General features: G+C 37.2%; 1 protein-coding gene across 1 annotated transcript; it reads right to left on the reverse strand.

Moving 5' to 3' along the window:
- Positions 1-20,251: 20,251 nt before the first annotated feature.
- TTC21B (tetratricopeptide repeat domain 21B) lies at positions 20,252-106,818 on the reverse strand. The gene is made up of 29 exons (XM_082841513.1): positions 106,756-106,818; positions 102,119-102,248; positions 101,920-102,030; positions 98,627-98,793; positions 96,139-96,261; positions 92,993-93,150; positions 89,115-89,199; positions 87,910-88,008; positions 86,288-86,480; positions 85,747-85,844; positions 85,239-85,439; positions 81,215-81,344; positions 77,301-77,458; positions 75,030-75,254; positions 73,176-73,414; positions 71,314-71,386; positions 70,029-70,139; positions 69,163-69,301; positions 63,137-63,243; positions 58,911-59,099; positions 54,354-54,464; positions 53,336-53,417; positions 36,564-36,714; positions 36,211-36,372; positions 33,980-34,175; positions 29,909-30,133; positions 25,828-25,948; positions 21,965-22,032; positions 20,252-20,710 (listed from the first exon to the last, which is right to left on the reverse strand). The coding sequence occupies exons 1-29, from the start codon at positions 106,774-106,776 to the stop codon at positions 20,633-20,635; spliced, it is 3,951 nt and encodes a 1,316-aa protein (XP_082697639.1). The 5' UTR covers positions 106,777-106,818; the 3' UTR covers positions 20,252-20,632.
- Positions 106,819-121,265: the final 14,447 nt, after the last annotated feature.

Below are 121,265 nucleotides of genomic sequence, written 5' to 3' on the forward strand. Positions count from 1 at the left end.
AATTTATTTCAGTTTAATACTTTCAAGATTAACTTGTCTAAAACTTCCCTTTAATATTTTAGGTCTCAAACTTATTCCCAGGTTTCTGAAAATATTGATATTTTCTCCCCCTTGATGTACAGAAGGAGTTGTTTTAAAAAAAAATACATGTGAAATGTGAGTGGGCATTTAGTTATACACCATCTTAGTTTAAATTAGAAGGGTATGGAGGGGAAAATACAAAAAGATAACTATCATGCAGACTCCTTAGTTCATGGTGTATTTTCTTTTTTCCTTTCTAATGAACAAGAGGAAAATAAATCTTTGGAATTCCAAGGATGATTCTGAGGTGTAACCTCCATCAGATCATCTAGATACACAGCTGTCTGACAACATTATAATAAAGGCAGTAAATAATGTTGTTCCAAAGACCAGCTGAAAAGCTGAAGTTTTCGTCAGTGACGGTGACGGAAGCTCATGATTTGGACACTATAGTTGAAACCTCAAAGACTTATGCACTGAGCAACAGTGGCGATACTGTATAATCAACTAGGAGTACAGCAAAACACCACCACCGAAAAAAAGTGCTTTCAGCTCATAAAAGAAATTATTATCATGAGGAGAGAGAAGTGACTGCTGGATTTAAAAGGCAATCAGGGAGAATTTTTTAAACTAAATATAAAGAATCACCACCTTACCCCAGAAGATGTTAAAACCACAGAGAAAACTGTCTAAGGGAAATAAAATAAGCTCACAGATGAAAAATCATTTACAGGATACATTTTAGGATGTACACTTTGCTAAATGATCCACAAAATTAGAAAAACGGATTCACTGTAGAGGTGCATTATCTGAAGAGGACACAGTGTCCAGAAATTCTGTTGCTGCTTTCATCACAATCAATGTGAGGTTTGCATTAGTAAGGATGCGAAGTTATTTAAAGAAGGATAAGGCAAAAAGAAAGCTACAGAACTAGTATCAAGTCAAGAAGCAAAAGGCAGTGTCAACAATGTTCATTTCCCAATGTGATGGGGAATTATTAAAATATAATAAAGTACCATTTTATCCTTCAGCTAATATATAAAAATTTAAAACCTCAGTATGCTTGAAAAAGGCTGTTTCTACAAATGATGTGCTTTCTCAATACCATTCAATAGCTGTGGTTGAAATTTGGCTCGTGAAAAAGCTGCAGTTATATTTTTCATATACCTCTATGCATGTAAGTTAACTATGCAATGTTTTGCCACTGTTTTGTTTCATGTGCACTTGCATCAACAGTTTGTAACACTGGTTCTTTACTTTTATGCTTCGGTACACCTGATGTAAATATTATTTTCCCAACAGTGACAGTGACTCGTTAAGTAATCATGAAATCTTTTGTAGGAGACAATGTTAAGTGTTAGAACCTCTCTCCAGTGGGAAGTTTTTTTAAAAAAATTTTTATTTTATATTTCAGTATAGTTGATTAACAATGTTGTGTTAGTTTCAGCTATACAGCAAAGTGATTCAGTTATACATATACATATATTCATTCTTTTTCAGATTCTTTTCTCATATAGGTTATCACAGAATATTGAGTAGAGTTCCCTGTGCTATACAGTAGGTCCTTGTTGGTTACCTATCTTATGTATAGTAGTGTGTGTATGTTAATCCCAAACACCTGATTTATCCCTCCCCACCACGTTTCCCGTTTGGTAACCATAAGTTTGTTTTCAATATCTGTAGGTCTGTTTCTGTTTTGTAAATAAGTTCATTTATATCACTTTTTAAAATTAAATTCCACAGATGAATGATATTTGACTTTCTCTGTCTGACTTACTTCACTTAGTATGATAATTTCATACTAATGGATAGGTCCATTCATGTTGCTGCAAATGGCATTGTTTTGTTCTTTTTAATGGCTGAGTAATATTCCATTGTATATTATATATGTACCACATCTTCTTTATCCATTCTTCTGTTGACGGACCTTTAGGTTGCTTCCATGTCTTGGCTATTGTAAACAGCATTGCAATGAACATTGGAATGCATGTATCCTTGTGAACCATGGTTTTCTGTAGATATATGCCCAGGAATGGTATTGCTGGATCATATGGTAGCTCTATTTTTAGTTTTTTAAGGAACCTCCATACTGTTCTATAGTGGCTGTATCAAGTTACATTCCCACTAACAGCGCAAGAGGGTTCCCTTTTCTTCACACTCTCTCCAGCATTTACTATTTGTAGATTTTTTGATGACAGCCATTCTGACTGGTGTGAGATGATATCTCATTGTAGTTTTGATTTGCATTTCTCCAATAATTAGCAATGTTGATCATCTTTTCATGTGCCTCTTGGCCATCTGTTTGTCTTCTTTGGAGAAATGTCTATTTAGGTCTTCTGCCCGTTTTTTGACTGAGTTATTTGTTTTTCTGATATTGAGCTGCGTGAGCTGTTTGTAGATTTTGGAGAATAACCCCTTGTCAATAGCATCATTTGCAGATATTTTCTCCCATTTTGTGGGCTGTCTTTTTGTTTTGTTTATGGTTTCCTTTGCTGTGCAAAAGCTTTTGAGTTTAATTAGGTCCCATTTGTTTATTTTTGTTTTTATTTCCATTACTCTAGGACATGGATCCAAAAAGATATTGCTGTGAATTATGTCAAAGAGTGTTCTGCTTATGTTTTCCTCTAAGAGTTTTACAGTGTCCAGTCTTACACTTAGATATTTAATCCATTTGAGTTTATTTTTGTATATGGTGTTAGAGAATGTTCTAATTTCATTCTTTTACAGATAGCTGTACAGTTTTTCCAGCACCATTTACTGAAGAGACTGTCTTTTCTCCACTGTATAGTCTTGTCTCCTTTGTCATAGATTAATTGGCCATAGGGGCATGGTTGTATTTCTGGACTTTCTATCCTGTTCCATTGATCTATATTTCTGTTTTTGTGCCAGTACCATACTGTTTTGATGACTGTAGCTTTGTTGTATTGTCTGAAGTCAGGGAGCCTGATTCCTCCAGCTCCATTTTTCTTTCTCAAGATTGCTTTGGCTATTCGGGGTCTTTTGTGTGTCCATACAAATTTTTAAATATTTTGTTCTAGTTCTGTGGAAAATGTCATTGGTAATTCAATAGGAATTGCATTGAATCTGTAGATTGCCTTGGGTAGTATAGTCATTGTGACAATATTGATTATACCAATCCAAGAACATGGTATATCTTTCCATCTTTCCATCTTCAATTTCTTTCATCAGCATCTTATAATTTTCAGAGTTACAGAACTTTTGCCTCCTTAGGTAGGTTTATTCCTAGGTATTTTATTCTTTTTGATGTGATGGTAAATGGGATTGTTTCTTTAATTTCTTTTTCTGATCTTTCATTGTTAGTGTATAGAAATGCAAGAGATTTCTGTGCATTAATTTTGTCTCCTGGAACTTTACCAACTTCATTGATGAGCTCTAGTAGTTTTCTGGTAGCATCTTAAGGATTTTCTATGTATACTATCATGTCATCTGCAAAGAGTAATAGGTTTACTTCTTCTTTTCCAATTTGGATTCCTTCTATTTCTTTTTCTTCTCTAATTGCTGTGTCTAGGATTCCAAAACTATGTTGAATAAAAGTGGTGAGAGTGGACATCCTTGTCTTGTTCCTGATCTTAGAGGAAATGCTTTCAGCTTTTCACCATTGAGTATGATGTTAGCTGTAGGTTTGTCATATATGGCCTATATTATGTTGAGGTAGGTTCCCTCTATGCCCACTTTCTGGAGAGTTTTTATCATAAATGGGTGTTGAATTTTGTTAAAAGCTTTTCCTGCATCTATTGAGATGATCATGTGGTTTTTATTCTTCAATTTTTTGTGCACCATGCTGATTGATTTGCAGATATTGAAGAATCCTTGCATCCCTGGGATCAATCCCACTTGATTATGGTGTATGATCCTTTTAATGTATTGTTGGATATAGCTTTGCAGTGTTTTGTTGAGTATTTTTGCACTGATGTTCATCAGTGATACTGGTCTGTAATTTTCTTTTTTTGGTGGTATCTTTGTCTGGTTTTGGTGTCATGGTGATGGTGGCCTTTAGAATGAGTTTAGGAATGTTCCTTCCTCTGCAATTTTTGGGAATAGTTTCAGAAGGATAGGTGTTAAGTCTTCTCTAAATGTTTGATAGAATTTACCTGTGAAGCCATCTGGTCCTGGACTTTTGTTTGTTGGGAGTTTTAAAATCACAGTTTGTATTTCAATACTTGCGATTGGTCTGTTCATATTTTCTATTTCTTCCTATTTCAGTATTGGGAGATTGTATCTTTCTAAGAATTTGTTCATTTCTTCTACGTTGTCCATTTTATTGGCATATAGTTGCTTGTAGTAGTTCCATATGATCCCTTTATTTCTGTGGTGTTTGTTGTAACTTCTCCTTTTTTATTTCTAATTTTGTTGATTTGAGCCCTCTCTTTTTTTTTCTTGATGAGTCTGGCTAAAGGTTTTTCAATTTTGTTTATCTTTTCAGAGAACCATCTTTTAGTTTCATTGATCTTTTGTATTGTTTTCTTCAACTCTATTTCATTTATTTCTGCTCTGACCTTTATGATTTCTTTCCTTCTACTAACTTTAGGTTTTGTTTGTTCTTCCTTCTCTAGTTGCTTTAGGTGTAAGTTAGGTTGTTTATTTGAGCTTTTTCTTGTTTCCTGTGGTAAGAATATCTTGCTATACACTTCCCTCTTAGAACTGCTTTTGCTATGTCCCATAGGTTTTGGATCATTGTGCATTAGTTTTCATTTGTCTCTAGGTATTTTTGACTTCCTCTTTGATTTCTTTAGTGATCCATTGGTTGTTTAGTAGCATATTGTTTAGCCTCCCCATATTTGTGTTTTTTACAGTTTTTTTCTTGTAGTTAATTTCTAATCTCATAGTGCTGTGGTTGGAAAAGATCCTTGATATGATTTCCATTTTCTTAAATTTACCAAGGCTCGCTTTGTGGCCGAGCATGTGATCAATCCTTGAGAATGTTCCATTTGCACTTGAGAAGAATGTGTATTCTGCTGCTTTTGGGTGGACTGCTCTATAAATATCAATTAAGTCCATCTGGTCTAATGTGTCATTTAAGGCCTGTGTTTCCTTATTGATTTTCTGCCTGGATGATCTGTCCATTGATGAAAGTGGGGTCTTAAAGCCCCCCACTATTGTTGTGTTGCTGTCGATTTCTCCTTTTATGGCTGTTAGTTCATAGGGAAGTTGAGAAGGGATGGTGGAGTTTAACACATTCTTCAGGGGATTCTGACACAACCCCCAGGGGTTATAAACCCCTTCCCATTTTGAAAATCAGTAATCTTTGAACAAAAAAAAGAATTTATATTTTTACTTCATGCCAGGTTAACAAGCTTCTAGTACATGGTGTGTATAGGCTAGATTCACCAAGGGTATTCATGATCCCACATTTGGTAGGGCTTGCACTTTGACTGATACCTATATCTATATCATTGATATCTATGTATTTTTTTCTTGTAGTAATGAAGTAGTTATGCCTATCCACCACTTGGTTGTGATCACTAGCATAAGGAGGCTGTCTGGGAATAAGGGTCTAGTCAGGCCATGGGATAGAAAAGTTTCACTTTAGCATATTTGCTCAGCAATTCTAACCAAAGCTAATAAACCATAAATCAAAGCCATATGTTGACAGTAGTATTAATGGCAAACTCAGGTCCAAGTAAATAATCTAGACCTTTCACTCACATGTTTGGCTGTCAGGAAGGTGGAAGGAAGAGGTCAGGCCAAGGTTTGGCTGTGACCACATTCACTAGCATCTGAAACAATTAGCTTTAGTAGCCACACAAGTGCTGCATGGCTATCTTTCTATCCCAATGAGGGAAAAACTATATGACAAAGCAACCTCCTTATAGGTAGGCATCATCATCCTGCCAGTGGATGCTGTGGTAGGTCCCATCTCCCTATTCAGGATCAAGGTATTACTTTCCCCAGGTGCCAGTAGTGTTGGCTGCAGATGGCTTACAGCTTACAGCTAAGCCCCAGGAATGATCCTTGGCCTAAGATCGTCCCCGCTCCTGGAGGGAGGGGCGGGACAGCCTGCACACAACACATGGCCAGTAGGAGAGTGAAGCAAGTGAGGAATAGGCCTCAGTGCTAGATTTAAGGGAGTGTCAAAAAACTCAAATCAAGATAAATAATATTTTAATGCACTATTTTTAAAAATCAAAAATGCAAACAGTCCATAATGCTCAAAATATCACAATTTAAAATAAAAACAATATCAATAATGACCGATTCATCCTTTTGCTTGAGGATCATTTGTGACCCTGCACAGCACTCTTACTTATACTGTCTTTACTCAATATGTTCAGTATTTTGTTCATTGTGGAATTTTGCATTAACTTAGATTTTTAAAAATAGTGCAATGAAATATCTTTTATCTTGGTTACTGAGTTTTTGGCACCCCTAAATTTTGTCCTTGAGGCGAGTGCCTCCCTCTCCTCACCCTTGTCCCAGCCATGGCAGGTGGTAACAATGCCTGGCTCATTTGCCCTACAGGGAGACAATGCTGAAGGGTCATCCCAGCAACAGAGTTCCTGTGGGACCAGCTGGAGCCTGTCTTATGACTTCATCCCAGTCCAATCCTGCTTCCCTCACTCCCTTACCAGTGTTACTCCCAAGAGCACTCATGTGGGCAAGTCTCTGTCTGAGTCTGTTTCTCCTAGAACATCCCATAAAAGATGAAGCTCAGAGAGACCAAGGGGCTTGCCCAAGTTCTCAGAGTTCCTAGGTGGCGGAGATGAAAACCCAGGTTAGTCTAACTGAAAGCCAGTGCTCCTCATTGTAAAATCCTATAGTCCAGGGCCAGGATTTGGGACTATAGTCAAGTAAGCCAAGGTCAAACCCAGACACCAACAATCCCCATGCACTCCTCTGACTGAAATTCCTAATCATGGACTAGAAATCAGTCTTTCTGATTTCCAGGAAGTAAAGCCTCCAATTATGTCAGACCATGTGGCTGACAGAGAAATCCAACCCCCACCCTGCCAAGATATCAATATCCTAATCCTCAGAACCTATGAATGTGTTAACTTACATGGCAGAAGGGACTTTGCAGACATGATCAAGTTAAGGACCTTGAGATGCAGAGATTATATTGCATTTCCAGGTGGACCCAATATAATCACAAGGGTCCTTATTAGGGAAAGAGGGAGACAGGAAAGTCAGAGGAGATGTGATGATGGAAGCAGAGGTCAGTCATGTGACCATGGGCCAAAGAATGCATACAGCCTCTAGAAGCTGGGAGCATCGAGGAACAAATTCTCCCCTAGAGCCTCCAGAAGAAACACGGCTCTACTGCCACCTTGATTTTCTCCCCTTATATGAGACCCATTTTAGACTTCTGGAAGCCAGAAGTCTAAGAAAATAAATTTGTGTTGTTTCAAGCCACTCAGTTTGTGATGATTTGTTACTACAGCAATAGGAAACTAATACAGACTCCTAAGGCAGGGCTTTTTCCCTGACATCATGGCATCACTCACATCACTCTGAGTTGTCATGGATCCCTAACAGAAATCAGACAGAACCACCAGAGGAATTTGACAATGTCTTCTCAGTTGCATTATATTTGTTAAAGTAAAATAAAGTAACTTGGATGTGTGGAAGGATTGATGATCTGTTCTGACTCCAGATGGTCCTGTTCTGCTGATGACAGATAGAAGTCCAGGTCAGGCAGCGCGCATCTATCTACATGAAAGAAGGAGGGAAATGATTGATGTAGGAAGGCCAGCATGACACAGGAACTCTTCAAAGCACACTTTTTACTTTTCTGACTCTTTAGTAATATCTTTTGACTTGTAGATATTCCAGTCCTGTTACAATTTTAATTCAGAACCAACTGTTCTGTTCTTCTTTCCTAACTTCACTCAACGAGTTGGGATTTTAAGCTCCTCCTGCTACTTGAGCAAAAGTAGACATTTTTTTGTTCACGTCATTGATTAGATTTGGGGTCTGATGTGCCATCAAGGTTTATTATTTTAAAAAATCTGAATATTGAAGAGATTTTCTTTTTTAGATTAGTTATATGAAAGAGGACAAAATACTTCGGCTAGAAGCCAGAACAAGAGAATTTGGGGCATCAAGAAAATATCTTGAACAGAAACAGAAAAAAGCACAGGGCTTCACTCCAGGCAAGGAAGAGGTTCTAGGATGGGGACAGACAAGAAGAAGAGAGAGGAAAACACCATGTATAAATGAGTAGGGGCGTGAGGGAGAAGGGGCAATGGGTGGTGGCTATAACTATGCAGATGGGACCTTGGGCAACCTTGCAATATTCTTGCCCAAGTGTGTGCTGGCAAGATATGGTCCTACTCATAGGAGCAGAGATATCACTGTCTCTGCTCACTGAGCAGACCAGCCTTAAGTTTTATCCAAAAGAGCATCCCCTGCTCCTGGGGCTCAGTTAGCTGTACTTTCCTTCTGCTTCTCCTGAAGATTTCACTCCATCAGCTAACATCTTGTTTGGGTCCTTCCTGAAAAAATGATTCCTATACATTTCCTTAAATTTTGCTTGGTTACTAACTTACCCTCACCTCACAATGCCCCAGGACACATGTAAGCTCAAGAAAAAGAAGGCAGGTAATGATGAAGTCTTTGGATTGTTCGTGTTAGAAATGTGTCTGGGCTTTCCCTGTCTACCAGTGGCATGGCACGTTTTGAGTTGGCCGCAGCTATATGTTTGTTTTGGATAAACTGTGTGCAAGGGAGGTGATTTGGAGTTGGGGTTAAGAGCACAGGCTCTGGAGCCAGGCTACCTTGGTCTTAACCCCAGTTCCATCCATTCCTACCTCTGTGGCCTTGGCTGAGTTACTTGCCCTCTCCTGACTCAGTTTCCTCAACTTCAAACTAGAGATCATAGCACCTACCTCACAGGGTTGTTGTGAGGATTAAAGTGGTTAATACATGTAAATCTCTTAGAATAGTATACAGTTAGTACTACCCAAGTTGGACATTCTTAAAAAAAAAAAAAAAGAAACAGAAGGCAGGTAGGGGGAGAGAAGGGGGAGTCCTAGACGCTTAATGGGATGGCATAACAAGGATTCCTTCAGCACTTTATGGATCCAGCCTGATTTATTCCCCTCCCAGCATCTCCCTCTCTTTCAATGAGCTGGGATAATGGTTAATGGCTTCCTTTTACCTGATAATAATGTGTAAATTTAAGAGTCAACTTGCACAGAGGAAGGAATATAAAGGTCAAAAGTCTTGTTATATTATCAACATACTTTTTGAAATAGCTTACTAATCAATTTGGAGAAACAGGGGTCTTTATGGAGGCTTTCTCCCTGATTTGGAAAAGTACTGGCCTAGGCAGTTACAAAGTTGTTGAGACTCTAGACTATACAGACTCCACTAATCTCCTGGTTAAACTGAAGTAGCACAGCCCTTTATATGTCCGGGTTTGGGTTTTTTAGAAATCTGGTAGAAAGAAAACAGGTGGAAGAATGATTTTGAACGAATAATTTACCACATTGAAAATTATTTTATTAATGAAATTTATTTTCTCCATTTTTTAACTGAAATTTGTGCTTTTTTTGTGTAGTTGGTCAGCTATGCTAGTGCCTGGGTACTTTTTTTTTAAAAAAAATACTGGCTTAAGTACTTCGGAGGGAGAGGTGCAAATCAGATGACATGCTTGTAGAGTAGCCTGTGGGATTGTCTGCCCAGCAACTTTCTGATCCATAGAGGTGGATCTGAGCGACTTGTTTCACTGGGTGCCCAACCTCCTCCCCAGAGTGAGGTGGGGTCCGGGCTAAGGGACTGTATACTTGAGTTACTGCATATGGCTAAATTTGTAACACGAATGGGAGCAGTGAAATATCTGTGAGAGCTGAAGAACACGTCTGCTCAGTGAGGGTTCAACGTCGGGCACAGAATCGGTCTTCAGTGAGTATTTGTTGAATGACCTGACTTAGTAAATGAGTGAACAGATGAATACAGAAATGCCCAAAGCAGCAGACATTCCAGTCCCTGCCTCTTAGCTTCCGTACAGACCTTAGTAAGCCTCCATGATCCTTGGGTTTTTACACATAACTCAGGCCATCTTATGTTGGTTTCTGTTACTTGCAAATTATAGTCACTATTAATAATGAGGCGCTTGGAATTGACTTTGAGATAAACATGAAAAAAAATCTATAGAACTTGTTCTCTCTTTATATATATGAGTGTATATTTATGAGTGTGTATGCACGTCTGTGTAGTGTCATGTGTGTATGTATTATGCATATATACACATATAGCCATATGAACTGGATAAATCAATCAATGTCCCTGAGCTCCATTCCTTATGTCTAAAATAAAGGGGTTAGACTAATGATCTGAATTAAGAGGTTATACTTTTAGGAATTATGTCAATGATTTTTTAGTAAATCACCAGAAGATATACTGTTGCCAGAAAAGAGAGTCCAAGATAGGCACTTTGGGAGTTCACATACTTTCCATGTTGTTTCATTGCTGAAAACAGTTGGGCAGATCTTTTGGAAGTGCATTCTCTGGTGGTTGCCTGTTATTTTAACTCTGCCCTTGGAAGGTGATCTCCAGTCTACGGTGACTAAGGGTGCTGGTAACACCAGTTTGGGTAAAATAGCAAAATTTAACTGTAAAGTAGCAGTGAGACTTTTCCCCGTGAATTGGCCCTGGAGGTAAACCTTGAGGAGTGCCACGTCCGTATGGACAGAATATTGGTGGGAATGATGTACCAAATTGAAGTGTCCACAGGGTGCATAACCAGCAGTTGGCATCCCCAAACTTGGCTGCCTTCTTTTTGATGGGACCTCAATATCCCTCACACGTAAAGCACAATGCTGGGTGTGGCCCAGGTGTTCAATGATGACTGAACACTGTGATTGATAAGTCAAGTTCATAACACCAGCTGTCATCAGTGTTTGAATCCTTATGAATGCCAACGATTTTACATATTTTTTTACATGTATTTTCTTATTTCACACTGTCAACAATCCTCTTTTTATTCCCATTTTAAATGTTAGGAAATCGGGACTTAGAGAGTGAAAGGAACTTTCCCCAAATCACACTGCTGATAGTGGCAGAGAATGCTAAGCCAGCTTGTCTGACTCTAAAGCTCACTATGCTATACTGCCTCTCTCTTCTCAACCATATTTGGAGGCAAGTGAGAATGGCACAAAGCGTTTTGCCTTATACCTGATTTAACTATCAATTATAGACTCTTCACAGACCAATATGGATCTGAATCCCAATGTGCTCCTGAAGAGCATTGGCTGCCTAGCAAATAAGTTCAGGGGGTCATAAACCATTCAAAAATTGTACATCAGTGTTTTTACAATGTGGAAATACATGGATTTCTAGCTGTTATTTTTGCTGTGTATTTTCAGAATGTCTGAAAGGGCAGCTTATCTTCTATAGCACTCATCTCTACGTGGCTCAGCTGTTCACATGGACTTTACTAGCATGTGTCATTGTTCTCCCTTTTCCTATATGCCCTAAGGTAGGGCACTTCTGCCACCCACTGAAGTTCACTTCTAAAAAGCTAATAGCTTTGGGGGAATAGCAGAGGGGTTATTTATTTTTTCAAGTTAGTGTGGAGAAAAAGGAATAGAGCAGATTCTTCCCAGATGCCTGATTTCTAGTCAGCATGCTGCTTGAGTCCCTGATTGAACACACTTCAGCCATCCTGTGCCTAAGGAGAAAAATACTCCTGCCTCACGTCGCTATGGTAACTGATGCTCAGCAGGCAGTTGCAGTTTCATTTAACATAACTGGCTTTTAGAACTTGAGGGGAAAGTATGCTTTCATGTCAGAAAAGGGATGACGAGAGATTTAATTAATGTGTTTCAGCTTAACGTAGGGATACAGGTCACTTCCACTGTTTGACCGTAGCGTGTATAGCTCCATTTTATATCTGTATCAGATCTAAGGCATCAAAAGGTGGATCATTTCTCTCATCATGTGTGAAGTGCACAAAGTGGGCAGAGACGGAGAGATAGGGGTTGTGCTGAAGCCTTTGCAAAAGGTTTTTCACTTTATAAAACCATCTCGGCTTGAGAGTATATGGGAGAATTGCTTCCTCTTCTCGCATCCACAAAGGAGGCCTGAGTGATGGGTTGCTAGGCAACCTCACACTGAAGACTGGGGCACTTTGAAATTAACATAGCTGACCTCCCCATCATCTCTGCAGCTCTGCTATTCAAAAGCATTTTGTGAGGCCATAGGACTCAAGAAAATAGATATAAGATGTAAATACAAAAATAAAGAATAGGGGAAATAAATCTGAATTTTTCAACGACCAGGATTCACTCAATGAAAAAAGGCAGTTTGAAAAAGCAGGTTGAAGGTAAAATGGTGTTAGTTGCTATAAACCAGAAACTAGTATTTTGAATAATGTAAGAAGAAAATTTCCCTATGTTTTTAGAGACGTTTATAACTGCCATGTAAACTATCACAGCAAGGGGTCTGAAAATACCTAAGGGCAAACAAAAATAAATCCATTTATGATCATATATATCTGCTACATATTTTTAAAAAAATCTTAACTCTCAATCCTCAGCACATGATGTTTCGCTTAAGCTCCAGAGTTTCCTACTCTTTTTCTTGCTACTGCATCATTAATATGATACTGGTTGGTGTGGGAAGGGATGGTATTTATTTTGCAAGTAGATGAATATTTGGAAGGAAACTGCAAAGCTGGTCTATGGAGCAGACACACCCTCCTGTCATCAATAAATTATTTAGTTTGATTTTTAAAATATCTCATACCACGGGGAAAGGCTTATGGTAACATTTTAGAATATGCTATTAAATTTGTAAACATCAGAATCAGTCAAAATTGGTGGTACTGGGAAAAGTGGGAGACAAATCCTGAGTTCTTTTTGGTAGGATTTTTTTTGTTGTGAGCATCTGGGTGAAGCAATTTTGAAACTATTTTAGATGGATTATAAGACTGAAGAAATGAACAAATATGATGAAGTTGTTGGGACTCAGGGTCTCATTGCGGATGAAGGGACATGGGAACACAAGAAAGAACCCTATGGTGATAAACTGGATTTGGAGGAATTGATGTAATTTTGTGATTTCTGAAACATGTTTCAATATGTGTGTATTTACACCTGTGTATGCATGTATATGTGTGCACATATATACGTGTATATATGCATGTGACTGCATATATACATGCATATGTTTTCTGTTTGCTGAAAGTGTTTAGAAACAATTCACCCTAGTGGCAGTGAGCACACTTTACACTAAGTTCTTGATCTCTAATACCATTGCCCCACTAAAGGGAACCAGGGCTCCTCAGAGAAATGGCTGATTCCAGGGCTGGGACAGGGTAATTATAAGTTGAACCTGGGATATTTTGTTATGCTAGAATGTAGGAACATGCTAAAAAAAAAAAAAAAAAAAAGGAAAAGAGAGAAAGAAAAAGATAGGGGTAGTCACAAGGACACCAAAGGAGCCAACTTGAAGTCCTGCTGGCCAAATCTGAAACCATTTGAGCACCAAAATAATTAAAGGCATTAATGAATTATGAACCAATGAAAAAATAGGAATTCATGAACACATATGATATTAAATAATAAATATGTAAAAAAAAGTAAAAAGAATAATAAATAAGCAAAGGAGGGGCTCTTGTTTATAGTAAAATGCTAAGGGCTGACTGGTTGGAACATGTGGAGAAAGTGGTGACGTTAGAATATCATCATTTATAATCATCATGGTGAATATTAGATCAGGCAGGAATCAGGCTAATCTAGGGGAAATTTTTTTTTTTTTCTTGCGGTACACGGGCCTCTCACTGTTGTGGCCTCTCCTGTTGCTGAGCACAGGCTCTGGACGCTCAGGCTCAGCGGCCATGGCTCACGGGCCCAGCCGCTCCGCCGCATGTGGGATCTTCCCGGACCGGGGCACGAACCCGTGTCCCCTGCATCGGCAGGCGGACTCTCAACCACTGTGCCACCAGGGAAGCCCTAGGGGGAATTTCTGAAGGAGCAGAATATTTGTAAGACCTTAAAGTGTCTCCTCATAGATTGGTTATTAGTTGCAAGGGAAAAAATAACAATTATATGGTAGAAAAGTTTGACATGTGTAATCAAAATTAATGTCTCCAGTGAGGGCAGGTGGACATTGTGTGTTTCCAGACGTGATACCATGAGGACACCACATCACTTATATAGTATTATAGCCAGAAACACTCAACTCAGATTGAATCTTAAGGAAATATCAGGCAAACCCAAAACAAAGGAACACTCAAATTAAAAAAAAAAAAAGGGGGGGGGGGGACAGAGGACTGTATTTTCAAAAATAGCTATTTTATAAAAGACAGAGGAAGGCTGTGGAAATGCTCCGGGTTAAACAAGACTAAAGACATGACAAGTAAATGCAATACCCAATCCTAGAATGGAACCCAACTGGAGGGAAAAGATGCTGTAGAGGATATTATTGGATCAGTTGGCGGTAAATAGTGGCAGATTAAAAGTTTTGTATCTATGTTAAATTAACTGATGGTCATAACTGTACTGTCATTAAACTGGAGAATATCCCTATTCTCATGAAATACACAGTGAAGTACTTTGGAGTACAGAGGCATGTATGATGTATGCAACTTACTCTCAGAATGTTCAGAAAAAACATTTTACATATAGGTGTGTATATGTGTGTGTGTATAAATGTATACACAAAATTTGTATATACAAAGAGAAGATGCAAATGAGGTAAAATACTAACAATATTTTAGTATGTATCTGGGTAAATGGCATGTGGGTGCTCTTTGTACTTTTCTTATTCACGAAACTTCTTTAAGTTTGAAATGATTTCCAAATGAAAAATCAAAAATTTTGTGTGGAAAAAACCCGATTTTTATTGGAACTAAAGCAATGAATATTTACATTTTAAGAAATCTGTGGAAACAGCAGTAAGCTAACTCACACAAAAAAGATACTACACTTCATAAGAGACAGTAGAGTTACTTGTTCCGCACAGAGAACTGACATCAGGACCCAGACACATCTCATTGGTCACATTTCTTCCCCTGAAATCTGTGTGGTCTGTGCTCCATCATTTTAACTTTGCTCTTGGGTGTTCTCAATATCCTGGACTTTCCCCAATCCCCGTGTCCCCCTCAAATTATCCTCTGCAATTTGTGACAATGTGAAAAATTGGCTGGAAACTTGTCAAGAAAGTATATGTCAGGGAGTTTTCATTCATTGACTAGAGCAACTTCAAGTATTTAACTTAAATTGTTTGAAAAGAGCATTTTAGCACACTTTTTCCTCCAGTGTTCTTTAAGCTTAGGGTGTTTTCCAAAAAAAGTTTAATCTCTACCTGTGAAACAGGACCTATTACTCATTATAAGTGAGGATACTACTGAATACTTCATGGCCCTGTTCTTAGTGTTTCAAGTTTTTGTTTGTTTTTTTTTAAGGTTCTTACATCATTTACCCATTAAAAATAAAACTAGCCTGCCTCTGGCGGAAACTGAAATAGTAATTACTTTCTTAAAATACACTTGTTTTTTTAAAACAGAGTTTCTGTTACATTGCCAAAAGAATTTGTTTGAAGAAAGATAAAAATAACATACACACTATTTGAAAACAGCCCCGTTTAAAGGTTGCCATAGATTCTAAGGTTATACCACTAGAAGGAAGACATTTAGAACCTGCTCATTACTCAGCTTTCCTCATTTATGGGATCAAATTGTTTTATGGGCAGCGTGCCAGATTCATTTACGTGCACTGTAAGACAAATTGTAGAGTCAGGCATTTCTCTAGAAAACATCTGGTTCTTAAGAAGAGTATTAAAAGGTGCGTAACACTTTTTTGCTCGTAACTATGATTTATGATGTTACAGTAACCCCCCTCTAATCTGGCAGGCAGACTTCCAGCAACCACAATCAGGAACCTGGAAGTCAGTGAAAATACTTCAGAGCTCAAGGAAAACAGAGGCCCCCAAATTCCATGCGTATGAAGGAGTGGTACTGCCTTTAGGTCAAAGTCCACTTCATTATAAAACTGATGGAGCAAATTAGCATAAGGGCGCCTAAGCCCACCTTTATATATCTAACACCTCTTTCTACAGTTATTTTGTTCCTTTACTCCCTTTACAAAAATCACACATCCCTCTCAACTCTAATTCTTCTAAACCATCCCCTGGACCCCTTTTCCTCCTCAGGCTTCCCCCTTTTCTCTTTCTTATACCTTCAGTATCTACTGACTTTTCCCCATAAATATTCCAAGATGCTCAAGTAGCTCCTGTCTTGAAAAACAGAAAACAAAATCCCTTTCATAAACCTCTGTAGCCATCACTCTGTTGCTCCCTTACCCTCAGCCCTATAGCCAAACATTTTTCTCTTCTGTCTCTAATTCCTCACCTTTCATTCAAACTTTGTTCCAATTAGTAAGGGATCCTCTTCCTCCAAGGGGGTGCAGTTGCATTTGTGAGACCCAGAGTGCTAGCTTCTGCTCCTCTGCTACCCCCTCGGGTGGGTCAATCTGTCCAGGGCTCACACGACACAACTACACGTTGTGGCCCTGTGTGATTTCGGGTATTTCCTCCGGCTTCTTATTAGTTACATTTGGTAGGATCATCATTAAAACTCGGTTACTAGTAACAGTGAACTCCTATTACTGTTGCTATTGCCACTCTCCTATTGCCATTTTCTGGCAGTCTTTTTCAATCTTCTACTTCCTGAATCTTTTTCTCTGACAATTGAAATAAACCAGATTACATTTTGTACAAACCATTAAAGTGTGGGTGTTAAGAGTTTTTCTATTCCTCTTTAAGAAAGCTATTCTTTTTTTTAAAAAAAGGGGGGAAAAACCCTTATTTTTAGTGTGTGTTCCTTGCAGTTAACTTGAAAAATGGCAAATTTTTCATCACTCAGATATAACTACTGTTAAAAATTGGGTTAGTTTCGTTTAGTTGTGTATCTTACATATACATCTATTTATATTCTTTTGCAAATTAATGTTATATGAAGTTATGTTTCTTGTATTTTCACTTATTTTGTGAGAATCTTAGCAGTTAAAAATCTTTAAAAATTCTTTAAAAAATAGTAAAAAAAGAAAAAATCTTTGAAAACAGTTTTTGATGACTACATAGTACTCCATTATTGGGTAAACTAATATATTTGACCACTTCATTTATGCTGAATGTTTTGACAATAACCAAAAAACCCAAGCTTTTTGCTTCTACGGTGTTTTAAACCAAAAAACTTTGAGGAAATTTCTGAATGTCCCCTATGATAAATTTCTCTAAGTGGGATTACTTGGTCAAAGAACAGAATCTTAAATCCATACTTCCAAATTCCCTTCCGAAAGGATGAATGTGGTGGTTTTCTTGCACTGTTGCCAATCTTTCATTAAAAACAAAAAGCAAAATAAAACATACAAGCATTTGCTACTTTATCAGCACTAGCACTGTTAATATGATCCTGTTATAAGGCTCTTCACTTATCTCCAGACCCAAACTAGGAGAGTTCCTGTCAGTCTTAACTGGTCTTTTGGTTTCCATAGTGATTCTATTATCTATTCTAGTGCAAAGTTAACCTAGCTTCCTCAGCTGTCCATACATAAAACCCTTCCAGAATTGCTCTAGCTTCTTGACTAATGCGAAAGAGAGCTGTTTCCTTTTGGGACCCAGTTCACCATACTAGCTGGCCTAAGGTCAAAGGGCATTGAACTTAAAAATGCTTCCTTACTATGAGGGTGGTGGTATTCAAACCCCAAATGCACAGAAAATTCATTCATGTTGTGTCCCTCCCTCCCCATCCTCCGTGTGGGCCCCAAACTATCATTGAACATGCCATGGGCACTGATTCCTTCAAGCAGCAGTTCAGTTTGAGTTCCAGCTTTCCTGGATGTACAATCTTGGGCGTGTGCACAAGAAAAACGTCAGAGATTAGTTAGTGCTAAATAGAGAGTTTAACAAGGGTGACAGGGTACAGACTGACGTGATGGCTACTTTAGAGTGTTGGCCTGGACATGGACAGGGCCTCTGAGAAGGTGATAATAAACTGGTACCTGAATGAAAGAAAGAATAAGCCTAGAGAGGGAAGCTTGGAGACAGTAAGTGGGGATTAGGGGGAGAATTCCAGCAGAGGAGAGAAGGTCAAAAGTCAGTTCGAGATGAATGAAGTGAGATTTATGCATGCAAAGCGTGCAACATAATTTCTGGTGGAGGAGGGGAGCAAGAGAGAGAGGGAAGGAGGGAGGGAGACAATGAATGAGAATCTTGACTCCTGTACGGCTGTGCTTCTAGGGGAACTGACTAGTCCTCTCCATCTCTGCTTTGCCTGCATTGTCTTTTTTCTTCTGTGAAGGTTCTTCTCAACTGCAACTACTACTTGACCCTGTTCGGTTTATAATAAGTAAGTAGAGCTACTATTTATTAAGAGCCCAAGTGAGTTAGATTCATTAGGTTTTATGTACGTTCTTTCACTTAATTCTTACAACAACCCGAGGAAGGTTATTATCCTGATACATGACTTTATGGATAAGAAGAGCAAAATGAGGCTCAGAGAGCCTATGTAACTTGAGAAAGTAGTAAAGCCAGACTTTAAACCTAAGCCGGTCTGACTTCAGAGCCGTGCTCTTCCCTGCTGCACTACACTGCTCCTCCCTTACACTTCTCGGTGGCAGCTGCCACATGTGTAAGAACGTTCATTCCACTCCGTTCCTGTTCCTCATTACCTAGCCACCTCTGTGACAGGACGCTCAGTTTCATCTGCTAGCCACATGCAGATAAAAGAGTTTTTCTTATAGACACTGCCTCTCTTAGTTATGGAAGGCATCTTAATATAGGAAAGGCTGGTGGAATCCAGGTTCTGAAAATTTTTCTCTGACCTTGGGCAAATCACTTAGTTGGAGCCTCATCTCATCATCTGAAAAAATACTGTTTCTCTGGAGAGCTGACTGAGAAATAAAAGACCTAATTTAAAGAAAGTTTCTAGAATAGTATCTAACAAATGGCAGAATAAGTGGCTGCTTAAGAAACAAGAACAGGGTCTCCCTGGTGGCGCAGTGGTTGAGAGTCCGCCTGCCGATGCAGGGGACACGGGTTCGTGCCCCGGTCCGGGAGGATCCCACATGCCGTGGAGCGCCTGGGCCCGTGAGCCATGGCCGCTGAGCCTGCGCGGAAAAAAGAAACAAAAACAAACTCCTCATTTTACAGATAGGAAAACTGATTTGGAAATGTCTTGCTGGGAGAAGAGATGTTCTACTTTCTCTATCCAATTTCCATGATTCTAGCATTCCATGATGCAGGCTCACTGCAACTACTAAGGGTATTCTGTTATATCACGTCTTTAACAATGTCCATTCAGGCTGAAAGGTTGTAGCTAAAGAGATAATCTGTCACAGTGCCAGAACTGTAAAACAGGGATAATAATGTCTATATTATAGGACCGGGGGATAAATGTAATAAGACATGTGAAAGCATTTTAACAGGCATGACATGTTTCATAAATGCTCTACTTATTAAACATTTTCATGGAACGCCATACATAAAAGAATGACTAGAATTTTATAACATGTAATTGGAATTAAAAGGACTTTGGAAAACTGGAGAAGTGATCAGAAACTAGAATGTAGCTCAAAAGAAATAAACATGAGGTACTTAAGGAAAAGCAAGAGACTTGGAAAAATACTGTTTATTGAAAATGCAATTAAAACTGAAGACTGTGTTTATTGTATTTTTAAAGGCAACTGAAAAAGGTATAGATAACATACTAAAAATGATGTTAAGAATTGAGTTTATGAAGATTAGGTTAAATTCAGTGTAAAGAGTGAGTGCTCTCCCAGGGTGGTGGCAGGGATTCTAGGGAGAGGGGGTCTGCAGCTGTGTTCACACGGTGTGCTTTGGGAGTCCCTACTGACCAGAAATATTCTCCACCAGATGTTACAGTGTCTAAAGTTACACCAAAAGGCCTCGTCTTTGGGCTAAGGTTAAATAATGCTATAAAGGTTTACCTATTTAAACTAATTTCAGGTACTGGTTATTTCTTAAAAGGGATCACATAGGCATTGGGAGCAGGAAGAATCAGTTCAACAGAGAAGGGAAACACATACACTCTTTATACTTTCCCACAAAGACTTTTCTAGGAAAGCCACATTTTCTGTAATACTACGCATTTTTTTGCAAAACTGATTTTGCAAAACTCACCATGTCTTTTGAGTTCCAAGAGGAATACAAATCATCAATTTATAAAATATTTATTAAAAAATACATTTTCTTTTTCATAAATATTTACAGGGAAATTTACTCAAATCTTTGAAATAACAGAGACTATCACAAAAATGTTTAACAGAGCACAACAATATTGTAAATGTATTTCCTGAAAGAAACAACTAATGTTCCTTAGGAAAGATATAGGATACTTAACTACCAAGATTTTAACAAAATATTTTTTATAGAAGTGGGTTATAATCTTTACCAGAGTCACCAAATCTGCACCTAATCAAGAGAGTCAATTAAATAAACCAGCTTTCATTCACCTTCTCCATCAGAAGACATCCATTTAACATAGTGTTTCTCTTTATATACAATAGCAGCCTCTGCTGGAGAAAGAGAAGTATGCTTTCTATTACAAAGTATTAGCTTAAACCTATTTTGAACTGGAAGAACTCAGATTCTTTTCATTTCTTGCTTAAAAAAGCTAAAATAATTTTCAAGGTCTTAAAGATGTACGAGCCTTATCAAGTATATCTTTTCTGATTTTGGGGTAAGTTGGATGTGCTTCGAGAACCTGCAAAAACACACACACAAACAAAACAAACAAAATAACAAAAGCATAAGAACTTGTAATTCATTATCAAGAATTGCGGAGTCACAAAACTTACTAGAAACAGCATTACAGTTGAGATTTCATTATATTAATACTACAAATTTAACAACACTTTTTAAAGGTGGTATCTGAGATGTGGGTGACATGATGACTCATTTCTATTAACAGCAATTAAATGAAAAAGGTAGAATATAATACTACACGTGGAAAATACAACAAATATAATTATTTCCTTAATAGATCAGTTACAGAAAACAATTATGTATCGATGATTTAAGATACTTTAAATAATTTAGCTATTGCATGATATTTAATAAACCCTTAGTTATTTTTACCCAGGAGCACACATCAGATTTACCTGGAATGATTTTGAAACATACAAATTTCCAGGTCTACTGAGTCTAGGAGTAGGGGAAATTCATTAAAACAAACAAACAAACCAAAAAAAAACCCTCCACAAATGATTCTAATGTATAACCTTACATTAATGTACAACCTTAACCTTAATGTGAAATGCTGCCTTACGCAGAGACTCAGGAATCAATAGCAATCGCTGGGGCCAAGTGTTTACTATGATGATGCTCACACAGCTATCCAGGGTAAGACACATCACATAATTCTCTGCTAAGGAGCTTTTCTTGGAGCTCCCAACAATGCTTAGTAAAACGCCTTATATGGGATATCAATGTGACAATGTACATAAAGAAACTGCAAATTCTAAAACTGCAACTTAAATATTTGTCATTTTAACAAGGGATCATTTAGTCAGGAATCAATTCCAGAAGTGTAATTGAATGACTTCTAAATGACAAAAATACCTCTCTAATTTATAAATCTGAATCCTCTAATAACCAGAGACTTAGACACATACATAAGAACTTCTATTCAGAACAGTGATGTGGAGAATCTATAATCATCCTGAGATATCTTCTGACTTAAGGATTACGTTTTATTTAACATGCTTCTCTAGCCTCTTTCTTTAAATTGACGTAAACATTTTATTATTTGAGCCCAATTAAAAACATATGTTTTTTCAATTTAAGTAAACTTTATTTTCTAAACTTTGAAAACTGGTAGTATCTCCCAGATATATGTGATGAGTCATTTAACCAAAATATGACGTCTTCTATCTCTATTCATGTACATCTTGATATTAATTAAAAGTAGGAAACAGTCCATCTGAAAAATTTTAAGAAATCTAAATTTAAGTTTTACCTGGTGACATACGTCAATTGCATCCACAAATCTTTTTGCTTTTAAGTAATTAAATGCCAGTTTGTATCCTGTAAAGACAAAAAAACCAACAATGATATAGTACTATTTATAGAGCATACTGTTAATATTACCTTTTTTGGCCTCCTCCTTTGTTTGCTTACTCTAATATTAGAGAACTCTTAGTGGAGGCTGGTGACTATACTATGATAGAAATGATAAGATAATAGAGGGTGGAGTGACATAAAAGGAGAACAGGTAGGAAAGAAAATGGAGTTGTAACAAAGGACCACAGCTGGGTTAGAAGATGGCCGGCCATCCCACAAATGCGGTTTTGCAACTTACTAGAAAAGTCCCATTTGTTTCAGATTATGGTAAAAACTCATCGTAGGGCAGTAAATGATAACACAGCTATTCATTTATACAGTACAGATTTACTTAACATGTCAGGCAAACTGGTTCCTTCAGTCATGAGGTTTACACTCCATTAGGAAAGAAAGTACCTTATTTAAGTAATTATGTAAGTACATGAATAATTTCAAAACTGAGATAAATGCTGTGATATAAAGGTACAGGCCAAGAGCACTGTAATAAGAAACCTGGTTGGGGAGGGGGTGGGAGTCAGGCACGGTCTGAAATCTGAAGGAAGAGGCATAAGGTAGACCAAGGGGGTGGGAAGCAAGAACACTGTTAGGCAAAAACTGCACATGGAAAGGCCAATGGTAGAGGGAGACACAGCAACCAAATGGACCTGGGGTGCACGAGCGGAGCGCAGAGCAGGGGGGAGAGCGGCTCAGAAGACACTGGGTTAGTCATTAGATAGCCACATCAGCGATGAGTAACAAGCACCACAGTTACTGACAGTGAAATGTCACATTTCAGACACTGACAATTTAGAGGAAAGTTTTAAGACATTCTTAACTGACTGTTGTTCTGTAACAATGCCATAATAGTAAGCAAACTAAGGAAAAGACAAAAAAAGTGGACTCAATAAATAAGATATAACACAATGTAAAATAATATGTAACTCATAAATTAAATATCTTGCTTTACCATTTAGAAATATGAAAAAGGGAAATCTGAATGTTGCTCTTAGGCCTTAATCAAAGTACCAAAGCAAGTTTTTAGAATTTCAGAACAATGTTTTAAAAGAATTGCTGGCTAATGCAATCATACGGTAGCAAAAAGTTAAGGAAAAAGAATTATCTAAAATTCATTGTATTCGATACACACACACACACACACACACACACACACACACACACACACGAGAAATGTCCAAGATGAAAGCAGTAAGTGTCAGAGAGGTAAACTTGGTATCATTAGAAAATAATTATAAAAAAGATTAATAAATAGAGTTTATTAGAGACCTGGACTCAAGTCATAGGTTTCTTTCAGTCTTAGTGTCACCTCAGAAGAGTTATTTGAAAACAAGCCTTCTGTACTTCAAATTAGTTGATTTGAAATAGTTAAGAATTGCTAATGATGTGTTTGCAAACATGTGAAGTAAATTGAATTTAATGTTGAATACTTTCAAGCATTCACCTAATAAAGCCACTGTTAAGCATTGAAAAAAAAAAGGAACATTTAAAAGGACATTTAAAAAGGAAAACAACATAAGATGTCATGCCAAACATGGAAACTAGAGCCAAAAAAACCTAGACTTAACTTTTGGTTTCTGGCTTCCTGACTAGCTTTGAGACCTTAGACAAGTCACCTGAGCTGTCAATCTCAAGTTTCCTCATCCAAAAATGGAAGGATAACTCTGCTCTTAGTGTAAGTTTAAAGATCAAATGAAATACTTGTTGTGAAATGCTTTTAAAAATTTGAGTACCACGCAAATATTAGCATTTTTTTTCTGTGTAAACACTAAATTAGAAGCACAAAGTTTTCATATTGAAAGAAACTTGATAGATCATTTCCTTCAAAAAACTTTAGAGAGGAAATGAAGAGCTAGAAATGGCAAAGAACACGTGTACCGCAGCTGCATGACACCTGTCAGGCTTCTAAGAATTCAACTCTTTGTAATCAGGAAAAAAAACGGGGGAGAGAGAGAGTGCGCTCGTGAACACGAACAATGTGAACAGCCTAGTGACTGTCACGTAACCTGGGAATGACTGAAGGGAGAAACATGACTGTGTTCTCCTCTCAGTGGATCTCAGTTCCTGGTGCCTTTCACAGTTACAGTACTCATGCCTGAATCCTATGAAAAGAACACAACTATGATTTGAAGGATTTCCTGACAAGTGAAAAAGTGAAATAAATGCATCATTAACTTGGCCAGGCAGGCTGGGGGTACTGGATGCAATGATAATCTTAAGGAAGAAACTGTGAGAATTAATTTAGAGCCTCAGAGAAATGCCAACTAAGGAGAAGTCAGAGGAACTGAAAAAATCACCTATAAAACACAAAGATAACACAGTGAAGGAACTACTGACTTGAAATCTCTTTATTTGCTGGTCTTCCAAGGAACGGAGTATTTAAACAACTGAGCTTCTAACTGTATTCCTTCTGGGGAATAAAGCACCAAAATTAAATATATTTTAAGGATTTTAAGGAATGCTCATTTTACAAGCTGATTTTAATTCTGTAAGACGCACAATACCTGAGAAGGAAGCGTTAGTTCCTGGGCTCTATACAAGTCTAGTAAAATAACAGACCTCAGAAAAATACAAGGTAGGGGAAGTCCTGAACTGACAGCAGTAAGTCTAAAGATGACCAATCTGACTGCAGATTAAATCTGAGTCATCACTGTGCCACGGCTGCTAAAAAGACAGATGCCATCTTAGGTTGAACTATCAACTACTAAATGCCTAATTTAAAAACATAGCTTCATTATACATACAATTCGTTCTTAAATCATACTTAAGAACTTGTTCATTTCTGGCACAGCAGGTCAAGAGGGACATGGACAAATAAAATTGCCTTTTCGAAACCTATTTGGCCATGGAACCTCATCTCCTCACGCTCAACTCTCTGTTTTTAAAGAAATAACTATTAATATCTCACCCAGTATTCCAAAGCAAAGTTTGGGAAATACTATTTGAGAGTTTCCAGGAGACAGCAAGGAGGGTGAAAGACTTGAAAGCAAGAATGGACAAGCACCTGAGGATGGTTTGGAGAGAAACTGAGGAGAGACAATGACAGAGTTTGCAATTAGAGGGCCATTATGCATAAGGGCGGAAGGACTATGTGGGTTGCTCCAGAGAACAGACAGGGCAGTGTCAATGAAGCCTATTTCAGTGCAACACAAAGAAAGAGAGGCCTGGGGAGGAGCTCCCCAGGAGTCACTAAGTATATTCCAGATGCTGCCCATCTGTTACAGATACTGGAGACTAGCCTTCCTCAAACCAATGGGCTACCACTGGAACCAAATGACGTTTATAGATGCTCAAGAGAAAAAAAAAAGTTCCGTAGTCAAATTACTGTGGGAAACATGTCCCCTCTGTGATATCCATCACAGTATATATTAGGGTTTAGAGGCTTTGAGAAGTTCTGCAGTAAAGAAACCAGGAGGACTTGATTTGATGCAATGTCTTCCCACTTCCTTCACAATGAAACACCTTCCCCCCACAGCATCACCATTCTGGAATTAGAGGGTGAAGGGAAAGAAAGGGCAGAATTAGATCGGATGTCCTTTAAGGCGGCTGAGGTGGAGTTTGAATCTCAGGAAACTACACCTAATAACTGAGTAGCTAATAATCTATTATAAATATAAAATTTATTTTTCAGACGGTCCAACAAAGGATGTTGGCTCTTAATGTGTATTTTGTCCTTAAAGAGAAAAAACAAATGCATTTAAATGAAGATTTACATATAAAACCCACGTGTCCTGTGAAAACCTAGTGTCTAAATTTTAAACTCACCTACTGCTGGATTTGTCTGATTGCCATGTTTCCACGCCATCTCATAGTTTAAGGCAGCGTCTGTATATGCTTGCTCTTTTTCCATAATGTATCCCATATATTCATAAGCTTTGCAGCAAGACTGAAGAAAAGTGCAAGATGTATCAACAGATTACACTTGATATCACTAAGATTTTATGGAGTGCTTATGACTATAGAGGTCAACCATATCAACTCATTTAAATGGCACATAAAACAGTGGTTTTCAACCTTGGCTATGCAATCCAATCATCTATGGGACTTAAAAAAAGATTCTGATGCTGAGCCCCTATCTCAAACCTACAGAATCAGGACTTTTGGGTGAGAGGGAAGGAGATATTTTATACATATACATATACATGTACACTTTTTATTACAAGTAATTCTAACACATATAGAAATTACAGTATGATGGACCCCCTGAACCCATGTCTTCAACAATGAACTCCTGACTGATACTGTTTCACTACTCCATACACTTGTCCTTCTGTATTATCAGATAAAAAACCCTCAGATACTACATCATTTCATCCATAAATATTTTAGTATGCCTCTTTAAAAATAAGGACTTTCTTTCAACATAACCACAAATTATCACACCTAAAATGTAACAACTCCTTGATATCACCAAATATCCAGTCACTATTCAAATTTCAAATAGTCTTAACATACTTTTTTGTTTGCATGTTAGGATGAGGATTCAAATAAGGGCCACACACTGTGACTGGTTGAAATGTCCCTAAACTTCCTTTTGATCTAGAAGTCTCCTCTCTGTCTCTTTCCTTGCAATTAAATGTAGAAGAAACAAGAATGTTCATCCTAGAGTTTCTCACAGCCCAGATTTAGGTGAGTGCATCCTTATAGTGGTTATATAATATATTCCTATGTCATTGATATTTCCTGGAAATTGTATTAGATCTAGAGGTTTGTATCCGATTTTGACTTAAGGGGAAAGAGGTGAAACTACTTACTTCATAGGTCAGTGCTCAACCGAGTCACACTGCTCCTTATGAAAAAGCAAAAATGCACAATGCTGTATACATGTTTTTAGGTATTTTTTAATTGCTATTTTTTCCCAGAGTGTTAATTTTAAAAAATAGAAAAGTAGGTATATTAAAATTCACTGCGTTATTTTAAGTTTGAATATTTTTTCTCTTTATCATAATTTTACTTTCCTTATTTTAATGCAAGAAGATACATCACTAATATTTTCATGAAAACTATTAACCATTAAAAAATACACACAAACATGGATCAGGGCACACATTTTCCCTTTTTGCTTCAGGCTTCAATATAGCTCAGCACAGCACTGTAAGATCCTACCTGTTTTACCTTTTGATACTTTGTTAAAAAAATATTGCATTAAATGTCATTCATCCTGATCACTACATTGGACTGAGTGTTTACGTTCCCCCAAATTCATATGTTGAAATCCTAGCATCCAGTGTGATTGTATTAGGAGGTGAGGCTTTGGGGAGGTGAACAGGTCATTTGGGTGGAGCCCTCCTGAATGGGATTAGTGACCTTATAAAAGGGACCCCAGAGAGCCTCCTTGCCCTCTTTTTCTGCCATGTGAGGACACAGTGAGAACTCATTAGTCTGCAACCAGGAAGAGGGTTATCACTACAACCCAACCATGCTGGCACCCTAATCTTAGACTTCCAGCATCTAGAACTGTGAGAAATATTGATAAATTTCTGGTGTTTATAAGCCACCCAGTCTATGGTACTTTGTTATAGCAGCATCAGTTAACTAAGATCATCACTGAGATTTTTAAAAAATCTATATATATATATTTATTTATTTATTTGGCTGTGCCGGGTCTTAGTTGCAGCACGTGGGATCTTCGTTGCTGGTGCGGGATATTCGTTGCGGCATGTGGGATCTTTTTAGTTGTGGCATGCGGGATCCTGTTTTTTTTAGTTGCAGCATGCGAACTCTGAGTAGCAGCGTGTGGGATCTAGTTCCCTGACCAGGGATCGAACCCAGGCCCCCTGCACTGGGAGCACGGAGCCTTAGCCATTGGACCACCAGGGAAGTCCCGATAATTACTGAGATTTTAAGTGCTCCTTTAAATTTCGGACCTGGAGTGAGTGTTTCACCTGTGTCACCCCACTCTGACCCTCTCATAGATGGTGTGTTCTTCCATCACGTGGCACGTAATGTCTTGTGATGTTATACCCATTCATTAATTCATCATGGTTGGAAAATAGTGACATTCTATCATTCTTTCTTCATTTATTAGCTGGAAAACATCTATAATGAGAAACACCTCCTTTTCCACTATTTTGTTTCCCAGCAGTATTGTTCATACAGAAAAGGCAGGATAGATACTTAATTCTTTCCCTTTATTTGCCAGCTTTAGAAATAAGTCAGTTTATTAGCATATTTCAGTGGTGACCAATTAGGGTTGTTTTTTTTTTTGGATCTTTGTAAACTCATGGACTTAGACATATTTGATGTGTTCCAACTCAGTGCAGTTATTACTGATATCTAAAGTGTCTCAACTTTGGCTAGTGGGAGTGTCCTCAAGTTGGCTCTTGAGTCCCTGACATGACTCCAATTATCACTGATAGCTTCCTTGCCATCTGTTATGACAAGATGGTCTACTGTCATCTTGCACATTTCCTGCCCCAGATCTGGATGATCTCCATTTTTTAATTATATAATTCAAAGTTTCTAAGCTCTGGTTCCTGAATTTCATGCTTCCAATATTGTCATGCCTCAGCAGTAGGGCTGACGCCTCTAAAGCAGCCGTCATGTTCAATCATGCAATGTATTGCTGTCTGCATTCTGGCAAATTGAAACTCTATCTGCACTGAAACCTTAATTCCCATGAAATCTTGCTTAAGCCTCGATTAGGCATGTAAGGGTTAGTTATTTGGCGGTTTAGATTTTTCAGAGCCTATTAATAAGTATTCTGTTTTTTAAGGCCAATGTAACTTAAATTACATGTATAATTACATAAATTGATAAATGGCTTGATATTTTAGGTTTTTAAAGTCCCCAAGAAAATAACTTAATAGTATTAGACGATCATGACTCCTCTTTGGAAAACAAATGATCTATTTTGTAATCTAACTGGCTCAAAGGGAATAAAACATAGATTTGCTGTGATTAAGATTTTGAAGTAACTGATAAGACTCTATAAAGATAAATATCCTTAAGTTTCTAAGTTGAGCACAATTATTTCTCAATAAATAGTAACAAATTCTTAACTTAAAACATGTTATAAAAAGACATCCTTTTCTGGGCAATTAAATACCAAAAGGCACTGTTAGTAAAGAGCCTTAAATTCTAAGGACTTGAAGATTTTCAGTTTTATACCTAAGATACGCACTTTTCTACCGAAGATACGGACTTTTCATTAGACAAATCAAATTAAATGCTTAAAACACTTTTCCCTACAAAATATATTATGCAGAGTGGATTCTAATAATGAGAAAACAACACGCAGCTGCAGTCAGTTCATCAGGAGTATTTAACAGGAGGGACAGACGTCTGCAATTAATGCTCTTCTGCAACTTTCATTAGCTCTGGGATGAGATGGATAATCACAGGCAAACGCTTGACATTCCAAAACACTTTCTGTAAGTAGGGCAAACCACAGCTGAAACTTGAAACTGCAATCTCTCTTTCTTTATTTTCAAGGGCAAATGGCTTCTTTTTTATTACTAATGTTTATTTCCTGATTGTGGTAAAAACAAACATTTAATTCTCTAAAAACACACAGAAATCCCTAGAAATGGACCAACACTCTATAAAAACCTATATAGAGGGCTTCCCTGGTGGCACAGTGGTTGGGAGTCCGCCTGCCGATGCAGGGGACGCGGGTTCGTGCCCTGGTCCGGGAAGATCCCACATGCCGCGGAGCGGCTGGGCCCGTGAGCCATGGCCGCTGAGCCTGCGCGTCAGGAGCCTGTGCTCCGCAACGGGAGAGGCCACAACAGTGACAGGCCCGCGTACCGCGCAAAAAAAAAAAAAAAAAAAAAAAAAAAAAAACCTATATAGAAAGCTTATACAACAAAGGCTACCAATTATTTTTCACTCCTCAGTCACCTACCCTGTTATGACGCAGGCACCTTTTTAACAGCTCTTCTGCCATGTCGTACTTTGCTGATTGAATATAAATGTCAGCAAGCAGCAGCCAACTCCTCTCAAAGTCCTCAGCATCAATAGGATTCCAGTTCATTTTTGCAATCCTTTTCAGCTGGTTTCGGGCTCGTGGAGTTTGTTTCAAGATCATATAAGCTGTTGCCATTCCCAAAAGTGCTGGAATATGATCCTTCTATAAGGAAACAAGAGTTGAGACCCCCAGATACACAAACATAAATGTGCCATGTTTAAAAGAAAAACACATGGAAAGAAGCAAGTGCTACATAATATAAGGACCGGCCTGTGGATTCTATTGCTGGCTTCACTTAAATACTGTGATATGGTCATTATGTAACACATCCAGTAACCTCAGGCTACCAGGAGGAACCATCTGGTCCAGGTAGTTCAGTAAGAATGCAGGTGCGGTAACCACGCAATTCCAGACAATTAGGAAAACTTGTTCTTTAATGAGACTGTTTCAGTTTTGTACAGAAACAGAAAAAATAAAATTCTATCTCATTGTAGTCCTAATTGAACATTTATGTTTCAGATTCAGCATTCTGGCTCCTTAGTTCTTTCACCTATAAAACAGGACTAACAGAACGATTTACCTGCAAATGATATTCCTTATCTATACTGACTTCTACTGCTCTTTTCCTCCTCCCTTTTCATTTTATTCAAAAGCCTCTTCTCCCAATAAAGTCTGGTTAATGAAATGTTATAAATAAGGCATGAAATTAATTACTCATTTGGAAACTATATGAAATAAACTCATGCCTTAAAATATGCTTTTAGATTTGGAGGCTGCAGCTCCTTGATAGTAACTATAAAAGATGATATTCTTTTAGACAGAGCTCAGAGTCAGAAAATGTCACTCTGCGAAACCAACAAGCTATTAAGAATTGGTATAAAATGGAGACCATTAGCGGTCTATCCAGAAAACTAACATACCTATGCAGTTATGTGTATGAATCTGACAAAGATAAAGTGCTTCTCAAATTTCAGCAGAGGGACCGTGATGCTTTTATAAAGAGAAAGACTTCCATTTAAAATATAAATAAAAGATGAGAAACTGTGATGTAGAAATTATATCATGACTATAATAAAGGTGCACTGTAAGATAGCAAGTTTCAGTAACTAATAACGAACAAAAGGAGAGCAGAGTGTTAAAAAGTTCAATGTCCAACACTGATCATGGTTGGAAGTCAGAAATAACCCTGGAATAGAGAAGGGCAATTCACTAGAGTCTGATGAACATGGTTTGTAGGAATATAAAACTTCCTTGGGTCTAATTTTATGTCTATCAGTAAACTCTCAATATGTAATTTGTTCTCCTGATTAAGGAATGGCGGAAAGTTTTTTATTTGAACGCCAAATACAACCAATTTGGTAGTAGATTTTGAAGACGTGTGGGATATTATTAATTATTGAACAGTATCCCCCATCCCAGGAGGGCTAGAAAGGAAAGAAAATACAGACCTACTATGCATTTGTCAGCCAGATCCTAGGACAGCCCAAGAAGAGAAGGGTCCTGGAAAAATGTCCAGACCTATTCACATACTAAAAATATCCCACACTATACCTTTAAAAATAAACTCTGATTTAAAAATCACACACTTTGAGTTTGATTAGAATGAATCAATTCCTCACAGCTTGAAATCACTCCTGAGTGAACTGAAGAACGGTTTCTAAAACTGCAGACTTGCATTCTAGCCCCTGCGCTAGGCCCATGATGCCTCTTCTGGTGCAGACATAACATAAGATGTTCAGCCAGCTTTTCTCTCTCTGTCACTCTGAACTGCAACAACTTTACATCACAGAAGACAATACAGCTCTGTTATAAACAGTGTACCTTTATGGTTCAAGGTGAGGGGAAGAAAGGAAGGGGAAACATTTTAGATTGGGTTTAATGCTTCTTCCACTGGTTCCTCCCATGTCTTCCTGTCATTTTTCAGTCAATCTGAAGGCCACATAGTGCTGTGAATCTACCCTATGCTTCAATGCCTCCCTGCCTTTGTTCACGTTTTCCCCTTAACTTAGAATGCACTTCCTCCAACTCTGCCTGTGAAAATGCAATTTACCCTGGTTCTTCTTAAATCATACCTTCTTCCATGGAAGGGGTCTCTCAGCTCTCCTTATACTATCTCCTACAGCAGTGGTCCCCAACCTTTTTGGCACCAGGGACCAGTTTCGTGGAAGTCAATTTTTCCACGGGCGGGGGGCAGGCGGGGGGATGGTTCAGGCAGTAACACGAGCCACGGGGAGCAGCAGATGAAGCTTCGCTCGCTTGCCCGCTGCTCCCCTCCTGCTGGCTGGTCCAGTTCCTAACAGGCCCCGGACGGTCCACGTCCTGGGGGTTGGGAGCCCCTGTCCTACAGCACTGTTATTTGCAACTTTAGGACAGAACGTAACAGATTTTGCTTTGCATTACACTCAGTATCTGTGTCTCATCTTCCCTAGACTACGAGAAACTTGAAGAAAGGGTCTATATGTGGTTTATCTTTGTGATTCCGACTGTGCTCAGCACCCACTGGTTACTTAATGAATATTCATTATATTTAATATATGCAGCCTATGAGTTAAAAGGGAAAAAGGCAAGATAAAATTCACTTACTAAACTTCAATGCATACATCAGTCTTTGGACAGTATGGCCAGTAAACAGATTTGAGGACCGTATATTACTAATCACATATGTAAGAATGATAAGAAAAATAATGTAGTCTCAGCAAAACAAAGAACTGGCAGTCTCTCTAGGAAACAGCTGTGATGTCACTTACTGCTTTTAGTGTTCTCTCTCAAACCTCACAGTTTAAACTCTCCTTACATGATAGAACGTTACTTCCCAACGTTAGGGAGCTATGACACCTTACTTGCAATGGTGCCTTATCATGTTTTACAGATTTTCTTAGACTTACAGGACAGTCCTATTTCTGGTTCTGTCAGCTGCTGTCATCCATCTGCTGCTGCAGTCAATTCAACTGAGCACTGCTTCAATGTCAGCAGAGGGGCTCTGCTTGAGGATGGAACTGGGCGGCTGCTGCCTTGCTGTTTTGTCCCCAGGGCGGCTTACAGTGGTGGTCAAGTGCCACCATGGATACTTGCACCCAAATTTGCAACAACAGGAGTTGCAGGTTTTCCAAAGCCCTCCAGGGTCCTGGGAGGCAGGGGGGAGGGGTCACTGTAGGAGGTTTTGGTCATTTACTGCTGCTGCTGTGACCTCTGAACCACAAGAAAACAGCAAAATTCTGTACATCCTGTGAGAGGCCCCACATGAGTCTCCCACGGCTTACAACACCAGTGAGTAGAAGAACATGAAATCCCAAGTGCATGCATGCTTAGAACTAGCTACTACCAACTGTTGATGGGATGGGTACCTAGAATTCCTTCCTTAATAACAAATAATTGGAGAATTACAGCACTGTGTGAGGGAAGGAGAAATAAAAGGCCCAGAGGGTGAGAAGGGCAGTGGGTCTGAATGGGCTGAAAAGAGGAGAAAGCCTTTGATCTAACAGTAATAAAATAATTTATTATTATTTAATATTTATTATTATTATCACAGGGGGTGATTTCAGTGTCACTAAAGAACAACATCATTATCTGCATGACTGAATTATAAGTTGTCAGTACTGATCTCACTTAGCTCTAGAGCTGGAAAAATTTCAAGTTCACGTAAGTGAAAAGGTGAGCTATCAAGGCAGCCAGGTGTTTGTTTTCACTTAGTAAGTTAACCTAGGCTACACTTAACAACACAGAGGAGAAAGCCATTCCCTTGAGAATTAATTTATGCCCTCTTGCAGAATTTCCCTTCTCTAGAACTCACTGTTCTAATAGAGATAAACATAACAACACGTCAACATGTAATAATGTCTCCTCTGAAAACAAAGGTACATGATGTAAAATCATACCAAACTATATATCTAATTTTTAATAATAGTAAATAATGAAGTCAATCTTCAGAAAACAAATAACTAATTAAAGTACATATTTCAACACCACCAAGGAAAGCTAACATGAAGTTGAAAAAGAAAATCTACTAACCTCCAACGTTGCTATTTCAGTGAAGGTATTCAATGCCTGCTCGACATTAGATTTCTGTTTGGTAGCCATTAGGCAACAGTTTTCCATTATGCGAAGCTGCACGTGACCCTGAACAGTCTGAGGTTTTAGTTCCTTAAGGAGCTTTTCTGCTGTTCTCACTGCTAACTGCACAGACTCTTGCTTCTCAGTTGAATTACTGTATACAATACAAAATAAATCTATGTCTATCACTCATTAAGTAAAATTCATTGAGATTAGGGTACATTGGTTTCTATTTTTCTCACCAATTTAAAAGTAATCCTACTGAAGAATGTCACTCATTCTCTTCTAATACAAAGTAAAGCACAGTTACAGTTTTAAAAACAAACCTAACATAGCTTCAATAAAACACCATTAAACATTTATTCACTTTAGACTGAAAACAAAAATTGGATACCATCCACCAGTGGTAAATGTGTTCGTTTTAGCTAATATAAAACCAGAATTCAGGGTAAGTAGAATTATACAATTATCAAATAGCATACCTACTCAGAAAACGAAAGAAAGAAGGGAGACTATAAAATACTGTAAAGCAACTATATACTTCAATTAAAAAATAATTAATTAAAAAAAGGAGTGAGCAGAAAGTAACTAACTTTGTTAAAGCACTTCCTATGTGCCAAGCACTGTGTTATTTCATTCAGTGTATGCTGAATCCATTTTACATATGAGAAAACCAAGGCTCCAGCAGATAAAGTAATTTGCCAAAGATCACATAGCTAATAGATTTGAATCTAAGTTTGCCAGACATATAAAGTATACTAATGTTCCTCACCCAGTTGCCTATTAGGTTCTCAGAAAAGAAATTCTTTACTTGTCAAGAGGTTATAAATTTTAAGTGCAATAATTCGAATGTGTAATAGCAATTTTCTTATATACATACCCACACCCAGATATAATGTATAAATAAATCAATTAATGAAAGGAAATTAAATTCTTAAAGCCTAATCACTAAAGCTATTGATCTTCTCCTCAGGCTTTTACCTTCTCTAAAACATTTTACACTGTTGGTAATCTTCTTTCAAGCTCCCCTCCTTTTGTTTCTTCTGTAAGATTACAGTTTTCCTTCTCTTTCCACCAGTCATTGCCCTATCCTTACCTCCCTTCCTCCAATCTCCTTAAATGTTAGCACACCCCAAATTTAGTTCTCAGACTTCCGTCACTACATTCTACTCGAAAAGAGGCCATTCATGGGGTTCCAACTACCCACTCTGAGCACCTAACCTCCAAATCTGTATCTCAAGCTGTGACCTCCCTTCTGAGTTCTATATTCCAAATTTGGTGTTTTCAACCTATTGCTGAAGATTTCCATGGGGACAGCCTATAGTTGCAAAACAGAATGTTTCCTTAACCTTCCCGCTCTAAATCTTTCAATGGTCTCTGTAATCCAAGCCTTCAGGACTGCCACTGAAACCTCTCAGCAGTCAGGTTTTCATTTCTCCCACTCCTCTAAGCAGCTTCCCCTGACTGCTCTGCACTATGAATTCCTGCAACACTTAATAACAATTTAACTCACTTCTGTTTTGTTGCAAGACTGAATGGCTTCAGACACTGCCTTGCCGACCAGGTAAATTGCATGCATGCTCCTGGGGGCAGTGACCTCTCCTACTCCCCTTACACCCTTATACACTCCCCACCCTGCCTTCCCTGACCCTGAGGAGAGGGCGAGCAACAAGTGTAGCCTGACAGAAGTATAACCACTTAGCCGCAGTGCACCAGAGTGGCCAACAGATGGCGCTCTGAGGCCAGGGAGGACTCAGTCTAAATCTTGCCTCCACCATTTTCTAACTCCATCACGTTAGGTTAACTTGGAGCTTTTTCACACATTGTTAAAGGGAATAAATAAGGCAATGCATATACAGTATACAGCCAAGATCTGGCAGAGAGCCATCTGTTAAGAAGTTACTATTATTATTATGCGGACAATTTTTGCCAAGGTAATCACCCTACGATTCATTCTGTTTTCCACAGAGCAATTAGGGGAGTGTCTTCAATAGCATGTCTGTTCTGATTTAGAAAACCTTCTAAAAGTATGTCATGCTTGTTTCAGAGAACAGTTATTCCCAGCTATGATTTATTCGCTAAACTGCCATTAGTGCTATCCTGGAATTTAGTTCTCTTTTATAAGATATCCTTGATTATCCCCAACCAGTGTTTCTGGAAAAAAGAGTAACTTGTCAAATACTACTCACCCCAGGTCTCCATCCAGATTTTCAAATACTTCACCTCCAATAGTTTCATTATCTGGATTCAAACAGATTTCTATCATATTATAAAGGGCATTTTGGCCCCAGTCACTGTCTTTCCGAGCCTTATTAAAATGTCGAAGGGCATCATTTGGTTCTCCAGTATACCTTGTTAGATGTTTAAAAACAATTACTTATTGCAATCACTAACTACAAACTTTAAGTCGTTTATAATTTGTTTTGTAAATAAAACTATTATATTTTAAAATACAGAATTTTAAAAATTCAAAGTGTATTCTACTTTAGTCACAATGAGGAAAACAACCTATTATGTAGAATTTATTTGCCAATAAATTTACCAAAGATATAATCCTTTACAGTACTGAAATCCTGGCTCCAGTTTTGCTCTGGAGTTACGTTTCTCAGCCATTAAGAAAAATCTTGGAACATCCTCAAGTTTTCCACATCTTCTTAGGAGATCAATTAAACGAGATAAGGTCATATAATTATCTAGAAACAAAGAACATTTCAGTTATGGACATTTTATAGCTTTTGCTTTGATGGTTAAAATCCTTCTTCATTAAAGTATACTTTGCTTCAAATGAAGTGCAATTTAAATATAAATTTAAATTTAGTGCCTTAGAGGTTTTGAGTCTCTAAAGAGACTGTACAGACAATGGATGATTTATCAAATGATAAGGGATGGGTTGGTCTGGTCACAGTGAGAGAATGTTCAATATAGGCAAATCTATAAAAATGTACATTTGTTGTGTCTTACTTTTCAATTGTCATTCCTGGGACCAAAACCTAGAAACAGCCTCTGTATAATCTAGACTCTTAAATGTAAAATTCAGGAGGATCAGTTTGATTGCACAGGAGAAGTCTACCTCTGAGACCTGCTTCCCTACTTACTGCAGCTAGGAAGCGAGTGAGAACAGTACACGTTGATGATAATGTTTAGGGTGGGCAATAATTTTACTGCAGACTTGCCTTAAGGTGTACGTGTACCTAACACACTCGATACCAGCTTACCATATTATAACCTTAACATACTAGTCCCAGTATTTTAATCCTATATTATCTTCTAAGGAAAAAGAACTAGTTATTTAGTCCCAGGTATAATTTCTTGACAGGTTTCTAGAATGGCTTCTTCTAATTCTATTCAGTTCTTTCTCATCACTAGGATACTAAATTTTGAGAATCATGTTAATACATTTTAAGATAGTGAAAATAATGTATGGACACTTTAGAAAATTTGGAAAAGTACAGAAAAGTATAAAGGAGAAAAAAAATCACTCATATTCCCACCAACTAGAGATTACCACATTTTGGTACGTTTCCTGTCATATATTTATGAGTAAAAATCAATCTATAAATATTTAAATGTAAACAGTGAAATATGTTGCTTACATATATACAAAGTTGGAGTCACACTTGGGGTTCTGATTTTGATTCAACATTATATAGTAAACATTTCCCAATTGTCATTAAATGGACTTCAAAAACACTTTAGTGACTGCACAATATTCTATTATATTGATGGCTCACATTTTATTTCTCTATAGTTGTGGGGTTTTTTTTGTTTGTTTGTTTGTTTTTGCTGTACACAGGCCTGTCAATGCTGTGGCCTCTCCCGTTGCGGAGCACAGGCTCCGGATGTGCAGGCTCAGTGGCCATGGCTCACGGGCCCAGCCGCTCCGCGGCACGCGGGATCCTCCCGGACCGGGGCACGAACCCATGTCCCCTGCACCGACAGGCAGACTCCCAACCACTGCGCCACCAGGGAAGCCCTATAGTTGTGTTTTTTATGTATTAATATTTGGGCTCACAAGTTTCAATTAGCACAGGACTCATAGTAGGGAATTTATAAAAATCCTTATTTATATAAGCTATTTGATTCACTTTGATAGGGTGAATTCCTAGAATTAAAACACACACACTAACAAAAACTTTTAAAAGAAATTTATCCTGTTTCTATTTTCCAAGAAAAGAGAAGATACCATATAATCCAGCACTTCCACTTCTGGGTATATACCCCCAAGAACTGAAAGCAGGCACCTAATCAAATATTTGTATACCAGTGTTCACAGCAGCATTATTCACAGTAGCCAAAGGTGGAAACAACCCAAATGTCCACCAATGGACGCATGGATAAACAAAACATGATATATACATATAATGGCATATTATTCAACTTGAAAAGGAAATTCTGACACGCTACAACATGGATAACCCTTGAAGACATTATATGAAGTGAAATAAGCCAGACAAAAAAGGACAATACTGTATGATTCCACTTGTATAAGGTATCTAGAGGAATCAAATTCATAGAGGCAGAAAGTAGCTGGTGGTTGCCAGGGCCTACAGGGAATGGTGAGTTAGTGTACAGAATTTCAGTTTGGAATGATGAAAAAGTTCTTGAGATGCATCATGGTGATGGTTACACAAAAATGTGAATGTACTTAATGCCACTGAACAATACACTTTAGAATGGCTAACATGGCAAATTTTACATATGTTTTAGCAAAATATCATTAAAAAAGGAACCTCTGTAAGCTTTGCATCTATTCTTTTACATGATGTCAAAATAATCCAGGTTGACATCATCATTTGCCTTTTAAAAAATTTTTGTTGATGTATATAGTTGATTTACAATATTGTGTGAATTTCTGCTGTACAGAAAAGTGATTTACACATATATATACTTTTTAAAATATTCTTTTCCATTGTGATTAATCACAGGATACTAAATATAGTTCTTTGTGCTATACAGTAGGACACTGCTGTCTATTCATTCCACATATAATAGCTTACCTCTGCTGACCCCAACCTCCCACTCCATCCCTCCTCCAGCCCCCTCCGCCATGGCAATCACAAATCTGTTCTCTATGTCCTTGAGTCTGTTTTGTAGATAGTTTCGTTTGAGTCATATTTTAGATTCCACATATAAGTGATATTATATGGTATTTGTCTTTCTCTTTCTGACTTACTTCGCTTAGTATGATAATCTCTAGTTGCATCCCTGTTGCTGCAAATGGCATTATTTCATTTTTTTATGGCTGAGTAGTATTCCATTGTATATATGTACCATATCTTCCTTATCCATTCCTCTATCAATGGACATTTAAATTGTTTCCATGTTTTGGCTACTGTGAATAGTGCTGCTATGAACACAGGGGTGCATGTTTCTTTTTGGATTAGAGTTTTGTCTGGATATATAGCCAGGAGTGGGATTGCTGGATCATAAAATGTAATTCTATTTTTAATTTTCTCAGGAACCTCCATACTGTTTTCTGTAGTGTCTGTACCAACTTACATTCCCACCAAAAGTGCAGGAGGGTTCCCTTTTCTCCACATCCTCTTCAGCATTTGTTATTTATAGATTTCTTAATGATGGACATTCTGACCAGTGTGAGGTGGTACTTCATTGTAGTTTTGATTTGCATTTCTCTAAATTAGCGATGTTGAACATTTTTTCACGTGGCTACTGACTATTTGTATTTATTCTTTGGAAAAATGTCTATTTAGGTCTTCTATCCATTTTTCAATTGGGTTGTATTTTTATTGTTGAGTTGTATGAGCTGTTTGTATATTTTGGAAATTAAGCCCTTGTTAGTTGTATCATTTGCAAATATTTTCCCCCTTTCTGTGGGCTGTCCTTTTATTTTGTTTATGGTTTCCTTTCCTGTGCAGAAGCTTTACCCTTTCAAAGAACCAGCTCTTGGTTTTACTGGTATTTTCTAGCTCTTTAATCTCTATCTTATTTCCTTTATGATCTTTATTATTTCCTTCCTTCTGCTGAGTTCAGGTTTTGTTTGTTCTTCTTTTTCTAATTCTTTTAAGTGGTAGATTCGGCTGTTTAAGATTTTTCTTGTCTTTTGAGGAAGGCCTATATTGCTATAACCTTCCCTCTAAGAAATGCTTTTGCCATACACCATACATTTGGTATGGTTGTGTTTTCATTGTCATTTGTCTCCAGGTATTTTTTAATTTCCTCTTTGATTTCATTGTTTACCCATTGGTTTTTTAGCAGCATGTTGTTTAGTCTCCATGAAATCATTTTTTTCTCATTTTTCTGTGGTTGATTTCTAGTTTTATGCCATTGTTGTCAGAAAAGGTGCTTGAGATAATTTCTATACTCTTAAATTTGTTGAGGCCTGTCTTGCGCCCTAGTATGTGGTCAATCCTAGAGAATGTTCCACGTGCACTTAAGAATGTGTATTGCTTTTTTGGATGTAATGTCCTGAACATATCAAGTAAGTCTGACTGTTTGACTCTATCACTTAGGATCTGTTGCCTTAGTGATTTTCTGTCCAGAAGACCTGTCCATTGATGTGAGTGGGGTGTAAATGTCTCCTACTATTATTGTATTCTTGTCAATTTCTCCCTTTAGTATGTTTTATGTATTTGGGTGCTCCTATATTAAGTACATATATGTTGATGAGTATAAAATCCTCCTCTTGTATTGTTCCTTTTATCATTATATAGTGTCCTTCTTTATCTATCTTTATGGTCTTTGTTCTAATGTCTATTTTGTCTGATATGAGCAATGAAACTCCTGATTTCTTTTTATTTGCATTTGCATGAAATATCTTTTCCCATCCATTCACTTTCAATCTATGTGTGTCCTTTGCCCTAAAGTGGGTCTCTTGTAGGCAGCATATTGTAGGCTCTTGTTTTCTTTATCCAATCTGCTACTGTGTCTATCGACTGGAGCATTTACTCCATTGACATTTAAAGTAGTTATTGACAGATATGTATTTATTGCATTTTAACCTTGTTTTCCCGTTGATTTTATATTTCTGCTTGGTCCCTTTTTTTTTTTGTTTTTCCTTTTGTGGTTTGATTATTTTCTTTTGTATTATACTTATGTTCTCTTCTTTTTGGTTTCTGTGAATCTAGTGTATGTTTTTGACTTGTGGCTACCTTGTTTTTCAAGTATGTGAACCCCATCCTATATCTACTTGCCTTAGACTGGTAGTCATATACGCTCAAACACATTCTAGGAAATGAAAAAAAAAAATCCACTTTTTCTTACTCTCCTCACCCATCTTTTTACATCTTCATGCTCTTCCTTTTGCTGTTCATTGTGGTTATCATCACTTTCACAGAAATTTTCTGATTTTTTTTTTTTTTAATCTGTGTACTGGCTTATTCAGGTGATTTGCTTTCCAACTGATTTTCTCTTTCCTATATATTCTTACTTCTTTTCTATTTAGAGAAGACTTTTCAATATTTCCTTAAGGATAGGTTTAGTATTGCTGTATTCTTTTAGTTTTTGCTTGTCTAAGAAATTTTTTTTTTTTACATATCAATAAAGCTGTTCTTATATATATATTTTTTTATTTTTTACTTTATATTGGAGTACAGTCAAGTGTTCAGCAAAGTGATTCAGTTACACATACACATGTATCTTTTCCCATTTAGGTTATTAGAGAATACTGAGCAGAGTTCCCTGTGCTATACAGTAGGTCCTTATCTATTTTAAATATAGTAGTGTGTATGTATCAATCCCAAACTCCCAATTTATCCCTCCCCCCCCCCCAACCTTTCCCCTTTGGTAACCATAAGTTTGTTTTCTAAGTCTATGAGTCTGTTTCTGCTTTGTAAATAAGTTCATTTGTATCAATTTTTTTGGATTCCACATACAGTAACATCATATTTGTCTGTTTGACTTACTTCACTTAATATGATAATCTCCAGGTCCATCCATGTTGCTGCAAATGGCATTACTTTGTTCTTTTTATTGGCTGAGTAATATTCCATTGGATATATGTACTACATCTTCTTTATCCATTCATCTGTTGATGGATGTTTAGGTTGCTTCCATGTGTTGGCTACTGTAAACAGTGCTGCAGTGAACATTGGGAAGCATGTATCTTTTTGAATTATGGTTTTCTCTGGATATATGCCCAGGAGTGGGATTGCCGGATCATATATATGGTAGCTCTATTTTTAGTTTTTTAAGGAACCTCCATACTATTCTCCATAGTGACTGTATCAATTTACATTGCCACCAACAGTGCAGGAGGGTTCCCTTTCCTCCACACCCTCTCCAGCATTTATTGTTTACAGACTTTTTGATGATGGCCATTCTAACTGGTGTGAGGTGATACCTCATTGTAGGTTTGATTTGCATTTCTCTAATAATTAGTGATGCTGAGCATCCTTTCATGTGTTTGTTGGCAATCTGTATATCTTCTTTGGAGAAATGTCTATTTAGGTCTTCTGCCCCATTTTTTGATTGGGTTGTTTGTTTTTTTGCTATTGAGCTGCATGAGGTGTTTGTAGATTTTGGAGATTAATCCCTTGTTAGTCACATCATTTGCAAATATTTTCTCTCATTCTGTGGGTTGTCTTTTTGTTTTGTTTATGGTTTCCTTTGCTGTGCAACAGCTTTTGAGTTTAATTAGGTCCCATTTACTTATTTTTATTTTCATTACTCTAGGAGGTGGATGAAAAAGATATTGCTCATATTTATGCTGAAGAGTGTTCTGCTTGTTTTCTTTGAAGAGTTTTATAGCATCAGGCCTTACATTTAGGTCTTTAATACATTTTAAGTTTATTTTTCAAAAGGGTATTACATGTACCAAAATGTTCACTGAAGCTCTATTTACAACAGCCAGGACAAGGAAGCAACCTAAGTGTCCACCAACAGATGAATGAATAAAGAAGATGTGGCACATATATACGATGGAATATTACTCAGCCATAAAAAGAAACGAAATTGAGTTATTTGTAGTGAAGTGGATGGACCTAGAGTCTGTCATACAGAGTGAAGTAAGTCAGAAAGAGAAAAACAAATACCGTATGCTAACACATATATATGGAATCTAAAAAAAAAAGAAAGGTCATGAAGAACCTAGGGGCAAGATGGCAATAAAAACACAGACCTACTAGAGAATGGACTTGAGGATACGGGGAGGGGGAAGAGTACGCTGGGACAAAGTGAGAGAGTGGCATGGACATATATACACTACCAAATGTAAAATAACTAGCTAGTGGGAAGCAGCCGCATAGCACTGGGAGATCAGCTTGGTGCTTTGTAATGACCTAGAGGGGTGGGATAGGGAGGGTGGGAAGGAGGGAGACACAAGAGAGAAGAGATATTGGGACATATGCATATGTATAACTGATTCACTTTGTTATAAAGCAGAAACGAACACACCATTGTAAAGCAATTATACTCCAATAAAGATGTAAAAAAAAAAGGCGTTAAAGAATGTTCTAAGTTCATTCTTTTACATGTAACTGTCCAGTTTTCCCAGCACAATTTACTAAAGAGATGTCTTTTCACCATTGTCTTGCCTCTTTTGTCATAAGATGAATTGACCATAGGTGCATGGTTTTATTTCTGGGCTTTCTATCCTGATCCATTGATCTATATCTCTGTTTTTGTGCCAGTACCAAACTGTCTTGATGACTGTAGCTTTGTAGAATAGTCTGAAGTCAGGGAACCTGATTCCGCCAGCTCCATTTTTCTTTCTGAAGATTACTTTGGCTATTTGGGGTCTTTTGTGTCTCCATACAAATTTAAAATGTTTTGTTCTAGGTCTGTGAAAAATGCCATTGGTAATCTGCTAGGGATTGCAGTGAATCTGTCGACTGCCTTGGGGAGTATAGTCATTGTGACAATATTGTGATCCTTCCGATCCAAGAATATGTTGTATCTTTCCATCTGTTTGTGTCATCACTGATTTCTTTCATTGGTGTCTTATAGTTTTCAGAATTACAGGTGTTTTGTCTTCTTAGGTAGGTCTATTCCTGAGTATTTTATTATTTTTGATGTGATGGTAAATGGGATTGTTTCTTCAATTTCTCTTTTTGATCTTTCGTTGTTAGTGTATAGGAATACAAGAGGTTTCTGTGTATTAATTTTGTATCCTGCAACTGAATTCATTGATGGATTCCAGTAGTTTTCTGGTGGCATCTTTAGAATTTTCTATGTAGAGTATCATGTCATCTGGAAACAGTGAGTTTTCCTTCTTTTCCAATTTGCTTCTCTGATTGCCACGGCTAGGACTTCCAAAACTATGTTGAATAAAAGTGGCAAGAGAGGACATCCTTATCTTGTTCCTGATCTTAGAGGAAATGCTTCCAGCTTTTCAACGTTGAGTATGATGTTAGCTGTAGGTCTGTCATACATGGCCTTTCTTATGTTGAGGTATGTTCCCTCTATTCCCACTTTCTGGAGAGTTTTTATCATAAATTGGTGTTGAATTTTGTCAAAAGCTTTTTCTGCATTTATTGAGATGATGATATGGTTTTTATTCTTGTTTGTTGACATGGTTTATCATGCTGACTGATTTGCGGACACTGAAAAATGCTTGCATCCCTGCGATAAATCCCACTTGATCATAGTGCATGATCCTTTTAATATATTCTTGGATTTGGTTTGCTAGTATTTTGTTAAGTGTTTTTGCATCTGTGTTCATCACTAATACAGGCCTGCAGTTTTCTTTTTTTTCTAGTATCTTTGTCTGGTTTTGGTATCAGGATGATGGCAGCCTCATAAAATGAGTTTGGGAGCATTCCTTCCTCTGCAGTATTTTGGAATACTTTCAGAAGGACAGGTGTTAAGTCTTCTCTAAATGTTTGATAGAATTCACCTGTGAAGCCATCTGGTCCTGCACTTTTGTTTGTTGGAAGTTTTTTGATCACAACTTCAATTTCAGTACTTGTGATTGGTCTATTCATATTTGCAATTTCTTCCTGATTCAGTATTGGGGGATTGTATCTTTCTAAGAGTTTATCATTTCTTCCAGGTTGTCCATTTTGTTGGCATATAGTTGCTTGTAGTGTCTCTAATGATCCTTTGTATTTCTATGGTGTCTGTTGTAATTTCTCCTTTTTCATTTCTAATTTTATTGATTTGCACCCTCTCCCTTTTTTTCTTAATGAGTCTGGCTAAAGGTTTATCAATTTTGTTTATCTTTTCAGAGAACCATCTTTTAGTTTCATTGATCTTTTCTATTGTTTTCTTCAACTCTATTTCATTTATTTCTGCTCTGATCTTTATGATTTCTTTCCTACTAACTTTAGGTTTTGTTTGCTCTTCTTTCTCTAGTTGCTTTAGATGTAAGGTTAGGTTGTTTATTTGAGCTTTTTCTTGTTTCCTGAGGTAAGCTTGCATTGCTATAACTTCTCTCTTAGAACTGCTTTTTCTGTGTCCCATAGGTTTTGGATCATTGTGCTTTTGTTGACATTTGTCTCTAGGTATTTCTTGATTTCCTCTTTGATTTCTTCAGTGATCCACTGCTTCTTTAGTAGCATATTGTTTAAGCTCCATGTGTTTTTGTTTCTTACAGTTTTTTCTTGTAGTTGATTTATAATCTCATAGCATTGTGGTTGAAAAGATGCTTGATATGATTTCCATTTTCTTAAATTAACCGCGGCTTGCTTTGAGGCCCAGCATGTGATCAGTCCTGGAGAATGTTCCATGTGCACTTGAGAAGAATGTGTATTCTGCTGCTTTTGGATGTAATGCTCTATAAATATAAGTTCACCTGGTCTAATGTGTCATTTAAGGCCTGTGTTTCCTTGTTGATTTTTTTGTCTGGATGATCTGTCCACTGATGAAAGTTGGGTGTTAAAGTCCCCCACTATTATTGTGTTACTGTCGATTTCTCCTTTTATGGCTGTTACTATTTGCCTTATACATTGCAGTGCTTCTATGGTGGGTGCATATATATTTAAAATTGTTGCATCTTTTTCTTGGATTGATCCCTTGATCATTATGTAATGTCCTTCTCTGTCTCTTGTAACAGTCTTTATTTTAAAGTCTATTTTGTCTGATATGAGTATTGCTACTCCAGCTTTCTTTAAATTTCCATTTGCATGGAATACCTTCTTCCATCCCCTCACTTTCAGTCTGTATGTGTCTCTAGGTCTGAAGTGGGTCTCTTGTAGACAGCATATATATACAGGTCTTGTTTTTGTACACATTCAGCCAGTCTATGTCTTTCATTTACATTTAAGGTAATTATCGATATATATGTCCTGTTACCATTTTGTTAACTGGTTTGGATTTGTTTTTGTAGGTCTTTTTTTCTTCCCTTCCTCTTTTGTTCTCTTCTCTTGTGATTTGATGACTAACTTTAGTGCTGTGTTTGGATTCCTTTTTCTTTTCTGTGTATCTATTGTAGATTTTCAGTATGTGGTTACCATGAAGTGTTTTTATTTTTCTTTAAAGATTTTTTGATGTGGACCAATTTTAAAGTCTTTATTGAATTTTGTTACATTGCTTCTGTTTTATATTTTGATCTTTTGGCCCCAAGGCATCTGGGATCTCAGCTCCCCGACCAGGGATCAAACCTGCACCCCCTGCATTGGAAGGCAAAGTCTTAATCACTGTACCACCACAGGGAAGTCCCTATCATGAGGTTTTGATATAGCAGTCTATGTATAAATAAGATTGCTTTAAGTTGCTGGTCTTTTAATTTTAAATGCATTTTCAGTATCCTGTATTTGTACTCTCCTCTTCTCATGATTGCTGGTTTTGATGTCATATTTATGTGTGGATGATTTTCTACCTCTGTGCTTCCTGTACTGGGTTATCTGTTTCCTTCTTTAGGTTTGGGAAGTTTTCTGCCATAATTTCTTCAAATGCATTTTCCATCCCCTATTCTCTTTCTTCCCCCCCTGGAATCCCTATTATGCATAAATTTGCATGGTTTATATTATCCCATAGATCTCTTATATTGTTTTCATTTTTTTTCATTTGGCTTTCTGTCTTCTGTCCTGATTGGGTGATTTCCATTACTCTATCTTCCAGGTCACTTATTCATTCTTCTGCATTATTTCTTCTGCTATTCACTGCCTTTAGTTCAGTCTTTGTCTTGACAAATGAGTTTTCTAATTTTTCTTGGTTCCTCTTTATAGCTTCTAGTTCCTTTTTACAGTACTCTGCATTTCTTTCGACAGCGTTTCTTAATTCCTTCAGTATTTTCATTATCTCCTTTTTGAAACTGGTGTCTATTAGACTGAAGAGATCTGCTTCATTGTTTGTTCTTTCAGGGGAATTCTCTTGGTCTTTTAACTGGGAGTGGTTCCTCTGCTTCTTCATTTTATTTATATTTCTCTTATTCTGTGAGTTTAGGAGAAACAGTTGTCTATTGTGGTCTTGGAGGGCTATTTATATGTGGGAGCATCCCTGTGTAGCTCGTGTGGGTTTAATATTTTTGGTGCAAGGGCTGTTTTTAGTATGGATGCCTGTCGCCGCTTTCCTCAGTATGTGCTGGTCACTATCCCCTTGAAGGGGGTGCACAGATGCAGCAGCTGGTGCCTGGGCTGTGGGGTTTTCAGCAGTGGTGGCAGCTCACGTGCATCCCTGGCGCACACAACGGGAGCAGAGGTGGCTCACGACTGCTCCTGGAGTCCAGCAGGGTGGAGTTGGTGGCTTGAGACCACTCCTAAAGTACAGGGGCAGTGGTGGCTCACAGTTGCTCCTGAAGCCTAGGGGACAGTGGTGGCTCACAATTGCTTCTGGAGCTCATGCAGGCTGTGTCTTGCCACCTGAGAGCTCACACAGGAAAAAAAGCTGTAATGGCGGGCCCCACCCCTCCCCTTGCGCACCACCCACACAACAGCGCCTGGCCTCTAAGGCAGCCCAGGCTTCTTGTGCATACACCCGCGGGTGCAGCTGCACCAGACTCCAGCCTGTTCAGGGAGCTTCCATGCAGCCCACCCCAGTCCTCTGCCCGGGTCTGATCTCCGAAGCCTGAGGTTCAGCACCCAGCCCCCACCAGCACCAGCAGATGTGTGTTTCAGGCTGGGGAGTGCAGAGTGGTGGCACTGACCATCTGTGCAGGTCTCTCTCCATTCTAGCTGCTGCAAACCGGCTGCTGCATTCTCCTCTGAGGCTCAGAAGCACCCCCTCTGTCCCTGCTGATCTCCCCATCAGGGGACTTCCCTGGGTGCAGGAACCTTTCCTCTTTCATAGCTCCCTCCCAGGGGAGCAGGTCCCATCCCCAATTCCTTTCTCACTTTCTTTTTTTCTTCCTTTTAAATTTTGTCCTACCCGGTTATGTGGAGATTTTCTTGCCCTTTCAGAGGTCTGAGGTCTTCTGCTAGCATGCAGTAGATATTCAGTGAGAATCATTCCACATGTAGAGGTATTTCTGATGCATTCGTGGGAGGAGATGAGCTTCACATTCTACTACTCCACCATCTTGATCGCTCCCCCCCACCGTTTGCCTTTCTTGACCCATAATCTTGGGTTTCAAAATGTTGTTCTGCCTTCTGGTATCACTAAAGAGAGGAGCGCGATCAGAGTATGGTTTCAGAAAGAGGATTCAAATACTGGTCTTATCTTTTATGCGAATTCCAGCACATTACTCAAATTCTCTGAGTCTAGAATCACTTACTTTCTTAAAACAGGATTATAATATTGACCTTCAGAGTGCCATGGAAACCAAATAAAAGCATGAAAGAGCTTTAAAACTATAAACGTCAATAGTAATATCTATAATGCCACATATTTTGTTAAGAACTAGGATGACTACCCTATAATGAAGCCACAGAATCTAGAAGCTAAATTGGATTAGACAGGAAGTAAAGGTTGAAATTTCTGGCCCCCAATTGTTTGTATGATTTTGCTAATGTGTGTGATTTATAATATCACTGATATTATCTAAAGTCAACCTTGGGAGGCCAGTTTCTTGAATAATTATCACCTTACAATATTACTGAAATGCATTCATTATTAGTTGAAGTTATAATTACCACTGATAGGTTAGATTACATTAACTTGTCTTTTGGTTAACCATGAAATCTGACAGAAGCAAATTTCTGCACTTAAGAAATCTGTCGAAGCTAAAATGTATTATATTCTGAAAAGTTAGTTCATGTTTATTAATGAACAGTGAGAAAATATCAAGAAAAACCATAATGTGATGTGATTAGGCATGAAGTGCTATGGAATTACAATGCACAGAATTCCTAACTTTGCCTGGGGGAGGCAGAAGAGGTTTCACAGAGGATCAGACTTTGAGTCTTGTTAGGCAGACAAAGGCATTCCAAGGGCAGGTGGCATGTGCAAAGACAGGGCTGAGAAGAGCATGGAGAGTGCTAGATGCTGAAGTAGAGGAAGAGGGATAAGAAATACGGATGGAAGGGTAATCCTGGGGTGTATTATTATCAAAATAATGCTGTAGTTTAGACTTTACCCTGAAAGTCATCCTAAATTTTAAGCAGAGGGCTAGTTTTCGATTTTTTAGAATTAATATGATAGTTCCTACAATGGCCTGGAACACAGCAAGAGACAAGAGGCTGGAAGATCAGCTGGGAAACTGCTCTAGTCCGGGTGAGAGGTAATAAAGTTCTTCATTAGAGTGGTGGGCTAGGAGAAGATGGACAGGATGTGATAGTTAGCTATTCAGCAGAGAGAACTGATAGGACTTGTTAACCAATTAGTGTGAGGGAAGGGGAGAACTCAGGATGATTTGGAGATTCTGAGAGAGAAAAGGTTTGTAATCTGTCAAGAGAGCAATAATTAGATCTACATGGAGAATTTTCTACTAGCTAGGTTAAGTCAAATTAGACAGTACATTTCTGAAGTAAGCTCAAACACAGCCTTAAAGTATAAGATGTGCTACTGAGGATGACCTATATAACACATGACAAAGTAAGTATAGATGCACAGATTTTAGAATAATTGACTAGTGGATAAGTTTATAAAATCCTTTTAGGAATAAAGCATAGAATGCAAGATTAAAAACGAAATATCACATAGACAATAAAAATTTACTTAAAACTTTGTATTTTTAAACAACTTGGTATTTCACAGTCATTCACTGAGCCATTCAACCAGTAAACAATTACTCTGCACCATCTATGTACCTGGAAATATACCTGATGCTGGTGGTTGTATGTTGTTTGGTATTTCTGGAGTACTAGGTCATTCTACTGAATTTATAAATAAATAATTCACTTTATATTTGTTTTTAAGTAGACAGTCCAGAGCACCACTATTATGTATTTGGAAAAAGTGCTGGGGCCAGGTAACCTGGGTGATACAAAAGTCACGTGACAGATGAGGGGCTTCTTCAAATCTTACATGCGAGGGCACTGTTGCCACCAATGGCTTTAACATATTCAGAGTTCTGTTTTTTAAAGAAACCAGGTTGGATCACTGACTCAGAGGGAAATGCTGCAATACGGGAACAGCTTGAGATAGTCAGAATGAAAAGATTACATGCATTACCTTAAACAGTAGTTCAGAGAAGGAAAAAAAGACAAAACAGAGTATAGAAACCAAGAGAGAAGCCATGGCAGGAAGACAACTTAGGCCTGAAGAAAGTATGAGTAAGGTTTGGGCAAATGAAGTGGGAGGATGGCCCATATTTTAGACTTGGAGTAAGCAGAAAAGGTAAGAAGTTAAAGGAATTAAGAGCACTCTTTCAAGTAACATCTGACTATGAGCTGGAGCAGACAGTGTGAGAAACGACATGACCTGAGGAAGTCCAAAGGTGGGAGACAATCTTAAAAGATGATAAAAATAATAAGAAATTAAAAGTGTTGACATCACCATAAGAACAAGATTTTTTCCTTCTAATCTTTGCCCTAACTAGGAATTAGGAATGTTTTATTTGTAAGCAGAAGGGACTGTTCTATAAATTCAAACCTTCAGCGAGTGACAGCATTAGTAAGCGGAACAAGTCGAGTGTATCTGGTTCTCTGAGCTGCCCTCCTTGAGGCATGCCCACCTCTGTGTGCACGCTGCCCCACCCAGGCAGCTCTGACTGCCCATGGCAGCATCCTGAGACAAGGCATAGGGGTCGGAAGAACTGAACGACAGCTCGAGGACTTCCTCTGAGATCACAAACTCTTCTCAGCCAGTACTTTGACACGTAAGTAACATACATTCCCTTCCCTTCCCCCTTTACCCCATCTCCCTTCTTTCCTTTTCTCCTCCCACTCTTCTATTCATCCAATATTTATACTTAGCCAGATACTGTTCTACATCTTCATAGCAGTGAAGACCCAGTTCCTGGCCACTTGATGCTTATGATCTATTATTTACAATTTTTGTTTTGCTTTGTTTTACAAATGCAATATAAAACAAAGGACCGAGAACAGGATAAGAGGATGGAGGGCAATGAGGTGTTATTGACATAGGATGGCTGGGGAAGGGCACCCTCAGGAAGAGGCAGCATGAGAGCAAAGTTCTGAGTGGAATAAAGCAGAACATACTCCAGGAAGAGGGAAGAGCAACTGGAGAGTCTCAAGGAACTAACCTGCCTGGGCTGTTGCTTACCTAATATCTACTGTCCCTTCCTTTTTCACTATCAGAGTTCTGATTTTATTCTACGTGGCACTGTGTTCAGCTAGAAGATGACATTTCCCACTCTGTTTTGCAGCTACAGAGGTGCTTCTAGAAAGGGTTTTTTTTTTTTTTTTTTAAAGAAAGAAAAGATGACTCACTGAGGAGGTATGCCCTTTGGCCCACCTCCACCTTCCCCATCCAGGAACATCAATGCCTAGAGCTGCAGCGGTCATCTTGGACGTGATACTTAAAATGGAAGTTTGGCTAATGATGGTAGAAGAAAAAGACAGAAGGACTCAGACTTCCTGATGATACCGTGGAATCTCTGGGCCATTCCCAGCACAATCTACTTTTAAATTTCTTTAACGTAAGAGAAAAACAAAAGCCATAATTATTTAGGCCACTAGAGTATGGGGGGGAGGGTAACCACTACTTTCAGCTGAAAGCGTTTCTAAACTATTTGGAGGCAAGGCGTAGAAACAGAGGTGAGTTGTGAGAATACTGCAGTAATCTGTGTGAGAAATGACCAGGGTGGCTGCAGTAGAGGTGGTACAAGTGATGGGATTCTAGACATATTCTGAAGGTAGAGCTAACAGGGATTTGCTGACAGACTGGACGTGGTATATGAGAAGAAAGATGAGACAAAGGTAACTAGAAGGTTTGGGACTGGAGTAAATGGATAAATGGTAATGCCATTTACTGAAATGAGAAAAAGAGGAGGAGTAGATCTGGAGGGAAGGAAAAGATCCAGTATTGTGTTTTGGACAGGTTAAGCTGGAGAGCCTCCTAGGCAGCTGAGTGGGAATGCAAATAGGCAGTGGTGTAGATGAGTCGGGACTGGACACTGGACGTAAAGCCGGGGGCCTGGATGAAGTCACCTAGAGCAGTGAAGGTATTAAAGGGGAAAACGTTTGAGAAATGGTGTCCACAACACTCTGACATTTAAAGGTCATAAAGAGAAGACAGATCTAACAAAGGAGGGTGAAACAGAGCGGTCAGCTGGGAAAATACCAGGTAAGTCCAGCATCCCGGAAGACAAGTCAAGGACGTCTTTCATGAAGGAGGGGGTAAGCTGTGCTAAGTACATTGTCAGGCCCAGAAAGCAGAGAACTGAGAATCAGACCTGGGTCTGGCAGCATGGAGGGCACTGGCCACCCGGCAGAAGCAGCCTCCCTGGAGTGCAGGAGTGGAGGAGACAGTGAAGACAGCAGACAGAAATCCTTCAGAGGAAATTTGCTACAGTGGAAAATGGAGCTGTAATTGGAAGGGGAGAGTAACTGGAGACTTAAGAGCTGGGTTTTATCTGCTAATGTCTTTAAAGCGGGCAGGTGTCACAGCAAACTTATGTGCTGACTGGGAAGAAGATGATGGTACAGGAGAGACAGAACAGCAGAAGTAAAGCCCTTCAGGAGGGGAGGGGAGGCATCCAGTGCCCACAGGGAGCAGCTGCTGCAGGTGGGGTGGCAGACCTGGGGAGCAGGCGGACCTGGGGACAGGAAGAGGGAGACTTTCTCTTCCAGGTGCTCACGTTTTCTCAGTGAGGTAGGAGGCAAGGTTTCTAGCTGAGGACAAGAAGAGGGGAGAGGGGAAAGGGTGTCAAAGGTTTGTGGAGAGGAGAAAGTATAAAAGGGGGATGGAGTGAGTGAATTCATTAGAGAAGTACAGTAGGATTGCCAGGCAGAATCTGAGGGCCCATCTGGGGTCTCTGGTCATGATTTAAAGTGAGACCAGTCACTTTAATGACCAGTCATTTTTCTTATAACCATTTCAGCTGCTCAAGGGCAGGTGTGGAATAAGCAGCCTAACAGCCAAAAAGAAGAGAAAGGGAGTTGATTGCATTAGAAGGTATGATCAGTGGATATTTACCTGGTTTTCGTTCTAAAAGCTGCTGTAAATGAAACACGGCTTGTTCGTAGTCCTGTCTTCTGAACATGAGATCTGCCATCATCTATAAAGGTAAACGTTGGTTCTAAAAATATTGCCCCATGTTTTACAAAGCATAGTATTCCTATCAAGATTGGTTGCTATGAAAACACATATGAGAAACATGAGGAGGGCAAAGTTTTATAAAACGGAGCCATTTAAAAGTCAAGTACACCTTAAGCAGATTAGCACTGAGATCAGTATAACAGAAGATAGCCAAGGATGTGAAACATTTCTGTTTGCAAAAACTGTATTTTTAGCATAAAATATGTTTCAAGTAGTTATTCTAGAAACAGAAACTTGAAGGGAACTGCACACTCTCTGTGTCTCACTTGGCTAAAATAACGAGAAGATTTTAAAAGAAAACCCAGAACGTTCTGAAACCTTAAGTATTTCAAAGGAATTTAAAATGGGCAAGTGCTTTAAAACGGAGAGGTCTTGTATTTCTTTTCAGTTACAGTGACTCATTTGTAAAATTATTAAATGAACCTCACAAAGTGTCATCTATGTAGCTGTTTGAAAAGCTACCAAAAACCTCAACCCAGGTAAAAATGAGAAAGAAAAGCAAAACTCTATTTAATAAACACACACCTTAAAATGATCCATGAAGAATTTTTTCTGTAACTCAGAAAGTGCCACTGAAACTGGTAACAGTTAGTCTTTAGCAAGTTATAGCTTTACCACATGAACTCCTCCTGACCAAGCATAAAGAAAAATTAACTAGGCCCAAAAAGGGCAAGCAAAAACCTGACCTAAGTTCACCATTCTCATAAAATAAAGAGAGTCTTGGTGTTTATTGGTAAAATATACTAATAATGTTAAAAGTGTTATTTCTTCCAAAAGCCAACATGGGCCAGGCATCTCATCTACTATTAGTTTTATCAGTTAAAATTTGAAACTGCCCCATGGAATAAATATAAAACACAACTGCCTTTACAGCAGTGAAGTCTCCTGGACTAACCATGGTGGCAGCTTCATTGTCCTGGTCGCTCTGGAGAAGCAGAGCACAGTGCCGCAGGCAGGCGTCAGGGTCATCTTGTGCCAGGTATAATCGTGCCAGCTCCAGCATTATCTACAGAGAAGAAGGGCAAGATTAGTCAGAAAATGTTTGGAATGAAAAGTGAAATAGGACAATGTGTAGGCACAGATGAAACTTTATTTGACCAAGAGTTATTGCAATAAAAAGGCCAAGCATGATAAGCAGGAAAACTATAGGTTTGCTCATCTCTAGTTTCTCTTATACTGGAAAAAAACAAAAGGAAAAACAGGCTGTGCCTCACTTGAAAAGTAGAGAGACACAAAGCATTGTGAAAAGAACACTGGTCTTAAATTAGGAGCTATATTCTAGTCCAAGCTTCTCCATGAAGGGGCCCTTTACCTCTCTAAACCTGTTTCCTCATTTGTAAAATAAAAAGCTTGAAGCAGATATGCTCCAGATGTACAACTATGATTCCAGTTACTTTAGTCACCACTGAACAAGGTACCTATTTGGTTATGACTTAATAAAGATTATCTTTGCCTTACATCTGAAAGAGTTGTATTATTTCAAAACGTCTAATCTTAAACTTTAAATTCTAGAACATGGTTGTCTCGTGTTCTACATCACTTATTTAAATATTTAGCCATTTACTAGAGTATTGTTTTAAAATGTTGATCATCTATCAAGATCTGAGAGTAATAACATTTTAGTTTATAAAACTGGCCATGACAACCAGTGGATCACTGAAGAAATCAAAGAGGAAATCAAAAATTACCTAGAGACAAATGACAATGAAAACATCATGATCCAAAACATATGGGATACAGAGAAAGCAGTTCTAAGAGAAGTTTACAGAAATACAATCCTACCTCAGGAAACAAGACAACTCTCAAATCAACAACCTAACCTTACACCTAAAGCAACTAGAGAAAGAAAAACAAAGAAAACCCAAAGTTAGTAGACGGAAAGAAGTCATAAAGATCAGAGCAGAAATAAATGAAATAGAGACTAAAAAAAATAGAAAAGATCAATGAAACTAAAAGCTAGTTCTCTGAAAACATAAACAAAATTGATAAACCTTTAGCCAGACTCTTCAAGAAAAAAAGGGAGAGGGCAAGAATCAATAAAATTAGAAATGAAAACGGAGAAGTTACAACGGACACCACAGAAATACAAAGGATCGTAAGAGACACTACAAGCAACTATATGCCAACAAAATGGACAACCTGGAAGAAATGACAAATTCTTAGAAAGGTACAATCTCCCAATACTGAATCAGGAAGAAATTGCAAATATGAACAGACCAATCACAAGTACTGAAATTGTGATTAAAAAAAACTTCCAACAAACAAAACTGCAACACCAGATGACTTCACAGGTAAATTCTACCAAACATTTAGAGAAGAGTTAATACCTATCCTTCTGAAAGTATTCCAAAATACTGCAGAGGAAGGAACACTCCCAAACTCATTTTATGAGGCCACCATCATCCTGATACCCAAACCAGACAGAGATACCAGAAGAAAAGAAAACTACAGGCCAATATTACTGATGAACACAGACTCAAAAACACTCAACAAAATACTGGCAAGCCAAATCCAACAATACATTAAAAGGATCATACACCATGATCAAGTGGGATTTATCCCAGGGATGTAAGGATTCTTCAGTATCTGCAGATCAATCAGTGTGATATACCATATCAACAAACTGAATAAAAACCATATCATCATCTCAATAGATGCAGAAAAAGCTTTTGACAAAATTCAACACCGATTTATGATAAAAACTCTATAGAAAGTAGGAATAGAGGGAACATACCTCAACATAATATACACCATATATGACAAACCTACAGCTAACATCATACTCAAAGGTGAAAAGCTGAAAGCATTTCCTCTAAGATCAGGAACAAGACAAGGATGTCCCCTCTTGCCACTCTTATTCAACATAGTTTTGGAAGTCCTAGCCATGCAATCAGAGAAGAAAAAGAAATAAAAGGAATCCAAATTGGCAAAGAAGGAGTAAAACTGTCACTGTTTCCAGATGACATGATGATACTATACATAGAAAATGCTTAAGATGCTACCAGAAAACTACTAGAGCCCGTCAATGGAATCAGTAAAGTTGCAGGATACAAAATTTAATACACAGAAATCTCTTGCATTCCTACACACTAACAACGAAAGATCAGAAAGAGAAATTAAAGAAACAATCCCATTTACCATCAGATCAAAAAGAATAAAATACCTAGGAATAAACCTACCTAAGGAGGCAAAAGACACCAATGAAAGCAATCAGTGATGACACAAACAGATGGAAAGATATAACATGTTCTTGGATTGGAAGAATCAATACTGTCACAATGACTATACGCCCCAAGGCAATCGACAGATTCACTGCAATCCCTAGCAGATTACCAATGGCATTTTTCACAGACCTAGAACAAAAAATTTTTAATTTGTACAGAGACACAAAAGACCCCAAATAGCCAAAGCAATCTTCAGAAAGAAAAACAGAGCTGGAGGAATCAGGCTCCCTGACTTCAGACTATTCTATAAATCTACAGTCATCAAAACAGTATGTTACTGGCCCAAAAACAGAAATATAGATCCATGGAACAGGATAGAATGCCCAGAAATAAACCCACACCCCTATGGTCAATTAATCTACAACAAAGGAGTGAAGACTATGCAATGGAGAAAAGACAGTCTCTTCAATAAATTGTGCTGGGAAAACTGGACAGCTACATGTAAATGAATGAAATTACAACATTCTCTAACACCATACACAAAAATAAACTCAAAATGGATCAAAGACCTACATGTAAGTCCAGACACTATAAAACTCTTAGAGGAAAACATAGGCAGAACATTCTCTGACATAGATTGCAGCAATATCTTTTCGGATTCACCTCCTAGAGTAATGGAAAAAAAACCCCAAAAACAGATGGGACCGAATTAAACTTAAAAGCGTCTGCACAGCAAAGGAAACCATAAACAAAAAGACAACCCACGGAATGGGAGAAAATATTTGCAAACAATGCAAATGACAAGGGATTAACCTCCAAAATTTACAAACAGCTCATGCAGCTCAACGTTAAAAAAGCAAACAACCGAACCAAAAAATGGGCAAAAGATCTAGACATTTCTCCAAAGACATACAGACGGCCAAAAAGCACGTGAGAAGATGCTCAACGTCACTAATCATTAGAGAAACGCAAATCAAAACCACAATGAGTTATCACCTCAAACTGGTCAGAATGGCCATCATCAAAGAGTCTACAAACAGAAACAGATGCTGGAAAGGGTCTGTTTGTGGGAATGTAAATTGGTACAACCACTATGGAGAACAGTATGGAGTTTCCTCAGAAAAAAACTAAAAATAGAACTATTGTATGATCCAGCAATCACATTTCTGGGTGTATATCCAGAGAAAACCATAATTCGAAATGATACATGCATCTCACTGTTCACTGCAGCACTGTTTACAATAGCCAAGACATGGAAGCAACCTAAATGTCCATCGACAGAGGAACGGATAAAGAAGATGTGGTACATATACACAATGGAGTACTACTCAGCTATTAAAATAATGAAATAATCCCATTTGCAGCAGCATGGATGGACCTTGAGATTATCATACTAAGTGAAGTAAGTCAGAAAGAGAAAAACAAATATCATATGATATCACTCACATGTGGACTCTAATTTTTTAAAAATGAAACAAATGAACTTATTTACCAAACAGAAATATCACAGATATTGAAAACAAACTTATGGTTACCAAAGGGGAAACGTGGTGGGGGAGGGATAAATCAGGAGTTTGGGATTAACATATACACACTACTATACACAAGACAGGTAACCAACAAGGACCAACAAGGACCTACATAGCATAGCACAGGGAACTCTACTCAACATTCTGTGATAACCTATATGAGAAAAGAATCTGATAAAGAATTAATATATGTATATGTATAACTGAATCACTTTGCTGTATACCTGAAACTAATACAACATTGTAAATCAACTATACACTCCAATATAATTAAAATAAAATAAAATTTTCAAAAAAATTAAACTGGCCATGTATATAAGTTTTCTACACTAATATTATCTTTACATTTATTCTCACGCTGTGCCATTTGAAGTTAAGAGATTCAATCTAGTTGCTTTTGTATATCCAGCACCAAACAGCAATGAAAATACAATAGCTGTTTAGTAAACTGAATCGAATCCTCTAGATTCAGATATTTATTTGAATTTGAGAATTGTTTTAAAGTAATTATTAAAACACAGATGAATGTAAAAAGAGCTTACAGATTTACTTTATATCACTTCATAATAATTTTAGACTAACATTATTAAGGCATAATGTATTTTGAAGTATTTCTGAAACCAATATTAATATTTTAACTTGCATTTTTATTACATTTCTTTTCAAATCTTTATAAATAAGCTGTTAAGAAGTTTACATTTGGGGAAATTAGATGACATCTGGAATATAAGGTGCTTAAAATTTGATAAAAGTACTGACCTTATTATCTGTTTCACAATGAACAAGAGCCTCTCTATAAAATTTAATTGCTTTTTCATAGTCTCGCTGAGCAACAGAATGTTTTGCAATCTCTGCACAAATTTCAGCTGCTAAATGTTTCTGTGCAGGAACTGCATCTGGCTGTTCCATCTGAACACGTTTTAGTACCCGAGCTTGTAATTCTCGAGCCTAGAAAAATATAAGGATAAAAAGGAATTTTTAAAAGAAATTAAACAATGCTCAGTAACTCACATGTAGCATAATTTTACAGATTTATTTAAGCATTAATGGCCCTCAATCTAACAAAGCCTGATCCAAAGAAAATGTCTTAACTGAGGTTTTAAAAAGGTACTTGTTTGCAAATAAGCCAGTATGCACTTATCTTTGCAACTAAAATGCTATGAAAGTACTGAATCTTTTCCCACTGTTATAAGAATATGCACAGGAAACTCACTAAGAGAAAATGCAACCATGAAACAAATATTTAGAAAAGATGTCTACATGTTGTAATTAAAAAAATGAAAACTGTAAATGTTTATTAAGTTAATAAAATAGTATCTAAAAGTTATTGAATCAAATACTGGCATGTTTCAGGGAGTAAGTACATCCACATATTGTCAATGGCATATAAATCAGTCCTGTCTTTCTGGGGAGCACCCTCGTAAAACATACTAACTCCCTAAAATTAACACACTATTGAACTAAGCTGTTTCATCCTTGGGAAGGTATTAAGGACATCACTAGAAGGAAAAAAGGAAACATGTTATTTGTTATTAAAAAAAAAATGGCCTGTTGTAAAAACAAAACAACAACAACAACAAAACAAAACAAAAACAAATCTGGAAGCAACCCAAATGTCTGATGATAAGGAAATGCCTAACCAATTGATGGTGTATATACCTGGTCCCACACTATGCACAGACACTCCTAAGGAGGTAGGGGCCTTCCTCAGACTAAGAATGTAGAGTAATTTGCTAAATTGGAGGAGTATCAGCCTTCCCACCCACAAGTCTCGTTTCTGAAACATCGAGACCTTCCTTTAACAAGTGACAGAGAACTCCTAGGCGTTAGGCCTTTACAATAAACTTTAACTTTGAGCTGATCATTCACTCATGCATTCATGCATTCATTTAATGAACAATAAATGCCCACCATCTGCCATACATTATGCTACACACAACAAGCCCTTCTGGGGACTCCTGTCAAAACGTTGGTTGACAACTGGTATTCGATGAAGATGGTCTAAAGCTGATTATTTTGGGGAACCACAGGTCATAATATTTTAGGGTATCATGATAAGCATTCTTTTGGAAATGAAAGAGAAAGGATTAAAAAATACTGTATATATAGCATGTGGTAAAGGTTAACACTGTTTCATGAAATTTTAATTTTGGTTATATTAATGTGTTTATAAGTATAGAGGTATGTGCACGTTTGTGTATTTGATGTTTTATATTATGCATGTACCAGTGTGCACGGTTTTGCATATGTGCACGCACACACACACTCACAAAGAACTCTGAAACAACTGGTCTAAATAGGGGCAGTACCCTTTTATACCTATTGTGCCAGCTTAATTATTAATTCTTTCTTTCTCAGAAGTATTCTGGCTTGAATGATAAATTATATGGTTGCACTAGGTTAAAAGATATGCACTTCTTTCTCTAGACAGTGAGTTTTATCTCTGCATCAACTAAATCTCTAAATGTCAACAAATAGGTGGACCTCATGAGCTTAACTTCCTAGAGAAAAACCTTTATAAGTTAGGCTTTGTGATACCTTGCAATTTTCTTAAAGGTAAATAATTGGGGGGTTGGGAGGGGGTGGATCTTGAGCAAAAGTTTTTTTCATTTTTTATTAAAGGTATCATAAAACAATGCTCAATTTCTCTAAGTATATATAATAATCATTAAAAAACATTTTCACATAGAATAAAATTTTCTTGAAGAATTGATACCATTCCCTATACTTTTCCTTGCTTTTATCAGAAATAAATTTCATGGTCTTTTACAGTAAGCATATTAACCCTGATCTGTCAACACCATTACTTTTCCCTCCCCCTTCCTTTATTATAATATTCTTCTAAATTCCATCAAACCCTTGGGTAGAAGAGAGTATATATATAAACATCTTATTTCAAAGAATTCTTAATTTTCCCTTTTTATTTCAATAGCCTTATTGTATCTTACCGAAGACCACATCAAAGCAAAATATGCCAATAAAATCAGAATATCACATTACTTTTTATATGAAGATGGAGCTATACTGGAAAAATCCATACAAATGAACGCTGAGTGAAGGAAGCAAACACAAGTATAATCTGTACATATTAATTAAAACTATATCAAGTTATAATGTCCTAAAATTGTTAGTGTTTTATGGCACACAGGTTTTTTATTTCTAGTTTAGATTTTGTTTTCACAGAAAAGATAATGCCTATACTAAAGTGATTTTTCCTTTAACTGTTCCTGCAATTAAACAATTAAAATAATCTATGATTTCCTTTCAGCCATTCAACAAAAATTTCAAGCTCCTATCATGGTGAACATATTTGAAGATGGATCCCATGATTTTCACCTCTATTGTTCAATAAGAGGATGGGGATCAGTTAGGAGGAGTCTGGGCTAAAAGATAATAATAGATAAGGCTAAAAGATGACAGAGAGGGATGAAGAAATGTGGAGTTATTTCGGAAGTCCGAAACGTATTTCATGTTTAGCAACTATGCAAAAATATTATGATGCAACTCCCAAGTTCCATAATGTGGAGAATTAAGCTCAATAAATGGTTGCTGAATAAATGAATTTAAAATATCAAACACTTTGATTACACTATTTGAGTTGTATTGTAATTCTATATTCAAATTCAAATTGTTTGTATTGTACCTCAAAAAGATTTACTTTTTCAGAGATCAGAATGCAAAGAATATTATAGTTGGAAAGAACGTTATAGCTCTTCAAATTTTATGAAAGGTGAAAAATCCCTGTGCTATAACATATAAACTTAAAATGAATTTGATTTTGGTTTGTTGGCATTGTCTAACCACAGTTTGTCTTTTAGTGTTATTCAATGTGTCTGCTCATAGAACACAGAAGCTCATGCAACCAGTCACTGAGACTAATGCTATTCATAATGGAATGAAATATGCCAAATTCACTTCTAAAATGTTTTGAAAGTCTAAATTTATGAAAATTACACTTTCCTTTTAGCTAATGGTAGCTAACCTCAGGTTAAGTGCCATTCCTTTATCATATAATTCAGAAAACAGGGATAAAACATACCAACAATTAAGGGTAAGATATTACATTGTTGAAGATTACATATCTTAATGAAATCATAAGCTTACATGGGGGTCACAGAAATCTAACAATGTGAGCTCCATTCATTCACAATTTGAACAAAAAAATATTATTGGACATTGCCTGAAACACACACACATTTTGTGTGGTGAAATCTAGAGATATTGAATCTATTAATAAAAATCTTCTGTCAAAGAAACCTCAAGGTCTCAAAGGTGCTAATACTGAATTGTTCCAAACATTAAAGAAACAGCATGTCTTAGAGACCAACCTTTCTAATGAACATATATGCACAAACCTTGAACAAAATATTAGGAACTATCTTTAAATTCCAGCAATGTCTTTTGAAAAATCACAACAGTGACATTTATTTCAGTACTGTAAGGATGGTTTAACATTCAAAAATCAATCAATTTAATAAACAGGAAAAAAAAATTGGAGAAAAGTCACATGACCATTTTGATAGATGCAGAGAGTGTATTAGACAAAACTGTTAGGAAACTAGAAATTGAAAAATCATCAAAACACATCAGCCACTTAGGAATACATCTAAGGAAATGAGTACAAAACCTCTACATTGAAAACCACAAAACATTAAAGGAAATTAAAGAAGATATAAATAAGTGGAAGAAAAAAATGAGTTCAACTCCTGCCTATGACACTAGTCATGTAACTTCACACAAGTTATTAAACCAAGCTCCCTCAACTATAAAACAGGATTAAAAATATCAACCTTCCCTAATTGTTATTAATAATTAGCAACAATACATTTAAACAGTACAATCCACTGGCATTCAATCATTATTTCTATTTGACTTATTTTCTATGACAGTTGGGCCAAAAGATTGTCTTCCTTTTACGTGTGGCATATTTCCTTCTGAGACCATCACCCACCCTTAACCCCTTACAAACAAAGGCATTTGTTTACCTGTTGTAATGAAGCAACTGCCTCACCAGGTCTGTCCGCTTTACTATAAACTTTTGCTAGAAGAACTTGAGAACGTCCATCCACTGTGAGAGCTGACAGTTCATTTACTATGAAAGAATAAAATATAATGGGAAAAAATAATAATTCATTTTAAATAAATCTTTACATTTTTCTATGAGTTTTTATACTTGACTTTGAAAAATAGTGAATAAAGTTTAAAAAGGTTCAATAAATTAACTGAAGAATGGCCAAATTGGAAAAAAAAAAGATTTAGGATAAAAACTGGCTGGAAGAAAAGTTAAAGAACTGGAGGCATTTCTTAGACATACAAGAGATAACAATACAACAACACAGAGAAGAGTTTCAATTTCCATTCTTTTTTTTTTTAAAGATTTAATTAATTAATTAATTAATTAATTTGTTTATCTGTCTTTGTTGCTGCGCATGGGCTTTCTCTAGTTGTGGTGAGCAGGGGCTGCTCTTTGTTGCGGTGCATGGGTTCCTCATTGCGGTGGCTTCTCTTGTTGAGGAGCACAGGCTCTAGGCGTGTGGGCTCTAGAGTGCACAGGCCTCAGTAGTTGCGGTGTGTGGGGCTCAGTAGTTGCGGTGCATGGGCTCTAGGGTACACGGGCTCAGTAGTTGTGGCGCATGAGCTTAGTTGCTCCTCAGCATGTGGGAGCTTCCCAGATCAGAGATCGAACCTGTGTACCCGGCATTGGCAGGTGGATTCTTAACCACTGCACCACTAGGAAAGTCCTCAATTTCCATTCTTAAGTGTATAAGCACCTCTGTTTATTGAAGTCATATAAAAACAAGATGGGGTAGTTAGTACATGCAATTAAGAAGATACCTGCTATTTATTTTTAAATAACAGAACTTAATAAAGTATACATATATATACACATACATATATACATAATAAACACTGACTTTGATGCCAACCTGTCTGGTTTCAAATCTAGGCTTTATCACTGTCTAGTTAACAAGGTCCTAGTCGAACAAGGTAGTTATCTATTCTGTGCCTCCCTTTCATCTGTAAAATAGGGGAAATAATAGTACCTATCTCATAAGATTACTGTAAAATTTAAAAAGTTAGTAAATTATTAAATAAGCTAATATATGCAAAGCAATTAAAGTCTTGTACATGTCAAGTGCTATTTAAGTATTTGGTATTATTATTTTGTAATCTAAGAGTAATAAAAGAACCCTAGATAATTAACAAAAAGATGTTTCTTCTACCATTTATCGACAGCATGGCCTGAGCCACATTCTGTTTGAATACATCATTATTTATTTAAAATCTCAACCTGAGAAGCAGGTTTTGTTATTGCTATTTTACAGGTAAGAAAAGCTCTAAGGTGGTACAAGGAACAAGGGAGCCGTGACAATGGTGAGAGCAGGCTGGAAGGAGAGGTCAGAGGAACAACAGCATGCATGTGTGAAGGCCATGTAAGCCACTGTAAGACTGTGGTTAACGCAGAGAAATGGGAGACAAGGGGGAGCTTGAGCAGCTGGGATCAAACTTGGTTGTTTAAAAGGTCCAATAGTGCTGCTGGGTTGGGAAAGGCTGTGTCCAGCTGTGGGGTTGAGGATTGGGTAACAGGGAGACCAGGTGTAGGCTACTGCTTTAATCCACCTAAGAGACGATGTAGCTAGGACAGGGTGACAGTAGTGGAAATAATGAGACACAGGAGAATTCTGAATGTATCTAGAAGGCAGAACCAAGAGGATTTCCTATGGGCAAGGGTGAAGGCAAGGATTTTGGTTCTTCAAAACTACAAAGAAGGCTGAAGTTATTGAGATAGAGAAGGCTGCACACAGAACAGATGGGGGAGGCAGATAAGGAATTCACTTTCAAACATGCTAAGTTTAAGATGTTTCTTAGAACCCTGGTGCTACTATATCAGCTAGGTGAACCTGGATAACTCAAGAAAATTGAGTATTAGATGCTAATTTAAAAATGTAGATAATTTTATTTGCCTCAAAAACTAATGTGAGCATTAATAACATATAATGAAATGCACATGAAGGCATCTAAGTTCACCATTGGATGTGCTCAGCAAATTATTAAATGAGCTCAGCAAATTATTAAATGAAAGTATTTATACTGCATAAATGTAATATACTTATGCCCATATAAGTAAAACATACTACTTGAATCTCTCCTCCTCTACAACCTTTTAAAAAATGCATATCCACATTTAGGCCATCTGTAGTGTTTCAAGCAAGGTCTGACAAGACTCATGCAATTATTTTTACGGAATAAATAAATGCATTCAAATTAGAATTTAAGCATCAACTTCAAAGCTAAATTAAAAGACCATTTTAGACATATTAGAAAATTTAGAGTTGGCTTGCCTTATCTATGTATCCAAACATATTTTAAAATCACAGAAAACATGGTATTGGCAAAAATAAAAATGGGAGGGGAAAAGGAAGGAACTCAAAACAAAAATTCCCAAAATCAGAGTGAAATGTATAAAAAAGCTTTTAATATGATAAAGGTGGCATTTCAATAAATGACACTGAGATATAATTGGCTATCCCTTTGGGAAACTATATAGTAAAAATTGTATGTGAATTTAAGTTCTTCATTATAAAAATTTAAATTCTCCATTATACAAATTAAAATTACAAAAGCCCCAGAAAAATATAAGAAAACTTTTTTCAATGTTAGGATTAGGGAAGCTTTCTCTGAGCATGACAAGAAATTCAAAAGTCAAAAAGAGAAAAGACTGGTAAGTATTATATATGATAGTTAAATATTCTATTTGACCAATGAAATGATAAAGTAATTTGATAAAGAAAGGACAGCCTGGAGAAAATATCTGTAACATGAATAATAGGTAAAAGATTAATGAATAATAGGTAAAGGATTAAGACAAAGGATATGAATGAAATAGTGAAAATACGATCTATAGATATAATACTTAACCTTAACAATCATCAAAGAAATGTAAATTAGAAGTTTGTTTTCTCTATAATTAATACTACATAATGTTGGGACATTTTTACCTTTAAGAAAAAACAATGGAGCAAGATTCAATTCTAGAAAGTACATAGTGCTATATAAACAAGGATTCTATCTCAGTAATGTTTCCTTCTATCTAAATGTCTATCGATAGGGGAGTCATCAAATAAATTATGATATTGACAAACAGTAAAATATGCTACCTATGTTAAAAAATTTAAAAGTGCTATATCTGCCAAAATGAAGAGAGGCTATTAAATGAAAAATGCATACTGCAGACCTATAGGTATAATATGACTCCTTTTTGGTAGAAAAAAGTGTTATGTATTAGTGTGTGAGAGAAAGGGGCAGGGAGATTGATCAGGACGTGGTTCTCTCTGGAGAGTGGGAGAGCAACACAACTTTCATTCACTTCTATAATCCTCAAATTTCTCCAATGAACAAGCACTAGATTTTATTTAAAAAGTACAGATCTTTAAAAAGTAAATTTGTATGAACTTTTAAGAAGGCAATTTGATAGTATCCAATTAAATTTTAAGTACACATACCCTTTAACATAGCATCTTGCTCTTAAGAAATATAAGCAAGTGTATGCCAAAGAATGAGATACAAGGATATTCATTTTAACATGGTTTATAACATCAAAAGACTGGAAGACTAACTGGGGAAAAGTTAAATAGCTTACGGAGTTATAAAATATTGTGAGTCTATTAGATAGAATAATATGGATGTACTGACATCAAACTATATCTGCAACATATTGTATGTGAAAAAAATTGCTGAATAGGAAGAATGATGCATTTTGAAAAGAACAATATGCATATTACACTTAGATATTTACATAAATATATATAAAATATACACTAAAACAAAAATGGTTACCTCTAGGGAGGTCTGAGAACAGGGCAAGTAGAATTCACAGGAGAAACTGGAGACTTGCACATTATACTCTTTAATAATGCTGAATTTTTTTTAAAAAAACAACTTTTAAAAAGGATTATAAAAATGTTTACTTGTTTAAACACTGGTTGTAGTTACAATTTATAGGAAACTTCCAACAAAGCTACAGTAATCAAAACACAATGGTACTGGCACAAAAAAAGAAATATAAATCAATGGAACAGGATAGAAAGTCCAGAAACAAACCCACGGACCTCTGGTCAATTAATCTATGACAAAGGAGGCAAGGATATACAATGGAGAAAAGACAGTCTCTTCAATAAGTGGTGCTGGGAAAACTAGACAGTTACATAAAAAAGAATGAAATTAGAACATTCTCTAACACCATACACAAAAACAAACTCAAAATGGATTAAAGACCTAAACCTAAGACCGGATACTATAAAACTCTTAGAGGAAAACATAGGGAGAACACTCTATGACATAAATTGCAGCAACATCCATTGCTGGATTTTTTCAATCCACCTCCTAAAGTAATGAAAATAAAAACAAAAATAAACAAATGGGACCTAATTAAACTTAAAAGCTTTTGCACAGCAAAGGAAACCATAAACAAAATGAAAAGACAACCCACTTCAGAATGGGAGAAAATATTTGCAAATGAAGTGACTGAAAAGGGATTCATCACCAAAATATACAAACAGCTCATGAATCTCAATATCAAAAATATAAACAACCCAATCAAAAAATGGGCAGAAGATCTAAACAGACATTTCTCCAAAGAAGACATACAGATGGCAAAAAAAAGCACATGAAAAGATGCTCAGCATCGCTAATAATCAGAGAAATGCAAATCAAAACTACAGTGAGGTATCACCTCACACTGGTCAGAATGGCCATCATTAAAAAATCTACAAACAATAAATGCTGGAGAGGGCATGGAGAAAAGGGAACCTTCCTACGTTGTTGGTGGTAATGTGAATTGGTACAGTCACTATGGAGAACAGTATGGAGGTCCCTTAAAAAACTAAAAATAGAACTACCATATGATCCAGCAATCCCACTCCTGAGCATATATCCACAGGAAACTGTAATTCAAAAAGATACATGGTGCTTCCCTGGTGGTGCAGTGGTTGAGAGTCCGCCTGCCGATGCAGGGGACACGGGTTCGTGCCCCCGTCCGGGAAGATCCTACATGCCGCGGAGCGGCTGGGCCCATAAGCCATGGCCGCTGGGCCTGCGCGTCCGGAGCCTGTGCTCCGCAACGGGAGAGGCCACAGCAGTGAGAGGCCCGTGTACCGCAAACAAAACAAAACAAAACAAAACAAAAACAAAACAAAAAAGATACATCTACCCCAATGTTCACTGCAGCACTATTTACAATAGCCAGGACATGGAAGCAGCCTAAGTGTTCATCGACAGAGGAGTGGATAAAGAAGATGTGGTACGTATATACAATGGAATATTACTCAGCCATTAAAAAGAATGAAATAATGCCATTTGCAGCAACATGAATGGACCTAGAGATTATCATATAAAGTGAAGTAAATCAGAGACAGACAAATATCATGATATTACTTATATATGGAATCTAAAAAAATGATACAAATGAACTTATTTACAAAACAGAAACAGACTCACAGAGTTTGAAAACAAACTTATGGTTACGAAAGGGGAGAGGTGGGAGGGAGGGATAAATTAGGAGTTTGGGACTGACAAATACACACTACTACATATAAAATAGATAATCAACAAGGACCTATTGTACAGCACAGGGAACACCACTCAGTAATCTGTAATAACCTATATGGGAAAAGAATGTATACATATATATATGTATAACTGAATCACTTTGCTGTACACCTGAAACTAATATAACATTGTAAATCAACTATAACACATAATAAAAATTAAAGTAAAGAAAAAAACTAAAGGAAACTTCCTTTATGTCACTTTGGAAAGTAGTTTTCTATAACACAAACTGTTTCACAAATCTGTTTTAAGATTTTTAAAATATCTTACTTTAGTAGGGTGACATTCTGACAAATGAAAGAACCAACCTCACATACACTAACAATACAAATACATACTAATATAAAAATAAAAGAATCAGATATATTAGGTATACTTTTTCAAATAAGAAAGATTTTCATACCAGGTTCATGAGCTAGTGCATGTTGAAGAACTTTTTCTGCTTTGTCATACCATTTCAGTTTTAATAAGAGCTCAGCCAAGTCATAGAAAAGATAATTTTGTTGTCCATTTTTCAGAGCAGCTTCATAATAAGTGATTGCCTAAACAAAGTCCATTTCAGTTAGGGGAAAAAAAGGCAATGAGAATGGCATTCAAGCATAGATCCTACACACATTATGACTTAAAGCAACTGGAAGTAACCTAAAAGCAGGTTATGCATGGACTTGCACGAGTGATTAAGTGTGACATTTTTCTTACAGAATCCAGTATTATACAAGACAACTAGCATTTCTTACAACAAGTAACTAAAGCAAAGTACTTTGTTAAAATTTTTTCCAGTTTTATTCCAAACGTTAGTGAATGCAAATACTTTGCTAGCTGTTGTATATATGTTCAACAGTTACCAGGAATAGGGCAAGAATATAACTAAAGGAAAATCTATTATCCTTACTACAAAACAAACAAAAAACCAAAAAAACCCCTCAAAGCACATGGCTTACCAAAACTGGTTCAATGGAAAGGACATCTATTATGCTTTGTCATATGATAAAAGAGATGTAACAGTAAGTTTATCATAATTTATTTCATGGCAGAATTTTGCTGTAAGGTGAAACCTGAAGTAAACTTTAGGGTCCAGAAAGTCTTTGCAAAATGCAGCAGAGAAGAATCTGAGACACTGAGAAAGTCTTTATCACAAATTCCAGTTTGTAAAGACAAATTTGGAGTTTCCAACCATTAAGATACAAACAGTGCTTGCTGAAGATCTTTCACAGAGCAGGGTTTGCAGATTTGTTAAAACAGATACATTTCAAAATATAAAGTATTTACCTTTGAGTAGTTGTGAGTTTTGACAAGAGCTTTCCCAATTTTGCTTGCCAATGTTCCATCCTTTGGGTTCTGATTTAATGCTTGCTCATATGCTACTATGGCTTCTTCAGGCTAATGTTGGCAGATAAAAAATGAAGCAATAAAATAACAGCTTAGGTGGCTCCCATTAAATGGCAACACTTCTATAATTAAGGGCTACATTTGGAATACTTACTAAGACTAATAAAACACATACTAAGTCCAGAAACCTTAATAACTTCAGAGAGCTGATAATCACTAGTGCAGGTGTAACTCACTAGTATAATCCCACCCAGGTTACTTAGGTCCATGTCCTCATAAATAGTCATATGAGAACTAAGAGACGGCTTCTTGACAGCTTTTCATCTGGCATCATTATAAAAGCCAGAACCAGAGGTCAGAGGATTGCTTCCCTTTGAAGAAAACACCACCTTAGCCAGTAGCTCTTTTCATCCTTTTGTTTAAAGGTGACTCACCTTACTTCTGGTATCATCTCTATTTCAAATGATAGTGCTGAATAACTGGATCTCAATTTGAAAAATAACTATAACTTTTTTTTATGCGGGCATCCCACTGTTGCAGTGCCTCCCGTTGCGGAGCACAGGCTCCAGACGCACAGGCCCAGCGGCCATGGCTCACGGGCCCAGCCACTCTGCAGCATGTGGGATCTTCCCGAACCGGGGCACGAATCCGTGTCCCTGGCATTGGCAGGTGGACTCTCAACCACTGCGCCACCAGGGAAGCCCTGAAAAATAACTATAACTTTTTAATTGTAATGGTTGTCTCCCTTTTTATTGTGATGACTGGATCTTTGACTATTAAGTAAACGTTATTAAAATGAGGGGAGGGGATTTGGATGAAGGTGGTTAAAAGGTACAAGCTTCCAGTTACAAGATAAGTATTAGGGATGTAATGTACAACATGAAAATTAACACTGCTGTACGTTATACGTGAAAGCTGTTGAAAGTAAATCCTGAGAGTTCTCATTATAAGGGAAAAATATTTTTTTCTATTTCTTTAATTTTGAGCTATATAAGATGATGGATATTCACTGAACTTACTGTGATAATCATTGCATGATGTATTTAAGTTAAATCATTATGCTATACCTTAAACTTACACAGTGCTGCATGTCAACTGTATCTCAATAAAACTGGAAGAAAAAAACCCAAATTCCTTTCAGTAGAATGTTATACTAATCACAAAGAAGAATTTTTGGTTTTTGTTTTGTTTTTAAATCTAAGTTCAGTAGTATCAGAAACTTTACCTCTTGAATATTCATGTATGCATCACCAAGGAGAATAAAAGAACGAGGGCTAGGCATCCTTTCAGCAATTTCTCTGGAAATCAGACGAACACTGCTTAGTGTATTGAATATAAATTTCTTCTTCTAAACCAATTAAATAAAAGATAAGCTTATTTTTTCAATGAACTAATAGCCTTCAGAGCGCCTTCTTTATATCCAACAGTGTAATATTGTTTAAAAACTCCAGCCATACCCACACTCAGATTGTTTATGCTAAGTCAACAATTTTTTTCATTAAATTTTTCTATTTCCTGAAATGCAGGTAAAAGTATACAGATAGTAAACATATAAGCTCTCATTATCCAGAAATACATGATGTGGGAATGAAGTTGCAAAATATGACAAACACTTATCATCCTCCTATGCATCTTGAGCTCTGATATTCATGGCATAAGTCATATACAACGAATTACCTTAAAAAATATAAAATATTCTATTTCAACATTTGCTGCTTATTTTTTACCTGCAAAAGGTAAACTACTAAAGGTCAAAATACCAAGGTTGCTCACATAATGTGATGCTGAGTCTTTAATGTACAATATCTCACTTAATTGGTCCAAAAACTCTGAGAAAAGAAAATTGTTACAATTATATAGATAATGCTGAGTTTACTACAGCTAATGTGTCAGATCTACTTGAAAAAAGAAAACCTATGATTTTAGCTACTATACTATAGTGCATCCAAACACATCAACCCTATTTTATATATACATACATATATGCACTACCAAATGTAAAATAGATAGCTAGTGGGAAGCAGCCACATAGCACAGGGAGATCACCTCGGTGCTTTGTGACCACCTAAAGGGGTGGGATAGGGAGGGTGGGAGGGAGACGCAAGAGGGAGGGGATATGGGGATATATGTGTATGTATAGCTGATTCACTTCGTTATACAGCAGAAACTAACACAACAATGTAAAGCAATTATACTCCAATAAAGATGTTAAAAAAATAATAATAGAATAAAAGGTGTGAAGAGTGAAAAAAAAATTGTCATATCATTAGAGATGATAGTGCCGATATTTTAGAAACATCATAGAAAATATAATCTAGGAAACTCCAGTCCATCCATCTATACAGGGGGTGCTGCTCAGTTTCTTTGAATCACTCAGTACCTACAATGAATCTGAGCAGCTTTCTGGGCTTTGATATTTACAAAATATAGATGAACCAATATGACTTAATTCATCAACATTTTACTATTCTCAAGGATAAAACATTAATTTTCTCTCATATGGAGTGTGTGCTTGTACCTTTATCTTTTTGTTTGGGGAGAAGTGTAAGAGCAACCTGTGTGTGCATGTGTGCACCCATGTCTCGTGTGAGAGTGTGTGTGTGTGCATGTTTTGTGTATCCCAGTAACTCCCAAGGGCATCAGTGTATGACACTTTTTAAACCCCTGCCACTTCTGTAATCCATACCTTAGTGTGGTATATACTAAGCCATAATTTTCTTCTGCTATAGCTATGATACTGAGTGTTAAATATGACTATATAGCCCCTGAATTGTTACATTACATAATGCTTTTAAGCTATTAGAATACATGTAATTGTAGCTCTTTCAAAGTCCAAAAATAACATCTGATGAGAGAGGAGAGCTGAGAAACTAAGCCACAGGTTGAAATAAATCATAATTACCACGATTTACATTTTAGGGAGAGTAACTTGGTTAGAGTTACTGTGTTTGGTGGTAGTAGAAGGAAGCAAGAACACATTAAGGAAGGGATCTATAACGTATCTGAAAAGCAGTTAAAAGAAAGAAATTTGGGGATTAATTTTAGGAGATAAATGTCAAAATATAATGGGTTGAAAGAACCATTTACCTGTAACAAGTGATATATAACATCTTCTCTTTTCTGTGCTTCAGATATATATCTGCCATTTTTTCTTTGGTCTCTATGAAATAAGGCTGCTCAGATGTAACATTATGAAGCATGCTTATAGCCCGTTCCACATCTCCCTGGGCCAAAGCTAGGTCTGCGTTAGCAATAGTGACACGCAACTCTTCAGATGTCCCGGAAAATTCATGGATGGCATCTTGTAAAACTTTGGCCGCCTCATGCTGTAAAGGTGAAATTAAAAGTAACATTTAAAATTTCAACAAATTACACTACAAACTAAGGTTTTCTACTAATACAGAATGAACAATAAATGCTAGTACAGTTATGATATTTGTGAAATAATAATAGATTTTTTTTGAAAAGTACAAAAATTTAAAACCAAACTCAGAGACCAAATTAAGATGACATTATAAATATTTGTTAGCTGAAAAGTGTTCTCATAACTAGGACAACAGCAGTTGCTACCTAAGACTTGTTGCTACTATAATTTAATAAACATTTACTTTGCACCCAGCATTGTAAATATTAACCCATTTAATTCTCACAAAAATCCTCTAAGGTAGTTACTATAATTACCCCCCACTTTGCAGTAAGTAAAATGAGATTCAGACAGTTAAGTTAACAAATGATAGAACCAGCCTGACTCCAAAGCCTAAATTCTTAGCCATGTTCATTACTGCATCTTGGATGGGATCCAGTCCACAGTCACCCTCTGTACCCGATGGCTCTACATTACCTAGCAGATTACGTTATTCCCTACACTAGTATGTCATTTTTGTTATACCCCAGGTGAATATATTTCCTAATTTCCAAATCTGTACCTCAATGAATCTAAAATGTCATTGATTTTAATTCATCTCAGCTTTAGAGATTTTAAAACATTCTGATTTAAGAAACGTTAAAATGTGAAAAAAACAGTGCATTTCAGAATCAACTATCTATAGTAGAATTGGTTCTTCTTATTAAGTGCATTTTACATTAATTTATTAGTGAACTGGAAATTCTTTGAGATTCGGCAAGTATCTGGACACAGTCTTCTTAATTTCCACTAAAATATGAAATAATGAAATAACTGATTAGCAACAGCTGCAACTTAAAAACCAAATATAAATGATGTTAAGTTCCTCATTTTCTACAAGGTTCTAATTCTTTTCTCAGAATTACATTTTTGTTTGCCTTCTTTCTACCTATCTATCCATCTACCTATCTATATTATTCTTTAAGTATTTGATTTTATGATCTATCTATCTTTATTTTTTAAAGTATTTGATTTTATGATTGTCCTGTTAGTTTAACAAAGCTGTATTATTTCAGTGGTTCTTTTATTTTCTCAGCTATTAGAATTTCAGATTGGTACTTTAATTTTATTCCAGTAGTACATCTGTGTGTGTGTGTGTGTGTGTGTGTGTGTGTGTGTGTGTTTCTGTGTATATGTGTGTGAGCCCTTTTAGGAATTCACAGAACTATATTATATTATTACATTTCATGATAGCCAAAGTAATCATATATATTATTATACACATTATATTAATACATACTACAGTACATCATATTACATTATATTATTACTCATATTACACATACAGTGTATATCTAGTATTACATCTCATGGTAGCCAATGTAAGTACACTGATACATAAAGTCATCCCAGTACAAACTATGTCTAAATTCAGGGGCTACAGAAAGTAACATGATCTGGTGCTAAGTGATGAGAAATAAATTTTCTAAACTTTACCACTTGGTCAAGCGAATAATTTTAGCTTTTTCATTTCCTAGGACTCTATATACTTGAATAACAAAGTTCAGATCTGAGCCACTGAATTACACTTGACCTACCTGTTCTCCATTTAAGCGGTGAACCTCTACCAACTCAAGAAAGACTGATAAACGATGGCTTGCATCGACTTCAGTTTTTCTGTATTTTGACTTTGAGGAAGTTCCAGTTCTCCTCATTCCTGGTAAACTCATTGCTATATGCAGGGTTTTAATTGCTTCTGCTATTTCTCCCATTTTCTTTTGTGACTGAGCTTTTATCAAATGATATAAAGGATATTCTCTCACCTGAAAAAAATAATATTCAGAAATACTTCCTTGGAGTGTTTACAACATCAATACATAGTTTACAATCCATCAAATGTTATAATAATAGGATCTTTGAGGACAGTCTACCCTGTGATTGTATGCATGAGGTCTATTTCTGTCCTCTTACTCATGTTCTGATCATTTATTATATTAAATCAGAATTCAGGTAACCTGACACTACCTAGTGTTCCGTTGGTTAACAAACAAGTACTTCTACTATGAGAGGAAAGAAATTGCACACAAAGTTTATAAGGCTAGCAAATATATTCTAAGAAATTATTTTAGTTTTCAGAAAATGAATTCCTTTACCTCAGACTTCTCGTACTGAGATAAAGTTATCAGATTTCTACAGTTTCTTGTCTTTTCTTTATTTTCTAATTGTAAGATTAAAAATTTCAGGGCTTCCCTGGTGGCACAGTGGTTAAGAATCCACCTGTCAATGCAGGGGACACGAGTTTGAGCCCTGGTCCGGGAAGACCCCACATGCCGCAGAGCAACTAAGCCCGTGTGCCACAACTACTGAGCCTGCGGTCTAGAGCCCGCAAGCCACAACTACTGAAGGCCGTGCTCTGCAACAAGAGAAGCCACCGCACCGCAACGAAGAGTAGCCCCCTTGCTGCAACTAGAGAAAGCCCGCGCGCAGCAACAAAGACCCAACGCAGCCAGAAGTAAATAAATAAACAAATAAATAAATAATTTAAGATTAAAAATTTCAGGACACGTTAATCAAACATTGGTTTTACCCTTTGATACTACTCTGAAACACGTAGTAATGAATCTCCTGTCTTTATTTTGGGTATCAACAGCATATACAGAAAAAATAAAGAGAATGACAAAAGATGAGGAAGGAGTCAAAGGGAAGAAGATGGTCCAGAATGAGATGATGTGGCAGCCATCTAACCTCCAGTCCTCCTAATGCTGGGTTCTGAGCCATAGCTGGGCATTGTGTTTACCTGTGGACCTTGTGTAAGCAATCATGCTTACGCTCTTCTCTCAGAGATTCTGATTCACTGGGTAGGGCACTGGCACTGGGGTCACAATGCACCACCAGTCTTGAGAACTATTGTCCTAAGAAGCAGGCATTATCTTCTGCAAACCTTGCCTGGAACTTGAATTCTCCAGTGTACTAAAGTGTTCTCACATCGAAGGGCTCAAGACACTGCCAACCAAAGCAAAAGTCTGAGGAGCTCCTCCTTGATTCCAGGTTGCTCAGGAAGCCCCTGAACCTAGGACTTTCCGTAATGCTCAGGGATATGAGATGTTCACACAGAATACCTTGGATAGAAATCTAGTGTGTTTATATCCTCAAACCACATACCAACTTTCAAAATGACTAGCTGTTCTCTGATGATGTATCTAAAAAGAAGTTATTAAACACCAAGGTCCAAGAAAGAAACAGGCAATAAAATAAAATCCTTATACATAAAAATATTTGGCACAATGCTCTACAGTGTACAATTATCTCTACATATTCATATTGCATTTAATGTTCACTATAATTGTAGGGTATTATTATATAAGTGTTCTAGAAAAGAAAACTGAGGTTCAGAGAGAGACAGGTGAAAAGACCAGACACTATCTCCAGGTCTTTTATTGCCAAGTCCATATAGTTGTTTAACTACACCACAGTTGCCTCCATTTTTTTCTCCTACTGCTAATGAGTTCAAAATATTTTCCATTATCGGCTTCCCTGGTGGCGTAGTGGTTGAGAGTCTGCCTGCCGATTCAGGGTACACGGGTTCGTGCCCCGGTCTGGGAGGATCCCACATGCCGCGGAGCGGCTGGGCCCGTAAGCCATGGCCGCTGAGCCTGTGCGTCCAGAGCCTGTGCTCCGCAACGGGAGCGGCCACAACAGTGAGAGGCCCGTGTACCGCAAAAAAAAAAAAAAAAAAAAAAATTTCCATTAATAATGCATTTATTAGCAAAATATTACAGGCTAAGAAACAAAATAGTTGAATATGTAAACATTTGCTAAAGGTTCAAGGAGGGCGATATGTCTTATCCACTTGAGTCTGGAACACTTACCTTAAAATTATAGCTCAGACAAAGTTCAAGAGACTGAGAACACAATTTGAATTTTTCCTGAGACAAATAAACCTGAGCCATCAGGAGATGAGCATCTGCATAGGAAGGACTGTGTTCTAGGCAATGCTGCAGATTATTATAAGCTGCTTCAATATCACCTAATGAGGAAACAAAGCACTATTATAATACAAAATGATCAAGAGGAAACCTGAGAGAACAGGGAGAAAAGTATTTAGTCTATGGATAGTTCTGGTGTTTGAACTTAAAAGTTCTCTGTTCGTAAGGCCTTAGCTTAACCTCTATCTGCACTAGTCAGTTTCTTTTTAATATGCATGAAAGAATATATCTAAAGCCAGGCCATGCCTTGGTCATAAGGAGCAAATAAGGAAAAGTATGTGAAAAAATCTGAAGCCCTTTAAATGTACCTGTATTCTTCTTGTCGAAAGAATATTTTTAATTTACAATTTCATTAAAATAAGTTATGTAAGACATAGAAATTTAAACAGAATGTTATAGTGCCACATCTAGGCTAGAAATTTTACTACTGTACAAAAAATAACCAAAAAAGGCATAAGGATATATTCCAGGGAGTTAGAAATGTGAGTTACAGATTTAAAATGCCTTTAAATACTAACTGAAATATCAAATGTTTTGGAACCACAGGTATTATTTCAGGGCTTTACCTGATTTCTTTTATTGTAGTTGGTTTGCAATACTGTGTTAGTTTCAGGTATACAGCATAATGATTCAGCATTTTTGAAGATTATATTCCATTATAGGTTAGTAAGTACATCTGGGAATCTTAAAATAGAAGGATATGACCAAGATGAAAGTGAACAGAATATTGGCATCTACCTTGGGCTGACAGATAAGGTAGAAGAGGCTCTTCAGAGAAACAACAGCACAGACTCTAGGTGCTAGAAGTTTCGTGATGTCACCCACACTGATTTGCATTTAGCCGTCTCATAAACTGGCCTCAAGTAGGTGTAGCTAGGCCAGCTCCCCATGTAACTCTGCTAAGGTATCCGTTCAATTACTCTCTGTAACCTTACCTAACACCTTAACAGACAAAGTAAGGCTAACAGTCAGGCCTTCAGTTCCCAAACGCTCAACTTTCTTCTAACAGAAATCCATTTAAACAGAAAACGCTTTCTTAGAGACAGAGGATTAATGAACAATAATTTAGCTGGGGTAGCACAATAACTTATTAAATACAGTGTCTAAATTTGTCAGTTAACCATGAAGCATAATAAACATTAGATTCTTTTTCACTGTGATACAATCCAACACTCAGAACTGTGCAGACAAAAAAAGGGAAGATTAAGCATAATAAATTTGCATGCAAATTACCACCCCCATATTCTTTTAGGAAGGAGGAGGATTAAGGAGATAACTTGAAAAAAGAGGTTATTACTAAGTGGAGAGAGTACATAGAAAAGAATTAGGGTTTGCAAATAAGAGACTGGAAAAAACAATGAGGACTGTATGAATAACTGAAATCACAATCTTTTTTGTTTCTTCTAAAGATAAGGAGGAAGAATATGTCTGGTAAGCTTCAGGAGGCCACTAAGTATTTCAATGGAGAAATGGGTCATCACTGTTGGGAAAAAACAGGCCATAAAAACAAAGATCACATCAATATCACATTCTTATCTAAGAGGGGCCCAATTTCTCTTGAGAGAAAAATGGAAGAAATTTCTGTCCTGCAGTTCTGCCTTTGTCAGGTCCTATGTAATAAAGAATTTGGCTGGCCTTTATCCCAGGGAGACAGGGAGACAGTTCCCAGGACACAGTCTCTAAATCTTGGAATTTCCCAAGCAATAGGAGAATCTTTGTTATTCATGGTGGGCCCTAAGATCTTATGCTAATGATGTGACTCAGGATGGTGGCTGGCCATGCCAGAAAGACCAACCCTGTGAATAGAAGGGTAGGGCTTTGAGCCACCTATAATCAGCCTAACCTAGGGAGAGGGGAGCTGGAGACTGACTTCAATCACATGGCCAAAGATTCAGTCCATGTCTATGTAATAAAACCCTAATAAAACTCTGGATACCGAACCTTGGGTGAGTTCTCTTGGTTGCTAATGTTCCACAGGTGTCATCACTGATTTGTCAGAAAGTTGATGTGTCCTGACTCCACAGGGAGAGGACAACGGAAGCTTCACATCTGGGACCCTCCCAGACCTCATCCTCTGCATCTCTTCCTTTTGCTGGTTTGGATGACTTTCAAATTTCAGTTTGCTATCATAACACTCTAATCCTAGATACAGTGCTTTCCTGAGTTCTGTGAGTCTTTCTAGTGAATTATTGAACTGAAGGGAATCATAAGAACCCTTAAATTAGTAGCAAGCTAGTCAGAAGTGCAGGAGGCCCTGGGAACCCCTGAACTTGTGGCTGCTATCTAAAATGAGGGCAGTATGATGGAGAATTGTGCCCTTAACCTGTGAAGTTTAGCCCAACTCCAGGTAGTTGGTGCCAGAAGTCACTGCAGTTGGCAATTTAGCAAGAATACTACTATTCAGACACGTGCCACCACTGTTTCACATTATTTCAGGCTGCTCTTTTTAAAAATGGGGTTAATATACAAGAGTTACCTTCCTAAGACTTTGGCAATTAACTATTACTATATTGAAGCTGATTTGTATCAAAATTCAAAATAAATAATGAGTGTTTACAAATTAATCACAGAACTCAAAGTCCCAGTTTGATCACCTAGTAGGTGATACCGGTTCTAACTGGGAAGAAAGTAGAAATATGATGTGGCTCAACAGAACTCAATCAGAGAAGGTAATAGAGAGTCACTTCTTACAACTAGAGTATTTTAGAAGTGAAACAAGCTTTTGTGATCATTTGGTTCTCTTTTTAAAACAGTTAAAGGGACTTCCCTTGTGGCACAGTGGTTAAGAATCTGCCTGCCGATGCAGGGGTCACAGGTTCGAGTGCTGGTGCGGGAAGATCCCACATGCCGTGGAGCAACCAAGCCCGTGCGCCACAACTACTGAAGCCCGCGGGCCTAGAGCCCATGCTCCGCAACAAGAGAAGCCACCACAATGAGAAGCCCGCGCACCACAACGAAGAGTAGGCCCCGCTCGCTGCAACTAGAGAAAACCCGCACACAGCAGCGAAGACCCAATGCAGCCAAAAATAAATAAATAAATAAATTTATTTTTAAAAAAACCAAAAACAGTTAAAACAAATCCAAAAAATTAGTAAGGTCAAACTCTTAACTCGTTCCATTATGTACAAGAAGTAACTGTTAACGATAATGAACACCTTGAAGTTGGTTTCTGTCCTACAGGACTTTACAAACTTAACTTACTTTGCATAGCATTCAGCCAGCAAAGATACATACATAAGTACCATATGATGGTCTATTTTTATATATATTGTCATACATATGTTTGTGTCCTAAAAATCTAAGGTTGTAACTGAAGATATTTTTTTAAAGCTATGTATAACCAATCACAGAAACTAAATAGAAATTAATCAATGAAAATCTTACGGGCCTGAAACCTGGTGAACATCACATTTGGTCATGCCAATGAGTCAACCATTATAATCTGTTCAAAGGAGAGATTAAAGACTATAAATTATACTGCCAGGACCTAGTACCACCTGATGGACATTTTTTAAGTGGTAGAACTGTATTTTCCCAGAAATTCACTTGAACCACAGAAGTTTATAGTAATTTTTTAAAGAATTAAATAGTAAAGAAAGTTATGCAGTTTTATTTTGGATAAAAATTACTTATCTGTGCACACGTAAAAGGTACATTTTATGTGACTATTCTATGAAGACTATTCTATGTGACTATTTTATGTGACTATTCATACGAGGAGTTCTTAGTTTGTTTATACTAGTTCTTATCAACATCAGAATATAAAGGTTATTTTAAGATTTTAATGTATATCTTACCTGACAAATATTTCACTTTTGCTATTAGGAAGACAGCTTGCAGAAGACCGGGAACAGTTCTTACTATAGTCTCCAGGATTGAGGTACAACGTCTGAGAAGTGGAGAAAGAGGTTGCCCAGGACTTGCAGGCTAAACAAATCAGCAGATCATTTTTTATAGGTTTATAATAGTATTTAGCTAAAAATAAACACATATTAATTGTAATGTGAAGAGCAAAAATCACATATTTTTCTAAAATTTGTCTTATTCTATTTATCGCCCAATATTTTTACTATGACTGGACTAATACTAATTTATCTCCCTGGGATCTATGAACAGACTATATAAATGATGGCTTTTGCTCCGCAAAATAACTGTGAAATTATTATACAGTTACTCATTTGATAACATATGAAATGAGCATATCTGTTTAAACTCTGTCAAGAAAACATATCTGTTCAAAGGAATGATAACGAGAGGTAGAGTTTCTTGCTGGAATTGAGAGTCAAGGCAATGTGAGTTCTAACTCTAAACCTGCCTTGTGATTTTCTCAGTTGAGTAACTTGCATCACCCCCTAAAATACTGTAAGGTCAGTTTCTAGAGAATTCAGATTTCATCATTCTAGTAAAAATCCGAAGGTTGAACACTCATGTATACTACACCAAATGTCTCATACCTTCATATTCCCCACTTTTCCGCCTGGCATGTTGTAGGCCCTCAAATTTTTTTTCTCTTTTTATTAATAGTGAATACGATAACTAAAGCAGTACTAGACCACTTTTTTATTCTTTTAATGGCTGTCTATTCAACCCACCTTTATCCAGTGGTTATTCACTCACAATTTAGAAATGTGATATTAGAGTTTAAATATCAAATGTTCATTCTCCCTGCTTTGCCTTACTCATGCTCCTTCCTTTATCTGAAGGATGATCCTCCCATCCCCCCAATCTTACACTCCACATACACAGATTCTTAACTGGAGCACCGCCTCTTACTGACAGTCACTCCTACGAAGAGCCACTTTACTAACAAGGAAGTGTGGTATGTTCTATGTTGAGGCATCAAAAAAATGTGTGCTCAAAAGGATTTTCAGAGTATAAAACTATTGATGCCTAGAATACTTCAACTTCTTGAAATTTCTATAGTGCTTATAATCTATATAATAATTCAGCATTCTTTGTCTTATACAGTTTTATAGTAGTTTCATATTTAGTTTTGCCTCTCTTACAGGGCTAAGGGTCTTATGTATCTCAAAGATCAGACTTTTTTTTTTTTGACATTTGATCCATTTTATTTACTTATTTATTTTTTAACATCTTTACTGGAGTATAATTGCTTTACAATGTTGTATTAGTTTCTGCTTTATAACAAAGTGAATCAGTCATACATCTCTTCCCTCTTGCGTCTCCCTCCCACCCTCCCTATCCCACCCCTCTAGGTGGTCACAAAGCACCGAGCTGATCTCCCTGTGCTATGCGGCTGCTTCCCACTAGCTATCTACTTTACGTTTGGTAGTGTATATATGTCAATGTCACTCTCTCACTTTGTCACAGCTTACCCTTCCCTCTCCCCATATCCTCAAGTCCATTCTCTAGTAGGTCTGTGTCTTTAATCCCATCTTACCCCTAGGTTCTTCATGACCTTTTTTTTTTTCCTTAGATTCCATATATATGTGTTAGCATACGGTATTTGGTTTTCTCTTTCTGACTTACTTCACTCTGTGTGACAGACTCACACAGTAATGGGTACAGAGTATATTCTTAAAACATTTATTTCTTCAGTGTAACTGAAAATAATGAAAGCATAGGTAAAAGGGTGAAGTTCTGATAACGTTCTCTGCCAATTGCTAAGAATTACTCACTGTTTTTTACTGTAATTTCACAGTGAATCATAGAAAAAAAACAGGATTTATATGGACAATCTCTAAGATAATATGTTTGATTTTAGAAAGTATATATATAAAAGGGCCAAAGTAGAAACGGAGCTGGAGAGACAAGTCTGCCTTTCTGATATTTCCCCAGGAAAACAGCATTTTAAATGCAAATTAGATTCTTATCATGCTGATGAAGGTTATATTATGGAAAAATAGGATGTCTGTGGACTAGGGACCCAACTACCATTTAACACATTATTTCTTGCTCCTTGTACAGTTTACTCTCAGCAGAGCTGCCGGAAGACTCCTTTTAAAATGAACTGGATCATGCTGGAAGCCTTCTGGTGGCTCCCCACTGTACTCGGAACTGAAGCCAGAGAAGTTACCACACTGGTCTCTGTGCTGAGACCTCACGGTGACTACTCCCCAACTCCTCACACTGTCCTGGGCACACTCATCTCTGTGTCCCTTTGGGCCACCTGCACAACAGCTCCCTTTGCCTGAAACACTCTATACCATATTCCCACAACCTTCAAGTTTTTGTTCAAATTTTCCCATCTTAATGAGGCCTACCCAGACCACCTTATCTAAAATTACTACCCCTTCTGCCCTGTTCTGTTATTTTCTTCTGTGATATTCTAACACACTACATGATTGACTTAATTATATTATGTCTCCTCCTGCTAATACTCATGTTTCAAGAAGGCAAGGGCTGTGGTTTGTTTTTACAAACTATTTCCCCAGCTCTGAGCAACACGCTGGTGCAAGCATTTGTTGAATGAACTCTAAATACTGCATGAGTACTGAAAAATGCTTTCCAACTCCTTAGCAACTGAAAACAGATCAAGACTGAGACTGAGATCAATCCCAGGTGTGATTCCAGACGGATTAGTTGAAAAAAAATAGGTCATCGAAGTCTGGAAAAGGACATGATGGTCAATGAAAGGCAGCATGAGTTCCCTAAGGGAAGGTCATGAACAGTTACTGAAGTTCATTTACAGTTACTGAAGCTGTAAATCAGAGAGAATGCTAAAAACTATGCTTTTAGGAATGAAATATTTGCTAGTGCCCGTCACGACATCCCTGTGTTGAGTTGTGAGTTGAGTATAATAAAGTCAAGTCATCTGCTTACTGTCTGTAGTAAGAGTGTTGACTAATGGATCCACATTAACTGGGAATGAACTCCCTGGCAACACAACAGAGGGCTCCATTCTTTGTTCTACTCAGAGCTAGACAGGCAGATGACAATCAGGATCCAAAAGGACAAGGTAATCTGGAATTATGGGATAAATCTGGAGAGAGAAAATTTCACAGGGATAAATGTGGAGTCCTACACTTGGGTCCAAAGTTATAGTGAATAACCAATCTAAGGACTTCAGTTAACAGTTAATTCAGTAGGGGTCGATAATGTAACGTGATTCACAAAAAGGAAGCTAGATGGACATCCAGAATTAGGGAGCAAAGAATCTCTTCTAAGTCTTGCAGTCCAAATCCATATTTGGAAGAGTGAGCTTAATGAGGCACTGATCAAATGAAAAACATCCTCAGGCTTACCACCAGCGTGCTCAAACTATGTCATGAAAAAAGAAATGGCTGGAAACCTGGAATTGTTTAGAGGAACATGAAAACTAATTTCCAAAATCTGAAGGTGTGTTTTATGAATGAGGAATGGTCCTTGCCTAGACTAAGTAGCTGGACTTGCTCCATGTCACTCCAGAGCAGAAGAAGGACCGATAAACGGGTGAATTTTGTAATATAAAGCAAAGTCTGACTTAACATAGGAAATACAGTCTAATAATCACAGTTATACAACACGAACTGCATCTCTGAGTGCATCCAGAGATGGGGTGGGCACTTAATGAGGATGTTGTGGAGTAGATTCGAATACAAGGTGGGTGTCTGAATTAAATGACTTCTAATACTTTGTTTAAATTTAAGATTTTAAGTTTTTATGAATTACAAATGAATGTTTGTAAACCAACACATTTATTAGTTGATAGTAGTCATTACTGTAAATAGTTTCATTAAAAATTATTTCACCTAATATAGATACAAATGCTTCCATTTTAAGATGCCGATTATAGTCTAACATGTAGAACATCATTTATTAGCATCTTTTATAAAACACCATGTAAATGCATCCTTGAAAATAAGTCCCAGAATTACTTACCTGCAATGGACAGAAATTCAGATATTCTGTAATAATTTCTAGCAAGAAATCAGGATTTAACTTCTCAAAATACTGTATGCCAAGAGGTAAATCTTCTAAGTGTGAAAAATGAGTGCCTAGGACATCATTTAACAAATTAATAACTTCTTCTTGTCGTTTATTTTTCTTCATAGCGAGAACTGCATGTAAATAGGTTAATTCCTGGAAAATAGGTAGTTTTCATAAATTACTCCATGCAGTTATAAAGCCATTTATTTCTACTTAGATTTCAAAAGTATATGAAGTGCTGTTTATATACAGTATTTGTTCAAACTTAAATATTAGCTTGGATGGATTTTTAGAATCTTAAGTCTAATTATGCATGGAGGTAAATTAATAAATGTAATTACATATTAAAATTAGTGTACAATAGTCCTCTAAAACCATTACTAAATATTAAGACATTAAAAATTTCATATTTTATAAATAGTAGCTAGGATCTACCATCTGATAAAATAAAATACTATACCGCCGATTTTCCAATAGACTGCTGAATTTCACTAAGGAATTCTAACTGCTGATCTGCCTCCTGTAGTTGCCCTTCTATTAATTGACATTGGATAAATCCTAAAAAAAAAAAAAAAAGACAAAAATGGTAAAAATCCACATCATTTCACGCACATACACTTCAAGCTAACACAAACAATATTAATTAAACAAGATTTTTTTTGCCATAATACATCTAAGTTTTAGATTTAAAAACAAAGACAGAAAGAAGAAAAAGAGTGAAAGAAAAGAAAATGGGTAGCTTTGTACCCACAGAATATCAGTTACTACGGTATTCATAATTTATGTGAATTATCTCAAAAAATCTATTCTCTTAAGATAGTATTTAAGAAGTAAAAATTTTATTCTTAAAGGTACATGATATTTTTTTCTGTTGTAGACAGCGGAGAACAGTTTAATTTTAGAAAACCATAAAATATGTCTTCTCTTCTTTAATGGCAGGTATGAAAAGCAATCATTACTTGCATCTGTATGAGGATCACTCATAGATATGGTTGTCATACCAATTAGTGCAGAGACACTGGTTTCATCTAGTGTCATGGCAGTCTTATACCACTTCAATGCCTCTTTAACTTTCCCCTGTAAAATCATTTGGTATCCAAGTTCTGTAGCAAATTCTGATTGCTGAGGAGTTAAACTAAAAGCTCTCTCTAGTAATGTTTGGGTTTTTTGAAGAATCAGTTGACTACGTCCACACTAAAAAGAAAAAAAAATTTAAGTTAGATTAAAACACTTCTACTCAGAAGAATTCATTTTTTCTAAATGTACATATAAATAATTTTTATTTCACAGATTCAGAATGTAGGAAGAATATAAAATAATTTCATAAAGAAAAATAAAACTACTCCATTTACTATCTAGACAGTGCAGCAAGAGTTCATATCCTATCAGAACTTAAACAACCTTATGAGTAATGCTTTTAAAAAACAGCTATCTTGAAAAGTTTACTGCTTCTAATGACGCTGCACAAGCAAAATTTTCAGAGCTCTTTTTTCACTGTCTCATGATTGTCCTATAATCAGAAAAGAAAATCATTACTTTAAGGTTTTATATATATTTATGTGTGTGTATAAATACGTGTGTGTATATCTACGTGTGTGTATATCTAGAGTAATATAGAGAAACATATATATATATTTTATTGAATATATATATTTTTATTGAATCAAAAGCTAGGACAAGGATCTGCTTTACCCCTAAAGACAAGTATACCACCAGTGAGAACCACGCCTTAGAATCTTCTTGAAAAAAAGCCTTCAAAAATATTTCAAGAAATGGCAATGCTGTCAGAATAAGTATATACTTTTTGAACATAACAAGTTTGAAGAGTTGTTACTTACTAAATTGTTTGATTTGTTGTAAAGTAATAAAAACCACGTGTCTGGCAGTAGGTAAATAAAAAAGGTAAATACCCCCCCTTAACTCAAACTTCCATAATAATGGGGCGGCGGGGCAGGGACAGTTCCTCTAAATTTCACGTGATCTGACAATCTTTGTTTTTAAATAAGAGAATTCAGTTTATTCATGTCATTTAACAATTAATATCCTTGATTATTTTCTTTCAACTTTATTTTAATAATTATTTTATTTACTGTGTCTCCTTTCCTTATTTATATTTTTCTAGTTTAGTTAACTTTTCAATCCTCTCATTTCTTGTAGTGATTTTAAAATTCTGCTGTATTTTTCCATTCCATTCCCAATTACCTTTTTACTGGGTGCTTGTAATAAAATCATTTCTTTATTATTATAAAAAAAATAAGATAGCAACCACTTCCCCCACCCAAATAGCCTATTACCCACTTTACAACGTTCAAAAAATAGTTTTAAAAACATAAAACAAAGAACAACCCTAGCCGTAAATCCTACGCTCTGATTCCATTTCCTTTGTCTGGAAGGCACTTCCCTATCCTTAAAGGATTCACGGGTACCACTTCCTCCATGATACCTCCATGATGGCTTCTGATAGCTGGAAACTGTATGTCTTCTGAACTACCTTAAGAATGTATCACATATTTATAGACACATCACATTTTCACTCTAGGTCATGTGCTTTTTGGTGCCTCAACATTTGTGACTAATTTTATATTTCCAGCTACAAATAACAGAGCTCTGTTGGCGCTCTTACAGTTCTGCTGAAGGCTATTGTGATATTATAAAAAAGTTGAGCATTCTGTGGTTCCATGGCATCTAGTGCATTTCCTAAGTTTTCCAGCGTGGTGGCAGCCTAAAACAAAAAGTATTCAGTATTATTTAAAAATAAACTAAGAATAAAAGAACATAATACATGACATGTACACTAATAAATATTATTATTAATATTTAAAAAGATCTTTGCTTTTATAAAGTCCCCTTCTTCCAAAGAAATCTTATATGTTGCAAGAGGATAAAAGGCCCTTTTCTAAAAAGTTGAATAATTATAAATAAATAACTGCATTTTAAAATGTGTTTCCTTAATAATCATTATTGAATGGAAACCTTTGGGTTTCCTAAGGGTGGGCAAAGATACCCATAATATTCAATTAACTATACATGCCAAGCTCCCTCTCCAATAATTAATTCATAACACACGAGATATGAATGATAACATATTTACAAACATTACTATAATATGAGATCAGTCCTTGGATTACCTATATATCCTGGTTTATATTTAAAATATTTTCTAGAACAGAAAAATCAGATACTTGACATAAATAATTTCAATGCCTAAAAAATTTACTGAAGAGTTGCTCCTCTAAGATTCTTCTAGTATTTACTGAAGTATTTACTAGGTACTATCATATTATCCAATTTAACCAGACTAAATACCAGTCTAAATCTATCACTTGTTATAATACTATTTACTTCAGACTGGATTTTGGCATTCCATAATCTAGTATACAGTCAATGTGTTCACTAGCAGAGAAAACATGTGCCTTATAAGGTCCAATGGGATTTCATCCTAAGCCCATTTAACTTATGCAAACTCAATAAAATTGTAAAAGTACTATGAATTATATTTTGTGTATGTTCTCTTCCATACCCAGCATCACTTGTTACATTAATCATATATATTACTGCACATGAGTTTTACATAGAAACAGCACGTGCTGTAGTTAATAATTTTAAAAGTTTTCATAGGTAATTTTAACTATATGATATTTTTGCTTTACTAGGTGATTTAACAAACCCACCTCTTTTTTAAGGTATATTTCTAGGAATCAACTAAAAACTACCATGTCATACATTCTAAAACAGCACTTCAAGGCACTTTTATATGTGCATGTGTGTGTGTAACTAAATACATATTTAGTATAGGAAACATAAATATAATAGTACAATACAACTTACCTTCTCTATATCCCCCTCCCTACACAAATAGTAAAGGGCCATCATTCTTAGTGCTTCCACATTTTGATTATCTTGCAGCATTAACCTGCAAAAAAAATTTCAGTTAATGTCATGTATTTTTATTTGATGCCTTGAAAACTTGGTTTGCTTATTATTCCACTGCTTAAATAAGTAATTTTAATTAGTAAAGTGACATCTCTTTTATGAAAATTATCAATCTCATTATTTAAACCCCAAAGAATCTCTGGATCTTAATTTTGATATGTTTACAAAAGATATGAATACATTCTACCATACTCAACAGTATATTAAAAGAATAATTCACCCTGACCACACAGATTTATTACAAGAATTCCAGGAATGTAAAGATGGGCTGAATATCAAAAACTCTATTAATGGAATTCACAACATTAAAATAGATCCAATGTGGTAAAAATAAATTAGAAAATGTTATTAAAAAATCCTTTTAATAATAGGAACAAAAACAAAACTTAGTAAGAAATATGCAAAAGCTACAGAAATTCCTATAAAACTTTATCAAGGGGATTCAGAAACGGAACTAAATAAATGGGGTAACACACTAGGTTTCTTATCATGCACGGTGTGCTATGTTGAATTATTAGCTCCAGCTTTTTCACTCTCCCTGATTACATGCTTTCTGCCATGTAACTGAGCAGTGCCCCCTACAAATGCTGGCTTGTGCCTCACTGCCCCCAACGATAAACGTGGACATTTTTCTTGGCCAATGGGATGTGGACAGGAATGGCGGTGTGCCACGCCTGTTTCAGAGGCATCGCATATTTCTGCTTGTCCTCTGCAACTCTGCTATCACCATAAGAAGGGCTTCCTCTAGGTAGCTGGTGTTCTTTGGCTGGAGCCCAGTGAAGAACACCCTTCGAGTGGACCAGAGTCCAAACTACAATGAGGTGCCACGCCCTCCCAGCTGGATCTGAAACTTGAAGCAGAGTCCCAGACACACATCTGGACCGGGTCAGTGACCCTAGATGACCCACACCAAAGTACAAATTAGTGCACAGTATCACATGCCCCGAGATGTGTGGTTGTTTCCTGTAGATCAATAGCTACCTAATGATAATACTCATTTGGGGTTAAAAATATTCTCCCCAAATAATCTACAGACTTAATGCAATTCAACCCAATATCTTATACTTTTTGTTATTTTTAAACAAGTTATTCTGATAGTCAACTGCAAAAGAAGGGCCAAAAAAGCTATTAAAAAGGAAACATGATGGAGAACTTCCCCTAAAAGATGTAAAAATCCATTAGAAATATAGGAAAGAACAGATCCCGTTAAAAAGAAAAAAAGAACCAGTCAATATACAGCCAAAAAAATAGCTTTTAGCATAAAAAAGATGCTCAATGGCAACATGATCAAGGAAATGAAAATAAAAATAAGTTACCATTCTTATTCTACCAGATTGTTTAAAAAACAAATAAAAAACCCCACATTGACAATAGCCAGAACTGGTAAGGATGGGGGGTGGGCATGCAATATACTACTAATGAGAATCTTAGTATAATTTCTTACAAGAACAATTTGGCAGCATTTATCAAAATGTCAAATGTGTATACCTGACGCAGAGGCTGCAATCTCTCCTCAAGTCCACCCTCCCCTTATTTGCTTGGGCTCAGGGCTAGCCAGCACTTCCCAGCCATTTCCGCAGGTAGCCATGGCCAATGTGAGAGGAAGCAGTTTATGGCATTTCTGGGCCTGGGCTTTTGAGAAAAGTGGGATGACTCCTCTACACTCTTTCCCCTCTTACCAGCTGGACACCGATGTCATGAGGTTTTAGGAAATGGCAGAGTTGCAAGATGGAGAGCTTGGGTCCCTTGAAGACAGTGTGGAAGAAGGCTGCCTGATCAAATCTTACACCCACTCAAAGCAGTTACATGTGACCAAAAAACAAGCTCACTGTGTTAAAACATATGTTTGGATCTACTTTTTATAGGAGCTTAGCTTACCCTAAAAAAATATAATTCCCTTTAAATTAGTAATCCCTCATTTGGGAAACCATCCTTCAGAAATACTCCTGTGTGTGTGTGTGTGTGTGTGTGTGTGTGTGTGTGTGTTCACTGCAATATTTAGAACAGCAAAAAATTAGAAACATGCCTACCAATGGAGAAAGATAAACTATATGTTCACTTTATAGATGCTATTCATTGTTAATAAAACATAAAAGGGTATCCATGAAATACTAAGTTAAAGAAAAATCAAGTTTAAAAGCTATATAACAAGTCTATTTTTCATTTTTTAAATGCCCCCCAAGATATATGCATATATTTATACATTATGTGGATACCTCCCACTCCCACCACCCCCCACAGTGCCTAAAGAGGAAATCTGGAAAAATATAAACATCAGAAAGTTACTTATACCCAAATTGTGGTCTCCAAATACCATTTCTCAGTAAAAGGAATTAGATTGCCCTGGACCATGGCTGATACCTGAACAGGGCAGTAAATACACAAAATAACACTGGTATATCTTGTCATACCAAATAGTAAGGAAACTATCAAAGACTACTAGGGTCATGTCAAAAAAGACTCAAGAACTAACTTGAAGAAGCTACTAATGGCCAAAGATAACTCAATCTGAGCAATTATAATAACCAAAATGGTTAGAAACACTCAAGTTTAATCCATGTCATATAAACAAACAAACCCAAACCACTATCAATCATCAATGGAGAATGCTAGGGATGCTAGGGGCCTTTTTTGTTTGTTTCTGAAACCTGGAAATAAGGGAAAAGACTCAAGCATTTATCCAACTTTTCTTACATGAAACTATAACACTAGATAACCAATCAGCAGGCTGGAAGTTTTTCTTTATAGGCGGATTCTAGCTAAGAAATGCAGAAAGAATGACATAACCATACTGTAATCCTAAACCAAGTACCCAGGTATTGAGCTCGAATTGCTGCTAATACCACAAAAAAGAGAGACAAGCCTAGATTATGTCTCTTTGATGGAAGAACACATCAGCACTTATGAATTAACTGCCAAACAAAGAAACAGTGAATGTGAATCTAACCAAGTCTCTAGATCCATCACCAGTTTATTAGAAATACTGAGGATACGCAATAAGCTACACAGTTATGGCATACAATCAATACAATTCATATCATTCAAAACCTGTAGGATAAAAATACTGGTTTCTTTAACTTATTTATTAGCAAGAACAAAAAGAGGAGGGTGTTGTTGGGGAGAAAGAGGAACAAAGCAGGAACGGAAGAAGGGAGAGAGGGAACCCTCCAATGCCTTCACACTTAAGAAAACCCAAAATCTTTACCGTGACCAACAAGACCCTGTGCTCTGACGTCACTGCCTAGTCATCTTGCTCCTTCCCATCCTTAACCATATGACATGTACTCTTGCCTCAAGGTCTCTGCACTTGCATTTGCTTCTTACTGCAGTCTTCCCCGGGATGTCTGCAAGCTGGCTCCCCCTGTCAAATGCCATCTTCTCACAGGCCTTCCCTGCCAACCCATAAAATTGAAGCCCCTCCCCCTGGTCCCTAGTTCACTTTCCGGCTTTATTTTTTCTCCATTGCACTTATAACTTTTTAACATAGTACATAATTTCTTACTTGTTCTGTTTATTATATAAGCTTCATGAGGTCAGGGATATTTGTCTTTCTGCATATAAGAGTGTTTTAGAATAGCTACCCAGATATTTATGTAAATCTATAAATTCAGCCTTTAAAAACAATGCAACGTTAAGGTTTTCCTCAATTCTATATTGTTTGAAAAATTCAAATTAAAAAAACCTTATAAGAAAAAAATACACATAGATTTTCTTTTTTCTCAAAATTACAACCAGATCCAAAGATACTTGTGACATCTTTTTTTATACTTAACCTCTGTGCTGTCTCAACCGTCTGGTCCCAATCCTGCAAGGCTAGTTGTAGTTTCATTTTCTTTACAAAAGCAGGAAGGAAACTTGGAAAGTTCATGATTATCTGGTTCACAGTCTCCAGAGCACCTGAATAATTCTGGCGCATCTCAAGGCACTGTGCCTAATGGGAGAAAAAAGAAAAAAGTGACATCAAAACTGTGATCATATATACTAAGGTTCTCACAGCAGTTACCCTAGAAGAGGTAGAATTCTAGTGTTTAACATATTTTATATTTTTATTTTCTGACCTTTCTGTAAGAAATAGTTTTCACTTTTATAATCAGAAAAACAAAATAAGTTTTAATCAAACAAAATTTTAAAACATCACAGAATAAAAATATTTTACATTATAAGTGACTGTTTTAAAATCCACTTTTGGGGCTTCCCTGGTGGCGCAGTGGTTGGGAGTCCGCCTGCCGATGCAGGGGACGCAGGTTCATGCCGCGGTCAGGGGGATCCCACGTGCCACGGAGCAGCTGGGCCCGTGGACCGTGGCCGCTTGGCCTGAGCTCCACGGCAGGAGAGGCCGCAGCAGTGAGGCGCCAGCGTGCCGCAAAAAAAAGAAAAAAAAAATTCACTTTTAAATAACTGAGAAATATAACTACAGGATGAAAATTCTGAAATATTTTTAGAAACATCATAAGGAATGCGTCTATTTATAACAGAAAAATTACCTTTTAGAATAAAATATTTCCAGGATATTTGCAAGCAGCATTTAAAACTAATAGATATTGTATCTTTTTTTTTGATATTGTATCTTTTTTTAAAAATTACTTTCAGCCTAAAGAAGATAAGATTTTAAAGAATCAGCAAAATAAAGTACAAAACTACCTCAATATTTTCACTCCTATGAATTATCTTAAGGACATAAATGGATAAGACCAAAAAGAAGCATATTTATGGCAGAACTATTTATAATAGAAAAAATTAAAATAACCGGAAATGGCCACCTAGGATTAAATGATAGCATATTTACTTAATAAAATTTTAGGTGGCAATTAAAACTCATTATGTTAATTTGTAGATCGATATTTACTGACACGAAGAGATGTCATTTACAATATAATAGTTTAGCTGGTTATCTCCAATGGTGATATTTATTTTTAATTCAGATATTACTGTATTCTAAAATTTTTCTACAATGTACATGTATTACTTTCATAGTCAGAAAATATAAATCTATAAATATAGTAAGTGCTTTAAGAACAGATGATGAGGCATATTTATCATATGTCAGATTTTTAAAAATGTGTTTCTGAATATCCTTTAGGAATAAATTTAGTCCTAGAATATCTCAGTTCAAAATGAACATCCAGCCTCAACAGATGTACAGTGAAACTGCAATATATTCCCGAAATCAGTTTGAGATTATGTTCCCATATAATTAAAGGAAAGTATGAGAACCATCCAAAGATGCCACTATGTCAAAATAAATTATTATTTAAATTTCTCAATAGTGGACAATAGCAAAAAAGATGAATGCAGATAATTTTTAAAAATATATATGCCTTTGCAATCTGCCTAAATAGCTAGTAACATAAAATAACAAAATCATGCAAACAGACCACATCTAATACTTCCTTAGACCATCACCTCCCATATAAATGCAACATACTATATTAAATGAAACTAAATTTGCTATATAATTGGTTCATATCATTCCTAGTTGGAATTCAACTAATGCAAGCCTCTTGCTGAATGAACTGAAAAATAAATACATAATTGGAATGGGTTATATCAGAAAAAGAATTTAAACCAGTCTAAAGTATTAGAGGAAAAAGGTAAATCCTTCCTAAGCTGCTTATATTGACACTTGAAATAGCCCTACCTTAGATTACCTACTAGCTTTTCTTTAAGGCATAGAGGGGAGCAGAAATAATCAAGAAAAACTTCTTTAAAAATCTGCTAAATTCCCATAACCTCTAGCAGTGTCATTAGGCAAAACCTGAGCCCAAGCAGCACAAATACTAGTCGTACTGGTGGCAAACATCTGAACAAGCTCACTAGCCAGGGTAATTGACAAGAGCAATATAGGGACATTGGCAATAGCCAAGACACCAATAATCCTCTCTTTCCTTTTTATCGCCCCACACCAGATTACTGCTAATTTAATAGACTGTTTTCCTAATATAAATTTAATTCTTTTTGCTGAAATAAAAACTGATCTTTTTTAATTTAAGGCATTCAGATGGCATCCATGGAATTGAAGAAAAAGTCCAAATTAAACATTTCTACCCACCAATGATTTCTAATGACACTGCCACTTGGTCATCCCTCTCAATCTAAGTTAGATCATGTTATTCCTCTTTTCATTGGCTGCCCATCTATCTGGTTCAAAGCAAAAGCCAAAGGCTTTACAGAATCAGCCAGTCTCTCCTCATTCCGCCCTGCCACGCCCACCTGCCCTGACACTCACCTTCTCTCCCTCTAGCCTTCACTTTTCTCCCCTTCACTCATTCTGCTTTAGTCTCCAGGCCTCCTAGCAATGCCTTCAACATGCTTAATGTATACGAACTCTCTACTCCCCTATTTGTAATGCATGCTCTCCCCAGGTGCCCACAGGGCTTTAACCCTCACCTCCTACATGTCTTTGCTCAAATGTCACTTTCTCTGACCATTTAAAACTGCAAGTTCATACCCCAGTTGTACTTCTCCTTCTTTCCTTGCTTTATTTTTCCATTATACTTACCACCTTCTAATATACCATACAATTCACTTACTTTTATTGTCTGTCTCCACCAGTAGAACATAAGCTCCACAAAAGCAAGAGGTTTTATTTTGCTTAGGGCATCCCTAGTATGTAGAGTGATGCCTCACACATATTAGATACATCATAGATGTCTGGTGAGTAAATAATATAGGAACCACCACAACTGCCAACAGCAACAACAAAAACAATTAAAACTGATCCAGGATTCAGGAATTTGGCAGGGAGTACTTTTCTCTAGCTTACGTTCATTGTCCCATACAAATGCAAGTCCCTCCTGCAGTTGAGAGTTGATAAAAGTAACATAAAACCTATCTTTTTGAGCTACTTGGTTTTGTTGGGTTTCATATATATTACAAATAAATTTTAAAACATCATTTTATTAATCTGACACCAACTCACCTTACCCAGCAGAGCAAAAATATCATTTCCATCTTGTAATCCCTCTTCAAAATACCTTAGTGCTTTTTTAGTGTAAGGTTCTTTTCCTCTTGTAATATCAAGCCATGCTCTCAAAACCTGTCCCTGTAAAATGAATAATTCTAGTATTTTCATTTTTTTGGAAATGAAAGAAATAAATGTTGATGAAGAAGTTAAACTAAGCATCATTCTTATTTGTAATTAGTAACAAAAATCAGTCTATCAAATAATGTTATGAAAAATAACACTGCAATAAAATCACTTTTAAACCCTTGCTAGCCTACAGTCTTGGAACTATTATGAATTTCAGCCTTTAAGATTACCACTGTGGTTAATATTAAGAAGCTTGTAAAATACTCCCTTAGTACTAAATAACCAATATTCTTACATGGGGCTTTGCTAATAAGTTACTAATAACTACTAAACATGTAATTCAATACATAAATAAGAATTTGTTACCTCTTTTTGGGGAAATAGACCAAATGAACTAAGATGGGAAAAAAGAAGTGCTTTGCTTCACATTTATTAAAAATTAAGATAATTTGGCAACTATCTCAATCTCTTTGACTAGTCCAGTGAGCTTCAAATGAAAGGATAAAATGGCCTCAGAAATTAAAAAATGAAGAAACCATGAATGTTTACCTTCAGAAATGTTAGTGAGCCAACGGACTGTAAGGTTTATAGGATTAGAAAGAAGATGAATACACGTTGATTATTTTTCTTTTTAATGCCAAATAAAAAATTATGAAATCTGCTCGTCTGTCAAAAAATTTCTAGGTTAATTAACAAACCTTATAAATCTTTAACTAAGATCATATTTACTTCCCTATATTTCACCTGAAAGGACAGGTAAGAATACCTAAACAGGGCTTCCCTGGTGGCGCAGTGGTTGGGAGTCTGCCTGCCGATGCGGGGGATGTGGGTTCGTGCCCCGGTCCGGGAAGATCCCACATGCCACGGAGCGGCTGGGCCCGTGAGCCATGGCCGCTGAGCCTGCGCGTCTGGAGCCTGTGCTCCGCAACAGGAGTGGCCACAACAGTGAGAGGCCCGCGTACCGCAAAAAAAAAAAAAAGAATACCTAAACAATGTTATTTCTACTCATTAGATCACTGTACTTTCTTGAATCATTTCAACTGTGTGGATGATTCCCAACCTTTATTTCTAGTCCAATACCTTTTCTAATTTTTTCTCTTCTTTTTCTAGAAGCTCATCTACTGTCTCCATCTCACTGTTCTGTCAGACCCTGAAATATAGAATGTCTAAAACCAAACACATCACCTCCCTCCAAGATTACCTTCTCATCCCAAAGTATTTTCTAGTCACATTAACTGGTCTCTGAATTGTCCAGGCTTAAAACCTCAGAGACAACCTTGATATCTGACACCTCAATATCTTTCCCCCCAATATTTATAATAAGTTGAAAAGTCCTGTGGGTATTTGATAATTCTCAAATTCTTACCTGAATTTGATACACTGAATAGTATTTTAGTGTAGGCCCTTAAAGCCTTCTGCCAGAAAGTACTATCTTTGGGGGCCTGCATTCTGGTTTCTTCCCAGGTCAGTTCATCCTATAAACCTTTGCTAAATTCACCTTCTGAATTTGCAATTTAATAACATCACTGACATGATTAAAACTCTTCAATGACCCTCAGTGCATATCAAATTAGATACAAGTATTTGTACCTAGCCATCAAGATCCTTCAATTTGTCCCAACCCACTTTTCCAACCTTTTCTTCCACCCTCTTCTTCTCTGTACCCTGTATTCCCATCAGGTGTGAGGTTCTCACCCAGACCTACATGTCTCCTTGTTCTTCTCCTTTCTATCTATTATCTCCCACCTTGGGAGTACCTACTTCCCTTTCCCATAATCTTTGCCTATGGAAACTGTATCCATCTTTCAGGTTTTAGCTCAAATGCTACTTCCTTCAAGAAATTCTTCTTCATTCGCCTAACAGTTATCGATGTGATCTCTCCTTGAGTACATAAAATAGTGCCTAGCACGAAGTAAATGATCAATAAATGTTAACTATTATTTTCCTGCACATTTTAATCACACTTCTCTCATTCCATTTGTCAATTTTCTCACAATGTTAATTGGGTGTGTGCTCTATAACATTGCTAGATGATCCATTCATGAAAGTAAAGTTTATGTATTTTTTATCTTTCTATTATTAACAGTGCAAATAATGGTGCCTTGTACCTAAAGCAGTTCAATAAGGAGAGTGGGAGGGAAGGAAGGAGAAAGAAAAGGAGAGAAGGGAGGGAAGGAACCAGGGAGGGCTCTTGTCATGAGTTAATAAATAACATTAAAAAAAAAAAACCTTAGAGAACCAATTTTATAAAATAATAAAATATTAAAATAAGGCTGTTATTTATAAAATGAGAATAGAGTGGGCAATAACAAAGCTTTTATATAAATAACATAAGCTTCCTTTAATGTTAGTATTTCAAAATAAGAAAACCAGCTACCTCTTTACTACCATTTGACATTTTGATCATTCGGTCAACATATTCTCTCGCCTTATCGTGACGACCAATGTGCCACAAAAATAAGCCTGCATGGTACAAAGCTTTTGGTCCAGCTCCTTTACGCTGCTCCTTCACTCTGGCATCTGATTCCTGAATAGCTTCTCTATCTGGGAGAAGGAAAAAAAGACATTAAGTGAAAATTAAATTCTAGATTTAGAGTTTATAATAGGTCAGATAACTAACAGCAGAGAATACAGTTCTTCTCTCTACAGCAGCACTAATAAAAATAAAATGCAAGCCACATATGTAATTTAAAATTTCCTAGTAGCCACATCAAAGAAGTAGAAACAAGTAAAATTCACTTTAATAATATATTTTATTTAACCCAATATATCCAAATTATCATTTCAACACAATTGATTTGAAAATTTTTAAGAAGATACTTTTCTTTTTTTTCGTCTTACTAAATCTTTAAATCTGGTATGCACTTTACACAAAGCACATCTCAATTAAGATGTGAAATTTTCTTCAGCAAATCTTTATAGTGAGATTTCATAAAATTTATTTTGGAAAAAGCAGAATCATATACTTGTTCTAAACATAATTTTTCTAACTGAATCAAGCATCAGTTTTAAATTTTAAAGTAAATTAATTAGAATTAAAATTTAAAACTCATGTCCTCAAACAAGACACATTTCATGTGCTGTACAGCCACCTGTGGCTAATGACCACTGTGACCACACTACAGTTCTATAGTTCATGTCATTCTCAAGACATAAAGGCTACATACGCAAATATTTTTTTAAATACTAAGATGAAAAAGTTGGCAATGATTCTAAAATGAGACAATTATTAGGGGCAAATTCAGAACTAGGAGTCAAATTACCCTACTTCCTAATCCAATTCTAAAATATATAACCAAGCCAGGCTGCTGTCACAGGTTAATGAAAGGTAGTATAATTACTACTTATATAGTTAATACTGACTGCTTGACTGCTCCCTTAAAAAGATGGTCTACACCTAGAACTCTAATCACTTCTATTTAATCTGTTATGTAAATGCTTGGGACACAAATGTCAGTTAGATCCAAATCCCAGGTCGAATCAAAATGTGGATCAGCTAGCCAATAGAAAGAAGAAATGTCAAAGTTGAGGACTGAGATTCTAACAGACTACCTTTCTGGTGATGGCTACCAAGAAAAGGTACGTGACTCCTCCTTTTAACTCTAAGGATACAAATTTAAATTTAAATGTGGAATTACCAAGGTACAACTTTACGAGTTTAGGAAACAAAATTGTACTCTGGAGGGCTAGAGATTGCTTGGCAAGGGACCCCTTCTACCCTGCCTATAGCACACCCACTGCAACACCTTCAGAAGTTCTCACTAAATAGGCATGATACAGAAACTTATGAGGCAGGAGCAGGCATTGTACCTTCCTGCCCAGATTTCCGTCAAGTCCCCTAGTGGGGCATCAGCTAGCTGTGATAGTCTGCATAAAACTAGTTCTTTCCAGATATCAGCTCAAGTTCTTAATGCATCACAGCCCTTTAATAAACAGGGCTTACATTAGCATTCAGGAGGAATGTTGGAGAACAATGTAGGCTCTTCCTAGGCGAGACAGACAGACATCTGGGCCCTCTCCTGAACTCAAGCGCACTCAGCATTATTATGGAGGAAAGTCGAGTGACTACTCAGGTGTCTCTAAACAATCCCGGAAATCACATTCTCTAACAGAACCAGTACTCTTGGGAGTAACCAATTAAATAAAAACTTGATTCTAGGAAGAAAACAGTTTGTTAATTTCTCTCTCTCTCTTTTTTTTTTTTTTTTTTAAGGCTTACTGACTACAGCTCTCCTACACCAATTCTCTGCTCCAGCTACACACACCCCTGCTGGAACATAAAGGAAGGGGATCCAGAGATGAACCTAATCCTGAACCATTTCCACATATTTGCCCATCGAGTTCTCCTGTCTGAGAAGATCAAGTCCCCATTTCCACAGTCTTCCCAGCCTACTCCTATGGATAAACAGTACATGCCATTTCCCCGCACTTTCTTAAAAGTTTTAGAAAGCATTTAGTCGTAGATTTGTTTATGAACTAAACATATTAGTGTTTTTTTTTTTTTTTTTTTTTTTGCGGTACGCGGGCCTCTCACTGTTGTGGCCTCTCCCGCTGCGGAGCACAGGCTCCGTACGCACAGGCTCAGCGGCCATGGCTCATGCGCCCAGCCGCTCCGCGGCATGTGGGATCTTCCCGGACCGGGGCACGAACCCGTGTCCCCTGCATCGGTAGGCAGACTCTCAACCACTGCGCCACCAGGGAAGCCCTATATTAGTGTTTTAAATAACTTTTTATTTATTTGTACAAGTATATGTGGGTGAAGGATGCAAGTGATACTTTGCTTAAGAAAAAACTGTTTCTTAATATTTAAAAAACTTTATGATATTTGGTAATTGTTTAATTATTTGAAACAAGATCTATTTTTACAATGCTATTAGCTGTTACTGGATATATATGGATGAATACAATACAATTTCTTTTTTATTACCTATAATTCCAATACTGGTCTGCCTCAGCCATTAAGATATGCTATGTAGTAAGACAGTTCACACAATTTTAATTGCTGGTTTATGTGTAAAGTTCCTTCTTTAATTTAATCATATTTCCCAACCTACTACTGGATAAAAATTTACTGAATGTCTTCCAAAGAGCTAGCCCCCCTGGGGGATGTAAAGGCTTTTAAGAAGCTGAAGATATAGTAGAAGAGAGAAACTGCATGTAGCTATATATGCACAAAACAAGTTGTAAAGTTGGCTGCTACAGAGTAATTTATGTATATACCTGTTTTGAGCTGTCCTTTCTTGGTTTAACCATTGCTAATATTTATTCACCTTTACATTAATTCAAACAATCCCTACTTACTAATGAAACTTCTGCCATAGGATATAAGGGATATGAAAGCAACAGAAGACCCATATTTCTCATGCTTGATAAACTTAATCTTGTCAGGAAGATAAAACAACTATGACAAATAGTATCTATTTGTATCATATGAAAGCAATATGTATCATATGAAAGCAATAGTATATGAAAGCAATATGAAAGCAGAAGACCCATATTTCTCATGCTTGATAAACTTAGTCTTGTCAGGAAGATAAAACAACTATGACAAATAGTATCTACAGGTAATACATAATACAGTATGATTAGACTGAATGTTAAGGTAATTAAGAAAAATCAAAATGAATTGAGTAGAAAAAACTGTCTAAGCATTGTACTTAAATACTATACCTGGATTGGGACTCATTTTATGAGTGTACATCAGTGCAATTAGAGAACAAAGTGATACATCTTGTTTATTTTTAATAGCCTCAAATTCTCGAAGAGCTTCTTGAGTTTTACCTGAAAATCAAAATTACGAAGTGAAAATTGCTCTTTGTGCAAAACAAGAATTTAAAACTTATGGAAATGTTTAATAATTAGCACATACCTTCCATTAATGTACCATAGGCATAATAAAACCTGAAGACGGGATCACTGCCATACCTCTTAGTTCCCTCACTGGCAGCAAGTAACACATGATGGAAATATCTCTCTTGACAATAGTAATTAATCAAAGTCTAAGAGGAAATAAAGACTAAATGTTAAAAGAGATTCTGATGTTCTGAAATACTCTAAGCAGACATTAACCTAAGATCTTGAGTAATCTAAAACTTCGATAACGTATTTTTTTCTTCCAACTTCCTTACATACTGTTAAAGGCTAGCACTTAAGGAATGTAGAACACAGTGAACACAAAATTATTGAAATAACTCAATGTTTTCTAATAATTGCAATCTTTTTTTTCCTAAACTATTTCTTAACAATACTGAAGTCAGGGTATTTTCACCTCTTTCCTTTCCCCACATTTTCTTAAGGTTTTAGAAAATGGGAAAGCAGACAAAAAGCAGGAATTAAAAAAAAAAAAAAAGACAAGAGGCTTCCACTGCCAGGCCAGATTTCTTTTAAAAACAAAAACCCTTCTATTTTGTTTTTATAGCATCACAAAGTAATGACCAATTAAACTCAGCAATTGATTGTCAAAGGTTATCTTGTTTTCTGAGTTCCACAACAAATAACTGTCAGGAAAACAAAGGATCTATTTTTTAATGGAAATCACTATCATTAGGCTTTTTTCAAAATTATATTATTTATACATGAAGCAGAAAACTAGTATCAGGAGATACAAAGTTCTGATTAATTGGATCTACGCTTTTCACCATTTTTCTCAGGATCACGTCTAAGGCTTAGTTGCTAACCTAATCAAAGAGAGAAGCCATATTCACCATCACCGTGATATACCTGATTCACTCCCACAAACCAATTCGGGCCATCCCATACCTCCCTAGTCTGACTCTTCAGCTGGTTCAGCAGGAGCAAGAAATATAGATGAAGCACTGATTGACAGGATTAAAATGAGTGTCTAAACAGCTTTTTTTTTTTTTTTTACAGTCCATTGTTTCTGGAGGGCTACAGTCCATGTGCTTCTCTAGAACAGTCTGGCAAACATCCTCCAACTTTTACTCTGCTTCCCTCCTGTGGTTACTGTTCTCCAGTCCCTTCTCAGCCACTGTTTCTTCAAAGTGTGATCTGGACACCAATTCCAAGACCCCCGCAGCACACCTCAGGAAAGTGCAGTTTTCCTCCAGAGTCTTTCCCTAGGGTTGCAAATGACTTCTTAGTTTGCCACAACTAAGGACACTTTTAATATGATCTTACTTGACTTCTGTCCAGCGTTTAGTATCACTAAGCACCTATAACTCTCCTAAAAGGCAGTGGCATGGTATCATAAAAAGGACATGGATTTTAAGACCTGTTTTCAAATTTCCTGTCCATCTTATAGCCGCTCGGTTTTGCTCATTTGTAAAATGCTGGTAGTCATTTATAGGTCATTGTAAGGATTAACTAAGATATCATACTGTAAAACTCCTATTCCCAAAAAAAAAAAAAAGTTCCTCCAAACCCCAAATGTTGATGATATAAAAAAAAAAAAACACGTGTCCAGCCAAGACTTCTCATCGCAGCTCCAGATTCCTATTTCAATTTCCCCAAAACCCAAGCCAGACATCAGGTCAGGAATCCTCTCTTCCTGTTTGCACAGTCCCCATAAGTCTAACCAGTCAGTAGGTTCTTCTGTTGTTCTAGTCTGCTTCCCACTCCCTGCACCTATTTCCACTGCCTTGGTTCAGGTTAGGTTGTTGAATCCAACAAACATTTACTGACTGCTACGAGTGCCACGCACTGGGCTAGGTACGGTGAACATGAAGATGAATAAGATATGATTCCTGTCCCAGAAAAGCCTAAAATTTTCAACTGAGACTAGAATCTAAAGACTATTTGAACCCATGCACCTACGGTCAATTAATCTTCCACAAAGGAGGTAAGAATATACAATAGAGAAAAGACAGTCTCTTCAGCAAGTGATGCTGGGAAAGCTGGACAGCCGCATGTAAATCAATGAAGTTAGAACACATCCTCACACCATACACAACAATAAACTCAAAATGGCTTAAAGACTTAAATATTAAGACATGACACCATCAAACTCCTAGAAGAGAGCATAAGGCAAAACATTCTCTGACAGAAATCATACCAATGTTTTATTACATCAGTTTCCCAAGGTAATTGAATTAAAAGCAAAAATAAACAAATGGGACCTAATCAAACTTAAAAGCTTATGTACAGCAAAGGAAACCACAAACAAAATGAAAAAACCTATGGAGTGAGAGAAAATATTTGCAAATGATGTAACTGACAAGGCCTTAATTTTCAAAATATACAAACAGCTCAAACAACTCAGGAAAAGAAAAAAAAAAGCCCAACAACCCAATCAAAAAATGGGCAGAAGACCTAAACAGACACTTTTCGAAAGTAGACATACAGATGGCCAACATGCACATGAAAAGATGCTCAACATCGTTAATTTTTAGAGCAATGCAAATCAAAACTACAATAAGGTATCACCTCACACCGGTCAGAATGGCCATCGTTAAAAAATCTACAAATAACAAATGCTGGAGAGGGTGTGGAGAAAAGGGAACCCTCCTACACTGTCGGTGGGAATAAAATTGGTGCAGCCATTATGGAAAACCATATGGAGGTTCCTCAAAAAACTAAAAATAGAGTTGCCGTATGATCCCGCAATCCCACTCCTGGGCATATATCCGGAGAAAATTCAAAAAGATACATGCATCCCAATGTTCACAGCAGCACTATTTACAACAGCCAAGACATGTAAACAACCTAAATGTCTATTGACAGGTGAATGGATAAAGAAGATGTGGTGTGTGTGTGTGTGTGTGTGTGTGTGTACACACACACCACACACACACACACACACACACTGGAATACTATTCGGCCATAAAAACGAATGAAATAATGCCATTTGCATCAACATGGATGCAACTAGAAATTATCATACTAAGTGAAGAAAGAGAAATACCGTAGGATATCACTTATACGTGGAATCTAAAATATGACACAAATGAACTTATCTATGACACAAAAACAGACTAAGACACAGAGAAGAGACTGATGGTTGCCAGGGGGAGAGGGGGTGGGGTAGGGAGGGATTGGGAAATTGGGGTTAACAGATGCAAACTATTATATAGATAATGGATAAACAAGTTCCTACTGTATAGCACAGCGAGCTATATTCAAATAATTCAAATTTCAGTGTCCGTAAGTAAAGTTTTATTGGAACAAAGCCATGCTTAAGTATTGTCTATATCTGCTTTCATGATACGATGGCAGATTCGATGCCACAGAGACCCTATGGCCCATAAAGCTTGAATATGTACCACCTGGCCCTTTAAAGTTTGCTGTTCTACTTAAGGCTTCTGTTCTAGAACGTTAAGTAGAACAGGGATTATTGGATAACAAGGTTAGAAGAAAGCTAGGGTCAAGAAGGGCCTCCTATTGAGTTGATCCTCTAAGAGATGAGGAGTTAAATCAGTTTTTAGCATGAAAGCATTTTTATTAAAAAGTTCATTTGGGTGGCAGTACAAAGGATAAATTTAAGGGGATGAAAATACTTAAGGGGATGAGGGAAGGCTTCACAGGAAGATCATGTAAAACTTCAGGCAAAAAAGCAAAAGACACTCCAGCACCTCCATCACTGCCAAACTGTCCTCCAACCACTCATCACCAGCTAACATGGTACGCATTGCATTTACCTGTTTACCGACTGACTCCCCCTCCTCAAATGTAGAAAGATTTGGGAGGGTTTTTCTTAGCTTTATTACTGCAGGGCTTATTATCTTCACGCTTAGAATAGTGCCAGACACATGGGAGGCACTCAGTAAACATTTGTTGAATTAATTTAATTAAGGTTTTCGCCAACATTAGATTATAAATTCACAGTCCCTGTGAAGGCGGGGACTGTTCCGTTCTGTTCATCACTATCTCCAGCTCCAGTGGACAAACAGTGAGCCCTCCATCAATGTGTGTTGAACAAGGGAATCAGTGAACAAATGAATGGAGAAGATAATCATCCTAAAAAGTAACTTCTTTTACTTTCAAGTCTCATGTCTTTGTTTTCATATCATTTCTTACGTGGACCGTCATTAAATATTTGCTGAACGTATGCATCAGTGATAAACAGAGAAGACCATCACCCTAAAATACTCCTCCATTTTCAAGCCTATGTCTTCGTATCATCTTTCCGTGCTCCTTTTACCGTCTCACGGGGGCAGCTGGCACTAGTTTGCTGTAAGTCCTTAAAAATTGCACCCGGGAGACGCACTAGGTGTCCTATGTTGACCAGACCTTCCAAGCAAACAGGGTACAAAAGTAAAAGTAAACACGACCAACAGGGTGGGAAAAGCACACTAACAGCAATTCGGAAAGCAGCGCGCGGGGAAGGCTGCCCAGACCTCAAGATTCCAAAGCAGGGCCCGCGGAGGGAGAGCAGGTGATGTAGGTTACAGGCCCGCACCCCAGGCGGGGGCACCTAGCCAGCCGGGGCGGCAGGTACCGCAGGGTAACAACGGCCTAGCCAGGTCGGCCCGCGAGCTCCCCACGCCCCCCGGCCCCTTGCCACCCCGGCCCCCCCCACGGCAACACACGGCCAGCTCCTGCCCGCTCACCTTCAGCCCCTGCGAGTCCATGGCTTCCGAGGCCGAGCCGCGTGCCTCCTGAGCGCGCGCCTGCCGAACCCCAGCAGAAGAGCCGAGGGTCTCAGGGTCTCGCAGCCCAGGCCCAAGCCAGCTTGGGCCGCGGCGGGAGGGGCGGGACGGGGCGGGGCCGCGCCGCCATTGGCTGCCGGCGGAGGGGGCGGGCCCTCGTGGCAGGGATTGCGGGGGTCGAGGCACGGGCGGGGACCCCGAGGGAGGGCGGTGGGTAGGGAAGGGGGAGCAACCGACCGGATGCTGGGTGAGGCGGAGGTCAAACCACGAAAAGACCCTAGGGGCACCGTGGGTGGGCGGGCCTGAGGATTAGAAATTAAAGAATGAAGGAAATGGGGGAGGACGTAGGAAAAAGGGCAAGTTTGTTTCCTATCTCCGGCTACAAAGCAAGACACCATTTTCTGCACGTTTGTGTAGAGGCGGCTTCCCGCAATGCGGCTATTTAGAAGGCCTGACCAGCTCAGAGAAAAGCCTTGAACTTTCACATGTAGTGGTTGCATTATGGCCACAAGGTGGAGCAGAAAAATCACAAGTTCTTAACAGAAAGGGATGAGCTTCTTGCGCCCATCTTTGCAGGCAGTGCTGCAATGCCGTGTGTTTTGTTAGAAAGCACGTTAAATTAGTCTTTTTTTTCTTTTTACCAGCTCTGATAATGGGAGGAACCAATGAAGTAAACCTATTTTTTCAGTTAAAAAAATAATAACACTGCTGATTTTAAACTGAGAATAAAATTAATCCCTACGCAAACGTTTATGTTTGCACCGATCAGGCAACTGTTAGTTGCTCGTAGATTTCTTCAGTTATTTAGTGAATTGAATTGAAATAGAATGAACAAAGAGATTTCCTATTTCTGCTTAAAGATATTTTTAAAATAAGATTTGAGGTTTAAGTAATCTTTGTGGAATCTTTTACATGGATCCCAAATTTCAATCCTAGTTCTAAGTATCTTACTTTAGTTGATGTGATTCATAGTTGCCTTAATCAGATTTTAAGTTTGTTAAGCAGTCAACGAACATTAACCTTTTTTCCATGCCAGTAGGTTAGGTAATGACAATCTTGAGGGAAAGGGTGAGTATGACTACAGAGTTCAGTGCTAGGCAATATTTCTCACTGGTTTCCCTTAAAAGTGCATTCTACCCAGAGAGGCACATATTATTTTCATGAGATTGCTTTTGTTTCCATCATTCATAGTCAAGCTAAATGTTTGTGATAATGGACAGCTGGTAATACCTGTTGGTCTGATTTTCAAAGCCTGTGGATTAATCTGCACTTGGTATGCAGCAGAGAATATCAGAAATTAAGATGCTCATCTGAGTATATAATCTTAACCTGTATGCTTTGGGTTTCAAGTGAAGAGTTCATCCAGAAGAAAGTTTCTGAGGATCATAGTTAAAGGAAGAGATGATCAAGCTACCTTTCTGAGCTCTTTAAAGTCTAAACTTGGGCTGTCAGACTACTGGAAGACTGTACACTTGGGCCTTATTAATTTAGCCCTTTATAAAATTTCCTTCGTTGAATTTTGTTCTAAGGTTAAAGTATTTAGCACAAAACACCATGCCTGGCACTCCATGAGTGTTTGTTGGATTAAAACTACTTTGGGAATTTGCTTTGACACTCCTGGTAAACTTGTTCCCTGCATAAGGCCTCACGTGAGTAGTTTCTTTTGGATCTCAGGCCAGGAAAAACTCTGTCTTCCCTGAAAAACTGAGGTGTTCTTTAGCTCAAGCATTTCTACTGGCTCACTTTTACCTACTAACGTTTCAGTCTGCCATCTAAGACCTTTCATCGTCTTTGAAGCCTTATCTCCTACTTCTCCATTCATAGAGCCTTATATTCCAGGCAAATGGGACAACCATTCCTTCTTCTGGGTGCCTTCCCTTACATTGCTCTGAGCTCTTTCTCCATCTGAAAAAAGAAACCTACTCTTTTTTTCAGAGTTCATCTCAAATCTCATTGTGTATGAAGCCTTTAGGGATGGCCATAACCAACTGGATGTGTGAGATTGCCTGGTGCAGTAGCAAGAATATGGTCTCTCAGACGTGAGATGGAACTCCTGGCATGCTATTATCTTTGTGACTCGGGCAAGTAATTTCCTGAGCTTAATAGTGCTCTGTAAGACTTAACACACCTTTATATTTTTTGCATTATAGCTATGGTGTATTTTTTTGGTTGTTTAATCTTTTCTACTAAATGAGGAGTACATTAAAGCCACCCAATATAGTGAGGTGGGTAACAGCTTGGTCCCTGGAGTTAGGCCATCTGCAGTCAAATCCTGACACCACCATTCCCAAGTTGTTTACTTAGAAAAACTACTTAACATCTCTGTGCTTCAGCTGTAAAGTGGGACCAATACTTCAGAAAGCTGTTAAGAAGATTAAATGAGTCACTGTGTTCATTTACTGAACACAGCAGTGTTAGATATATGTTAGGCATTGAATAACTTTAACCTATAATTATTTGTACTCCCAACTACTCTGAACACAGAGCACAGTATTGATTCCATCAGCATTTAGTAAATCTTATAGGACTATTGAAGCCCTTCAATTGTGCCTCTGTTTGGCTTTCTTCCCCCCAATTCTTACACCGATTCACTTGTATATATATTATTTTATCATTTATTCGAGAAGTTAAAGGAAACCCTTAAGAAAAATAGGTGGTTCTGGTGAACACAAAAGTAAAAGTAAGTACACAGAAAATAAAACAGAGATAAATCTATGACCTCATTAAATTTGGGAGCTGGAAAGAGCTTTAGAAACGATTGTCCAATCTCTTTATTTTACAAATGAAGCCCAAAGATATGAAATAATCTACCCAAGGTCTCACAGTTTTCTACTCCCAATCTAGCCTTCAAAGCAGTTATGAATAATAAAGAGATGAGGTGTTTGTCTTTTCTTCTTAAGGCTATTTTACTATAAAGTTGAAGCAGTAAATGAGAGTAAATATGTATGAAATCCAAATAAATTGGCACAGAGTTTAGTCTCACAGGTGATACCATGGAAAAGTTAGAAGTTAACTTAAGTCAAAATTGCTGAATCTAAGTTAAGGCTCTATCCCTTAATAACTTTGCAACTTTGGGCAGTTGTTAACTTTTCTCTGCTTTAGTTTATACATTTACAGTGGGCAGTTGGGACTAGGATTGTAATATTTGTTTTTTTAGTGTATAGACTAAATGAGACTATGTGAAAATATTTCAAAAATTGAAAACCACCTCGTAAAAGTTCATACCACAGTTATAGGAAAGCTTCTTACCTAAATGAGCTGACTATGGGGCAAGACATCTTACCTCCCTGACATTATCATCCAGCCTTCCGTATGCTATCTAGTGCTCTTTTCTTCTCCAAATAACACAGCACAAACGTACCATTCTTTTGAATTGTGCATGAAGCATGGTGTCTGCTGATGCAAAAAATAAGATGGTTGTCATAACTCATCCCTTTAAAATTCTCCAATTTTATTCATGTAAGTAAATTAGGGAGACGATGATAATGGTCAGTCACTTACCTTTCACATTTTGTTTTGCTAAATGATACTATGGAGAAAGTTGAGGAAGTGATCAGAGTTCTAACCATGTGTTACTTAATCATTCATTTATTCACCAAACGTTTAATGAGTGCTGATGGCAGAGAATAAAATTCTTGTCTTCTCCTCCCAGAATTTAAAGTCTAGTAAAAGGAGACAGACATTGAAGAGATATTCACAAAAGGAAATGAATAAATGACAAGTAGTGACAGCTTTAATAGCTGTTTTAGTAAGTGCAATAAACAGACTAAACTGTGTGGCCTTTGCCCAGTTTTAAGGATTAATGTATCAATAATGAAGTGAAACTCACATTAACTTGTTGCAGTCCAGGGAATCCTTCCACTCAATTCCTACAATTAACTTCTTTTAGACCACTGAATGATACTTTGTTTTTCTTTTTTTTTTTTTTAACATCTTTATTGGAGTATAATTGCTTTACAATGGTATGTTAGTTTCAGCTTCACAACAAAATGAATCAGTTATATATATACATATATTCCCATATCTCTTCTCGCTTGCGTCTCCCTCCCTCCCACCCTCCCTATCCCACCCCTCCAGGCGGTCACAAAGCACCGAGCTGATCTCCCTGTGCTATGCGGCTGCTTCCCACTAGCTATCTACCTTACGTTTGGTAGTGTATATATGTCCATGCCTCTTTATCGCTTTGTCACCGTTTACCCTTCCCCCTCCCCATAGCCTCAAGTCCATTCTCTAGTAAGTCTGTGTCTTTATTCCTGTTTCACCCCTAGGTTTTTCATGTCATTTTTTAAAAATACCTGAGCAGCTCAGGCATCTGATGGCTAAGAACTTCTGATAACAGGAAATTTGCTTCTTGCTTACCTGAACTAGCAGATGTAACAAATGTTTCTACTTAAACACCATGACAGAGACTTACCAGGAGTTATTTTTTTCTTGATGTTCTTGACTATATCTTGACATTTCATCTATGCAAAAGTAGGAGACGGAAAACACAGAAAAATAGATTTCAAAAAGAGTCTGGTATTTTGAAATAGAAACAATGAATTATTTAAATGTTTACAACTGTGATATACTGAATATCTTGTCAAGATGCCATCTGTCTTTCCTTCTACTCCTTTAAAGAATCTTTTTCTGGTCGATAGAGTAAGAACAAAGAATAGTGATCACTCCCCCTCTGCCTGGTGTGACATTGAGGTAGACAGTACATTGCTTTAGATTTTACTCACTTAGGTCCAAGCTCACATCTGAAAAATCTTCCCTGACATCAAATTCACACTGCACATCTTCCTAGACACTGTTATTTCTGGATGTGAGATAACCAGAGCTCTGTTCTAATTTTTATCTTAAGGTTGAGAAGAATCAGGCCTTCGCTTTCTAGGTGTCTGATTCTGAAAACTGTGTTTATGGCAGTGCTTCCAAGCAGTCACAACGTTCCTTGGAGTCAATACATGCTTATGTCAAGTGCTCAGTCTGTAAAAAGAAAGGAGCCAACAGCGACTTCGCGCCTGCCCGGCAGGCTCGGTTGCCGCTGGATGTTATGCTCTATAGCAGGATCTTCTTTGGGTACCTCAAATGCAATTCTTCTCACTCATCTTCCTTTTTCTCCTTTTCCCCTTCGTCTCTCCCCTCCCTGCATCCGTTTCAGCATCTGTGTGTTAACAGCCGCTGTGTAGATGCCTCTACTCCACCAGGTTGCCTCTTCCTAGCTTCTGGTTCCGACTTGCTTGCCCTAAATACCTCCCACTCCGCCACCCTGACTTCTTTTTTTTTTGCGGTACGCGGGCCTCTCACTGCTGTGGCCTCTTCCGTTGCGGAGCACAGGCTCCCGACGCACAGGCTCAGCGGCCATGGCTCACGGGCCCAGCCTTTCCGCGGCATGTGGGATCTTCCCGGACCGGGGCACGAACCCGCGTCCCCTGCATCGGCAGGTGGACTCTCAACCACTGCGCCACCAGGGAAGCCCAGCCTGACTACTTTATCTGTAACAAATTAGGCCAGACGCTCACCAGAGCACCACCCCACACTGACTCACTGACGGCCCCTCCACCCCGAAGGCACAGCCTCCTTCTCCCTTGGGAAGAGAAGCCTCCCATTCGGAGGAGAGCCTGGAGATTCTGCTTCGGCTGAGACTTTCTTGTTGTTCTCACGTCAAAGTACCCAGGTTTTCCCTGTCTTCACATCCATCTCCTGATTTCTCAGGCACTGGGCCCTCCTCATCAGTCCTACCACTTGTCTGAATCGGCTGAATTAAAAACAGCTGGAGCTCATCCCTCAAGATCCCTGCGCATAATCCATTTGTAACTGGGCTTTACAAATGGGCTTTTACGGCAGGATATTTTTTTCCACAAATTTTTATTTTGAGAATTTTCAAACATGCAGCAAATTTGAACAACGCAACGAACACCCCTCTACTCACCACCAGAGAACTTTCTTGAGATGCTGTATCGTATTGCTCTCCATATTTTCCATTGGCCAGATTCATGAGGATGGCTAGGCCATTAGTATTTTTGCCGCAGGGTGGAAGCAAAAGCCTTTAGAAAGGTGGCGCTAGCCACATGAGGCTGTTTACATTAAGGTTAATTAAAATTAAAAATTAGATACATCAGTTGCACTAGCCACATTTCAAATGCTCAGGAGCCACTGTGGCTAGTGGTTCCTGGATTGGACAGGACAGATAGAGGACATTTGCATCATTTCAGGAAATTCTATTTTAAAGCAGTTTAAGCTTTGGGGTCTTTTGTAAAGGACTAAGTTTACTAAAGAAATGAGTTGGTTTCTTGGCGGGTAGAAGGAGCCAGAGAAGTGCCTCTGAGGCAAGAGAGGGAGGAGCCCTTTTCAGAAACTGGGACAGGGACCAAGTGCAATAGGGGCCTGTGATTTCTAGGGCTCCACCCCCTAATCTGTGACAGTGCACCCAGAAGGAGGCAAAACTTCAGGAAAATGGTTGCATGGTGTGCCCAGCAGAGCTGAATCTGGAATACTGGCCTCAGGGATCCACAGTAGTTTGGAAAATAAGGATGCCATCAGAGGCTATGATGGACTTCCTATTTTGTGAACACCACATAAGCCTCTTGGGTTCTGGTTGAGTGCTGGGAGAGAAGGTTGTAATACTGAGTGAGATTTAATTTCCTGGCAATCCAGTGAGACTAGTGCTCAGCTTTGGATTTTATTAGATTTAAAAGAAGAAGAGGTAGAAACTTGTTGCATATGTGAATTTTGGGATTGAGTTCCAAGCCCACTTAAAAAAGAGCGAAAATTGTGAAAAAATATAGTATACATATTACATATAGTATATATATATATACACAATATGTATATATAAATTTTAAAAAATAGTGTATATGTTTTTGGCCACTGGGGAACATTGTTGCCCTATGCATAAGACAAGGAATGCTTTGGAGCAGTGGTTCTTGAACTTGAGCACATGTCAGAATCACCCGGGGGACTTGTTAAAGCACAGATTCCTAGGCTGCCACCTGCAGAGGTTCGAGTTCAATAAGGACGGGGAGGCAAAAATATGAATTTCCAACACATCCCCAAGTGACACTGATGCTGTTGGTCTGGGGACCATGCTTTGAAAACCACTGCTTTAATAACAATTTTAAAATATGATATTAAAACTGTTTATTGACCAAACTTCCTTCATCATTAGGATATTATAATGGACACAGAGAAAAATCTGCATGCTGTACTAATAGTTGGCCTTAGTCTAGCATAGAAAAAGGTTATATGTGATTTTAAGGTGTCAATAGTAACAGCACTTCAGAAAGTCATAGTTTCTATTTAGTTGACGTTCATCCTTCTATATATATATGGCGGAAGGGGATCAGCAATGAAGTTTAAGACCAAAAAACTAAATGGCTTCTGAGACACAGCTTAGGTCTAGGCAGAGCTTGATCCCTAAACTATTGATTTAGGAGATGCTCTCGAAAACTGTACCTGGCTATAAAAGGACCTAAAATTCAGCAATTCATTTCCAAATTGTAGTTCAGGTAATACCAAGGAGACTAGATTTGTCAGGGTAATTCAGAGTTAGGTTTTATTTTAGAGTTGCGTTACAGGCTGGGACGTGGGCTGCCTGATGAAATACAGCCTCACAGAGCAGAAAGAAAATCATCTTCCACAGATTCCTAAGAACCAGGTGACCTTCTGTAATGTGGACATCTCTTCCCCCCAGACAGTTGTTATACCAAAATCAATGTGTAGACAGCAGCTATCCCTTCTTATGAGAAATCCTCTGTATATTGTCTTAAAAGCCTAGAAAACTAATGTGAGGTTTACTAGATTCACCATGTTAATTATGATAGTTTATTGTTTTATGCCACCAGAAATTGGTTTTATTCTCAGAAAAATAGTGTTTTGATACTAGAATGGACCTTGAAAATTCATGTCTTCCAAACACTTCATTATGTCAATAAGAATCCAGTGTTCAGGAAAGTTAAATGATGAGCTTCAGGTATTATAGTTTTTATAACAATAGTATTTCTGGTCTTCTGGAAGATCAATTAAGAAACAGCAGCTTAGGAAGTTTGAAAGGTTAAGTAAATGTTTTTGCTCTAATGTTACATGTAGTAATAACTCATGAGAAAATATAAATCAAGTTTTAGCAACAGTTGTCTTTGGGCTTCTTATTTTCTACTGTGTAAATTTTGTAGTCTTGACTTTATTATGATAACCATGTTTTGCTATTGTAATAAAAAATGTAGATAATTCCTATCTTAGAAATAAATGTTCCAGTCTCCTTCAGTATTTTAAAATAAAAACTTTATTGCTGAATGAGATAGTTTCTTTTAAGTATAATTGTTCAAAGATAATTTAAATTACATTCTTCATTTCTCATTCATAGGATACGTAACAGTTGAACAGCATCAGATGTGCTGATAGTATTTGCTATACCTCCTCATTTTCATTCTCAAGTAGTCATTGTTTTTGAATACTAATATGATGTCATGCAGCTCCCACCATTTGAAATATGACATTGCTGTACATGCTGATTGTGTTGCGTTCACTGCAAAAAAAAAAAAAAAAAAAAAAGCATTATTGGCTTTATGTGGTTGGTCCTAAATTTCAAGATATTGTGAAGGATGTTTTCAGTGCAGTTTGCAATCTCTCTTCAAGTTGGTAGGTTATTCTATTCATTTATTCAACTTTTTAAAAAGTGCAATGCAGGCACTGTTCTATACCATGTAAGATGGTCGTGGTTCCTCCCCTTACAGTTGTTATGGTTGTAGAATTATTTGGCCTAGAAGATATGTTGGGAGATGAAAAATTAAAGAGGATCGTATGATGGCCCCTGCTTCAAGGAGAAGCACCTACACTTAATCCAGCTGTCTAAAATAAACATGGAAAATGTAAATACTTTAGACCTAGAAAATCCAGTTTCAAGAATTTATCCAACAGAAATATTCATAGATTTCACAAAAATACTGGAAGAAAGATATTCATTACAGCCTTGCTAGCTATAGAGCAAAACTAGAAAAATCTAAGTGTCCATCAATAAATGTTTAATAAATCTATAGAATGGAATGCTACACATTATTTTCAAAGAATGAAGTAGATTTATATGTGCCAAATGGAAATATATCTAAGCTATATTAATTGTAAGGTCAAGTGTAGAATGATGTAAAAACATTTCATTATTTATAATAACAAACAATATGTTTGCACATGTATAAAACAATGCCTGGGGACTTCCCTGGTGGTGCAGTAGTTAAGAATCCACCTGCCAATTCAAGGGACAAGGGTTCAAGCCCTGGTCTGGAAAGATCCCACATGACGCAGAGCAACTAAGCCCGTGTGCCACAACTACTGAGCCTGCGCTCTAGAGCCGGCAAGCCACACTACTGAGCCTGCGTGCCACAACTACTGAAGCCCGCACACCTAGAGCCTGTACTCCGCAACAAGAGAAGCCACCACAATGAGAAGCCTGCACACCACAAGGGAGAGTAGTCCCCGCTCTCCGCAACTAGAGAAAGCTCTCGCGCAGCAGTGAAGACCCAACGCAGCCATAAATAAATAAATAAACAATAAATTTTAAAAAACAGAAACAAAAGAAACAATGCCTGGACAGTTATTCAGGAAATTGTTCTGAGAGGAGAGTGGGATAATAGTATTTTATACCTTTCTGTACTATGTTAGTTTTTTCTCCTTAAATAATAGGTAATATTTTTACAGTCTAACCAAAAAGCAACAGCAAACTTCAATGAAGTTTGCAAAGACCTATGGGTACTTGTCCCATTCCCTATCATAACTTCTTAATCCTCATGTGAATCATAATATGCCATTGGGGTGGATAAAAGCATTCCACAGCCTTGAACTATTAAAATGGTTTTTGGCCTAGAAGTTAATCTTTTCCTCTGTGATCTCTCTTGGTGTTGGTAGTTTAGATCAATAATGACAACCAGTTGTTCAGGTTGTTCTGCACAAAAGTGCCAATTGAAATCCATTTACTGTATCCTTTGTCCCAGCACAGAGCTGTTTTCCCCAGAGGAGAAAAGGGGACTTTTCCCTAATTTTTACAAAGGTCTATATGAGCTAATTAAGTCCCTGATGTTAGAACTCATTTTCTTTTAGTATATCTAAATCATGTAGGCTGAAGGATAAGCTGTTTTATTCTCTTTATTCAGCCCATATTGCAGGGAAGTCTTTGGTTACATAACGGTATCATACTGAATCAAACTCCGTAACTCAGGGATGATACTTGGTGATGTGCCCATTCTGACTTTTGAGTATTTTATTAATTAAGTATTATAATCAACTAATGATTAGTTCCTGAAGGCCTTGAACCTTACCAGGCTACCAACCACTAAGCCAGGCTTTCCCAGACTTGCTGATTATAAGACCCTCCTAGGGAGCTTGCTATAGCTTTCTTCTACCTCATTCTAACAATACAACTCATTAGACATTTTAGGCCCTTTTATGATGATTCTGATTTAATTTGAGATGAGACTTGGAACTGTATTTATAACTATTGCCCTTGTAGGCTTTTAGAATTAGATGAGTTTTTGTGATTGCTGTTGTTTTGTTTTTAATGCTCAAAGATTGGAAGGTAAGAGAGGTTATCTAATAAGCCCAGAGACTTGGAGCTCACCACATTGAAGTTATCTTTGGATTGAGTTGGACATTTAAGGCATAGCCCAGAGAGAATGCCATGGAAATGCCAAGATTTTGGGGTGGGGAAAGAGGAATGGTATCATAAAATTCTCATAAAATTCTAAGATGTACCTGGCTGGTTTCAGACTAAATTTCATGCAGTTAACTGCCTGATGAGTTTTATTTTAGCAAATCATAACATATTACAAATTGGAAACCTCTGCTGCATTTGAATGAAGTCCTTCCTCCTATCCTTGTCTCTGAAAGAAAGATGTCTACATACTTTAACCATTCTCCATAAATCCTATTATCCACCTCCTTGCATATTTATAAGATCACAATCTTATAGTTACTATATTTTGCTCTAGTGTTGTACCTACTGACAATATCCGTCAGCATAACTCAATAGACATTTTTCCTGAGGTAGGGAGAATGGCTGCACTTATGACTAAGGTTGACCAAAGGCACAATCTGTTTGCCTTTAGAAATGTGTGTTTTCTGTGACTGCAAGAAATACTGCTGAACAAAACGTTTCTTTACCAACCTTGATGAACGATGGACATTAATAATGCAGATGAGAATCAGGCCAAGTGATATTGAAGAGAAAACAAGGTCCAGCATCCCTAATTCCTTTTAGAGGAATAAATTTTAAATGGCAAGCTCAGTAGTTCCATCACAGCAAAGAACGAGGTGAGTATTATATAATCTTTAAGTTCTAAAGAGTCAAAAATCTATTTATGGACCTTATACCTTGGAAATATTTATGTATGTACATAATTATACATATACCCACACTTACATCTATGTCTCTTTATAGGTAACAGAGAGGTAGTATGTTTGCTCTTATGGATGTAATATATGTCCATTTAAATATTTATTACATATATCCAATATTACTTTAATATACCAAGGTCAATTTTCATTTGTAACTTTTCTGATGTTTTATTCTTTTATATATCTCACATATAATGATAGCCCTCTGTTAGAGTATATAAGCAAAGGGCAAAATATCTTAGAGGGATAAATGACTCTTTTAAAAATAGAAGTATTTAGAGCAATGCTAAAAATTAACTAATCTGACCTTTTACTAAATACCTAGAAAACACCTTCTCTGTACAAAGTACTACAGAGGATGAAGTATTTAAGGCCAGTTTCTGCCAATCATACACTTTCTGGTGTGTGTGTTCTTGTGGCAAAAATTGGAGGAGGAGGGTGATGAGAGGAAGAAAACTGTATTTTAAACCACTGCTTCATGGCTAAGTGCCATACAAATGGAGCACAGTGGTGACCCTATGTCCTGCTTTGCCTAGGAGAGTCCTCATGTATGCCTATTGCTTTATTATAATTATTAATAGTCTCCTCCTTCACTCTCAAAACGGTCTGGGTGTGAACATATACATCAAAGTCCCACAGAAGTTCACAGGAGAGACAATTCTCTTCCAGTAATAAGACATAAGAAAAATGTCACTGAATCCTGAAGGATGGGTTTGATTTCAGAGGTAGAAAGATAGATGAGGAAGTAGTCAAGGCTCATGTCTCATCATTGCTTGCCTGTATTCTTCCAGTAACTTCTCAAATTATGACCCTGCTTTTTTTTTCCTTAAAGTCAGAATCTACTCTAGCATCTTCACTTGTACCTTTACTTCTTTTACAAATGTCTTAATGGTTTCCTTTTCCTTTTCCTTAAAGTCAGAATCTACTCTAGCATCTTCACTTCTACCTTTACTTCTTTTACAAATGTCTTAATGGTTCTTCATCACCATTATGTTGTTATGTCATATGTTAAAGCCAAAGCGCCAACATGCACTTAGGGCCCTTTATTATCTGGCCCCTGCTTGCCCCTCCGTCAGTATCAATACCCATTGTTCACTGTAGCCATATTGAACTATTGTGAATGCTCTAAACATGCCATCCTGTTTCTGATTTTCATGTGTGTCTTTGGTCTTCATCATCATCAGGGCAAATACTTATATAGTAATTACCATAGGCTTGGAACTGTTGATCTGAAAGCTCTACTTGTATTAACTCATTTAATCCTCATACAAATTATTATTACCATTTTACAGATGACAAAATTGAGGCAAAGAGGGGCTAAGAAACTTTTCAAACTTTCAAAGTTGTTCAGCTAGTAAGCAGTATAGCTGATGTTTGAATCCAGGCAATCTGGCTGCAGAATCTATACTTTTGACCACTTTTCTGTAATACTTCTGCTGTTTGGACTGCCCTATCCCTCTCATTCTTCAAACCCAGATCAGAGTTTACAGTTATAATTGTCCCTGAATCTGCCTGAAGAGTTACTCATTTCTTCCTCTATATATTCTGTAATTTGTACTTACTTCTTTTGCTGAGAAAGTCAACCTGGAGGAGCATGAAAAGTGGTTCTGGAGGAGAAAACAAAATACCCGACTCGCACATTGCAACTTTTACTATTTTAATACACTTCTGAGGGATTCTCTTTGTACCTCAAGTGGCCATCCACCATAGCTCTGGTTCCCATATCCTTCTTTTCCTTCTGGAGCCACCAGCTTATGCTCTAGCTTCAGTCCTTGCTCCTAACAGAGACCACATCCTACTGCTTGTAGCCCCTGGTACGTCACTTCCCCCAGCCCCATTCCTACCCCAGGTTTTCTTGCTGTCAGCCCGGGTATACCTGTGTGTGTGTGTGTGTGTGTGTGTGTGTGTGTGTGTGTGTGTGTGTGTGTTTAGCTCCCCTTCTCCCCCAATTTGTACAATAAAAACATCTTCATCTTGTTACACAACACCGTTAACTAAAAGTAACTGGGCAAACAATGAAATAAAAAATGTAATCTTTATTAGTTTTGCACATTTTTAATGTTGGTTAGCATCACTTAGGGTAATAGTAGCATTTTCCAGCATGCAGTTCACGAATACAGTTTAAGTAGTTTTAAGAAAAAGTGCCTATAGTTTGCTTCTGTAAGAAACACAAAATGTCCTGATATAACTGACTACGTAAGTTCACTACTCTCTGTTCTTCCAGGAAAAAAAAAAAGTTGTGAAACCCGCATTATATTTAGAGCAATCTAGAGCGGCATGACTCCAAAGAAATGAAAACATAAACAGAAGTTAGAAAAAAAGGATAAAAATGAAAAATAAGCACTATCTTCAATCAGTTAGTGTAGGAACTACCAAAAATGTAAATAAAAATTTATACCTTTTTCCAATTGCAAAGCATAATTTGGATGTGAGTTGTGAACCTATTTTTGCCCTTTAAAATTATGAAATAATCTAAAAGTAGCAAATGTAATAAAAAAGCAGAAATCTACAACTACCCCATCTTGTTTTCATTTCTTATTTAGCAAATTTCTTCCCTGAAAAAGTACGGTGGACAGAAAGTAAGAAAGTGATTGTGATATCAACCTTAAGATAATTTCCTCTTCATATTTATGTACATAATGCTGAAAAATAAAATAAAATGACTTTTTACAGTACTTATATTTGCTTATAAAACTCTAAACACATTTTAACATGTTAAGCGGTGCTTTTTTTTAAAACATGTCTGTACAGTCAGGCTATACAACATATGGGATCCACTTAAAATTTAAAAATAACCAAAAAGCTGTTAAAGTGCTGCAAACTATTGCTTAATGACTTAAAGAAATGAGATCTGTTGAGCAATTTCTTTGACTTTACCAGTGACATATGGTTTCTCATAAATGAGATTCTGAGCAGTGCGAGAAACCAGATACAGCAGCATGGTAATTAGAAACATGCATTCATAGCATCCAAGCTATCTATAATGGTACAGAATACATTATGTTACCTGTGTAAAGCTTGCACTCTACATTTCTTGTGGTACATATTTGATGCAATAAATACTGTGCTTAGGTCATTATTTCTTTGCTCAAACGTGCACCACCGGG

Source organism: Leucopleurus acutus (genome assembly GCF_964270905.1).
Source record: "Leucopleurus acutus genome assembly, chromosome: 6".
NCBI lineage: Eukaryota > Metazoa > Chordata > Mammalia > Artiodactyla > Delphinidae > Leucopleurus > Leucopleurus acutus.

Bases quoted from the DNA above. Each gene is read 5' to 3' on its own strand.
- TTC21B (XM_082841513.1), bottom strand. From the start codon at position 106,776: ATGGACTCGCAGGGGCTGAAG. The intron at 85,440-85,746 runs GTATAGTATTTT...CCTATTTTCCAG, and splicing joins AGTCTATTGGAAAATCGGCG to GAATTAACCTATTTACATGC. The intron at 81,345-85,238 runs GTAAGTAATTCT...TGATTTGTTTAG, and splicing joins TGAATTTCTGTCCATTGCAG to CCTGCAAGTCCTGGGCAACC.